General features: G+C 37.5%; 7 protein-coding genes, 2 non-coding genes and 9 pseudogenes across 14 annotated transcripts; 15 read left to right on the forward strand and 3 right to left on the reverse strand.

Moving 5' to 3' along the window:
* The first annotated feature begins 7,485 nt into the window (after nucleotides 1-7,485).
* Nucleotides 7,486-9,018, forward strand: LOC148920922 (F-box protein At2g26160-like; annotated as a pseudogene).
* Nucleotides 9,019-13,009: 3,991 nt separating this feature from the next.
* Nucleotides 13,010-60,367, forward strand: LOC148920923 (uncharacterized). The gene is given in 3 exon segments (XM_089051556.1): nucleotides 13,010-13,078; nucleotides 59,883-60,087; nucleotides 60,180-60,367. Coding segments are annotated over 3 exon segments (462 nt in total).
* LOC103333242 (cysteine-rich receptor-like protein kinase 6) lies at nucleotides 32,662-40,900 on the forward strand. The gene is made up of 10 exons (XM_089044123.1): nucleotides 32,662-33,496; nucleotides 33,787-33,956; nucleotides 34,039-34,238; nucleotides 37,617-38,458; nucleotides 38,749-38,892; nucleotides 39,005-39,135; nucleotides 39,236-39,446; nucleotides 39,573-39,810; nucleotides 39,916-40,066; nucleotides 40,168-40,900. Exons 1-10 carry the CDS (start codon nucleotides 32,662-32,664, stop codon nucleotides 40,510-40,512), a joined length of 3,267 nt encoding a protein of 1,088 aa, XP_088900249.1. The 3' UTR covers nucleotides 40,513-40,900.
* Nucleotides 41,795-51,036, forward strand: LOC103333260 (cysteine-rich receptor-like protein kinase 15; annotated as a pseudogene).
* On the forward strand, nucleotides 52,310-52,394 carry TRNAM-CAU (transfer RNA methionine (anticodon CAU)). Its single transcript is given in 2 exon segments — nucleotides 52,310-52,347; nucleotides 52,359-52,394. It is a non-coding gene; the product is annotated as a tRNA-Met (tRNA).
* Nucleotides 53,491-55,641, forward strand: LOC103333280 (F-box protein At2g26160-like). The gene has a single exon (XM_008236102.3). The coding sequence runs from the start codon at nucleotides 54,261-54,263 to the stop codon at nucleotides 55,473-55,475; it is 1,215 nt and encodes a 404-aa protein (XP_008234324.2). The 5' UTR covers nucleotides 53,491-54,260; the 3' UTR covers nucleotides 55,476-55,641.
* Nucleotides 60,368-70,909: 10,542 nt separating the features above from the next.
* Nucleotides 70,910-74,488, forward strand: LOC103333304 (cysteine-rich receptor-like protein kinase 10). 2 transcript variants are annotated; one of them, XM_089050937.1, is made up of 7 exons: nucleotides 70,910-72,248; nucleotides 72,544-72,687; nucleotides 72,771-72,930; nucleotides 73,036-73,241; nucleotides 73,368-73,605; nucleotides 73,711-73,861; nucleotides 73,963-74,488. In XM_089050937.1, the coding sequence occupies exons 1-7, from the start codon at nucleotides 71,402-71,404 to the stop codon at nucleotides 74,305-74,307; spliced, it is 2,091 nt and encodes a 696-aa protein (XP_088907063.1). In that variant the 5' UTR covers nucleotides 70,910-71,401; the 3' UTR covers nucleotides 74,308-74,488. The 2 variants fall into 2 exon arrangements, with proteins under 2 accessions (XP_088907063.1, XP_088907097.1); XM_089050971.1 differs by having other exon boundaries at nucleotides 70,914-72,248; nucleotides 72,800-72,930; nucleotides 73,031-73,241.
* A 315-nt stretch (nucleotides 74,489-74,803) lies between these two features.
* TRNAM-CAU (transfer RNA methionine (anticodon CAU)) lies at nucleotides 74,804-74,888 on the forward strand. Its single transcript is given in 2 exon segments — nucleotides 74,804-74,841; nucleotides 74,853-74,888. It is a non-coding gene; the product is annotated as a tRNA-Met (tRNA).
* A 6,273-nt stretch (nucleotides 74,889-81,161) lies between these two features.
* On the forward strand, nucleotides 81,162-83,030 carry LOC148920924 (uncharacterized). Its single transcript, XM_089054068.1, has one exon. It carries the CDS (start codon nucleotides 81,467-81,469, stop codon nucleotides 82,799-82,801), a length of 1,335 nt encoding a protein of 444 aa, XP_088910194.1. The 5' UTR covers nucleotides 81,162-81,466; the 3' UTR covers nucleotides 82,802-83,030.
* A 4,393-nt stretch (nucleotides 83,031-87,423) lies between these two features.
* On the forward strand, nucleotides 87,424-92,962 carry LOC148920925 (uncharacterized). Of its 4 annotated transcripts, none has more exons than XM_089050788.1 (4): nucleotides 87,424-87,758; nucleotides 88,768-89,808; nucleotides 90,333-91,248; nucleotides 92,483-92,962. In XM_089050788.1, exons 2-4 carry the CDS (start codon nucleotides 88,816-88,818, stop codon nucleotides 92,527-92,529), a joined length of 1,956 nt encoding a protein of 651 aa, XP_088906914.1. In that variant the 5' UTR covers nucleotides 87,424-87,758; nucleotides 88,768-88,815; the 3' UTR covers nucleotides 92,530-92,962. The 4 variants fall into 4 exon arrangements, with proteins under 4 accessions (XP_088906914.1, XP_088906919.1, XP_088906921.1 ...); XM_089050793.1 differs by having other exon boundaries at nucleotides 87,430-87,758; nucleotides 92,509-92,962; XM_089050795.1 differs by having other exon boundaries at nucleotides 87,583-87,758; nucleotides 88,874-89,808.
* A 14,863-nt stretch (nucleotides 92,963-107,825) lies between these two features.
* On the forward strand, nucleotides 107,826-108,474 carry LOC148920926 (protein CYSTEINE-RICH TRANSMEMBRANE MODULE 6 pseudogene; annotated as a pseudogene).
* Nucleotides 108,475-115,305: 6,831 nt separating this feature from the next.
* On the forward strand, nucleotides 115,306-115,977 carry LOC148920927 (protein CYSTEINE-RICH TRANSMEMBRANE MODULE 6-like). Its single transcript, XM_089042499.1, has one exon. The coding sequence runs from the start codon at nucleotides 115,523-115,525 to the stop codon at nucleotides 115,745-115,747; it is 225 nt and encodes a 74-aa protein (XP_088898625.1). The 5' UTR covers nucleotides 115,306-115,522; the 3' UTR covers nucleotides 115,748-115,977.
* A 2,947-nt stretch (nucleotides 115,978-118,924) lies between these two features.
* LOC148920928 (protein CYSTEINE-RICH TRANSMEMBRANE MODULE 9 pseudogene) lies at nucleotides 118,925-119,449 on the forward strand (annotated as a pseudogene).
* A 4,082-nt stretch (nucleotides 119,450-123,531) lies between these two features.
* On the forward strand, nucleotides 123,532-124,006 carry LOC148920929 (protein CYSTEINE-RICH TRANSMEMBRANE MODULE 9 pseudogene; annotated as a pseudogene).
* Nucleotides 124,007-130,979: 6,973 nt separating this feature from the next.
* On the forward strand, nucleotides 130,980-131,710 carry LOC103332855 (protein CYSTEINE-RICH TRANSMEMBRANE MODULE 9 pseudogene; annotated as a pseudogene).
* Nucleotides 131,711-132,092: 382 nt separating this feature from the next.
* LOC148920930 (putative xyloglucan galactosyltransferase GT17 pseudogene) lies at nucleotides 132,093-134,016 on the reverse strand (annotated as a pseudogene). Its single transcript, XR_016122738.1, has one exon. The product of XR_016122738.1 is annotated as a putative xyloglucan galactosyltransferase GT17 pseudogene (transcript).
* Nucleotides 134,017-138,886: 4,870 nt separating this feature from the next.
* On the reverse strand, nucleotides 138,887-140,482 carry LOC103332876 (putative xyloglucan galactosyltransferase GT17 pseudogene; annotated as a pseudogene).
* Nucleotides 140,483-143,164: 2,682 nt separating this feature from the next.
* The window catches only part of LOC148920931 (putative xyloglucan galactosyltransferase GT17 pseudogene), a 1,887-nt pseudogene continuing 872 nt past the window's right edge, over nucleotides 143,165-144,179 (reverse strand).

Below are 144,179 nucleotides of genomic sequence, written 5' to 3' on the forward strand. Positions count from 1 at the left end.
TCCCCATCTGTCCAAGCACACAGAGACAAGATTTTTGGGAGCTCAAAAGTCTTCCCACAATCATTCCAGTGGTAACCTCCCATCTCTGGTTATCACTTCTCCTTCTTTCCTCCCTTATTTCATGGTAAGAGCTGGTAAAAGAAGGAAATAGATAGCAGCGTTGGTATGAAGGACGCCTTTTCTCCTAGCAACATGCGCACACTAATACCCCTTGGTCTTTTGAATGGTTTGTCTTGAGGTTTGCCTTTGGTCACGTGCTAAAGCTTCCCAGCAGCTTGCGCAAGTCTCTATCCCTTGGTTTTCTGTTGTGGTTTTGTCTCTAGCCATGTGTTGGACACTTTTAGATTTTTCTAAGTCACTTGGGCCATTCCCTAAGGTACTGGGCTAGTTTACTGAGGGGATGGGCCAACCTTCTAGAGTGATGGACTATTTTTTACTAAGGTGATGGGCCAATTTTCTAAGGTAATGGGCTACCTTTTTCTCTCTTTCATGCTTACCCACATATTTGGGCTAAATAAATGGGGTCGAGTTTTGGGGCTCCCAATCAGCCTAAAACTTCCATTTCTTGGCCCATCAATGGGTCTCATGAATGCTCTAAACCATCCATATCACAATCTGCTCAACAAGCCCCAGACATTCGCGTGGCTTGGGATCACTTAAGCTTGTAGCGTGGCGTGTTGCTTATTTGCTTGGTATGGCACGTGTGCAAGCGCATGTTCACCCGTATTGTGTTTGTTTCTTCGATGGTAGGGCAAAGTTCCCCATTGTCTTGAAAACCATTGACTAGTCAACAAGTCAACTTTCTTTAGTGTGCGAGTGTGCCACTGCTAGTAACAACAATTCTTGCAGACTTCTTAAAATAGATAACTTGCGCCCCAAGTTACTGATTTCTAAACAACCGATTGTGAATTTGGGTGAGGAATATCTCCCAAGTAAGTTCTTTTCACCTCAGACTGGTGAGGACTTCACAATTTATCTCAGATACAAAATTGGAGGTTCGGCCAAAATAATTGATAATAAAGTGGTATTTTAAGCGAGCGCCTTTTACAAAACTAGAAAGGAAGAAATCAACTTTAGAAAGACAAAAAGAAAGCTGGAATTCCATTTCATGCGGATAGAAACTTCGATCCGGGCTGGACTGAGTATGTCTTTCTTTGGATTGAGCTATCAACCACTTCAATTGCTAAACTTCAGCTGTAAATCGATACAAAGCTTGGTTCTGGCGAGCATTAATCTATTTCAAGCCCTAGAAGGCGTTTTGAGCAGCAGCGCAACTTCTTGATCCTAAGCAGGCGAAGTGGTGGGCTTGAGGATTCTGAGCCGGAACTACACTATAATGGTACTGTTATGCTTGGTCAGGGCTCTCCATAAATTTGTTGAGGTTTTAATATTTGTGAAAACTCAAACTCTGCTTGTCTTATTTATTCTTGAACCAAATTTACAGAGAGAATCTCGTTTTGAATGACTTAATTTCTAAGTCTGAACTTGGAAATTCTGAATTATGGCTGGCTTCTTCTGTGGCTTGACTAAGCTCTTGGTTGCTTTAGTTTGCTTGAGGGTTCTCAAGGATCAAGTGATCATTTTGATTTCTTGTCTTGGGTTGATTTTTGGTTGTTTGATTGATTGTTGAGTTGGGTGTTGGATGTCCTTTGCTTTGTTCACCCTCTCCTATATTTATGAGAAATGTTTTGGACAAGGGCAGAACTACAACCACGACTACGGTGGGTGTAGCCCAGTAGGTTTTGAAGACAAAAATAAACCTATATATATATGCTCCAGTCTGGTTGGTTTAATTATTGTTTGCTTCCCTCCACAAGTAGATCATCAAAACCCATATCTATAAACGTGTAAGCAACAAGTTAGATTGTTTGCTTCTTTCCACAAGACTTTTTTTCCCTTTCTTTTTTCTGTTTTACTGCTAGACCTCTAGAAGAGGGAAATATTAATTGTTTTCAATCTATTTTTATTCTTTTTCTCTTTTTTGCGGTGTTTAATAAAATATTCTTTTCTCTCCTACCTTTTGGTGGGAAAAGGGTTTTAAAAAGGGCACAATATCTTAATCTAATTATTTATATTTTTGCACTTTGCATTTGTGAAGCTTATTCAATTGATGAAAAAAAAAGATATATTCCAACTGCAAACATTAGATTTAACATCATAATCAAGCAAGTAAAAGAGCACACAACCTATTCATATATTCATTTTGATAATATGTATTTTTTGTTATTGCATTTAATATGTATTTTTTTCTTTATGATAAAGCTTATTAGAAATTACTTAATGAAACTATGATTTATATGAATTAATTATACTTTTATTATTAAAAACTGCAGAAACTGTAAGTTTTTTAATTAAAATAATAATTAGATTTAAAATTTAAAATTTTAGCTAGCCTACCCGTAAAAAAAATTCTGGTTCCGCCCTTGGTTTTGGAATAAAGTTTTGATTTAAAATGGGTGTTTTCTAAAAGATCTTCCATTTTTTAAATGCAAGGAAAGAGGGGTTTTATCAATTCTGGTAGATAAGCTCTCAGTAGTCAATTCTCATGGCTATCATTTCCCTATTTTTTTCTTGAAAGAAAACCTAATTCCTTTTTCCAATTTTAACTGCCACTCGTGAGAGCTCAAGCTGTGATGGTTAGTTTGATATTCCAGTTGAACAACTCCCTGTTTTCCTACTTATCTCTTGGATACAGTTTGCTTATCTCTTGAAAATAGAGTCTTTCTTAGGAGCAGAAAATATCTCTGAATATATATGTATATATAAAAAGGGATTTTTGATCTTACAGTGGCAGAGTTTCAGAGAAGTCTCTTCCTAGTTGCCTGCTTTTATCAACTCTTTATCAATTTAGTTGAAATTGTTGAGATTATTCACGTCGGCCTCTTCAAAAAAGAGCTGTTGATTTGTCCCTGGGCCTTTTGAGAGAAATGGAAGATTTTGTAGATTGGGCCCAATCGATTTATAATCGCCATTTGACTTGGCATTTTTACTTTTCTGCCATTTTCTGAAAAAGACGTGGGTTGGGCTTGCTCCTGTTACGATATTTGAAGCCCATTTTCTATTCCTTTTGTTTCGTGGGCTTTTGAGAAGTGGGTCGGCGTGTATTAGCTTTTGGCCCAAACAGCACATATGACAAACTCTTACGTACCCAAGTTGTGTTTTTTCCCAAGTTAGGTGTCGTACTAGGTTAGAAATATATTTGGGCCCAGCCTTGGATTTTTTGGGCTTCAACAAAGATTAATTTCCATTAATGGTAATTTAATCTGGACAAATCTGTTTCTAATTGGTTTAAAAACTAAGCCCAGCTTCTAATCTCTCCGAAGGATCAAAATTTGATCATCACCGTTGATCACAATTTCAGAACTTAAGTCAGCAGATTTTTGGGAAGATCTCTCTCTCTACAAGAGCCCACGTGACTCTAAAGTCCAGATTTCAGTAGGGCAAATGACGTGATAGGGAGTTGGTAGAAGGTCTAATCCGAAAATAACTCCCCATAACCATTTAATGCCAAGTTTCTTTCCTATGCTCAAGAGGGCTTTGCATTAGGTCAAGTGGGGTTTATGAGAGATAAACAAGAGTAGGAGAGTTGGTTGACCGAAGATCAAAACTGATCATCATAAAAACTGACTTTTGATGAGGGTTTTCTTTTGTCAGACTAAACTACTATCCCTTTTTTCGTGCTGGAACAAGGAATCCTCTCAACAGATCTATCCTGTAGATATTAAGGATTAAACCCTCATTCAGATTCTCTATAAATATGAGAGGGGTGAACAGGATTGAGGATAGCCAAAAATTCAATTAAAACAAAAACTCTCAAGTCATACTGATAAATTCAAAACAAGATCATACGATCTCAAAAGCCTTCAGACTCTAAAGTAATCAAGCTCTTTGATTTATAAAAGACATCCAATCTCTGATAGAACAGGCAAACCTCAGGTTTTTACTTGATTTAACAAAAAGCAGTTCACAAAGAAAATGAGATTTCTCTGTTACAAATTTGGTTGACATAGGCCAATCAAGCGAGTTCAGGCTTTTCAGGCTTTTCATAATATGAAAACCTCAACAAATTTAGAGAGATGCCTTGATGCTGAGAATCATCGAGCAGATCGCGGTGATCCACAATTAAGCGAGCAGTCTTTGAAGTGCGATTCGGACCAAAATTGTCAATCCGACCACTTCCAATCTAATCCAATCCAATCGGTGAAGAAATCTCGATTCGCCCATCCAACAAGGCTCTTTATGGCTAAAATAGATTAAAGGTCTGTCAATCTCAACATTGATATTGATTTCCAACTGAACCTCATCAATTGAAGGTGCGGCGTTTGAATCCGGCACATATACATCCGATCCAGCTGAGCCATAGGCAACAATCCAAGCAGAAATAGATGCCCAATGTTCATTGTCCTTTCAAACGTGGCAGTTCCCTTTTGTTTTAAATTGTGTAATAGGAAATTCTCTTTAAAACAGTTTTATTTATTTTCAATATTCATCTAGGCCAGAACTACTAGTTTTTCTGTGAGAAATTGTGAAGTCCTCACCAATCTGAGACAAGAAAAGAACTTACTTGGGAGATACTCTTCACCCAAATTCACAATCACTTGTTTAAAGTCAGTAACTTAGGGTGCAAGTTATCTATTTTTCATAAGTCTATTAAGGTCTTGCATTCTTGATGTACGTTGGCACACCAAAGAAAGTTGACTTGTTGACCACAAATGGTTTTTAAGTCAATAGGGAATTTTATCTTATCATCACAAGAATTAAATCTAAACGGGTGAACAAAAGTAAATAAGCTCTATAACATTGCAGAACAAACTTGTAAAGTGGTATAGTAAAATGTAGGTAGTAAATTCATTTGACGGGTAAATTACTCAAATGGTCCTCAAACTTGTACTCGATTTACATTTTTGTCCCTCAATTAAATTATTAGTCCAAATGGTCTATTAACTATATATTAATCGCTCCATTGGTCATATCGTTACATTCTGTCAATGTTGTTGTTAAATATGAGGGCAAATTGGTCATTTCGTACGTTAAAAATAAAAAAATACTGAAAAATAAAAAAAAAAACTCTCTCTCTCTCTCTCTCCATTCCCCCATGGCTACCACCCTTAAACTCCAACCCCCAAACCCATCCCACAACCACTCTCCACCCAAACCCATCCAACAACTACCCTTCACCCCAGGCCCCATGAACCCATAACCCCAGCTCCCCCTCCTTTGATTTCCCTTTGTTATTGAGAGGGAACCACCCATCACCCTCATCCCCACCAATCTCACCTCCCAAAATCACAGCCATTGTCAATTTCTCACCCTCCAAGTGCACTCTCCTCTCCTCCCACCTCACCTCCTCATCTCCTAAACTACCCAAACTCTTTCCCCACACCCACATCTCTATACCCACAGCACCCAATCCCTCCCTCCACCAAAAGTTCCTCCATAAGCTTTTAGAACCATCATCCCACGTTCCAGAACCTTCTCCTTCTTCCAACCCACCTGCCAAGTTCACACCTTTGGAGCAGCAAGTGGTGGACCTCAATGGAGAGGTCTGTGGGGAATGGGGGAGAAGAAATCCAAAGGAGGGGGTTTGGGTCTCATGATTTTTTTTCTCTTTTTCTTCAATTATTTTCAAATTTTGTATTTATTTTAACCCTATTTTATTTGTTAATTATGAAAAGTCGTATTTACCCTAAAATTTGGTTAAATTTAATAGAAAATTAGACGGTAGGACCAATGGAGCGATTAATATATAGTTAATGGACCATTTGGACTAATAATTTAATTGAGGGAGAAAATGTAAATCGAGTACAAGTTTGGAGACCATTTGAGTAATTTACCCTTCATTTGACTTGCCAAATTATAATTCAACAAAGTGTTATCTAATTTGGACAATTTTTTTATATAATTGCCTCCTAACTTGGAAGTCTCTTTGGAGGGAAAAATGGGGGATTATCTTGCGAAACGCTTTCCCGATGCTGGGAGGATAGTTTTTGCAGATAAGCTCCAGTTCAGCTATTCCATTAGCAGCTATTTTGTTGCAGATGTTGCCGAATGACCAATCAACAGCATTCAGGCATGGGCTGGTCTTGTTCATTATGGGATGCTTCATTTCCTGGAGCAGTCCAGCAACTAACAAGTACGTATCCTTGATCTACTATAGTCTTCATTTTCCCAATAAAGAAATGAAATGTGTCCATCTTTCGTAGTGACGCCGCGGAACAAAAAAAGGGAAGAGAAAATCAGTTGCATGGGGAATTATAACTGCATGGTTCTCAAATCTGAGAGAAATTAATAGAGAAGCTGCCCAAAGCAGAAGCTGGACTTGGCTAATTGCACCTTCCTCCGTAAACACAACTCAAATATGAAAAGGATGGTGATGCTCTCATTGTCTTGGCAATCTCCTTGGTCTCCAATAAGATTGGAGAACAGTTGGAGTTGTAATAGACAGACTGAGGTTAGAAACTAAGGATTGTCAAGGCAAGTAGAGTATCCAAATTCATATGAAAAAGCTTCATCGACATGGTAAAAGCTGGATTTTAAAGTTTACAACCAAGATGTATATGTTAGTAACACCATCCCATCCCATGTTTTAGTATCTGGATATTGTCTTTCCCATTTTCTCTAAGATAATGTAAAATATCAGAGGCCCTATGAAAAGTTATTATTTTATTACTGTGTACACTGTCTACGTTAATGTACTAAACTAAACTAACCAATCCAAATCATGGGTTCTCTTAGATCCTCATTTACGCTATATTTCATTTTTGAAAAGAAAGCATCCACCTCAAAGATGCCCAAACTGACCAGTCCGCATAGCAAGGGAGACTGGACAATGGATTTGAACAGAGTGAGTGAGCCCAACCCAGTTGGGTCCGTGTGCAGACTGGCCCCCATCTCTTTGTACACCCCTGGCAACAACGACTCGTCAGCTCTCTGCGTAATACTTGCTAGGTTCACCAACAACAATTCCACAACCTCTGCTTTCATTTTCCAATGTCTGTTTGGACTGAAAACAGAGCACTCTGCTCGGTTATCAGACCAAGTGGAGAAAGACAAATCAGAGGTTTTATGTTTAGGGACAGAAGAAGGGGAAGAAGTTTTCGTTGACTAAAGGCTGGATGGCAACCGAAGGGTTACTTTGGAAATGATGACCCACGTTGAATGTGGGACCTGGTATGCAATATTTGGGCTTGTCTGACACGTGTAGGGTTGGGATTGGTGTGATTAGGCGTGGGGTGAATGGATGGAGAGTTGGGGATAAAAGATTTGGCCAGTCGGTTAGTTGAATCTTCTTGTCTTTGATGGAACTCTACACAGACGGGGTAGAGGGATCTTTTCCATCGGCTTATGATGCCGTCTCCAACCTTATGCAGTGAAGCTAGTTATTAATTAATTTATTATTATGTCACAGGCCAGCTTGCTACTTTTGGAACCTTCGAAAATTCTAAATTAGACATGGCCATGTTGAACCATATATACAAGGAAAAACAATCACAATTTCATCGGTTTTGCAGGAAAGGGGGAATATTCCAATGCTGTAACTGGGGAGGACAGCTCACCAATGTTCATGCCTGAGGAACTGTAGCCTAAGGAAAGCCTCTTGATTCCTCATAAATTGTCAATGAAAACCAATTCCAAGCTAGCCACCTAAATAAGTCAAATGTAGCACAATGGAAGATGCTCCAACCTTAGTTTCAGGCTGGGCATGGCTTCCAAGCAACATTCTGGATTTGATTCTAGAAAAGTTGATCCCAATCTCTGACTATATCCGATTTAGTGCGGTTTGCAAGCATTGGCAATCAGTCGCTTTACATCGCAAGAAGCAGCGCATCAAATCATGTCACAAGCAGATTCCTATGCTCATAATTCCCACCATAGACAATAGCAGCGAAAGGCGTGGCTTGTATAGTGTGACACAAGGTAAGACTTGTAGCTTTGAGTTGAATGTGTATTACAGTAAGAGGTTCTGTGGTTCTTCCCATGGTTGGTTGGCTTGTGTGGATGAGAATCTGGTAGTAACCCTCTTAAACCCTTTTACCGGGTGTACCATTAGCCTTCCACCAGTCCCCAAATCCACTTGGAGATCGACGGTAGCTTATAGATGTGATTACTACATTAATAAAGTTGTATTGTCTGCAGACCCTTCTTTTCTTCCTAATGACTATGAAGTATTGGTCATCTATGATGGCTATGGGAAACAAATAGCCCATTTTAAATCAGGGGATGATGCTTGGACTAGCATAGATCAAATGATCTGATTCGATGACGTAATTTATTATAAAGGCCAGTTTCTAGCTGTTAGTTTGGGTGGTAGTGTTTTTTCGATGAATGTTAGCAGGGATCAAACTACTAAACCCCATGTAAGCTTACTTGTGCCAATGGATCCAGGCACTGACAATAAAACATACCTTGTGCAATCATCCAAGGGAGATCTTTTGCTGGTTAGGAAGTTCAAACGAGTAAATAATTGTAAGCGGTTTATGAAGTCTCTCAACCTCAAGTTTTTCAAGTTTGAAAGGTTAAATTTTGAACAAGTAAATGGTTATGATCGTTTTACGGAGACTCTGAGCTTCAAGGTTTTCAAGCTGTTCTGTGCTCATGGGGAGAGACCCCAATGGGTTGAGATTGAAAGTATTGGAAATGAAGCTCTGTTTTTGGGTACCAATCAATCCATTTGTGTCTCTGCGCTGGAATTTCCAGGTTGTCAGCCAAATTCCATATACTTCACTGATGATTGTGTGGATGTAGAATGCCATAAACCTAAAGGGCCTCATGACATGGGTATCTTCAACTTGGAAAACAAAAGCATGGGAACACATTACTGCTTGGATCGTTCGCAGAAGCACATGCCACCAGCAATTTGGATCTTGCCCTCTATGGTGTGAAAAGATGGTTCCAGTTTTGTTCTTTCAAGCTCTATTTTCATTTGTTTGTCATTCTAAATGTAAGCTCCAAACATCTCTTATAAGGAAATTGAGCTTCCAACTCTGTATAAGTATAACCCTTGAAGATGGTTATAAAACTAACACAGCAACATGTTCTTACACCGCAACGCATTTTAGGGGCAGAACTATTATAAATTATAATGAACAACTCTTGAGATGGATAATGGAAGTTTAATGTGAATTGAAGTACAAGAGACGCAAAGTTTATATGGCAGTAGTCTAATTTTCACCAAGTCTTTATATTCGAATATAGACCACTATATATCTGTTGGGAAAACCATACTCACTATTTATAGTAGTAAAGAAAGAAAGCAATTTGAATGATATGTAGGAAAGTGGTGGATGGCCACATTGACAGAGAAATTGGCTAACTGGGTTGCCGCTAAACAATGTTAGCTGTGGGGTTCCTTATTTTGGCTTACTACTACAGAGAAAACAACACTTCTGACATTTGACATATGACTTTTTGAGATAGCATAGTGCCACTTTGCTACTGAATTTACTATGTTGTATGCTAGGCTGCCAGCTTTTTGATAACTGTTTCAAAAATTTGAATCACATTTATATCCATTAACTTGTTGGTTGATTCTTGGAAAATAAATGTAGGAGTCTATAAATCCTCCTGAACTTCTGTCAAAGGAAACCTCACCAAAGAACTCTAGCTATATATATATTTCTCTAAACCCTCTTCTAGAATTCAGACTCTCTCTCTCTCTCTCTCTCTCTCTCTCTCTCTCACACACACACACACACACACACATATAGCACTCTCAAGTCTCATGGACAGAACCAATAGTATACCTTTGCAGGGCCCAACCTATGGAAACCTCATCACCTAAAGATTGATATTCAACCTGAGGCTCAGGTAGAATATCAATCTTTGGGTCCTGTGCATATGCTCACTTAAAATGTCTGTAATAATTCTATGTCAATATATCATCAAGTGCTAAATTATCCAAAAAGTTTGATCATGTTGCAGAAACTGGATAGTGAAGATGCAAGAATCGCCAACTATTTCGATGTGATTGCAGTAACAAGCACTGCTGGTCCTGCTTGCTTACTGCCCCAAAATCTTCCCCAAGAAACAGTAATGTTTACAATTTAAATGTCAACTTTTTGTTAAATATTGAAGCAGAACGTTGTTGTAAAAATAGATTCTGATATAAGCATTATTAATTTTTTAAACAACACCTGTCCGGTATTTTTTCATACTACAAAGATTATCAAAGCTCTAGAGCCGGACCAGAATACAATGGAACGTGCCTACATGATGACTTGGTTGGGCAGAAACTTGGTGACAAAAAACTACACCAGACCAGACAGTAACTAACGTTGTCATTCCCGCATTTGACATAAAGCAGCTCCAGCCAATTATCTTTTCCAGCTATGAGGTTGCCCCTCTTACTTTGAATTTAACCCATCATATCACTTCTTAGCTTAATTTTCTTTTTGATCATCAGCTTAATGTTACTTTTACTGTTTGTTATTTGTTAATTACTCTGTTTAAATCATGTGCCTTTTCTTCAGTGGTTAGGTGAAAAATAAGCGATTCTTCGATTCAGAACTCTCAGACATATATGCAGTCTTACTGAGTTTTTGTTTTTCTTCATCTTGTTGAGTGAGTATGGTACTAAGATTATAAGTTGTGACTTTTGTGAGATATAGTGTTCTTGTTGCTTTTGGGCCATTCGACATCTCGTCTGGACAAGTGGTTCAGGTGCCATGTGAAATAGGGCATGCTGGTCACGTTCCTAAGCAACTTGTCATTCGGAAATTCCCACGTAAGTCTTAACAGGGTTTGACCCATTTTAGTTGGCAAATTTCAATACCAATCCATTTCTGTTGATGAAATTCGTCACCAAACAAAAAGTGAATGGCCTTCTTTTCCACAAATGAGGCAAGTTGGTTTATGAAATAATGCAAAACTTTACAACTAGGAAGGGATGCATTCAAAAATATACGAACCACCCTGCATATTGAAGTGACCCTCAAACAATGGTGTTGGCTTAATCAACAGGTCTCTGACCGGAGATCCAACCTAACCCAAGAACTGACCTGTCCAACCATCCAACTGTCGAAAGTCCCGAGCATGACTGTGTTCCCTGATTTTCGAGATGTCGGGTGGATCGCAATAGTTGCAACTAATTCCTCTCTAACTCTAATCGGATGTTGGTCTTGTTAGGTTTTTGTATGTATTAGTGTTTGGAGAGGATTGTACTACTTTTTTTTTTTACTGATCAGGAAAATATTGTACACTACTTAATTACCAATTTGCTTAGTTATAATCATGTATATCAATTGAATATTTATATTTAATTAACGATTAATACTAGTGGCTTTTTTACGCAAAACAGATCAATGCAAACTTTTGGATGCTCATCATTTATATAGGGGCTTAGTTGCGTCATGGGAGATAGAAATTCAGTGCCACCTGTTTTCATACAAGGATAGAGAACCAAGTACCAAGTAATGCAATCTTTTGGATACATGCCATTCATTAGTTGTTCAACCATTATAATTGGCGTACATGTCTAAAAGTTCAGGTAGTAACTATGCAAATTTTTCAATTAAAATTTTCACAAATGCTAGTTTCCTACGTTGGTCTAAAATAAAGAGGCCATTTCCTGAGACAAAATCCTATTAAAAAGAAATCACAACATGTAATTAACAATATCAATTTGACTTAGAAAAGGAAGGAAAAGTTTAAAGTCTTAACAACTACCAATTAGTTTAGTGATGCTTATCTTCACAATATTCCAAATTCGAATCTCAACCCCCGTCAATTAAAAGAAAAAACACTATTGGTGGGGGTTTGAACTCTTTGATTTCCAAACGGATAAAAGCAAACCTTTTGGATATTGATATACTACGGTTTTCGGATTGAGATTTCAAATTAAACTAGGACTGAGACGCTTTATGTGATAGTTTTCTACACGGTTTAGGATTGTTGGGATTACTTCTGTACAAAATGGAAAAGCCTAGGCCTGCAAATACATACAAGTTGTGCAACTATTGATTTTTTGAGTGTAAGGAAATTAACGAGCACTATGTATGGTGGAGGCATTATCATCAACCTTTGATTCCAGTTGGGCATGGCTCCCAAGCGACGTTCTAGATTTTATACTAGATAAGTTGATACCAATCTCTGAAGATGTCACCTGAAGAGCGCTCATTTTGGATACTCTTCAAGTTAGGATCATTAATGTATTTTGATCATCTTGGATTTTGTAACTATATTTTTGTTTATGCTATTTTGGTTTTATTTTGATTGAACTATTTTAGTTATAATTTGGTTGAACTATTTTGGTTGTAATTTGATTAAATTAATTGAATGCTTGTAGTTATATGCTATTGGTTCATTTGCAATTTGATTGGATTTTACTTGCTTCGTAAATCTATCAGTTGAGCTATGTGAACTAATTTCTGGGTTGTGCAATGCTTTTGTCTATTTTGGACTATGTTTTGCCGAACATAAAGTACCATCACAGACACAGAGCTTTCCTCTGTACTATTCAGGGATATGTGTCAATCCCAAGTGTCAATGGGAAAATCTTTAGGCTGCCATGCCAGAGACTATAGTTCATGGTCATAAAGTGCTCAAAATATTGTTTTTACAGTTGATTCTGTAATGCAACGGCAATCGTGGTGCAAGTCCTGTTTGTTCATATTGAATGAAGATGTCAATAGTTCTCAATTCCGAATATTATAGGCGATATAGTAATTTCACATGAAACTTGTCTTATGAGTTTTGGTTGACTGGCAGGTAATGTCACAATCAAGCATGTATGAAGGTAATGACATAGGAGAAGAAAAAATTGATGACAAAGAAATAGATGAAGACAAAATAGATGAAGAAGAATTGGATGAAGGATTTTATGAAGCCAATAATATTTTAGTTATGGCAATTTACGCAGTAATACATGTGCTAAATCAGTTTCTGATTATGATGGATGGAGAACAAATTGAGCCTCCACTAAGTCAACGACGAATTATTAGCATTGGATATGAGTATATACATCAAGCATTGAATGATGATCCTGCAATCTTGAATTCAATAGCATCTGATTATGGCCAAACCAGGACCGATTGTGCCCCCTAAAATAAGGGAAAGCACAAAATTTTACCCTTTTCTCAAGGTATGTGATGATTATCTAATTATATTAATATTGTAATTATAATTTTCATTATTATAATATGTAATTTTAAAAATATGGTTATATTTACATATGAATAATTTTAGGATTGCATCAGAGCTATTGATGGTACATATATTCTGACAATGGTGAGGGGACGAGATGTAAGCAGCTATTGTAATTGTCATGGAAAGATATCACAAAATGTATCAGCAACTTGTAAGTGCCCCAAGATAAGTACTTATTTTTTAAATGATTCAAAGCTACTAAGTGATGCTTTATCAAGGAGGAACGGACTTAGTCCTAGTTTGGGATTGTTGTCACTTTTAAAAAAAGTTGTTTCTGCTGTGCTTTAAAAATAATTAGCTGTAAAGTAAAGCAGCACTATGTTTGGTAAACACTATTTTTAAAGTGCTGTTAGTACAAAAAGCAGTGTTAAAACCGTTTGGTAAATTTTAATATAAAATTGTTGTAACTGTGAATAATGACTAAAATAGACATGATGTTAAAAGTGTTATGCACTAATCATGTGGTGGTAGTGGTAGTGATGGAGTGGAGTTGGTGGTGGAGATGAAGGTGGAGTTGGTGATTATGGTAGTTGTGCTGGTGGGGATGGCGGTTGTGGAGGTGGTGGTGGTGGTGGTAGTGGTAGCATGGTGGTGGTGGTGGATGTGGAGGTTTTGGAGGAGGTAGTGGTAGTGGTGGTGGTGGTGGAGGTGGTGGTGGAGGTGGTGGTGGTGGCGGTTGTGGTGGTGGCGGTGGTGGTGGTAGGGAGGAGGAGGTGGAGGTGGATTTCCGTGAACCAACAGACGAATCTTCATCATCTTCATCTGCAGTATTACCAATTAATGAAGATGATACTTTTGAACCTATTGTTCAAACCCAAGAACAACAACGAGAAGATGCTAATGCATGGAGGGCTAGCATAGTTTTAAATATGCGGAGAGATGCTACCTAGGAGGATATGAAGCTACATCAAATTGGATATTAAAAAATTGGGAAGATTGTGTTGGGTTTTACTTGTCTTTATCAAGATTATCATTTGTTTGGTATTATAGACTAGTTTTTTTTTTTTTTTTTTCTAGCTTATTTCATTGACTTCTACCTTTGAATATTTGCTTTTATTTATGTTGGTTGTCATCCATGGGAATGCACTGTTATAACCTTGAATGTTGTCATTCCTATTTTTATCCTGAAGGAAACGCATTCTTTTAACCCCATAAAATGACTCATCAATATCAAGCCACAACTTGGGAGCAAACACCTTTGTCAAAATATTTTTCTGATGGCAATGTGCTTTATGCTAAAAAGGTGCCAATGCTTCAGGGGTCTGGTCAAGTATCTTGGAGGGTTGAATGCTATTAACCAGGGCATACAATGGCAAGTGATTAATGGAGAAAGTGTTAGGCTATGGCATGACTGTTGGATTCATCCTATTCCAGGTGCTCGATTATCCGGCCATCTATCGGTTGATTTAGGCCAAGAGACTCGTGTCGTAACTATTATTCATCCAACTACCCGATCCTAGAATGTGGAGCCAATTAGACAATGCATCTCTACCCAGGAGGAAGCTGCCATCTTGGTTACCCCTCTTGGCCCCCGTGACGGTAAAGACAAGCCAATTTGGCCTTTGAATAGACAAGGGCAATACTCTGTCAGGTCGGGGTACTATTTTCTGCATTGTAGGGGCTTTTTCTTTCGGCATCTGTAAATGGGCTGAGTTGCCGTAAAAGGCAGATTGATGAAATTGTCCCCCTTTGTGCGAGTTCGAAAATCAGGCCCAAAAATGCTTCGAAAGGGCAGTAGAGCCTTAGGAAGCATCTTGGTTACCTTCACCAACCAAAACAACAACAACTTATTGATGATTTCTTAATGCTTACAGATGAGTTCTAAGCTTGGCATGAGGAAATCATGGCATGAAGAGCAAAATTGGCATGAGTTTAGCATTAAAGAGAGAATTATGTGTTCTTGGAGAGTAGAAGCGGTGTCCAGGTAAGAGAGGAAGGGTTTTTAAGTAGGTTTGGTGAGAGAGAAGGGAGAAAAAGGAAATGGAGGCTTGAGTGCTTCTTCTTGACAGTGACTCTGTCACTATTAGAACAATCTGCCAAAGGAGGGAAATTGGGAAGAAGGGTGAATAGTGCACGAAATGGCTGGATTTTGCAAGTAAGAGAGGAAGCTTGCTTTCTAGATGTGGATGTCCTTCGTTGGGTAGAAGAGGCCCTATTTATAGCCGCTGGAAGCCATCTTTTTCCAAGAAACCCTAATGGCTTCCATCCCATTTTGCCAAGTTTTTCCCTTCCTTTCTCCCCTTATCCATTCAATCATCTTATTTTGGTGAAATCTACTCTGCTCTTTCGCACAAAATCAGGAGATTTGGGAGCTCAAGGCCCTTTTTCCCGCAGCCTCCCTAGTGATGAATTCCTATTTTCAGATATCTCCTTTTCTCCCTTTCTTTTCCTCCTTCATAGTCAGATCTGATAAAGGAAAGAGCTTTAATATACTTGCTGATTCGAAGGATGGCTCCTTGCATGCCAATATCTTTTGGTTCCTTGGATGTTTTGCTTGAAAGCTTGTTCCTTCCCTCCCAGCAGCCTACGTGGTCTTCCCAGCTCCTTCCAAGGCTTTGTCTTTCAGTCAAATGCTGGAGCCTTTGTTGCCCCCTTACTTCTAATTTGTATGGGCTTTCAACCTACCAAACAAATGGGCTAATCTCATCAAATATTGGGCTATATGGGTTAATTTTAGTGGGCCATTTTGCTTGGGTTTTTTGGTTGGGTTACTTTGGTTGGGTTATTTTCCCTTTTTGTGCTTACCCATATGTTTGAGCATAAGAAATGGGATTGGGTTCCGAGGCTCCCAAGCGACCCAGAACCTCCATTTCTCGGCCCATCAATGGGCCTCATGACAACTTATTACCATCCATACCACAACCTACTCAAGCAAGCCCCGGGCATTTGAATGGCTTGGGCCCACTTAGGCTTGTAGCGTGGTTGGGTGCGACATAACAATGTTTGGCATGTCTTTCAATTATGATGCTTGATGAGATAATTAGCATGCATTTGTAGAACTAACGCATTTTACAATCTTAATTTTGATTCCTAGCATGATAGATTATTTATTTGGCATGGCACGCGAAGTGTGATTCGTGCACGGCGAATCTTTGTGTGCTCCAAATTGGGCCCTTTCTTAATAATGTGTCATTTTGGGTTAGGAATTTATTTGGGCCAAACCGTGGATTTTTTGGGCCTCAACATTAGCCCCCTTAATCATTAGGGTCATGGATAAGTGCTAGAATGGGCCGAATAATTAAACCCGGCTCAAAAATAAAATTTATAAGCTCCAACAGCTATTTGTGGTTTCCCAGATACCAACTTCCTCCTTCTTCTTTTTCATTTATTATTTCTTCATTCTTCTCCTTCCTCTTTACGCGCATCGGAGTAACATTATCCCCATCACCTTCATCTTCATTTTCCTTTTCTTCCTCCAACGAACTCGAGAGAGAGAGAGAGAGAGAGAGAGAGAGAGCAAGAAGCTGTCTCTGCTGGAAGGAGCTCAAGCCAAACCCGACCGTCATCCCTGTATGAAGAAAACCCACTTGTTGTGTTGGGCTGCGCAAATCTCACGGCCTGGTGCTCCAGGCCGAGGGGATGTGCGTTAACACGTGGACGTCCTTCTTTTGGATGCGGTGCGGTTTTTTGCGCTGGCGTGCCAGCACGGTCTACCGTGCGTCGAGATGATGATGAGGTTTGGGTAGAAGATGGTTAAATGATGCACATGTTTTGAGTTCAACTCCTAATCAAACGATTGTGGCTGAGAGAGGAACTGATCTTGGCCGTCAGGTTCACGGCCTAAGCTACAAGGCCGTTTAGTGGTGGTCTTGGTGGAGGGTTTTAGGCGGTGCTCCGGCGCGTTGATCAGAGAGCGACGGTCGTATGATATATGGGGTGAATGAGACGATAACAGGGATGGTGCTCTGGCGCCTTGAAAATCAAGGGTCGTATGATATATTGATGAATGAATTTTCCTTACAATCTACCATTACTCCTAGGAAAGCAGATAAAGGTATTGAAAGTGCATTACAGGAAAATATAATTTGCTCCGTGGGAGGCTTTTGATTTGGTGTTTGAACCCTTTGAATGTAGTCTTGAGCTTAGTATTTATAGGGGGAGTCTTGGAGGGACAATCGAGGCTGAAAAGATCTTCGTGGTGGAGCCTGATCGGGGCAAGTGGGTAGTCAAATCGGCATTTGGGATGTTGAAGCATGGTGGTGTGACCCCCATAAATCCCGGTAAATCTCGCCACCATCCCGATCATGGGTTCTGCCCCTTGGTCGTGGGAACGCATTTAATGCCCTGTCCGGTGGTTGGTGATCTGACCTCAAGTTGTAAGAATACTTGTGAGAATGTTTGCGCCTAACCACTCTGATTTCCATTACCAAATCCTAATTTCAATCACTTCCCTTCTTCCCTCGTGCATTAAATGCTTCTTGCGACTAGTGGGTTTGCTGCGATAGTCAAAGGCATTACTTCATTAAATGGGGTGTGGGACCCTGAGGCCACGTGGCGATTTAACCACAGTATCTTCGGCCGTTTCTCTTACGGCCTTCGGCTTCGACCTATAATACGCTTGTCGCGAGGCCGAGAGGATTCGCCTTCGCAGCTTTCCTTTTGTTTTCGGAAGGCAAAATGCCTAACGAAACGTAGCCGTTTCAGTTCATGAGTAGGTGCTAGGGCCGAGAGGAAGTCCCTTTGGTCAGTTTATGACCGTGATTTATTAGGCACAAACATGTTGTTGGAAGAGATCTCTTTGTGCAAACTTTTCTTCTAAGAATCCCTTATTTCCCCCTTTCTTGGTGCATCTGAGACTATCCCTTGAGGGGATTAACAAGGTATGCCCTTTTTCTGTAGTAATTTCTTGAATCTATTGAAGGGTTCATTGGGTTCTTCATGCCCATGGGTTTTACTCTTTGTTTTGGCAACCAAGCTCCCACTCCTTTTGACCCATCCATCTTTTGTTGGAGTAATCGTTAGCAAGGAAGGGTTTGTGTCAGTTTTTGGGGTTATCCCTTTTTTGATTTCTTTCATTTTGCAAGCTGCCGGAAGAGTGCGAACTTTGTGAGAAGAAATCGTTGGTATGGATTGCATCCTTTTCTTTTCTCCATTTTTTCCCCTTTTTATCATGTGTTGGGCTTTTTGAGCTAGTGAAAAGGCTGAATTTTGCATGATGCGCTTTTTCTATGTAGGTGTATACGTCTCTGGCATAGGCAGGGGAAGGTCTGGAAGCCTGCGTCGTATTCCCTATTCTGGAAGCTTGAGTGTACCGATTTCGCAACTTGAGCATTTATACTTCTATCTTGCTCTCTTGGTAGGTAGCTCTGCTCGTTTGTTGTAATCTCAGGTCATTCTTTTTAAATCTGTAGGAATAGATATAGACTGATATCTTGGCCTAGGCTTGTTTTTCCTCTGAACACATGCTTGATTAAATCTGAACTTTTCTCCCATGTTGTGAAAATAGAAATTGATAGAATGCATGCTCTGCAATGCTTGGATGTTTTTGCATTTTGAGGAAGAATTTGCTTGCCATGAATAGATTGCATGCTGCTTGGATATTTGCTTACGCGTTTCCTTTCGCGTGAGCTTAACTTGCCATGCTTGGCGTATATTTTGCGTGTGCTACGTTCTCGACCATCTTTTTTGATTGTTGTTGAACTATATGCATCATGAGCGTATGCTTGTAACCGCATGATTAATACATAGGATTAGAGGCTATTGAAAGCTTGAGGAAAACACCATTGGTTTCTTTTTATGAGCTTAGGGCTTGGACATGGATAACCTTTTTTTTTTTTTTGGCTTTATAGGGATGGATATAAACATGTGTATGATGGGTCTGCAAGAATGCCGTGTAACTCAAAGGGATTTTGTTTTTGTTTTGTTTTTTTTCTTTGGTGAAAAAGGTTACTATGAGGTAAATAGTGTTCAGTTTGCAACACTTGCTTTTTGAAAAAGGGTCTACTGGAATGATTGATTGAGAATGGAATAGGAACTTTGCTTGTCATGGGCTCGAGTAATAGATTGCATGATGCTTTGAATTTTTTTTTTTTTTGTTTATGCATTTCACTTGGCATGAGATAGCTTGCTTTGCTTGGCTTGTGAAGTTTATATTGCTTGCATGCTAGTGTGGAGATTGCTTGGCTTTAACACAGATATCTAACTTTGCACTTTTACAGCATATTCTTCATTGGCAATTCTTGCAGAGATTCATGTAATAAGTCATAATGACCTTGGTGGTGAGTAATGGCCTATTTCCTCTTGCACGATGGGTTGAAGAAGAGACGACTACCTTCATTGCTTAGAAACACTTGCCAAGACTTGATCATAGGCACTGAGTAAGCTTTGGAAGCTACTCTTATTTCCAAGTATTGTATAGAAGAAAGACATGTTTCCGGCAGCCCCTTGATTTTTTTTCAATACCCCTGCAGCATCACGAAATGAGTAGTGTGCTGAAAGGGTTTGAGCAAGCGTCTTATTAGGACCTCACATGGACTTCTTGCTTAATACTTAGAAGACGTTATATGACACACAATTTTTAGCGCACGAGCTGCTTGCAGCATAAAGATGCATGCCCGATCCCCTTAAGCAAGAGCTGTTGTAAATGCGTTGAGCCTTAAGGGATACAAATTGGAATGCTAGTGCCGTAAGCTGCGAGACATTCTCCTTCACAAATGAGCTACTAGTAATGGCGCTTGGTGGAAACATCGAAAGGATCATCTCTCAACGCTTCTTCTGTTCTGCTTTAGTCATGTACCGTGATCTAGTTGAGATACCTGATTCTCCTTCTTCGCACCGTAATATATAAATTTTTTTGTGGCAAGGCCATATCTTCCAGCACCATCCTTCTCTAACACCTGTCCTTATTTAAACTTTGCAGGTCGCATTTCTTTGTTGTGGGGTTGGCTGGCTCAATGCGTAGTAGCTTTTCTTTTTTAAACCACATGGTGTATCGATCTTTAGCACAGTTGATTGCATTGGGGCTTGAGTTGTAACCCTTTTTTTTTTTTTTTTTTTTTGAAGAGCCTAAAGCTCATGTTGTTGGAACCTTGAAACACAGTTTTGTTACATACTTTCTGTCAGAATTTTTGATGTAGATTGCTTGAGATATTAAGCTTTAGCCTATTTTGTATGCTTTGTTTGGTTGGAAATAATGAAATGCATGAATTGTTGAGGTTTGGAATGCATTGAGATAATGATTTCCAGCTTGTTTTGTACACTTTGCTTGGTTGAAATGCATGAGTTGCTTGAGATTTTAACAGGTTGGGTTGTGGTAGGTGCAAGGTACATGCTGCCAATTTTTTTTTTTTACAGGATCACAAAAGTGTTTACCCCATTGCCTCTACGTTTTTTTTTCCACAAGCCCTCCTTATGTGGTCTGATTTTTTTCTTTTCACAACACCTCAACACGTACACTTTCTTCAAATATTGCAGGGACTGGAAAGATTTTCCTTGATAGCATGACCTCCCTTTTTTTTTTTTTTTTTTTCAAGATTGACACATGATATTGCTTGTGCATTGTGCTTGTTAACAGCTTGGCATCCCATCTAAGTGGCTTTGCTTAGTGTAGTTGCTGCTGAGAGGCTTAGTTTTGTAAAGAAAAGTTTACTTGTCTATTTTTTTTTTGTTTTTCAAAGAACATATTTTGCAAAACAGAAGAAGATAAAAAGTAAGGGAAAAATTCTAGAGGCTTTTTTTCTTTTTCCAAAATACTCCATTCTCATTAGAAATATCATCTTACACCTTGGCATGCCATAATGGTGGTGCATTCTACAAAAGTTGTGAAATCATATGGTCAAAACACAAAAAGAGTTCATCTTTGAAATAAATTTAAAAAGCCAAAAACAAAAGGATAGGTGCAAAAGCAACTCAGCAATAGTAAGGCTTTGAGCTATTTTGCATTGATGCATACTCCAATCAAATCAAGCCCCCAAATATGAAAAATACAAGGAGTGTGCATGACTTGCAATAGCATGAAAGCTTGTGGCTTAGGTTGACATGTATTTGGCATGTGTTGTACTATGCTGCCATGCTCTGTAGAAATATTTAACAGAGCTACAACTGCTGCTTTACTTTCATACTTCTTATAGCCCAATTAATTAGAGAGTGATTTACGGCTCTTATGAGAGGTTACGGCAGTTATCTCTTGATAATCTTGCTGACCAAACGAAGCCCCCGAGTGACGTTCTTCCTCTTCACTCTTCCAAGCTTCCTGCCCCATTTAGTTTAATTGAAATGCTCGTTTTCCTCATTGCTTCCAGCATGAGAAAATTGGCTGATGCCAATATTCTCCAGATAGACTCTGTAATCTGCCATGATGTTGCTGATACAAATTTCAACAAATGCTTCTTCATCATTCTCATCATAGCAGTCTAGAGCCAGGTCCTGGAACCTACGCACAATGTCCACGGGATCTTCCCCGTAAATAGAGCTTAATGCCAACGTCGTATACCATGTGTAAGCACGATCGGTAAGACTCTTCGAAAATTCTCTAAGTTGGAGATTATAATCACCGGCATGTGGTCCCAAAGCATCAATGAAGCGGTTGACATGCTCCTTCGGGTTCCCCTTCCTTTCTTTGAAGAGGACAAAGTTTGGTGCTTCGTAGTGTTTATGATATGGCTGCTAAAGTAAGCTTGATGGATACGGCGGCTGAGGAAGGTACTTCCAATCCTCCTAGCTTCGACTTAGTTCTTTTTCCAGCATTGCAATGACGTCTTCTTGGGTGACAAAAAATGGTCCCTTTTGTTCAGACCCCTTTCCTAAGCAAAGCAGACTCCTCTTGTGGAAGTCTCTCGTTTTCTTTGCATAGCATAGCAATTAAGCTTTTCAGCTCCTTCATCGTTTCTGCCATTTCCCTCTGAGTCTCTCCCATAGCATGGATGGCTGCAACAAGGTCTGTGAGGGTGAAAGCTTCCTCACTTGCACATTCCTCTTCTCTAGATGAGGCATGTTGCCTTGATTCCAAGTCATCATGGTTTGGCCCGTCTTGGGAAAACATGGTATTGCTTCTGGTCTTCTTCTTTGGAGGCATCGGTGAAGATAATGGCCTAATCCCCAGCAGAGTCGCCAATTTATGTAGGGGCTTTTTCTTCTGGCAGCTGTAAATAAGCTGGGTTGCCGTAAAGGGCAGATTGATGAAATTGTCCCCATTTGTCAGATTGAAAATCAAGCCCCAAAAATGCTTGAAAGGGCAGTTACCTTACAGATGATTTCTTAATGCTTATAGATGAGTTCTTAGCTTGGCCTGAGGAAATCATGGCATGGGAGCAAAATTGGCATGAGGTTAGCACTAAAGAGAGTATTATGTGTTCTTGGAGAGTAGAAACGGTGTCCAGGTAAGAGAGGAAGGGTTTTTAAGTAGGTTTGGCTGAGAGAGAAGGGAGAAAAAGGAAATGGTGGCTTGAGTGCTTCTGTCGGCAGCTTGACAATGACTCTATCACTGTTAGAACAATCTGCCAAAAGAGGGAAAATAGGGAAGAAGGGTGAATAGTGCACAAATGGCTGAATTTTGCAAGTAAGAGAGGAAGCTTGCTCTCTAGATGTGGATGTCCTTCGTTGGGTAGAAGAGGCCCTATTTATAGCCGCTGGAAGCCATCTTTTTCCAAGAAACCCTAATGGCTTCCATCCCATTTTGCCAAGTTTTTCCCTTCCTTTCTCCCCTCATCCCTTCAATCATCCTATTTTGGTGAAATCTACTCTGCTATTTCGCACAAAATCAGGAGATTTGGGAGCTCAAGGCCCTTTTTCCCGCAGCCTCCCTAGTGATGAATTCCTATTTTCAAATATCTCCTTTTCTCCCTTTCTTTTCCTCCTTCATAGTCAGATCTGATAAAGGAAAGAGCTTTAGTATACTTGCTGGTTCGAAGGCTAGCTCCTTGCATGCCAATATCTTTTGGTTCCTTGGATGTTTTGCTTGAAAGCTTGTTCCTTCCCTCCCAGCAGCCTACGTGGTCTTCCCAACTCCTTCCAAGGCTTTGTCTTTCAGTCAAATGCTGGAGCCTTTGCTGCCCCCTTACTTCTAATTTGTATGGGCTTTCAACCTACCAAACAAATGGGTTAATCTCATCAAATATATATATATATATATTATACAGAGTTTACAAGCTAAATTTACAAAGAAAATTAACTAGGTTACTACTTGTAGACTACTCCAAATTAATTACAATCAATATAAACAAGGAAACTAAAACTAACTTCCCTTGTTTGGTTAGGCATGACATGTTGAGGTACGTATATTGACTTGTGTCCATAAAAATAAAAATAAAATGCAGCATCGCACTTGGTCAAATGTGGATTGTTGGAGAATGCATATGTCACATTGGATAAAGGATTTTGTAAACATCATTGAAGGAAAAAGTGAACCTCCCAACATAATTTCACCACCACTAATTAATTAATTGGGTTTTATTATTGTAGGTTCGACCTATTCGAGACGCTTTGATTACAATCTCTTGCTATAATTGGGTCTCTTAATTACAATCTCTTGCTATAAGGGAAAACCCTTTGATTCCTTCATAAAGAAACAGAACGTGTGTGTTTGGTTTTGCGGCTACTCCCAAGTTTAACATCAGGGTGCCTACGTATCCTTTGCGGGAATCAAGCCACTCGTAATTCAAAGATTCGCAATGAATAGACAACTCATTGCAAAGGAATGAATTTGAATGAGTTTGATTGAGGAGTGTTTGAGTGAATTTAGCTGAATAAATCAGGGATTTGATATGGAATTGTGTTTTGGGATGGTTGCATCTAGATTGAATCTCTAGATTGTGTACGTACCCTTTCAAAGGGATCAAACCAACGTAGTTCAGAATTGATTTGTGTGGAGATTTGATTGGTGAGAATTTGGTTGCGGTTGAGTCTATTGGGATGCTAGACTGCCTACGTACCCTTGATGGGATAAAACCGGCTTAGTTCCAAAATTTGGTAATTAATGAGTAAGTGTGGCCCACTAATTGAAAATTTGTGCCTTTGAGACAATTTGGAGATTTTCATAGATAGATGACCTATGGGAAAGATTGGAAATTAATGGATAAGTGTGGCCCATTAATTGAGAATTTGTGTTTGAGAGATTTGAATTTAATTGTAATAACCCAAACCCAAAATTAATATTTAATTATTAATTTATTTGAGAAAAAGACAAAAATATCCCTAGAATATTTTATTAGTTTAAAAGTTGACTCTTTTACCGGGAAGGAATTTGGGGATTTTAGTTGTACCGTTGCGTAGAGCGCGACGAAACGAGTTCGTAGACATGTAGTGGACTCAAATCGGAGTTGTAACGAATGAGTTACGATCAAAAGAAGTTCAGTGGCATAACCGTAAATATTTCAAACTTCAGTTTATATAAACCCAGAAATTTCTGGGTTTCGGGGGGCTCGACCAGCCAGTTTCCCGGGGCGATTTCTCCCACCTCCGGTCACCGATTCAGGCAAGACCAGGTCACGTTAGAACCACCACACTTTCCTCTTCCAGTCCCAGCCCATCTCAGTCTCGATCTGCCGTCGTGATAGCCGGAAACCGCCACGAAACCGGGCGGTTTGGACAGTTTTTGACGGAATTTCGTGGAGCTCGTTTTCCCTCCTCCGGCCATCGTTTCAGACGAGTGAGGTATGGTTTTCTAGCTATTTTTCGTGCTCTAGCTGCTGGTTGGGTAGGATTTCAGAAATTTTCAGCGTAGATAGCTCGATTTACGAGCTAGGTTTCAGCAGGTTTTCGGGTCACTGTTCCGGCCACTTCCGGCCAGTTTTTGGGGTAGGTCCAAGAACAAAAGTGGTTCCAAATAGGGTGTTATACCTAGGATAGGAGTCTTGAGCTTAGATGTTGAGTTTTTCTGGCAAGGCGTTATCGCTTAGGACACCCACGCGCTGCCGGCGCGTGTGGCGGCGCGTGAGCGGATTGGTCGAGACCCCATTCAGATTCCAGAATGATCCTTGGGTCGTCATGAGCGCGTAGAAATTCGCGGATCTTAATTCGGATACGTTTGAACCCCGAACGGATCTCGCCTAGTATGCGATTTCCGGGTTCTATATGTTTGAACCGTTGGATCGTAGTCAACTCAGGTATGTTGATCTAGGTTTTTCCAGGATCGTATAGTATTTGGCGGATCGTAAAGCGGAGTCGGATACTCAAAGCGTCAGCCCTAGAGTATGTTTTACGGATAATTGAACCGATTCAGGTCGGGCGGTGAAAGAACTACGTGTGGCTTGATCCCTCGGAAAGGTGTACGTGGCGACCTACGATTACAGCGCACCACGAGATAGGGCCCCGAGTTTGTGTTATCGCTTTGGGCATTTTGGTCATTTACGACCCACGAGCACTAGGTGTCAGATTTTGAGATTCGACCCGATTCCAAAGTGGAATTTGGGTCAAGTCATTTCATTAATCCTATTGGAATTTTCATGGGTAGATGACCCATGAGAAAAATTGAAAATTAATGGGAAAGTGTGGCCCACTAATTGAGAATTTATATTTAACAGATTTGAATTTAATCTCATTGAAATTTGCAAGGGTAGATGACCCATGGAAAAAGTTGGATGGTTTTGTACCATTCTTCCTATTGTCAATATCCAAGAAAAATAGTGAGAAATTTCAATTAAGCCACTAATTTTCTAAATCTGACATTTGCACTTGGAAAAGTATTCTGGCGAATTTGGTTAGAATAAACTAAGGATTCAAATTTGGTTGCGGTTGCATCTAGTGAGATGCTAGACTGCCTACGTACCATTGATGAGATCAAACCGACGTAGTTCCAAAATTTGGTAATTAATGGGTAAGTGTGGCAAACTAATTGAGAATTTATATTTGAGAGATTTGAATTTAATCTCATTGAAATTTGCATGGGTAGATGACTCGTGGAAAAATTTGGATGGTTTTGTACCATTTTTCCTATTGTCAATGTCCAAGAAAAATAGTGAGAAATTTCAATTAAGCCACTAATTTTCTAAAATTGACATTTGCACTTGGAAAAGTATTCTAGAAAATTTGGTTAGAATAAACCAAGAATTCAAATTTGGTTGCTGTTGCGTCTAGTGAGATGATAAACTACCTATGTACCCTCGAGGGGATCAAACCGACGTAGTTCCAAAATTCGAAAATTAATGGGTAAGTGTGGCCCACTAATTGAAAATTTGTATTTGAGAGATTTGAAATTAATCTCAATGAAATTTTCAGGGGTCAATTTGCATGGGTAGATGACCCCTGAAAATTTGGATGGATTTGTACCACTTTTCTTGTTATGTTGTCAATGTCTAAGAAAAATAATGAGTAATTTTTCCTAAAAATTGACAATTGCACTTGGGAAAGTGTTTTGGCAAAATTTGGTTAAGATAAACCAGAGATTTAAATTTGGTTGCGGTTGCGTCTATTGGGATGTTAGACTGTCTACGTACCCTTGACATGATCAAACCGACGTAGTTCCAGAATTTGGAAATTAATGAGTAAGTGTGGCCCACTAATTGAGAATTTGTGTCTTTTGAACAATTTGGAGATTTTCATAGGTAGATGACCTATGGGAAAAATTGAAAATTAATGGGTAAGTGTGGCCCATTAATTAAGAATTTGTGTTTAAGAGATTTGAATTTAATCCCATTAGAATTTTCATGGGTAAATGACCCATGAGAAAAATTGGAAATTAATGGGTAAGTGTGGCCCACTAATTGAGAATTTGTATTTGAGAGAATTGAAATTAATCTCAATGAAATTTGCATGGGTAGATGACCTATGAGAAAATATTGGATGGTTTTGTACCATTTTTCTTTTTGTCAATGTCCAAGAAAAATAATGAACAATTTTGATTAACCCACTAATTTTCTAAAATTGACATTTGCACTTGGACCCAAATAAGGCTACGAGGATTTTAAAAATTGATCCATGAACTATATAATAGGAAATTTGGGCCTCTTAAAATTTAATGGGTAATTATTTGGATCACCCATTAAATACTATGTGCCTTTGAGAATTAATAGAAAATTATTTTTGACAGCCCATGAAGTGGCCTTTGTGACAAGTCATATTTCAATTGAGACTTCGGGAATTCGAGACTCGAAGGAAATCTCGAACAAAGTAGTTGACGCCATTTGACTTTTCTTCCCTTATTTGGGAGGGAGTCTTCCTCTTTGTTTATTTGTTTATTTGTTGTTGCCATATGCAGCACGAAGCCAATTCTTCTTTTGTCTTTCTTTGGTTTTGACTTTTTTTTTTTTTTTTTCCCTTTGTTTTTGGTTTGCTGCGCAACACCAAGCTGCCAACAAAAACGTGGCTATCCCTTTTTTCTTTTCTTTTTTTCTTTTTGTTAGCTGCTCCTATATGCTGCCGACAAACGTGGCTGTCCATTTTCTTCATTTTTTTTGTTTGTTGTTGCTATGTGCAACAACACCAAGCTGCCAAAACGTGGCTGTCTTCAACAACTTATTTTTTTTAGTTCATCGTGTCTGTATGCACCAACGCTGTTTCGTTTCTCCATTTTTTTTGCTGTAACAAACCTTCTTCCAAAACAAAATGTAAAGCCTCTCCTCCAAGCTTTTTGTTTGCTGACTTCCCCACTTCCAAATGGGACTGCAGCTAATGGTTCTGTTTAACTCAGGATTCCATGGCTGTGCTCCTTCTTTTGCTTTGACAGAGAGGGAGAAAATTGATGAGATTCTCCAAAGGCAGAGGTAGAACCCATTTTTATTTGCTGTGGAGTTTGTTTGTGGGTTTTGTACCCAGATTGGATATGTCATCCAGAGAACTCAGTGAATGAGCTTTATGCCCCAAAATGGATATATCACAGAGTATTTGATTGAGGGTTACACACCCATGATGGATTGATAATCCGTATAATTTGGTTTGTGGGTTTCATACCCAAGCTAAGAGACTTCTAGGGAGGAACTTTGTTGACGATGCACGACCTTAGCTGTTTGTCTGTGGGTTTGGATGCTCAAGGCATCTGGGAGAAAAATCTCACTGTCTTGCTGCATTTAAGAACAAATAACGAAGAACTTCGTGCTTGTTGCTCCCCCCTCGGTAGACACGAACAACATTGAACAAGTCTTGGCCATTATGCTGCTGTAGTAAAAGAAGCCTAGAAAATTCCGGGAGTTTCTCTACGTCTGTTAATGGCACCACAAACCAATTCTGGTTTTGTGATGGTTAGCCCATCATGATAAGCAATCCTTACAAAGTGCTTGTGAATTGGATGTTGAGCACATCCTGGAAGCGTCTGAGAGGAGCTGCACCTCGGAGCAGATCAGGACTTGATCTCATAAATGATTGAAATCATCTTGGCTGTCAATCCATAGCTGGATGCCGTGGAGGTATTTGAGAGGAGATACGCCTTAGAGTAGATTCTTGACTTAATTTGTGATGATTGAAATCATCATAGCCAAGAATTCCCATGGGTTGATTGTACTGGATGTTGAGTGCTTCCTTGGAAGTCTTTGAGCAGAGCCTTGCCATAGAGAGATTCCTAACTTTTTTTTATGATGATAGAAGTCACCATAGCCAAGAATCCTCTTATGTGCTTGCTATTCCTCTTTGTTCCTGCGGCTCTCCCCAAGCCTCGTGGCCTTTTTTTTTTTGGTATCTCTCCACAGCCTGCCGGCTGCCCTCTCCTTTTTTTTCTTTTTTTTTTCCCAGCCTTTTGGCTGTTCTTCTCTGCCTTTGTGGCCTTGCGAGCCCTCCTCTTATGAAGTGACTGTGAGAAAGAGTTTTGAGATGGGACAATCCTTGTTCAAATTGGATTCCTCCTCCCGCTTGATCAAATTATCCTTTTCTTTTATTTATCCCTTCCTTTTCTCTAGGGATAAGAACAGGGACAATCTAATATACATGTTGTTACAAATTTGTTTTGAAAACAAGTGTCATGTGGGAATCACCCACCCAACGTTGTGGGGCTTATCTAAACCCACCATTTTTTTTGTGAATTTTTTTTTTTTGGGTTCAACAAACATTATATATAAACTCTGATAGGGAATTGAAACTCCATATATAGCACTTCGTCTTGCTGATATTCTAAATCATGAGAAGGATGGACCTCATGTAGAGCTCCTTGAGCAGTAGTCAAAATGTTGATTTAGTCGATCATGAGACTCAGTTAATAAGATAGAAAGCCAACAATATTTCTGGTGCTCACAATATGTAGTATTGGGATGGATAGTATTGATTGTTTTGTGAACCACTCATATTGGGATTGCAAATAAAAGGGGTGTTTTTCTTTGAAGGTAGATTTTATTCTATTGACCTAGCAGAAAAAATCCAAGTTGTTGGATTTAGTTTCCTGATTGTATGAATTTATTTCGTTGTCCATCGAGGAATTGGTTTCTTACCTAAAAGATATAGGAGATTCTTTGTGTATCACCAAGCAAACCTATTAGTATCAAATTGGTCCTATTGTCAAAGTCTGTCAATTTTATTGTTAAATTGACGGATAAAACTATCCATATAAACTAAAATATTAATAAAGTAAACCTCATCTCAGTTCTCTACTCTCCCTCTCCCCTTCCACCCCTTTCCCCCACCTCCCCTCTTTTTTTTCTCCTCTACGAGAACATAAGCAGCAACCAACACAACATGAATCCACCGTCTACATGATCTCACGTGGCGCCTCCTTAGCCGCAACCTCACCTGATGGGGCCTACAAATGGGTTCTCAACATCCTAGGGGACTGGCTTGAAACAAATTCTCAATCCTAACCCAAAGGCGTCATAGTGGTCGAGCATTTCCAATATGCTATGTTTTGCTTGTTGGTTTTGATGTGCTTTGGGGATAGATTGGATGAAAACCAAATCAAATAAATAGAGTGTGTTCAGCGTCCCTCGCTCTTGAGTTTTGGTTGATATCATTTCCTCAATTTTTTGCCCAGATTAGAATCTTGGGGCTTGGGACTGGGCTGTGGGTTGCGAGTAGGGATGGGATGGTCAGGTCATGAGGGAGAAAAAGTAGAGGGGTGTGTGGGGGGAGGCTGAGAGGGGGGAGGTTGCAGAGTTGGGATGCAAGGCAGTGTTTTTGTATAAATCTGGGTTTGTTTACTCTTTTAAAAAAATTTGTTATTTTATTTTTGTATTTATCTAATTTTAATTTTTTTAATTAATTTAAACAATGGAGAAATTTTTTATTAATTTTAGGCCAATCTCACTAGAGAAAAAAAAAACCATGTGGCTAGTGAGATTCAATTTTTTAAAATTTTTAAGTTTTATAATAGTTTCCTTTAATTTTTAATTATATATTACTATTTTAATTCGGAGAGATAGTTTTACCCCTAAGTTTAATGGCAAAATTAACAGACTTTGACAGTAAGACCATTTTCATACTAAATAGAGAGTTGGAGGACTATTGAAATGAAAATTTTAGTTAGTGGACTAAAATGAGATTGGAGCAAAAATTAGAGGACCATTTCATTCAATAACATGGCTATAATATTATATAAGTTGTTAAAGCCCTCAATTGCTGGATTTCCTTTTGCAGAAGGTTTGTCGGTTCTTGTAAGTGACAATAGCACCTAGTTCTCATAAGAACATGGGTGTTAAGAATTAGGAAAGTTAGTTTTAGTTTCCTTGTTTATATTGATTGTAATTGAATTGGAGTAGTTTGACCTAGTTAATTTTCTTTATAAATTTAGATGGGTGATGGGAATCGAAATTGATGTTATTTTACAAGATGTTCTGGATCTGCTCACAGAACAGCTATGACAATTTCTAAACTTGAAAGGAACTTTGGGCTACTAACTAGCCTTTGTTTTAGTAGTATTTTTAGTTACAGGAGGTCTCAAGTTCGATTTACATGGACAGTGAGGACGATATATGCTCTCAATGAGTTTGATACTTTTGTTGTGGCTAGACTCATATTGTTGTGATGTAGCTTTCTTTTAGGGCCAATTTAGTGGACAGTATTATATGGTCGGATAGTCAAATATTTGATGTGGCACTAAATGATTTTTAATTTTCCACCAAAATTGAAATTTAATGTACCAACACCAACGTCAGATTTTGCCAAGTTATAGAGACCAGAATCATAATTTGCAAAAACAAAAAAGAAGAAAAAGCTGGATGCTTGACTTGACCTCTTATCCCTAAATGGACGTTGAGCTTCAGATTAGATGTTTCCAATTTCATGAATTAGATATGCTTTATGGAACATTTTTATCTTTTTCCCATTTTTAGAAGTTTCCATTCCTTTGACCAGGAGACCCACTTAATTAAGGTTGGTAAAGAAAAAAGCAGTCCGTCCACAGTAGAAAATTCCTTGCAATATCTCCTTGCCTTGACGTCAACCATGCACTCCCCCTTCCAATATTCAATTGTTTTATTTATTTGAAATCTCCAATTAGTCCTCATCAAAAATCACAAGAAGAATCAGTCCCGTCTCTGTCAATATGTGTGTGTGGCTTTTATTTTACTCATATCATGATATATCAACAATTTCCAAAATCTTCGTCCATGCTAGTCAATGTTGACACTCTTATTAGTATATACATCGGATATATGGCTCTAGAGTATGTAATGCAAGGGCAGTTTTCTGTCAAGTCCGATGTCTATAATTTTGGCTAAGTTTTCTTGCGCGACGAAACTTTTGGTTGCAAGTTTTCAAAGTTTGCGCGACGAATATTGTTTTCCGTCGCGCAATTTTATCTTGCGTGAAGAAGTTTGCGTCGTCGCTCAAAATATCGCCCACAAATAGTAAAATGTAGTAGTGCATCGATATTGTCCCCAACTTAACCACATGTTTCGCAGGTGTGGGGTTTTATACAAAAGGTTTCGATGTTATTATGAGTGAAACCATTTATTATATGAGACTTTTTATTTTGTTAAGCTTCCGATGTGGGACTCATGAATTCTTCAACATAAACAATTCTAACAAAGCACCAGAAAATGAGGCTTCATTAATTATATCCTCGATGGTGCTTGATGATTTATGGAATCTAATACATGAAAAAGAAATTATATTGATGTAATTTAGGAACCCTTTGATTCATTTTTCTTAATAAGTAGAGTGTAATCTTTTAGAAATATTCTTTTAAGGGTTATGGGTTCTTGGCTTGGCCCAAATAATTTTATAAAAAGCCCAAATTGTTAATTGGAAGTGGAGAGGAGACTAATTTGAATACGTGTAGTTAATCTATTTCGTTTTCCAAAATTTATCTTTTCCCAATCTCATCAACTTTCTATGCATAAAGCACTGTTTGTTTTGTGCTGTTTCTTTTGTGCTGTTTCATGGAAAATTTTACCAAAAGTATGTACTGTTTCTTTTGTGGAATTTTCCTTTCACGTTAGAGGTAGTTAACACAAATGCAAATGGATGTGGTCAACCAACGTTTAATTTGGTTGCGGAAAGAAAAAGCAATAGAGAGAAAAGAAAGTTGGTTCACAGTCCAGTCTCTAGTCTTTTTAATAACACAAGGACTAAATAACTTGACGTCCTATTCAATTTGAATTTGCTTGTAGCCGGGTTGAACAAACTATAGAGCCTTTCTTTGAAAGTCCAACATTTTGCCGTACTAAAAGAGAATAAAAAGTATATAAACGCAGTTTTGATTTTACCAACAATAATGTACAAAACAGAATGGCGCCAATAATGTTCTCTTTAAGATTTCTGTTCTTCCTTTCTCCCGTTTTGTTCCTCATCAGCACTCAATCCCTAGCTCAGCCCCCTGATTTTCGAGGCATTTGGTGTTTCAACGATAAGGGCAACTACACCACCAACAGTACCTACCAGACAAACCTCAACATCCTTCTCTCTTCTCTTTCTTCCCCCTCCAACAACGGCAATGGCTACGGCTTCTACAACTCATCCTACGGGGAAAACCCCGACCAGGTTCACACAATCGGGCTATGTCGAGGGGATGTCAAGGTGGACATTTGCAGTGGCTGCCTCAGCAACGCCACACAACTGCTCACACAGGTCTGTCCCAATCAAAAGGAAGCTTTCGGCATATTTGACCAGTGCACGCTTCGCTACGCCAACCGCTCCATCTACGGAGCCATGGAAACTTTCCCAACTCTAATGTGGTATAACGTACAGAACGTATCCTCCGACGTCGATGGGTTTTTTCAAGAGCTGAGGACGCTACTGGAGGACCTAAGGGGTCAAGCTGCAGGGAACGGTTCACTTCGAAAATTTGCGGTAGGGACCGCAACCGCTCCCAACTTCCAAACAATCTATGGACTTGCGCAGTGTAGGCCGGATTTGACCGAGCAGAACTGCAGTTATTGCTTGGGTAGTTCTATGGCAGATATCCCAGAATATTTTCCGGGGAAGGAAGGTGGTCTTATTAGTAAACCCAGCTGTGATGTTAGGTATGAGACCTATCGCTTCTTTGACCCTACAACTGTCCGACCATTGCCGTCTTCTCCACCGGCACTGTCTAGTCCTCCTCCACCGTCAACCAATACAGGAGGTACATATATACATATATATATATATATCACAATATATTACGCTTTGAAGAAATAAAGATGGCTTAATTAGAGCAATTGTCCATGAATTTGTAGACGAGTTACATTTTAGTCCCTCAATTCAATTTTAAATTGATGTAGTTGTCTTGTGTACAAGTTCATGGACCATTGCTACCATTAACACTACAACAATTTTGGGTCGAAGAGATTTCTAATGCATATTTTTTTAGGTTCAAATACAGATGCATGTATGTATTCAAATTAATGCAAATGAGATTTCTGATTTTTGCAGGATCCAAGAGTAACAGATCTCGGACTGTCATCATTATTGTTGTGCCAATTGTAGTTTCTGTGGTACTAATAGTTATATTCTTCTTTATTTGTTTAAGAGTAAGGACAAAGAAAAACCTTGAAACTAGGAAGTTAATTCCAGGTAAGGACGCAACTCTAGTGAACATTAATTAATCATATTATTCCATTTGATAGGGGGAAGCCAAGTACTACTACTTTTATAGGCATTTTTAGAATTTAAATTGTTCCTCAGGCGGCCACGATACATATGAAATTGGATTTGCAGAATCCTTGCAATTTGACTTGGCCACCATTAGAGTTTCCACAGATGACTTTTCTGAAGCAAATAAACTTGGACAGGGCGGATTTGGATCTGTTTAGTTCATTCACTATTGTTCAAGCGAACCTTCTCATGGACATAATCAAAGAACAGTGCAAGAGTGCTAGTATTCTGTTACTTCAAATTAGTATATTTTAATTTGTTTATCAACTTTTCTTGTTCATCATAATATTGTACACTTGACTTATGTCCTCTGTATTTTGTGTAGCGATAGATATTCCAGTGTCAGTAAATTGATAAAAAAGAATCATATTTCAAAAGGAAATAGCTAAGTCTGGACATTGAAGACCTAAAGCGAAACAAGGAGTCAATTTTCGAACCATAAAATAAGTTTTTATGAGCACATTGGTATCAAATCAATGCAGCATATTCTTGATACAATAACATATGAAGTATATCAAAGCATAACATGGTAGCTGAACAAGAGCAAACAGAAGTAGAAGACTGAAACTAAGTCTAAAACATATGATGTCTCAGAGAATACACACGTCAAGGAGGGTTACACAAGCGACTTTTAAAAGGCCAACCACATCAACATGTATTAGAAACTGATGTGGTAAGGAATTGCAACGTCATACAATTGGATCCGCTTGACGTAGTGAAGGAATTAACCACGTCCTTTATTTTACAAAAACAGACGTTGAAGATATAATACACGTCGTTTCTTTTCATGTCCACGCCTTCAATATAATTTTTAACGTTAGCCTTTAACAACAGTAGTCGTTGGTAGGATTTCTTACATCGGTATTCAGTAATATTGTGTCATTTTAAAGTATTCAGATGTCCGTTTTGTATAAAAAGCATCGTCTTTGTATAATTTAAATGACAATTCTTGCAAGAAACAGACGTGGAATATTTTTAAAAGGCGTTGTTCTCCTACATTGCGATGTGGATAATCGTATAAGATTTTTTCCACATGTGTGTCGTGGTTAATTAATTTTACGTCGATGCCTGTGTGATTATTGACATGTAATATGCTTTAAACATCTGTTCTTTTGTGTATGCGTCATCTTTTACAAGTTAGACGTCGGTTTGTTTATTTATTTAACGTAGTATAAGTTAACCACAACTGTTTCTAGGCTAAGTCTGTATTCCTACAATTAGGGACGTGGATAATTATCTGTATGTTGGTGCTTGTTTTGATCTTGACATGTAACACTCTTTAGACGTCTCTGTTTTAATAAAAACGTCATCTAATTTTGTCGAATGTTTCATTTTACGCTATATATATATATATATATATAGTAATTAGACGTCGGTTTGTAATATTTTTTTACTTTGAATGTTTTAACGACGTCGGGTATTAGCCGTCGTTGTTTTATATATCAAAACATGGCGGTCGATTTCACGACGGTGGATTCATGTCGTCTGTTTCGATTTTTGTAGTAGTGATTAGTGAAATTGAATGCAATAAAAGAAACAAATTTTTATCTCGAATTAATTTATTCTAATTCATAAATTATTGTAGGCATGGAAAAATTGAAGGGAAGGGACAGCTTCAAATCTAATAGATCCCACCTTGAGGACCGGTTCAAGAAGTGAAATAATGAGATGCATCCACATTGGGATTATTATGTGTGCAAGAAAATGTGGCTGCTAATAAGCCAACCATGGCTTTTGTTATTGTGATATTGAATAGCTACTCCCTCAGTCTCCGTGTGCCATCGCATCCATTTGGCATGAGTTTTTATCAAAAATAGCCAAAATTTACCCCATACTTTCATAAATGTCCATTTTGATAAAAACGTTCAAAAATAGCAAAAAACTCGTGTAAATAGACTCAAATGCCCTCAAAACTCAAACCCACACAAACCTAAAAAGCAAAATCATCCTATTCTAACAATTGTTTGGCAGACCTCTACCCTTCGTGCGTGCAACAGATTCACAAGAAGACAAGCACACCAAGTTACTTGCGGCAGGACTCCTCATTGTAAAGCTTCAAATATTTGAATTCTTTTTGTGACTGTGCATCACTGTTGCATACTCTTGGTTGCCAAACATTAATTAAAGTTATAGTTGTTGATTTTATATATGGATTTCGTAAATAAACATTCAAGTAAAGGGAATTAAATTTTACTAGTGAGGCAAAAAAAAAAAAAAAAAAAAAAATATCAACAAGCAGAAAATTTAAAACGAATTTTTATTTATTTATTTATTTTGGTAGTTGCATAGTTCTTCACTTTGTAGCTATATTTTCTTATACCTTGCCTTCGGTTTGTTGTACTATGGGTGCCCTTGCGTTATTGCAGGGCTTTCTCTGTTTGTAATTGTTTGGGGGATCCCCCTTTTGTTGGCTCCTTCAGCCGTTGGTTTTGCTTCATGTAGCTTTGGTTTTCTTAAATGATTTTATTTTAAAAAAAATTATTTTGGAATATCCTCTTCAGATTTTGAGTTTCTTTTGCTTGTTAGGTTTATGTGGGTTTAAGTTTTGAGGGCATTTGAGTCTATTTACGTGAGTTTTTGGCTATTTTTGAAAGTTTTTATCAAAACGGACATTTATGAAAGTATAGGGTAATTTTTGACTATTTTTGATAAAAACTCATTCAACATGTCTTTGGGATCGGAGGGCAATTCCAGGGCAATTCCAGGGCAACAGGAACAACTCTAACAAAGCACCAGAAAATGAGGCTTTGATGATTTATGGAACCTAATATATGAAAAAGAAATTATATTGATGTAATTGAGGATCCCCTTGATTAATTTCTCCTTTAAACTGTGTGGTTTCTTCATTGTTTAGGTAGGTTCTTAATAAGTAGAGTGTAATCTTTTAGAAATATTCTTTTTAGGGTTACGGGTTATGGCTTCGCCCAAATAATTTTATAAATAACCCAGATTATACGTTAGAGGTAGTTAACACAAATGCAAATGAATGTGGTCAACCAACGTTTAATTTGTGTTAGAATTGAAAGCGGGAAACAACAAAGTGATTTTATTAATTGAGGAGGTGAATAGTACATAGCATGGTGTAGGCTAATTGGCCTTGTACACTTAGCATACTGGCTTATTAGCCACAACACTTGATTTAATTAGTTTGGGCTATTTGGCCTTCACTTAGATTAGTTTGGGCTATTTGGCCCTTCACTTAAATTGGTGAGCTTATTGGCTCCACAACATAGTTTATTTGGGTAGCTTTTTTGCTCCCACAAAGATTGGGAGTTGATTGACTCACTCCCCATATGACCTGGTTTGGGTAGCTTGTAGCTCCCTAATAGTTTGGGAGTTCTTTGTTAGACTCCAAGTCTCACCGACTTAAGCACAAATGTGCATTATTTTCAACAATTTAGTTGTGGAATTCTTACCTTGTCCAGTCTCTAGTCTTTTTAATAACACAAGGACTAAATAAAACGTCCTATTCAATTTGAATTTGCTTGTAGCCGGGTTGAACAAACTATAGAGCCTTTCTTTGAAAGTCCAACATTTTGCCGTACTAAAAGAGAATAAAAAGTATATAAACGCAGTTTTGATTTGACCAACAATAATGTACAAAACAGAATGGCGCCATTAACGTTCTCCTTAAGATTTCTGTTCTTCCTTTCTCCCGTTTTGTTCCTCATGATCAGCAGCACTCAATCTATAACCCCCTGGTGTTACAACGATAAAGGCAACTACACCACCAACAGTACATACCAGACAAACCTCAACACCCTTCTCTCTTCTCTTTTTTCCCCCTCCAACAACGGTAATGGCTACGGCTTCTATAACTCATCGTACGGGGAAAACCCCGACCAGGTTTACGCAATCGGGCTATGTCAAGGGGATTTCACGGTGGACATTTGCCGTGGCTGCCTCAGCAAAGGCACACAACAGCTCACACAGGTCTGTCCCAATCAAAAGGAAGCTTTCGGCATATTTGACGGGTGCACGCTTCGCTACGCCAACCGCTCCATCTACGGAGCCATTGAAACTGACCCTGCTTTCCGGTGGTATAACGTACAGAACGTGTCCGACGTCGACGGGTTTTTTCAAGAGCTGAAGACGCTACTGGATGACCTAAGGGGTCAAGCTGCAGGGAACGGTTCACTTCGAAAATTTGCGGTAGGGACCGCAATCGCTCCCAACTTCCAAACAATCTATGGACTTGCGCAGTGTAGGCCGGATTTGACCGAGCAGAACTGCAGTTATTGCTTGGGTAGTTCTATGGCAGATATCCCAGAATATTTTCCGGGGAAGGAAGGTGGTGTTATTAGTAAACCCAGCTGTAATCTTAGGTATGAGATCTATCCCATCGTTGACCCTACAACTGTCCGACCATTGCCGTCTCCTCCTCCGCCACTGTCTAGTCCTCCTCCACCGCCACTGTCTAGTCCTCCTACCCCGTCAACCAGTACAGGAGGTACATATATATATATATATATTTACATCCCAGTATATTATGTTTTGAAGAAATAAAGTTGGCTTAACTAGAGCAATTGTCCAGGAATTTGAAGACGAGTTACATTTTAGTCCTTCAATTCAATTTTTAGTTGATGTAGTTGTCTTGTGTACAAGTTTAGGGACCATTGCTACCATTGACACTACAACAATTTTGGGTCAAATAGATTTCTAATGCATATTTTGTTAGGTTCATATACAGATGTATGTACGTATTCAAATTAATGCAAATGAGATTTCTGATTTTTGCAGGATGGAAGAGTAACAGATCTCAGATTGTCATCATTATTGTTGTGCCAATTGTTGTTTCTGTGGTACTAATAGTTATATTCTTCTGCATTTGTTTAAGAGTAAGGAGGACAAAGAAAAAACTTGAAACTGGGAAGTTAATTCCAGGTAAGGACGCAACTCTAGTGAACATTAATTAATCATATTATTCCATTTGATAAGGAGGAAGCCAAGTACTACCACCTTTATAGGCATTTTTAGAATTTCAATTGTTCCTCAGGCAGCGACGATACAGATGAAATTGGATCTGCAGAATCTTTGCAATTTGACTTGGCCACCATTAGAGTTTCCACAGATGACTTTTCTGAAGCAAATAAACTTGGAGAGGGCGGATTTGGATCTGTTTACAGGGTAATGACAAGTTAATAACAAGAACTTATAACTTTGATATTTCTTGAATACCACTTATCTCATTTCTGTTTTTTCATTCCATACCTATATATTTTTCCAGGGTAGGCTTCTCAATGGAAAAGATATAGCTGTAAAAAGGCTCTCTACAAATTCTGGGCAAGGAGATTTAGAATTCAAAAATGAGGTCTTATTAGTGGCTAAACTTCAACACCGGAATTTAGTTAGACTCTTAGGTTTCTGCTTAGAAGGAAGTGAAAGGCTTCTTGTCTATGAATTTGTCCCTAATGCAAGTCTCGATCACATCATATTTGGTATGTCTGGAATTATGCATTGTTTTCGTTTAACTTCGAATGTTTATTATAAAATTCCAATTGTATGACATGTATGCAAGCACACATTTTAATTGAAGTCTTGATTTTGCATTAATATATTTGCAGACCCAACAAAGCGTGCACAACTAGATTGGTATAGGCGCTACAAAATCATAGTAGGCACCGCTCGAGGCCTCCTTTACCTCCATGAAGACTCTCGCCTTAGAATTATTCATCGTGATCTCAAAGCTAGTAACATCTTGATAGATGATGAAATGAACCCCAAAATTTCAGATTTTGGCATGGCAAAGTTGTTCGTGCTTGATCAAACGCAAGGCAATACTAGTCGAATTGTCGGGACCTAGTAAGAATATGCACTTTAACTGCAAGTGGGCTTATGTTTGTTATGTCAACAATTTCCTTTCCATATGTGTTGGGGAAAGCTCACATTCTTTTTGTTGATATGCAGTGGGTATATGGCTCCAGAGTATGCATTTCATGGACACTTTTCTGTTAAGTCCGATGTCTACAGTTTTGGTGTGTTAGTTCTAGAGATAGTCAGTGGACAAAAAAATAGTGGCTTCCAGCATGGAGAAAATGCGGAGAATCTTCTAAGCTTCGTAAGTGAAAATATAATATAGTTTTGGTATCTCAATACAATTTAGTGCAACGAATCAAAGAAAGAAAACTTATCTCTGATCAAATTCACAAATCATTGCAGGCCTGGAGAAGTTGGAGGGAAGGGACAGCTTCAAATCTAATAGATCCCACAATGGAGACTGGTTCAAGAAATGAAATAATGAGATGCATCCACATTGGATTATTATGTGTGCAAGAAAATGTAGCTGATAGGCCAACCATGGCTTCTGTTATTCTCATGATGAATAGCCACTCCTTCACTCTCCCAGTGCCCTCCCAACCTGCATTTTATCTGCATAGAAGCATTGGATCGGACATGTCGTTACGATCTGAATATAATTCAGGGGCAACAAGGTCAGATCGATCCAAGAGTAACTCTGTCATAGTAATGGAATATGAGACTTTTACTGAACCACATCCTCACTAGTGGTTGAGGATCGATCCCTTTGGTTCATTTTAATTCTTTCTTATCTAATTCTATATGGTGTGGCTCATTCATTAATTGTTCAAGTAGGGTTATGAATAAGGCTTCACATTCTTGATACAATAACAGAGGAAGTGCTATATAGCAAAGCATTTACTTCTGATGGATTTGTGGAGAAAATTACCCAAGTGTGTTGATTTTCAGGATCTGGATCAATGTGAATCAAACCAGAGTGTAATGTATTATATTTTTATGACAACTTTGTATAATGAATATCCTGTTTTTGCGGTGATAAGGTGTCGCACTGAGCCAGGAATTTATTTGGGCCCAACCCTGGATTTTTGGGCCTCAACAATATTCAATCAATCCTCAAAAGTCAAAATCAGTACCAGTCCAATCTCCATCTACATTTTAATTAAAATAGTGTGAAATGGTCAAAGAAGTATTTTGATGAATTGGAATTGGCAGGATTTGGTCAAGCAGGGAATTCTTACATTGTCCCACTAGTAGAAAACTGTTCTAAAGGCACGGACTTTTTTTTTTTTTTTTTTTCAAAAGGCACAGACTTATGCCCAACGTATTTCTATCCGTGTGAATAGTTGTGAACGTAGGCACTAATCATAACATTATGACATTAAACAAACATCATAACCCATTGAATCAAGCGCACACAACTGGATTTGGATATGCGCTACAAAGTCATAGTAGGCATTATGCATGGGCTTCTTTATCTCCATGAAGATTCTCGCCTTAAAATTATTCACCGTGACATGAAAGCTAGTAATATCTTAATAGATACCGAAATAAACTCCAAAATTTCTGATTTTGGCATGGCAAGATCGTTCATGCTTGACCAAACACATGACATTACCAGTCGTATTGTGGGGACCTAGTAAGAACTTAACCACGCTATATATGTGGCTTTTATTTTACTCATATCATGATATATCAATAATTTCCAAAATCTGGTCAAAGGCACGGACTTTTCAATAAATGCAAATGGATGTGGTCCACAGCCACTCCCATTTCAATCAATGGTTTAATATTCAACTACATTTTAATTAAAACAGTGTGAAATGGTCAAAAGAAGTATTTTGATGAATTGGAATTGGCAGGATTTGGTCTGAGTATTATTATATGACATATATCATTTGAGAATTAAATTACATTTTATTTTTGATGTATTTTGCTCTCTTTTATTGCTTTCTTTTTTATCAACACGACAAGAGAATACAAAGTATATAAGCACAGTTTTGATTTGACCAACAATAATGTACAAAGCAGAATGGCGCCATTAATGTTCTTCAGATTTCTGTTCTTCCTTTCTCCCGTTTTGGTCCTCATCATCACCACTCAATCCCTTGCTCAACCGCCTGATTTTCTAAGCCTTTGGTGTTTCAACGATAAAGGCAACTACAACACCAACAGTACCTACCAGACAAACCTCAACACCCTTCTCTCTTCTCTTTCTTCCCCCTCCAACAACAGCAATGGCTACGGCTTCTACAGTTGAATCTGTGAGGAATGTTTGAGGATTTTAGGTTTTGTTATATGAGCTAGGATAGACTCGTTTGTAAAATCTGTATATAGTGAAGAGAAAGAGCAGAGAGCAGTGAAGAAAGTTCAGTATTTTCTCTTAATGCAAATGAGCAAAAACGTACACTCAAATACATGACATGTGCTGCCAAAATAGCTCAAATCCTAAATTTTAGGTAGCAAGGACACATCTGCAGCCATACACAATCATTGGGGGCTACGATCCTTACACCTAGGCTAGAATTGGTTATCAAGGTACAGCTGAAAAGGATAGGAATTACAGTTGTAGGAATTTTCCCAAAAAGGAAACAAAACTAGCCGTTAGACAGCTGAGGCTAAACATAGAAAGTTCCCAAGTTCTTTGATTTCATCATTCTTTTCATTATCAATCTGCAGGATTGTCATCTGCAGCTTGATATAAGCTTGGTATGCAGCTTAATTCTCAACAGCCTCTCCTAAGCTGCTTACTGGCTTAACTCCAAGCTTCAACCTTAGTTGATTAAATCTGTCTTTAGGCAGTGCCTTCGTAAAAATATCTGCAAGTTGTTCTTCACTTCTGCAGAATTTCATGTCAATCACCCCTTCTTGTAGAGCCTCCCTTATGAAATGATACCTCCTGTTTATGTGTCTAGTCCTTTGATGAAAAACTGGATTCTTAGCCATAGAAATTGCTGACATATTGTCACAGAAAGAGGTGTTGCCTCAGTTTGCATTTCACCAAAATCATCAAGAACAAACCTTAACCAAATAGTCTGTGTTGTTGCCTCATGTTGAGACATACTCAGCTTCAGCTGTTGATAGTGCCATTGTATTTTGTTTCACAGAGGCCCAAGAGAATGCTCCACTTCCAAAACTAAATGCATAGCCAGAAGTGCTCCTGCTATCATCCTCACTGCCTGCCCAATCTGCATCACAGAATCCAATGAGAATTGTAGACTTATCCTTCACATACTCAATGCCATAGTTGAGAGTTCCTTGCACATATCTTAGAACCCTTCTTGCAACTCCCATATGCTTCTTTGTAGGACTAGTCATAAACCTTGACAGCAAACTGGCAACATACATCAAATCTGGTCTAGTTGTTGTTAAGTATAGTAGGCTTCCTACTATTTTCCTGTAAAGTCCTTCATCAGCTAAGTCACTCCCATCCACTTTCTTGAGTCTCTCACCAGTAGGCAATGGAATGGATACTGGTTTGCAGTCTTCAAGCCTAAACTTCAGAAGCAAGGATTTGGCATACTTGCTTTGATGAATGAAAACCCCTTGATCAGTTTGAAGTATTCCCATGCCCAAGAAGTGATGAAGGAGTCCAAGATCTGACATTTCATATCTCTGCATCATCTCCCTTCTAAACTCAGTAAGCATCCTCTCACTGTTTCCAGTATAAACAATGTCATCAACATAGATTGAGACAATGATCAAACCTCCTTCATTATAAGATCTAGTGTACAAAGTAGCTTCACTGATGCTTCTTTTGAACTTGCACATAGATAAGTATGCATCAATCTCACTGTACCAGGCTCTAGGAGCCTGCTTAAGTCCATACAAGGCTTTTCTCAGCTTGTAAACCTTGTGGCCTACATTTTTCAGTTCAAAACCTTCAAGCTGTTCTACATATACTTCCTCATCAAGCACGCCATTTAGGAATGCTGACTTGACATCTAACTGAAATAACTTCCATCCCTTTTGTGCTGCAAGAGCAATGAGAGTTTGAATTGTGTCTTACCTTGCAACTGGTGCAAAGGTTTCATTGTAGTCAACTCCAGGTTTCTGTGCATACCCTTTTGCTACAAGTCTGGCCTTATGTTTTTGAACTGTTCCATCCAGATTAAGCTTGGTTTTAAACACCCACTTCACACCTATAACAGGTTGATCTGCTGGTCTCTCAACCAATTCCCAAGTATTGTTTTTCTCTATCATTTCCAACTCAGCATTCATAGCTTCTTGCCAAGCTAAATCACCAGCTGCTTCTTGGTAATTCTCTGGTTCTATAATGCACATGTGACATCTTGCATAAATATCTTCCAGAGATTTTAATTTGACTGGAGTGGAACTAGGTGTGGAATTTTGACTGCTATTACGTCTAGCATTCTCAACTAACTCACCAGTTGTGGAGTTTAGATGAGAACTTCCACCATTATCAAACTGAGGTGCATCAGGTTGTTCTTCATTGTTTTCACCTTCTACTTCATTTCCTTCAAGGTTGAATGGTATTGGAACAACTTCCTCTTGATCACTCTTCCAATTCCATGCCTTGTCCTCACTGAAAATTACACTCCTTGAGAGTACAATCTTCTTAGATTGCAGGTCATACACCCTATAACCGTTTTCACAGCTTCCATACCCCATAAACACTCCCTCTCTAGCCTTGTCATCAAATTTCTGCCTCAAAGGTGCTGGGACATGCGTGTAACAGATGCAACCAAACACTTTCAGGTGCTTGATTCCTGGCTTTCTTCCGTGAACGCTTCAAATGGTGTTTTGCTTGACACAGATGTTGTAAAACACTGTTTTGGAGATACACAATTTTACAACTTCTGCCCAAAAAATCACAGGGATACCTTTCTCAATCATCATGGATCTTGCCATTTCTCCAATTGTTCTATTTCTTCTCTTAGCAACTCCATTTTGTTGAGGAGAGTAGGCAATGGTTAGTTGCCTCTCCATTCCCATGCTCACACAGCTCTGTCCCAATCAAAAGGAAGGTTTGGCGTATATGGCGAGTGCATGCTTCGCTACGCCAACCGCTCCATTTACGGGCGCCATGGAAACACTCCGCTTTTTGGTGTGGAACCTCTGAGCGTGTCCTTCGACGCGTCGTGAAGTTTTTTCAAGAGCTAAGGACGCCTCTGGAGGATCTAAGTAATCAAGCTGCGCAGTTCGCTTCAAAAATTTGCGGTAGGGACCGCAATAGCTCCCAATTTCCAAAAATCTATGGACTTGCGCAGTGTATTCCGGATTTGACCGAGCAGGTCTGCAGTGATTGCTTGGTTGGTAGAGTTATTAAACCCAGCTGTAATGTTAGGTAAGAGATCTCTCGCTTCTATGACCCTACAAATGTACGACCATTGCCGGCTTTGTCACCGCCACTGTCCAGTCCTCCTCCACCATCAACCAGTACAGGAGGTACATATATATATTATGTATATCACAATATGCTTTGAAGAAATAAAGTTGGCTTAATTATAGCAATTGTCCAGGAATTTGTGGACGAGTTACATTTTAGTCCCTCAATTCAATTTTAAGTTGATGTAGTTGTCTCATGTACAAGTTCAGGGACCATTGCTACCATTGACACTACAACAATTTTGGGTCGAAGGGATTTCTAATGCATATTTTGTTAGGTTCATATACAGATGTATGTATGTATTCAAATTAATGCAAATGAGATTTCTGATTTTTGCAGGATCAAAGAGTAACAGATCTCGAACTGTCATCATTATTGTTGTGCAAATTGTTGTTTATGTGGTACTAATAGTTATATTCTTCTGCATTTGTTTAAGAGTAAGGAGGACAAAGAAAAAACTTGAAACTAGGAAGTTAATTCCAGGTAAGGACGCAACTCTTGTGAACATTAATTAATCATATTATTCCATTTGATAGGGGAAGCCAAGTACTATTACTTTTATAGGCATTTTGAGAATTTCAATTGTTCCTCAGGCAGCGACGATACAGATGAAATTGGATCTGCAGAATTCTTGCAATTTGACTTGGCCACCATTAGAGTTTCTACAGATGACTTTTCTGAAGCAAATAAACTTGGACAAGGCGGATTTGGATCTGTTTACAGGGTAATGACAAGATAACAAGAACTTATAACTTTGATATTTCTTGAATGCCACTTATCTCATTTCTGTTTTTTTTATTCCATACCTATATATTTTTTCAGGGTAGGCTTCTCAATGGAGAAGATATAGCTGTAAAAAGGCTCTCTACAAATTCGGGGCAAGGAGATTTAGAATTCAAAAATGAGGTCTTATTAGTGGCTAAACTTCAACACCAGAATTTAGTTAGACTCCTAGGTTTCTGCTTAGAAGGGAGTGAAAGGCTTCTTGTCTATGAATTTGTCCCTAATGCAAGTCTCGATCACATCATATTTGGTATGTCTGGAATTATGCATTGTTTTCGTTTGATTTTGAATGTTTATTATAAAATTCCAATTGTGAAACATGCGCCAACATTGTAATTGAAGTCTTGATTTTGCATTAATATATTTGCAGACCCAACAAAGCATGCACAACTAGATTGGGGGAGGCAATACAAAATCATAGTAGGCACTGCTTGAGGCCTCCTTTACCTCCATGAAGACTCTCGCCTTAGAATTATTCATCGTGATCTCAAAGCTAGTAACATCTTGATAGAAGCAGAAATAAACCCCAAAATTTCAGATTTTGGCATGGCGAGATTGTTCATGGTTGATCAAACGCAAGGAAATACTAGTCGGATTGTTGGGACCTAGAAAGAATACGCACTTTAACTGCCTGTCGGCTTATGTTTGTTATGTCAACAATTTCCTTTCCATATGTGTTGGTGAACGCTAACATTCTTTTTGTCGATATGCAGTGGGTATATGGCTCCAGAATATGCATGGGTACTTTTCTGTGAAGTCCGATGTCTACAGTTTTGGTGTGTTAGTGTTAAGATATGAAATAGCTGTAAATATTTGTTTCCTTGTCTAGATAGTCAACTGCTTTAATTTAGGACTAATAGAAGTTTACCATATGTAGCCTACCGCTTCCTCTTTATATCCTTGTACCATTAGAGTTGTAAACATATACAGAAAATATATCAAATACCAATTTTACATGGTATCAGAGCCGTACCCTGGCTCTGCATCTACGCCCATCTCATCCTAGCCTACCATGGCCAAAGACGTCAACAGTGTATGAATCCGTCTGGAGCAAAGCCCTCAGACTTCTCAAATCCATCAATTGCAGACCATAGCACCACACCTTACACTCGAGCAATGCAAACAGATTATTGCAACTGTAGGTAACGAAGGTGTATCAAAACCCCAAGTTAATTCTTCCAGTCTGTCTTTTGACCAATATATCATCACCATCCATGCCTCCTGTAGGATTGCCCACTGGTGCTAAGGCCCCTATACAATCAACAGGCACAATCACTTTTGATTCTCATTTACATCTTACTGATGTTCTTTGTGTTCCATCATTTAATGTTAACTTGATGTCTATTAGCAAACTCAGAAACCCACTTAACTGTTGTATTGTTTTTTTTCCTCAACATTGCATTATGTAGGATTTGGACACGAAGAGGACGATTGGATTGGGTAGGCGACATGGCGATCTCTATTACTTTACCCACCACCATCACCAACCTCACATCATGTGTCCACTCTACCAAATCTTTGGCATATGCGGCTGGGACATCCCTCTGATGCTCGTCTCCGCCTCCTAGCTAAAAATATTTCTGATATTTCATTTTCTAATAAACCATGTGATTTTTGTCCCTTGGCTAAACAAACAAGACTCCCATTTACTTTGAGTTCGATTACTAGCATTGCACCATTTGATTTAATTCATTGTGACATTTGGGGTCCGCACAAAGTTTCTTCACATTCTGGAGCAAAATATTTTTTAACTATTGTTGATGATTTTATGTGTTGCACTTGGGTTTATTTGATGCATTACAAATCTGATACTCAAGGTCTGCTTAAATCCTTTTTTGTCTTTGTCTCCACCCAATTTAATTGTAAAATCAAAGCAATACGTGTAGACAATGGTGGTGAATTTTATTCCATGCAAGATTTTTTTGCAGATCTTGGAGTCATTTATCAACATTCATGCATTTCTACTCCTCAACAAAATGGGGTTGTCAAACGTATACACCGTCACATTTTTGAAATGGCTCAAGCCCTTCGGTTTCATGCACATCTTCCTCTTAATTTTGGGGGCGAATGTGTTCTCACTGCTGCCTATTTAATTAATCGCATTCCCACACCACTTTTATCTAGTAAATCTCCATATGAACTTTTGTTTAATCGTCCACACATCTATAAACATCTTCGTGTTTTTGGTTGTCTATGCTATGCCACTAATATTCATCCCTCTCATAAATTTGATCAACAAGCACGTAAATGCATTTTTATGGGCTATCCTTTTGGTCAAAAAGCTTATCGTGTTTATGATTTAGCAACTAAATTTTTTTTTAGCAGCCGTGATGTTGTCTTCCGTGAGGATATTTTTCCTTTTGCTGATACTGGCACTACTCCAGTCCCGAATGCCCATGTTCTCCCTTTATCTCAACCTGATTATGTAACCATACCAATGCCGCACACAACAACTCAGCCACCTAACTCACCAACCATCCAATCCCATTCAAGTTCAACTCCAACACTAATCAGCACATGCCCACAATCAAGCATGAACTCAGAAACTAGCCCACAATCAATCTCAGAACCTACCCCACAGTCAAGCACAATCTCAGAACCTACCCCACAATCACGCACAATCTCAGAATCTAGCTCACAGTCGCCACCTAACGTACTGCTACATAACTCAACCCCAACACTTCCTCCTAGACACTCAGAACGAATGAGACAACCTTCTGTTTTACTTCGTGATTTTCATTGCTAAAACGCCATGTCTCCTCACTCCAATTCGTTGTCAACTTCGGATCCACCTACTGCACAAGGTACAGGCTCTCGTTACCCCATTTCGAATTTTCTTACCTATAATCGTTTATCTCCTACTCACCGTTGTTTTGTAGCAACTATCTCACGTGATGTTGAGCCCACTACATTTGCCCAAGCTTCAACATATCCTAGATGGCGAGAAGCCATGAACATGGAAATTCAGGCGCTTTAACAAAATAATACTTGGTCTCTCACAACTTTACCTGCAGGAAAACACCCAATTGGTTGCAAATGGGTGTACAAAATTAAGTATAACTTTGATGGCTCCATTGGGCGTTATAAGGCTCGTCTCGTGGCCAAAGGATACACACAACAAGAAGGCTTGGACTATACAGAGACATTCTCTCCCACCGCTAAGTTGGTCACTTTCCGATGTTTGCTTGCCATTGCTTCTGCACGCAATTGGCCACTTCACCAACTCGATGTATAAAATGCATTTCTCCATGGTGATTTAGATGAAGAAGTTTACATGCTTCCTCCACCCGGTCTTCGCTGGCAGGGGGAGAAGTTGGTATGTCAGCTAAACAAATCCCTTTATGGGTTGAAGCAAACGTCATGAAATTGGTTTGCCAAATTTACTGGTGCTCTTAAAGATGCCGAATTCACTCAGTCTATGGCAGATTACTCACTCTTTACCAGGTCTGCTAATAACTCTTTTACAATTATATTGATTTATGTGGATGGCATTGTTATTATAGGAAATGATCCAAAGGCCATTCAATCACTCAAGGATTTTCTCCACACACGCTTCCGCATTAAAGACCTTGGAAATCTTAAATATTTTTTAGGCATTGAGGTTGCACGATCAAAGGAGGGAATTTTTATTTCACAATGCAAGTACGCGCTAGACATACATGATGATGCTGGGCTCTTGGGGTCACGCCCTTACTCTTTCCCTATGGAGCAGACTTTGAAACTCAAGCCCACTGATGGAAAGCTTTTACAGGATCCTTCTAGATATCGAAGACTCGTAGGCCGCGCCTCATTTACCTCACAAAGTAACATGACTGATATTACTTTTGCTGTGCACGTCCTTAGTCGATTTATGCATGAGCCGCGTCAACCTCATCTTGATGCAGCCCTTCGTGTATTAAGTTATCTAAAGGGAGCTCCAGGACAAGGCGTTCTATTCCTTGCACAAAATAATCTCAAGCTACGGGCCTTTTGTGATTCAGATTGGGCGAGTTGTCCCGTGCTACGTAAGATCGAAGGCTATTGTACTTTTCTAGGTAATTCCTTGATTTCCTGGAAGACCAAAAAACAGAACACCGTGGCACACTCATCCACAAAAGTAGAATATTGTTCCATGGCAGATGCATGTTGTGAGCTCAAATGGTTACGATTTATACTGCAAGATCTTGGCATTGAGCATCTGGAACTAGCAACCTTGCATTGTGATAATCAATCAACCCTATATATTGCTAAGAATCCTGTGTTTCACGAACGAACCAAACATATTGATCTTGATTGTCACCTGGTTCGACAAAATATTCAATCTGGCTTAGTGTCCACTACCTATACGCCTACTGCTCTACAAGTTGCAGATATTTTCACCAAGCCCTTAGGCAAGGCTTCTTTTGGCACTCTCTTAGGCAAGTTGGGAGTCTACAATATACACTCTCCAACTTGAAGGGGAGTGTTAAGATATGTAATAGCTGTAAATATTTGTTTCCTTGTCTAGATAGTCAACTGCTTTAATTTAGGACTAATAGAAGTTTACCATATGTAGCCTACCGCTTCTTCTTTATATCCTTGTACCATTAGAGTTGTAAACATATACAGAAAATATATCAAATACCAATTTTACAGTTAGTTCTAGAGATAGTCAGTGGACAAAAAAATAGTGGCGTCCGGCATGGAGAAAATGCGGAGGATCTTCTAAGCTTCGTAAGTGAAAATATAATATAGTTTTGGTATCTCAATACAATTTAGTGCAACGAATCAAAGAAAGAATACTTATCTCTGATCAAATTCACAAATCATTGCAGGCCTGGAGAAGTTGGAGGGAAGGGACAGCTTCAAATCTAATAGATCCCACATTGAAGACTGGTTCAAGAACAGAAATAATGAGATGCATCCACATTGGATTATTATGTGTGCAAGAAAATGTGGCTGATAGGCCAACCATGGCTTCTGTTATTCTCATGTTGAATAGCTACTCTCTCACTCTCCCAGTGCCCTCCCAACCAGCATTTTATTTGCATAGCATTGGATCGGACAGGTCGTTAGGATCGGAATATAATTCAGGGATAACGAGGTCTGATCATTCCAAGAGTAACTCTGCCAAAGTACTGGAATATAAGATTTCAGAAATTACTGAACTACATCCTCGCTAGTTGGTTGAAGATCAAACTAGCTTTCTGAAATTGTAATGTAATTTATTAGCATCCTTTTGATTCATTCACTAATTGTTCAAGTAGGACATAATCAAAGAACAGTGCAAGAGTCTGCTAATATTCTGTTACTTCAAATTAGTATTTTAATTTGTTTATCAACTTTTCTTGTTCATATTAACTTAGGTCCTCTGTATTTTGCGCAGCGAAAGATACTCCAACGTAAGTAAATTGATAAAAAGTAATCATATTTCAAAAGTAAATAGCTAAGCCTAGACATTCAAGACCTAAAGCAAAACAAGGAGTCAATTTTTATGAGCACATTGGTATCAAATCAATGCAGCACATTCTTGATACAATAACAGAGGAAGTGCTATATCAAACCATAACAGGGTAGCTGAACAAGAGCAAACAGAAGTAGAACACTGAAACTAAGTCAAAGAAACTTGTCAACAGAAAGGCAATGCTATAGAAGAAGTAAAACCATTAGATGAGGGATGAATTGATTTTTATCTTTCATGAAACATGATTGCTAATAGTGCTGCTCCTACATCTGGGAAAAAAGTGAAATGGGTTTCTAAGTTTGGAGATGATTCCACACTTAGATGAAAGTGGTTCGGATAGGTGTATTGATTAACATGAAGCTCATAGCTTTTGATCTGTGATAATATGACTAAAAACGTTTTAAGTAAATAAGCTCCGTTTCAGCAATTCCATTAGCAGCTGTTTTGTTGCTGGTGTTGCCGGATGATCCATCCACAGCATTCAGGCATGGGCTGGTCTTGTTCATTATGGGATGCTTCACTTCCTGGAGCAGTCCAGCAACTAACAGGTACGTATCCTTGATCTACTCTAGTCTTCATTTTCCCAATAAATAAATGAAAAGTGTCCCTCTTTCGTGGTGACGCAGCGGAACAAAATCAGTTGTATGGGGAATTATAACTGCATGGTTCTCAAATCTGAGAGAAATTAATAGGGGGCCTGCCAAAAGCAGAAGCTGGACTTTGCTGATTGCACCTTCCTCTGTAAACACAACTCAGATATGAAAAGGATGGTGATGCTCTCATTGTCTTGGCAATCTCCTTGGCAATCTGAGAGAAATTAATGAAGGAGCTACCAAAAGAGAAAATCAGTTCAAATTAACAAAGGAGCTGAACTCAAAATCAAAACCAACTTCAGATTTTTTCAAATTCAAAGGATTGTTTTTTGGAAAATCAGTTAATATACTAATAGCATGTTTACTAATCAGTAAAAAGTCAAGGCAACTATCAACATCGGGGTGGTGGCGCAGTTGGCTAGCGCGTAGGTCTCATAGCTTCTGAGTTATCCTGAGGTCGAGAGTTCGAGCCTCTCTCACCCCAACTTCTTTTACAATTTTAAATTAAAATTTTCACCCACCCAATTACCCAGAGAAGTGGTTTGCTTTTACCATTTTGGACATGGCACTTGCAGAAATGGGAAAGGTGACTTCGTGGGCATTTTGGGATTTGAAAGTTTGCCGAGTTCAATGATACCAATAAAGATTGAACTCCACAGTTACCCAAAAACATAATTGGATAAGACATGAAACAGCATTTTGTATTGCCCATTTGAGAAACAACTCAACATAAAGGGAAAGAACCTTCTCTCTAATCTTCTTTGGACTTTCTCCATTTTTTACTTGACATGTGTCATTCTCTTTAGACTTAAAACAATGTCATCAATATATTATACAAGCTAACTTTTGCTTTCCAAGTTTACCCTTATTAAATGTATTCAATTTATCCCAAAAAAATTCACAACTTTCTTACCATCTTATTAAAAAAAAATTAATGACAACTTTTTTTTATTTAAAAAAATGTCTGCTTTTTAAAAAAAGAGGAAATGTCCCTTTTTTTTAACGTGAAGTTTAGACTTTTTTAAATTTTAAAAAAAGGACATTTCCTCTTTTTTTTTTAAAGTAAAAATTTTCTTTAAAAAAATAATTTACGTTAAAAAAAATTAATAAGATGGTAAGAAAGTTGTGAAATTTTTTTGGATAAATTGAATACATTTAATAAGGGTAAACTTGAAAGAAAAAGTTAGTTTGTATAATATATTAATGTATTGTTTTAAATGTAGGAGAATGCATACGCCAAGAAAAATAGAAAAGAGAAAGAGAGAAGGTCAAGCATTCCTCCAACATAAAACACTAACAATATCACTTGCCTAACTAAACTAACCAATCCAAATCATGGGTTCTCTTAGATCCTCCAAGATGACCAAAATAATTATTCCATATTACAGTATATAAAGCACCATAGAAAATAAGAAACCAGTGAGCGAGAGGAAGGTGGCAGCAGCCCAGAGAAAGACACCAAGAGCAATGACATGGGCTCGGTTGTTGCGCATAGCAAGGTAAGCCGCAAGTGGGTAGCAGGCAGACTGGACAATGGATCTGAACAGAGTGAGTGAGCCCAACCCAGTTGGGTCGGTGTGCAGACTGGCCCCCACCTCTTTGTACACCCTTGGCAACAACGACTCGTCAGCTCTCTGCATAATAAATACTTGCTAGGTTCACCAACAACAATGTCACAACCTCTGCTTTCATTTTCCAATCTCTGTTTGGACTGAAAACAGAGCACTCTGCTCGGTTCTCGGACCAAGGGGAGAAAGACAAATCAGAGGTTAGAAGGGGAAGAAGTTTTCGTTGACTAAAGGCTGGATGGAGACTGAAGGGTTACTTTGGAAATGATGACCCACGTTGAATGTGGGACCTGGTATGCAATTGTCTGACAGATGTAGAGTTGGGATTGGTGTGATTAGGGGTGGGGTGAATGGATGGAGATTTGGGGATAAAAGATTTGGCCTAGTCGGTTAGTTGGTTCTTCTTGTCTTTGATGGAACTCTACACAGACGGGGTAGAGGGATCTTTTCCATCGGCTTATGATGCCGTCTCCAACCTTATGCAGTGAAGCTAGTTATTGGTTAATTTATTATTATGTCACAGGCCAGCTTGCTACTTTTGGAACCTTCTAAAATTCTAAATTAGACATGGCCATGTTGAACCATATATACAAGGAAAAACAATCACAATTTCATCGGTTTTGCAGGAAAGGGGGAATATTCCAATGCTGTAACTGGGGAGGACAGCTCACCAATGTTCATGCCTGAGGAACTGTAGCCTAAGGAAAGCCTCTTGATTCCTCATAAATTGTCAATGAAAACCAATTCCAAGCTAGCCACCTAAATAAGTCAAATGTAGCACAATGGAAGATGCTCCAACCTTAGTTTCAGGCTGGGCATGGCTTCCAAGCAACATTCTGGATTTGATTCTAGAAAAGTTGATCCCAATCTCTGACTATATCCGATTTAGTGCGGTTTGCAAGCATTGGCAATCAGTCGCTATACATCGCAAGAAGCAGCCCATCAAATCATGTCACAAGCAGATTCCTATGCTCATAATTCCCACCATAGACGGTAGCAGCGAAAGGCGTGGCTTGTATAGTGTGACACAAGGTAAGACTTGTAGCTTTGAGTTGAATGTGTATTACAGTAAGAGGTTCTGTGGTTCTTCCCATGGTTGGTTGGCCTGCGTGGATGAGAATCTGGTAGTAACCCTCTTAAACCCTTTTACCGGGCGTACCATTAGCCTTCCACCAGTCCCCAAATCCACATGGAGATCGACGTTAGCTTATAGATGTGATTACTACATTAATAAAGTTGTATTGTCTGCAGACCCTTCTTTTCTTCCTAATGACTATGAAGTATTGGTCATCTATGATGGCTTTGGGAAACAAATAGCCCATTTTAAATCAGGGGATGATGCTTGGACTAGCATAGATCAAGTGATCGGATTCGATGATGTAATTTATTATAAAGCCCAGTTTCTAGGTGTTAGTTTGGGTGGTAGTGTTTTTTCGATGAATGTTAGCAGGGATCCAACTATTAAACCCCATGTAAGCTTACTTGTGCCAATGGATCCAGGCACTGACAATAAAACATACCTTGTGCAATCATCCCAGGGAGAACTTTTGCTAGTTAGGAAGTTCAAACGAGTAAATTATTGTAAGCGGTTTATGAAGTCTCTCAACTTCAAGTTTTTCAAGTTTGAAAGGTTAAAGTTTGAACGAGTAAATGGTTATGGTCGTTTTACGGAGACTCTGAGCTTCAAGGTTTTCAAGCTGTTCTGTGCACATGGGGAGAGACCCCAATGGGTTGAGATTGAAAGTATTGGAAATGAAGCTCTGTTTTTGGGTACCAATCAATCCATGTGTGTCTCTGCGCTGGACTTTCCAGGTTGTCAGCCAAATTCCATATACTTCACTGATGATTGTGTGGATGTAGAATGCCATAAACCTAAAGGGCCTCATGACATGGGTACCTTCAACTTGGAAAACAGAAGCATGGGAACACATTACTGCTTGGATAGTTTGCAGAAGCACATGCCACCAGCAATTTGGATCTTGCCCTCTATGGTGTGAAAAGACGGTTCCAGTTTTGTTCTTTCAAGCTCTATTTTCATTTGTTTGTCATTCTAAATGTAAGCTCCAAACATCTCTTTTCCAACTCTGAATAAGTATAACCCTTGAAGATGGTAATAAAACTAACACAGCAACATGTTCTTACACCACAACGCATTTTAGGGGAAGAACTAATATAAATTATAATGAACAGCTCTTGAGATGGATAATGGAAGTGTAATGTGAATTGAATTACAAGAGACGCAAAGTTTATATGGCAGTAGTCTAATTTTCACCAAGTCTGTCGGGAAAACCACACTCACTATTTATAATAGTAAAGAAAGAAAGCAATTTGAATGATATGTAAGAAAGTGGTGGATGGCCACATTTACAGAGAAGTTGGCTAACTGGGTTGCTGCTAAACAGTGGGGTTCTTTATTTTGGCTTACCACTACAGAGAAAACAAAACTTCTGACATTTGATATATGACTTTTTGAGATAGCATAGTACCATTTTGCTACTGAATTTACTATGTTGTATGCTAGGCTGCCAGCTTTTTGAGAACTGATTCAAAAATTTGAATCACATTTATATCCATTGACTTGTTGGTTGATTCTTGGAAAATAAATGTAGGAGTCTATAAATCCTCCTGAACTTCTGTCAAAGGAAACCTCACCAAAGAACTCTAGCTATATATTTCTCTAAACCCTTTTCTAGAATTCAGACTCTCTCTCTCTCTCTCTCTCTCTCACACACACACACACATATAGCGCATATCAAACTCTCAAGTCTCATGGACAGAACCAATAGTATACCTTTGCAGGGCCCAACCTATGGAAACCTCATCACCTAAAGATTGATATTCAACCTGAGGCTCAGGTAGAATATCAATCTTTAGGTCCTGTGCATATGCTCACTTAAAATGTCTGCAATAATTCTATGTCAATATATCATCAAGTGCTAAATTATCCAAAATATTTGATCATGTTGCAGAAACTGGATAGTGAAGATGCAAGAATCGCCAACTATTTCGATGTGATTGCAGGAACAAGCACTGCTGGTCCTGCTTACTCACTGCCCCAAAATCTTCCCCCAGAAACAGTAATGTTTACAAGTTAAATGTCAACTTTTTGTTAATTATTGATACAGAACATTGTTGTAAAAATAGATTCTGATATAAGCATTATTAATTTTTTAAACAACACCTGTCCAGTATTTTTTTTCGTACTACAAAGATTATCAAAGCTCTAGAGCAGGACCAAAATACAATGGAACGTACCTGCATGATGACTTGGTTGGGCAGAAACTTGGTGACAAAAAACTACACCAGACCAGACATTAACTAACGTTGTCATTCCCGCATTTGATATAAAGCAGCTCCAGCCAATTATCTTTTCCAGCTATGAGGTTGCCCCTCTTACTTTGAATTTAACCCATCATATCACTTATTAGCTTAATTTTCTTTTTGATCATCAGCTTAATGTTACTTTTACTGTTTGTTATTTGTTAATTACTCTGTTTAAATCATTTGCTTTTCTTGGGTGGTTAGGTGAAACATAAGCGATTCTTCGATTCAGAACTCTCAGACATATATGCATTGCAACCTCAGCAGTCTTACTGAGTTTCTGTTTTTCTTCATCTTGTTGAGTGAGTATGGTACTGAGATTATAAGTTGTGACTTTTGTGAGATATAGTGATCTGGTTGCTTTTGGGCCATTCAACATGTCGTCTGGACAAGTGGTTCATGTGCCCTGTGAAATAGGGCCTGCTGGTCACGTTCCTAAGCAACTTGTCATTCGGAAATTCCCACATAAGTCTTAACAGGGCTTGACCCATTTTAGTTGGCAAATTTCAATACCAATCCATTTCTGTTGATGAAATTCGTCACCAAACAAAAAGTGAATGGCCTTCTTTTCCACAAATGAGGCAAGTTGGTTTATGAAATAATGCAACTTTACAACTAGGAAGGGATGCATTCAAAAATATACGAACCGAACCCTGCATATTGAAGTGACCCTCAAACAATGGTGTTGGCTTAATCAACGGGTCTCCCACCGGAGATCCAACCTAACCCAAGAACTGATCTGTCCAACCATCCAACTTTCGAAAGTCCCTAGCATGACTGTGTTCCCTGATTTTCGAGATGTCGGGTGGATCGCAATAGTTGCAACTAATTCCTCTCTAACTCTAATCGGATGTAGGTTTTTGTATGTATTAGTGTTTGGAGAGGATTGTACTACTTTTTTTTTTAACTTATCATGACTGTGTTAATTACCGATTTGCTTAGTTACAATCATGTATATCAATTGAATATTTATATTTAATTAACGATTAATACTAGAGGCTTTTTTTACACAGAACAGATCAATGCAAACTTTTGGATGCTCATCATTTATATAGGGGCTTAGTTGCATCATGGGAGATAGAAATTCAGTGCCACCTGTTTTTATACAAGGATAGAGAACCAAAAGTACCAAGTAATGCAATCTTCTGGATACATGCCATTCATTAGTTGTTCAACCATTATAATTAGCGCACATGCCTAAAAGTGTAGATGGTATTTATGCAAATTTCCCAATTAAAATTTTCACAAATGCTAGTTTCCTACGTTGGTCTAAAATAAAGAGGCCATCCCATGAGACAAAATCCTATTAAAAAGAAATCACAACATGTAATTAACAATATCAATTTGACTTAGAAAAGGAAGGAAAAGTTTAAAGTCTTAACAACTAGCAATTAGTTTAGTGATGCTTATCTTCACAAGGTTCCAAATGCGAATCTCAACCCCCATCAATTAAAAGAAAAAACACTATTAGTGGGGTTTGAACTCTTTGATTTCCAAATGGATAAAAGCAAACCTTTTGGATATTGATATACTATGGGTTTCGGATTGAGATTTCAAATTAAACTAGGATTGAGACGCTTTATGTGATAGTTTTCTACGCTGTTTAGGATTATTGGGACTACTTCTGTATAAAATGGCAAAGCCTAGGGCTGCAAATACATACAAGTTGTGCAACTATTGATTTTTTGAGTGTGAGGAAATTAACGAGCACTATATGTCACTCGAAGAGCGCATTATCATCAACCTTTGATTCCGGTTGGGCATGGCTCCCAAGCCACGTTCTAGATTTGATACTAGATAAGTTGATATCAATCTCCAAAGATGTCACTTGAAGAGCGCTCATTTTGGATACTCTTCAAGTTTAGGATGATTAATGTATTTTGATCATCTTGAATTTTGTAATTATATTTTTGTTTGTGCTATTTTGGTTGTACTTCGGTTGAACTATTTGAGTTCTAATTTGGTTGAACTATTTTGGTTGTAATTTGATTAAACTAATTGAATGCTTGTGGTTATATGCTTTTGGTTCATTTGCAATTTGATTGGATTTTACTTGCTTCGTAAATCTATCAGTTGAGCTCTGTGAACTAATTTCTGGGCTGTGCAATGCTTTTGTCTATATTGGACTATGCTTTGCTTAACATAAAGTACCATCACAGACACAGAGCTTTCCTTTGTTATTCAGGGATATGTGTCAATCCCAAGTGTCAATGGAAAAATCCTTAGGCTGCCAGAGACACAATTCATGGTCATAAAGTGCTCAAAATATTGTTTGTTTACCGTTGATTCTGTAATGTAGCGGCAATCGTGGTGCAAGTCCTGTTTGTTCATATTGAATGAAGATGTTCAATAGTTCTCAATTCCGAATATTATAGGCGTTATAGGAATTTTCACCTGAAACTTGTCTCATGAGATTTGGTTGACTGGCAGGTAACGTCACAATCAAGCATGTATGAAGGTAATGACATAGAAGATAAAAAAAATTGATGATGAAGAAATAGATGAAAAAGAATTGGATGAAGAATTTTATGAAGCCAATAATATTTTAGTGATGGCAATTTATGCAGTAATACATGTGCTAAATCAATTTCTGATTATGATGCATGGTGAACAAATTGAAAGTCCACTAGCTCAACGATGAATTATTAGCATTAGATATGACTATATACATCAAGCATTGAATAATGATCCTGCAATCTTCTGGCAAGTATGTTGGATGTATCCAGATGTATTCCGGAAGTTATGCACTATTCTTAGAGAAAAAACACTTTTGGAGGATACAAGATTTATTTGTGTTGAAGAAATGCTTGCAGCGTTCCTACAAATCGTCAGCCAAAATACTAGATATTGTGTAATTCGTAATACATTTGGCCGACCACAATTCATTGCAAGTGAAAATTTTCACAAGAATTTGAAGGCCTTGAATTCAATATCATCTGATTTGATGGCTAAACCAGGACCAGTAACCCTTTTCTTAAGGTATGTGATGATTATGTAATTATATTAATATTGTAATTATAATTTTCATTATTATAATATGTATGTTTCATAATATGGTTATATTTACATATGAATAATTGTAGGATTGCATCGGAGCTATTGATGGTACACATATTCCGACGATGGTGAGGGGACGAGATGTAAGCAGCTATCGTGATCATCATAGAAAGATATTACAAAATTTATTAGCAGCTTGTAAGTGCCCCAAGGTAAATATTTATTTTTTAAATGATTCAAAGCTACTAAGTGATGCTTTATTAAGGAGGAACGGACTTAAAGTGCCCCAAGGTAAGTACTTATTTTTTAAATGATAAATATGCATTTTTATTTTTATTTTTTACTTTTCATACTAATTTTATATGTATTAAATAAATAATTAGGTAAATATGTCTTGGTGGATTGTAGATTTCCTAATCAGCGCCAATTTTTAGCTCTATTTTGAGGTGTGTGATATCATCTCCAAGATTTTGCAGGTCATGGTAATGACCCTCAAAGTGAAAATGAATTGTTCAATCTTTGTCATGCGTTCTTGCGGAATGTGATTGAGAGGATATTTGGTATTTTTTAAATCGCAATTCACAATTTTAAGTGAGCACGTCCATTTCCATTTAAGACACTGTTTGTGCAAATTCACGGGAGAATATTCACTTCTAGATTCGTCAACCTTCGATCTTCCTTCTCTCTCTTCCTCGATTCCTATAAAAAAGATTGGAATAAATAGACCACACCCGGGGGGTGTTGGCCAAAGGCCCTCCGATGCTTAAGTTAGTTCGAGTGTTTGTAGGAAAACAATAGCTAAGTAAAGGGTACGGAGTTGTATGTATGGTGTGAACCGGGCAGCCAGAACCGTGTGTGGTGGCCGAAGCCATGTGGAGAAAATATGGAGAGTGGAGAGTGGAGAGGGAGAGAGAGCTTCGGTATTTTTCTCGGGTATTAGGAGTAGGTTTTAATGTACCTTGAATGATGAACGAAGTCATCTATTTATAGGAACCTCGGGGCAGGGTTTCGTAGAGAATATGCTGAGTTTATTCTCTACCCAAATTCGTAAGGATCGAGTCGGACTTAGATAATATCTGATTTAATGATATTATCTCTTTTTATGAAGATAATATCTGAATTAAATGATAATATCTCTTTTTATAAAGATAATATCTGAATTAATGATATTATCTTCTCTTTATTAGGATAATAATTAATGATATTATCTTATTAAATAAATATAATATCATATTAATTAAGATATTTATCCTAATTAATTAATTTACGAGATAAACTGATTCAATTAATTAATTTAAGAGTTTTTTTTTTTTCCACGTGGCGCGCTGTGTTGGCATGTGTTGCTACATAACTTTCTTCGCAAAAAGTGTTGTTCTGATGAATTTCCAATTGAGCCAACACACAAATCTTCATCATCTTCATCTGCAACATTACCAATTAATGAAGATGATACTTTTGAACCTATTCTTCAAACCCAAGAACAACAAGAAGAATATGCTAATGCATGGAGGGCTAGCATAACTTTAGATATGTGGAGAGATACTACCTAGGAGGATATGAAGCTACATCAAATCGGATATTAAAAAATAGGGAAGATTGTGTTGGGTTTTACTTTTCTTTATCAAGATTATCATTTGTTTGGTATTATAGACTAGTTTATTATTATTATTATTATTATTTATAAAATGGGGGGTGGGGAACCTCAAGAACAATTATAGAAACCAAATTTTCTTCAAGTTTGACTTCTACTGAAAATTCGGCAGAGTCTCTCTGTAAATAGTCTATTCCCAACTATTTCCACCTGTACAAAAAGCAATATACATATATCCACAATCGCTCAGCATGCTCAATACACAATTCAAGCAACCAACATCTAATCTTTATGGCCTCAGGCCTCTCGAAAACAAATAAAATGTTCTGCCAACATAAACGGATCCAAAGAAACAACACGAATACATTTATAGATTTCAAAATAACTTAACTGAACAGCTTTTCAATCACTTGGTCTCGCAGTTGCACCTAGTAACTCTAGATTGCCTACGTACGCTTAACAAGAGATCAAGCCACAAGTAGTTCTTTCAACTCTTTAACTTATAAGACAAACTCATAGCTTAAGAAATTGGTTGTACTTTATATAAAATTCTTTATCTTTGAAAACCCTCCACCCAGACGTACCCCCATCCATATTCCATCAATTCCATATATCCGTCAATTCCATCCTTGCAAGCCTCGAAAACACAAAGTTAACCGAGCCGCATTCCTCACAGGCCTCAGAGACACCAAGTCAACTCCGAGCCGCATTCCTCAGGCCTCGGGATCATTAGTCAACCTGAACTGCATTCCTCGCACCACAAGGTTCAGGCGTCCATGAAACTCTTGGGGCATTGTCATAAATGACAATTCCGTTTCCAAAGGCAACTAGGGGTACTCCCGAGGTGGGTTTGAAAACCATATTCTGAACTTATTTCAAAGTTCCTCTTGTTTCACCTTCTCAATTTTCTAGAAATCAGTTCTCTATATTGCATAATCTCCAATTATCGACAATACCCTTTAGGTTTACCATCACATACTATAACACACTTCCATAACTTTAATTATTGATGTACTATCCAAGAATTTCTATAAAATACTATAAAACAATTCTCCAACCTGACAGGGTCAGAATCACCCAACTTCCATCAAAACTCGTTTACCTGGTCGTTTTAACCCATTTCGAAGGATAAACTACCTCGGAAGACTCATGGTCAACCAAGAGGTCAAACTTCCTAAACTTGGTCAACCGTGCCCGCGGGGCCCACGACCTCTCATTTCCGATTCCAGAGTTCCTACGGATTCAATAAGGTTTAGGAAACACATCCCGCAAGTCTGGTTCAACTCAGACGGTCGGATCACTCATGATTGCACGATCAGATAGTTATCGTGAAACCCAAATTTTAAGTCATTGAATCAGAGCATCCGGGGCCCCGATTCTTGATCCACAAATTCCTACACAATCATAGAAGTGGCTAGATCAACATATCTTAATTTGAACCCGATCCAACAGTCCAAGCATATCGAACCTGGATAACGCACAATAGGCGTAAACCCGTTCGATAGCCAAACGACATCCAAATTGAAATCTTAGCACACCTACACGCTTCTGACAACCAAGAAATTGCATTAGAACACAATGTACCTCCGCTAGAGTGCCCACGCGCCGATAGCGAGTGGGTGTCCTAAGCGATACCGGTGGCCAGAAAACTTCAAAACCGAGGGCTACCCTTCCGGCTATAGCTACTACTCAACGAGTGGAGCAATTTATTCAACTACGGTGAGGTCTAATTTGGATGGCAACCGGCCGAAATTTCACTTTGAAATCCGGCCAAAACCTAGGTTCAAAATCATTCCAAAATGCTACAATCATTCAATCTCTACCCAACCATTAGCTAGAGCACGAAAAATAGGTGAGAAGCCATACCTCGTTTGCCGGAAATGGTGGTAGGAGGAAGGAGAATAAACACTGGAAAATTCAAACACAAACTAGTCGGGTTCGAGGTTTTTCCAGCAAATTGGCTAACTATTGGCGGCAGAGGAAGGTCAAGGTGTAATGGCGGAGTTGGGTCGGTCCTTTTGGCACCACTCTCGTGTGTTGACCGGATGTGGTGGTTATGGAGGTTGGGGGTGGCAGCTAGAGGAAGCTGTCAAGAGGGGGTTCGCACGATCCGGGAGAGATTGGGAGAAGGATAAAAATATTATTTTTGGGAAAATTACGGTTTTGCCCTTTTTCGTATCTTACTTAATACAACTCGGATTTGAATCCACTACGTGTCTACAGACTTGTTTCAATGTGATCTACACAACGGTCCAATTGAAATTTTCAAATTCCTTCCCGATCAAAAATTCAACTTTGATACTAATAAAATATTTCAGGGGCAAAATAGTCTTTTATCTGAATAATTAATAATTAAAATTTTATTTAGGACCTGGTTCTTACAAAGTAAACCCCATCTCAGCTCTCTGCTTCCCCCACCTCCCCTTTGTTTTTTCTCCTCTATGAGAACATAAGCAACAACCAACACAACATGACTCCGCTGTCTACGGTCCCACATGGCGCCTTCTTAGCTGCAACCTCACATGGTGGGGCCTGCAAATGGGTTCTCAACATCCTAGGGGTTTGGCTTGAAACAAATTCTCAATCCTAACCCAAAGGCATCAGAGTGGTCGAACATTTGCAATATACCATGTTTTGCTTGCTGGTTTTGATGTCCTTTGGGGATAGATTGGATGAAAACCAAATCAAAGAAATAGAGTGTGTACAGCTTCCCTCGCTCTTGAGTTTTGGGCGATATCATTTCCTCAATTTTTTGCCCGAATTAGAATCTTAGAGCTTGGGGCTGTGGGTTGTCGGTGGGGATGGGATGGTCAGTCGTGAAGGAGAAAAGCAGAGGGATGTGTAGGGAGGTGAGAGGGGGAGGTTGCGGAGTTGGGATGCGAGGCAGTGTTTTTGTAAAAATCTGGGTTTGTTTACTCATTTAAAAAATTTGTTATTTTATTTTTTGTATTTATCGGATTTTAAATTTTTTAATTAATTTGAATAATAGATAAAAAAAAATTATTAATTTTAGGTCAATCTCACGAGAAAAACCATGTGGTTGGTGATATTCAATGTTTTAAAATTTTCTAAGTTTTATAATAGTTTCCTTTAATTTTTAATTATATATTGCTATTTTAATTCATAGAGGCACTTTTATCTCTGAATTTAATGGCAAAATTGACAAACTTTGATAGTAGGACGATTTTGATACTAAATAGAGAGTTGGAGGACTATTGGAAAGAAAATTTTTAGTTGGTGGACTAAAATAAGACTGGAGCAAAAATTAGGGGACCATTTCAATCAATAACCAGGCTATAATATTATATATGTTGTTGTATGGGCTTTTTGGTTCCGGCAGCTACTGACGGACCTGGGCTACTATAAAAAGCCAAATGTGTGAAATTGCCCATGGGTCTAAGTTCAAGAATCATACCCTAAGGGTGCTTCGAAAAGATAGCTGAGTCTTAGGAAACACCTTAGTCTTCTTCACCAAAGAAACCAACAGTTGCTTACAGATAAATTCTTGGCTTGGCTTGAGAAGCTTGTGGCATGGAAGCTAAGCATTCATGAGTTTAGCATGAGAGAGAGAGAGAGAGAGAGAGAGAGAGAGTAGATTTTCTATGAGAAACAGAGGTTCAAAGCAAGGAATTTCAAGAGAATTTATTGAGGGGAGAGAGAGAGAGAGAGATTGAGATTAGGGTGGAAGAGTGGGTGCTTTAAGCAATTTTCCGGAAACTTGACGAAGGCTTCGTCAGGCTCTGGAATGGCTTGCCATAGGAGAAAATAGGAAGATATGGAGGAATATGGCTCTAAATTAAAATGTTCCATGGATGAGAGGTGATGCTTGCTCTCTCTAGATGTGGTTTGAGATGATAGGTAGGAAATGCCTCTTTTTATAGGTGTTGGAAGCTCCTTCTTCCCAAGGAACCTTAGATGGTTCCTCCCTAATCTACAAAGTCTCAGCCCTTCCTCTCTCTTCTCTTCCTTTGATTCATCCCCATTTTGTGAAATCCTCCTTGCTTCAAACGCACAAAGACAAGATTTTTGGAGGCTCTAGAGCCTTCCCACAGCTGTTCTAGTGGCAATCTCCTATCTTTGGTTACCATTTCTCCTTCTTTCCTTCCATATTCATGGCAAGAGCTAGTAGGAGAAAGAGATGGGTAATAGCGTTGGTCCGAAGGATGTTTTTTATCCTAGCAACTTGCGCTCGCTAATATCCTTTGGTTTTTCAGGTGGTCTACCTTGGGTTTGTTTCCTGGCCATGTGCTGGAGACTCCTAACAACCTGCATACATGAGTAACCCTTGGCTTTTTTCGTGGTTTTGTCTCAAGCCATGTGCTGGAGACTTTCAGATATTTTGTTGGTCATTTGGGCCTTCCTAAGGTGATGGGTTTGTCTACTAAGGGAATGGGTCAACCTCTTAAAGTGATGGACTATTGTTATTAAGGTGATGGGTCATCTTTTCTTTCTTTCCTGCTTACCCATATATTTGGGCTCAAGAAATGGGCTCGAATTTTAGGGCCCCCAAGCAGCCCAAAACTTCCACTTCTTGGCTCATCAATGGGCCAATGAATGCTCGTAACCATCCATACCACAACTCACTCAGCAAGCCCCATGCATTTGTGTGGCTTGGGCCCACTTAAGCTTGTAGCGTGGCTAGGTGTAAAATAAAAGGTTTTTCGCTTAACATGGCATGTCGATTGGCGTGCTCATGCTTGAATTTCATCGTATTGTAAAGGGTCTTGGTCAAGTCAAAACAGCGCTTGGCGGGATAATTAGCATGGGTTCATAGAGCCAATGCATTTTATAAGCTTGCTACAACTCTTAGCATGACAGGTTACATATTTGCTTGGCGTGGCACATGGATTGTGACTCGTGCGAGCTTGTATGACGAACTTTTGCATGCCCAAATTGAGTTTCTTCTCGATAAGGTATCGTATTAGGCCGGGAATATATTTGGGCCTAGCCTTGGATTTTTTGGCCTCAATAGTTGTTAAAGCCTTCTTGCTGGATTCCCTTTTGCGAAGGCATGTCGGTTCTTGTAACTGACAATTGCACCTAGTTCTCATAAGAACATGGGTGTTAAGAATTAGGAAAGTTAGTTTTAGTTTCCTTGTTTATATTGATTGTAATTGATTTGGAGTAGTCTACAAGTAATAACCTAGTTAATTTTCTATGTAAATTTAGCTTGTAAACTCTATAAATTTAGATGGGTGATGGGAATCGAAATCGATGTTATGTTACAAGATGTTTCGGATCTGCTAATGAAAAAATTGCGCGACTGAAAAATTTTATAAAAAATTAAAAAAAATTTCCCGCATCCCATTTTTTGTATCCGCCTAAATTTTTAGAGTTTTGCTCGACGAATACTAATGTGACGCAAATATTTGCACGATGAAATATTTTGGTTTTTGACTTTTTGTTTTATTATTTCTTTAATATTAAGTTAATTATATTAATTATTTCTAATTTTTACTTCTTAAATTTAATTTAATTGTATGATTTTTTTCGTTACTTTAATTTAAATTGATATTAATTTAATTATATTAATTTTTTCGAATTTTTACTTTTTAAATATAATTTAATTGTATGATATTTTTTAATTACTTTAATTTAAATTGACATATTCAAAATAAAATTACATATGAAAAATAGTGATCAAATTATCCAATAAATATATATATAATATTCAAAATGTACACATAAATTAACAAAGTACAATAATAAAATCCTAATACAAGCGTATTGTGGTGGTAGTGGCAGAGGATATGTTTTGATAGCTTCCTAATCCTCAACTTTAGCCGTCAAAGTCTTGATGATTCCCTACACACACAAAAAAGGTCAAATAACAACCAAAAAAAAAAGGGGGGATAATCTTCCCTAAAATTGTTATACTACAAATCCAACCCAAACTCCAATGCCTCCCACACAAACTCAAAACTAACTCCAAAAACACATATTAATGAAAAAAAATTAAAATTTGGAGAGAATATACCTTTTGGTAAGATTGAGAGTGAGTGAGAATGAGAGAGAGAAGTGAGTGTGAGAGAATTAGAGAAGATAGTGATAGAGAGATGAGAGAGTGAGTGAGAGTGAGAGATAGTGAAGAGAGAGATTATGAGAGATTAAGTGAGAGGAGTGAGTGCGAGAGAAATGGTGGGATTTGGGGAGAGGGAAAGAGATAGGAGTGTAGAGAAAGACATTGAGAAAATGGTGGAAAAGTTATTTTCATTTTAAAAACTGTATCACTTAACGCGACGAACAATATTGTTGGTCGCGCAAAGTTTTGTGCGACGAAAAATATTGGTTGCTCAAAGCGACGAATACTGGAATATTGGTGTCACAAAGTCAAAATAAAATAAAAAATTCCCGATCCCATTTTGGTACCCACCAAATTTTGAAATTTTTACGTGATTTAAAAATATTGGAATGTTGGTCGCAAAGTTTTGCGACGAAACATATTGGTCGCACAAAGTCAAAAAAAAAAATCCTCGTCCCATTTTTGGTACCTACTAAATTTTGAAATTTTTGCTGATTTAAAAATACATATTCGTGCAAAGTCTAAAAATTATATAAAAAATTCCGCGTCCCATTTTTGGTACCGCTCAAATTTTTGCGCTACGAAAAATATATATTGGTCACGAAAGTTTTGAGCGACACAAAATATTGGTCATAAAGTCTTAAAAAAAAATTAAATCCCACATCCCATTTTTGGTACCCTTAAAGTTTTAGAGTTTTGCACGTTAACCGCTGGTCGCAAACTTTGAGAGGCGAAAAATTGGTTCGTAGTACGATATTTTGTATGAATAATAAAAAATAAAAATATTTTATTTTATGATTTAAAATATAAATAAGGTTAAAGCTACTTAATAAATGTATATGCTATTCAATTTCTTAATTGTTATACGTACAAAATAAATAAATTTAAAGCTACTTAATAAGTAAATAAATATATATATACACACACCATCCAACGATCCAACCATCAACTTGTTTGTATATACTTCAAGATCGTATACCCCAAAAATCGCAAAAAACAAACATTCAGAGACCTAGTAACGGGATAAAAAATTTCAACGGTTATAAATGAAAAATCACGATTTAACGGCTATTTTAACTCCGATTTTGATGATTTTTTACAGCTACACTCCTTGACCCTATATGAATACAATGAACTAACTCGATCATCAATTTAAAATATTTACACTAGTGGATACCACAAAATCTTATATTATATTTAACAAAAGTATAAATAAACTCTTAATTGTTAGTGAATATATTGTTTTGATGGCATACGCATTCTACGAAACTAGTTTCAACGATCCAACTGTCAAACTTGTTTGTTTATATTTTGAGATCATATACGCCAAAAATCGGAAAAAATAAACATTCAGAGATCAAGTAACATGACAAAACTTTTCAACGGTTATAAATAAAAAATCACGATTTAACGGTTATTTTAACTCTGATTTTGATGATTTTTTACAGCTACACTCCTTGACCTTATATGAATACAATGAACTAATTTGATCGTCAATTTAAAATATTTACACCAGTGGATACCACAAAATCTTAATTGTTAGTGAATATATTGTTTTGATGGCATACGCATTCTACGAAACTAGTTTCAACGATCCAACCATCAAACTTGTTTGTTTATACTTCGAGATCATATACGCCAAAAATCGGAAAAAAAATAAACATTCAAAGATCAAGTAATGAGACAAAAAATTTTGACGGTTATAAATAAAAAATCACGATTTAACGGTTATTTTAACTCCGATTTTGATGATTTTTTACAGCTACACTCTTTGACCCTATATGAATACAATGAACTAATTCAATCATCAATTTAAAAAATATATTTTCTAACAAAAAGAATTTTAAAAAGAATTTTTTATTTTATTTATTTTAATAAGGACTTTGCGCGACAAAGTTTATTGTTTTGTCACGCAAAGTGACTTTGCACGACGAATAGTTTTTCGTCGCACAAAGTTTGGTCGCTCAAGACTTTGCGCGACGATGTATTGTCGTCGCGCAAAAGTTTGTCTTGCAAAGTGATTTTGCGCTATGAAAAGCAATTTGTCGCGCAAAATTTTGTCGCGCAAGGTTTGTAGCGACGAAGTTTTGTGTTTTGTCGTGCAAAGTGGCTTTGAGCGGCGAATAATTTTTTGTCGCGCAAGGGTAATTTTTTACTAATGCAACACCAACGTCAGCTTAGATGTTTATTTCATGAATTACATATGTTTTATGGAACATTTTTATCTTTTTTTCATTTTTAGAAGTTTTCATTCCTTTGACCAAGATACCCACTTAATTACGGTTGGTAAAGAAAAAAGCAGTCTGTCCTCATCAGAAAATCCCTTGCAATATCTCCTTGCCTTGACGTCAACCATGCACTCCCCCTTCCAATATTCAATTGTTTTATTTATTTGAAATCTCCAATTAGTCCTTATCAAAAATCACAAGAAGAGCCAATCCCGTCTTTGTCAATATGTGTGTGGCTTTTGTGGAATTTTCCTTTCCCTTGACCCAAATGCAAATGCTGATGGATGTGGTCAACCAACATTTAATTTGGTTGCGGAAAGAAAAAGCAATAGAGAGAAAAGAAAGTTGGTCCACATTCCAGTCTCTATCTTTTTAATAACACAAGGACTAAATAACTTGACGTCCTATTCAATTTGAATTTGCTTCTAGCCTTTCTTTGAAAAAAATGGTGTGTGTTGATCAGTTTTTTTAGACAAGTGACAAGGAAATAGTGGATGCATAGTAGCACTATAATCAATGTCCTTTACTCCTAAACGCCATCATTAAAAATGGTTTATCTCCATGAAGATTCTCGCCTTAAAATTATTCACCGTGACATGAAAGCTAGTAATATCTTGATAGATACCGAAATAAACTCCAAAATTTCTGATTTTGGCATGGCAAGATCGTTCATGCTTGACCAAACACATGACATTACCAGTCGAATTGTGGGGACCTAGTAAGAACTTAACCATGCTATATATGTGGCTTTTATTTTACTCATATCATGATATATCAATGATTTCCAAAATCTTCGACCATGCTATTCAATGTTGACCTTCTTATTGGTTATAAACAATGGATATATGGCTCCAGAGTATGTAATGCATGAGTAGTTTTCTATTAAGTCCGATGTCTATAGTTTTAGTGTGTTGATTATAGAGATTGTAAGAGGGCAGAAAAATAGTTGTTTTCGTTGTCGAGAGAATGTGGAGGATCTTTTAAGTTATGTGAGTGTTTATATATTAGTGAAATTGAATGCAATGGAAGAAATAAATTTTTATCTTGAATTAATTTATTCTAATTCATAAATTATTGTAGGCATGGAAAAATTGGAGGGAAGGGACAGCTTCAAATCTAATAGATCCCACCTTGAGGACTGGTTCAAGAAGTAGAATAATGAGATGCATCCACATTGGATTATTATGTGTGCAAGAAAATGTGGCTGATAAGCCAACCATGGCTTCTGTTATTGTGATGCTGAATAGCCACTCCCTCAGTCTCCCTATGCCCTCACAGCCATTCGACATGTCTTTGCCCTCCCTACTCCCTCATCAACTTCCCATGCATAAAGCACTTGTCTCATGGAAAATTCTACCAAAAGTATATAACTGTTTCTTTAGTGGAATTTTCCTTTCCCTTGACCCAGATTACACAATCCTCAAAATTCAAAATTCAAAACAATCCAGTCCAGTCAATCCACAAAATTCAAAATCCTCAAAATTCAAAATCAATACCAGTCCAGTCACAATCAATCCTCAAAAGAAGTATTTTGATGAATTGGAATTGGCAGGATTTGGTCTGAGTATTATTATATGACATATATCATTTGAGAAATAAATTACATTTTCTTTTTTATCAACACGACAAGAGAATTTAAATTTGAGACTTGTTCTAATATTGTTGTAGATGTAATCATCAGACAGACAACTATTCTTCCACTTTTCACTAATTGTTGTAGATGTAAGAGTTTTCATTGGAGATATATTAGTGTCACAAAACAGAATGGTGCCATTAATGTTCTCCTTAAGATTTCTGTTCTTCCTTTCTCCCGTTTTGTTCCTCATGATCAGCACTCAATCCCTTGCTCAGCTATGGTGTTTCAACGAAAAAGGCAACTACACCACCAACAGTACCTACCAGACAAACCTCAACACCCTTCTCTCTTCTCTTTCTTCCCCCTCCAACAACGGCAATGGCTACGGCTTCTACAACTCAGCCTACGGGGAAAACCCCGACCAGGTTTACTCAATCGGGCTTTGTCGAGGGGATGTCACGGGGAACACTTGCCGTTACTGCCTCAGCTACGCCACACAATTGCTCACAGAGTCCTGTCCCAATCAAAAGGAAGCTTTCGGCGTATTGGACCTGTGCATCCTTCGCTACGCAAACCGCTCCATCTACGGAGCCATGGAAACTCGCCCTGCTTTCTGGCCGTCTAACGTACAGAACGTGTCCTCCGAGGTCGTCGTCGAGTTTTCTCAACAGCTGAAGACGCTACTGGAGGACCTAAGGGGTCAAGCTGCAGGGAACGGTTCACTTCGAAAATTTGCGGTAGGGACCGCAACCGCTCCCAACTCCCAAACAATCTATGGACTTGTGCAGTGTACGCCGGATTTGACCGAGCAGGACTGCAGTGAATGCTTGGGTAGTTCTTTGGTAGATATCCCAGAATGTTGTCATGGGAAGCAAGGGGCTAGAATTAGTAAACCCAGCTGTGATGTTAGGTATGAGATCTATCGCTACTTTGACCCTACAACTGTCCGACCATTGCCGTCTTCTCCGCCGCCACTGTCTAGTCCTCCTCCACCGCCACAGTCTAGTCCTGGTCCGCCGTCAACCAGTACAGGAGGTACATATATATATATATATATATATTTTATATCCCAATATATTATGCTTTGAAGAAATAAAGTTGGCTTAACTAGAGCAATTGTCCAGGAATTTGTAGACGAGTTACATTTTAGTATCTCAATTCAATTTTTAGTTAATGTAGTTGTCTCATGTACAAGTTCATGGACCATTGCTACCATTGACACTACAACAATTTTGGGTCGAATAGATTTCTAATGCATATTTTGTTAGGTTCATATACAGATATATGTATGTATTCAAATTAACGCAAATGAGATTTCTGATTTTTGCAGGATCGAAGAGTAACAAATCTCGAACTGTCATCATTATCGTTGTGCCAATTGTTGTTTCTGTGGTACTAATAGTTATATTCTTCTGCATTTGTTTAAGAGTAAGGAGGACAAAGAAAAAACTTGAAACTGAGAAGTTAATTCCAGGTAAGAACGCAACTCTAGTGAACATTAATTAATCATATTATTCCATTTGATAGGGAGGAAGCCAAGTACTACCACTTTTATAGGCATTTTTGGAATTTCAATTGTTCCTCAGGGAGCAACGATACAGATGAAATTCGATCTGCAGAATCCCTGCAATTTGACTTGGGCACCATTAGAGTTTCCACAGATGACTTTTCTGAAGCAAATAAACTTGGACAGGGCGGATTTGGATCTGTTTACAGGGTAATGACAAGTTAATAACGAGAACTTATAACTTTGATATTTCTTGAATACCACTTATCTCATTTCTGTTTTTTCATTCCGTGCCTATATATTTTTTCAGGGTAGGCTACTCAATGGAAAAGATATAGCTGTAAAAAGGCTTTCTGCGAATTCTGGGCAAGGAGATTTAGAATTCAAAAATGAGGTCTTGTTAGTGGCTAAACTTCAACACCGGAATTTAGTTAGACTCTTAGGTTTCTGCTTAGAAGGAAGTGAAAGGCTTCTTGTCTATGAATTTGTCCCTAATGCAAGTCTCGATCACATCATATTTGGTATGTCTGGAATTATGCATTGTTTTCGTTTAACTTCGAATGTTTATTATAAAATTCCAATTGTATGACATGTATGCAAGCACACATTTTAATTGAAGTCTTGATTTTGCATTAATATATTTGCAGACCCAACAAAGCGTGCACAACTAAATTGGGATAGGCGCTACAAAATCATAGTAGGCACCGCTCGAGGCCTCCTTTACCTCCACGAAGACTCTCGCCTTAGAATTATTCATCGTGATCTCAAAGCTAGTAACATCTTGATAGATGCAGAAATGAACCCCAAAATTTCAGATTTTGGCATGGCAAAGTTGTTCGTGCTTGATCAAACGCAAGGCAATACTAGTCGAATTGTCGGGACCTAGTAAGAATATGCACTTTAACTGCATGTGGGCTTATGTTTGTTATGTCAACAATTTCCTTTCCATATGTGTTGGGGAAAGCTCACATTCTTTTTGTTGATATACAGTGGGTATATGGCTCCAGAGTATGCATTTCATGGACACTTTTCTGTTAAGTCCGATGTCTACAGTTTTGGTGTGTTAGTTCTAGAGACAGTCAGTGGACAAAAAAATAGTGGCTTCCAGCAAGGAGAAAATGCGGAGAATCTTCTAAGCTTCGTAAGTGAAAATATAATCTAGTTTTGGTATCTCAATACAATTTAGTGCAACGAATCAAAGAAAGAAAACTTATCTCTGATCAAATTCACAAATCATTGCAGGCCTGGAGAAGTTGGAGGGAAGGGACAGCTTCAAATCTAATAGATCCCACATTGGAGACTGGTTCAAGAAATGAAATAATGAGATGCATCCACATTGGATTATTATGTGTGCAAGAAAATGTAGCTGATAGGCCAACCATGGCTTCTGTTATTCTCATGATGAATAGCCACTCCTTCACTCTCCCAGAGCCCTCCCAACCTGCATTTTATCTGCATAGAAGCATTGGATCGGACATGTCATTACGATCTGAAAATAATTCAGGGGCAACAAGGTCAGATCGATACAAGAGTAACTCTGTCATAGTAATGGACTATGAGACTTTTACTGAACCACATCCTCGCTAGTGGTTGAAGATCGATCCAAGTCTGTTGATTTGTGGAGAAAATTATCCAAGTCTGTTGATTTTCAGGATCTGGATCAATGTGAATCAAACCAGAGTGTAATTTATTATATTTTTATGACAATTCTGTATAATGAATATCCTGTTTTTGATGATTCATGCATATAGAATAACATTGCTGATGAGCTCCCGTTCCACCATTCCTTTAGCAGCTGTTTTGTTGCTGGTGTTGGCTGATGAGTCATCATTCAGGCTGAGGCATGGGCTGGTCTTGTTCATTGTGGGATGCTTCACTTCCTGGAACATACCAGCAACTAAAAAGTCATCATTCAGGCTGGGGCATGGGCTGGTCTTGTTCATTATGGGATGCTTCACTTCCTGGAACAGTCCAGCAACTAACAAGTACATATCAGAGACCCTATATGAAAAGTCATTATTTTATTTTATTGGTGTAGACTGTCTATGTTAATATAAAAAAAGTCAAGGATGTTATCAACATCGGGGTGGTGGCGCAGTTGGCTAGCGCGTAGGTCTCATAGCTTCTGAGTTATCCTGAGGTCGAGAGTTCGAGCCTCTCTCACCCCAACAATTTTTTACAATTTTAAATTAAATTTTTCACCCAACCAATTACCCAAAGTAGTTTGCTTTTACCATTTTGGACATGGCATGAGAAATGGGAAAGGAGAATTTGTGGGCATTTTGGGATTCCAGAAGTCCAGGAACACAGGAAGCCCCTCCAGTCCTTTGTAACCTTCTGTTATGTAATATCACATGGGCTTGCATAGACAACTAAATAGTGAGAAGGCATATGACCCACTTACAGCACATGAACAGAGAGCCATGTTTTGATCCATGTACAAAAAGATGAAAAAAGATGGGAACAAAAAAAGTAGTGGCCTTTCACTTTTTTTCCTTTTGTTCCTTTAGTTGCTTTGCTTTTGCATGGCCTTTTTCACATGACTTTCTTCATGTGATCAATCCAAGAAATGTTCCCTCGAAAGCATCCAGTGGGAAGCTTGATGTATAGTTGTTGGGAATAAGAGTTGTCATGGGATTGAAATGGTATGAAACGAGGAGTGGAAGCACAAATGGGCCCAAAGTTGGGAAGGGAGAAGGGAGTTTTCTCACACACGTTCTGCCAAAGTGTCACCACTATATCCACCTCCACCAACACAACACACCACCACCCACCATCACCACCACCTCCACGTCTACCTCCACCACCCCCCTCCACAACCACCATATGGTTAATACATAACACTTTCAACATTATGTCCAATTACAACAATTCTATATTAAAACTTACTAGATAGTTTTGACATTGTTTTTCATACTAACTGCACTTTAAAATATTGTTTACCATATGTGAAACAGTTTTACTTTGGAGCTGATTATTTTCAAAGTACAATAGAAGCAACATTTTTAAAAAGTGACAACAATCTCAAACTAGACCTTCATATCATGCACTTGAAATCCAATCAAATATTATTGTGGGCTTACTTTTTGTTTATATACTATGGAAAATATTGTCTCTTATTCAAATATTAATAATTTTTAGAGATATTTAGTGATATACCCATTCTTAGCACTAATATTATAAATAAACCCTACACCATTGAATTTCTATAAACAAACCCAAAAAATGACAGCTTGCCTTATTGAATTTAATATTGATTATTAAATTACTTTGATACACCATTGAATTTCTATAAACAAACCCAAAAAATGACAGCTTGCCTTATTGAATTTAATATTAATTATTAAATTACTTTGATACACCATTGAATTTCTATAAACAAACCCAAAAAATGACAGCTTGCCTTATTGAATTTAATATTGATTATTAAATTACTTTGATACCCTATTAAGTGTTTTTGGTATTTTTATGAGATTTTGGGGTTGAGCTTGTTTTAAGAAATTGATGGCAGTTTTGTAATTTATAAGGAGTTAAAAGCCTCTTTGTTATGATGTAAATGAGCTTTGGGTGTATTTCTAAAATCCATTTCATATAGGATATTTTTATAATTTGAGCCCCTATGTTGGGTATAATAGTGAATTTTTTACTTCAAAACCATTATGTGACATTTAATGAGTTCAATTCTTTGCAATGGGCTTGTAACTCAAGTGATTAAGAACATTTATAACTATAGCTGGGGTCCTAAGTTTGATTTCCTACTCGCCAATATCAATTGTTTCAAAAAGAAAAAATATTTAATGATGTAAAATAGGAAAAATTAGGAATAGTTTGCAAATACTTCTCTATTGTCTACTTTATTTTCAACAGGCACCTATATTTAAAAGAAGGTGAAATTCAAATTTCTTAGAATGGGATTATACCAAATTGTAGATACCTAATCCACTAATCATCAACCTTAAAAGATTCACGTGACAGTAGAAGAAAACAACATTATATATAGTCACTGACATCCGTAACACATGATAAGATGACTAAAAATAATGAACACAAATACTCGTAAGCCATCCTCTTGTGCCAAGTGACTATTAATTATTTTTTCTTGTAGTGGATAACTGACCCTCTTGTCTTAGCCGAATCTCATATTTGAATCATGAATTCAAAATAGAAGCATTACCCCTCCCATGTCAAAAGATAAAAAGTCATGTGTACATAGGGCGCGAAGTATCATACTTTTTTTTTTTGTTTTATTAGGAAATATGATATATTCATAATATAGAAGCACTCTTAAGAATATACAAATGATACCGATCACTCTTATACCGACTTCCCTTTTCATGTGGCATATACATACATATGGTTTTGGACCGAAATTTTCCCTGTTGTTTTCAAGAGGTTAGGCGCTACCATTAATATATGCTGCTCAAGGACCGAAGTTTTTGTGGTCAAGAGGTTAGGCACATTGAAACTTTTGAAGATTGCAATAACTTCAAAAGGGACTCTATTTGATACTATATTTGTAATCACATTATGTGAAAGTGATGTGTAAGTTATTAATTGATGTAAAAAATACGACAGAATATAGTTCCTAATGTGATATACAATCGTGATTTCAATCAAGAACAGAGTCACTTTTAAATTGGGCTAAGCTCCAATCGAGTGCAAGTTTTCGAAATATAGCAATCTTGTGTTAATTTTTTAGAAAATTCATTCTATGAATTGAAAATTATTCAACCTCATTCCAACAAGAATTAGCTCGACCGCATCCGAATAACTCCTTGTACAAAAGCACTCAGTCATCAGTCACGCATAATAGACGGAAGAAAAAAATTCTAACCTAATCCTGAGTAAATTTCTAGCTTTGCCCTCGATTGTTATAGTAGTAGTTGTCGGAGAGAAATTAGGAGAAACTTTCATGAAAATGCATAAAAAGTCACTACTATTCATCCCTAAGGGACAGCCACATAAAAGAAGAAAAAATCTCTTGAGAAATTAGTTAAAAAGGAATGGGACGTTGCCAATGATTGATGTGCTCACCTTAAGACTGGCTCGGAATCACAAGATGATTACAATAGTCACCTGCCCTTGTTTCATGGGTCCCTTCCCTCTCTTATCATATTAACTTGGGGTCAGTTGAGGAATTACATAGTCACCGACTACTTTGTGCGTCAATATTCATTAATATTTAATGTTCCCACACAGGTCAGTTTTAAACCTAGAATGGAATCCAGAGGACGAAACAAGAATTTTCCAGACCCAAAAAAGAAACAAATATATTATATTATCTTGTCTATATCAAAGGAATTTCATGTCATAAATTCAACACCAATTGATTTTAAAAAAATATTAGGACTAGGGCTTTAACTTCGTACTGATTTATGAATTCTTATGTTCAGTATTAAAAATATTTTACTTTAACGCGTTCGTTTTATATTAGAGTGTGATGTATTTTCAGGATTTTAAGGAAAATACTTCCCTCTTTATTAGGTAAGTAGGAAATCATACATTTTTGTTAATAATAGTGTGATATGTGTGCAAAAAAAATTTCTTTTATGTTTTTGCTTAATTATGTTTTATGTATATGTCAAACTGTTATTTGTAGAAATGAGGAGTATTTTCTTATTGATAAAGAGGCAAGTAGCATATTTTTTTAATGTTTTACCGTCTGAGTCAAATACCAAACATCAAATTTAAATTTGATTGTTGATGTCGCAATTTGACATTTAGACCGTTTTACACTCCATCCGATATGTTAAATAAATAATTATTGTAACAATCAAATCATTTAAGATAAAGAAGAAAATAATAAATAAAAAGGAAAATAATAAATGAAAGTAACAGCCAGTTATCTTTTAAAAATAATAAAATATTCATTTGACATTTTGCTTTTGAAATGTCAAAAATAATATCTCAACCTCCATCCTTCATTCTATATCATCTTTGACACATTAGTTGGAAAGATGTAAGATATTATTTTTAGCTATTAAATATTTATGACACATCAATTAAAGATGCTCTGATGCATATAAACTGTTTAAATTGATTTCACTATGGTAGGCTAAGCAATGGGAGCTATTGCTTAGGATACTCACATCTGGGTCCCATCAATCCTTGTGCTCACAACGTGGCCTCATGCAGGGACATACGTGTCATGGCCCTACCCTACAGTGTTAATTATATTCTTGATTCCCCCAGTCTCTCCCAGTCTCAGTCGCAGATGGGACAGCATTAACGCAAGAGAAGCTAAATAAACTGACTACAACTTGAAGAAGGAGGGAGCACGGAAGTCAACTATTTCAACCCTCGGTCTCACGCCATGCTTTCCCAGATCGCAGATCTGACGGCTGTGAAGACTAAGGTGGAGCACCAAGTCAAATGCCCCCATACTGTACAAGGACGTGGAACTGTTTTTTAAAATTTATTATTTATTAGGGTTAGGACTTGGACAACTGATTGAAGTCAAAATCCCAGCATTGAATTTCCCAAGGCATAATAATGGGGAATTTTTGGGCTCCATTAAAATAATTGTAACTATTGCAAAGAACCGGACTTGTTACCGACAACCTATCTGAAGAAGATCGAACCCCACTATGTTTCTCTTTTTTCTTTTCCCACTATGTGATGGATTTTCTCTATTGGAACTTTGCATTGGAATCAACTAATTTAGATATAACAAAATTCTAAATATGTGTGTTCTTAAAACTACATGTATGTATATCACATCAGCTAATTAACGGGACATAAAAAATAATGAAGTTTTTCTTTATATTAGTTTTAGATTTTTCCATAGTATTAGAATAGTTTTAGTAACCGCTACAAACCTTTTACAAACTTCTATTATCATCTGATTAAGTGAGGTATAATAAAGGGTTATATTAAACCTACTTTGTGGATCAATGTCACTTTTATTTTATTTTATTTTTTTATGTATTAGGGATTATGCTTTTTGTGAAGCTTGTAGCTCTAATGGTCAAACACAATATTATGATAGGCTTAATATCACAAAACGTCCTTAAGATTTACGAAACTATCATATTGCATTATTATTATTATTTGTCATTCGTGGTCCTCAAGATTAGATGTGTGCTCACAAATGGTCAATACCGTCAAGTTCACAAAAACTTGGTAGTTTCTTGACATATATATATATATATCACAAAACATCCTGAGGTTGCACCTATCATGCGAAAATTTTGATTTTTTCATTTAAAATTCATAAAATTTTGGTTTTCTTTTTTAAATTTTATGAATTTTAAATTATTTATTGGAGATGTAGGCTCCACATATATGCCACATCAACAAACTAATGGAGTTTTTTTTTTAACAATTTAAAATTCATAAAATTCAAAAATGAAAAAACCAACATTTTATGAATTTTAAATTATTTTAAGAAATATATATATGGTATTTTAAATACACATGGCACTATATTATTGGAGCTGTAGCTTTTTCATTTTTAAATTTTATGAAGGCTTTATATCACTAAACCCTAAACCCTTGGTTTTTCATTTAAAATGCATACAATTTTGGTTTTTTTCATTTTTAAATTTTATGAATTTAAATGAAAAAACCAAAATTTTTCACAAGGACCATTTGTGACCGTGAACCTCAATGATGTTTTGTGATATATATATATATATATATATATATACCACGTCAATAAACTAACATAATTTTTGCGAAACTTGACGACATGGACCATTTGTGAGCACATATAATAACCTTGATGACCACAAATGACATAAATAAATAAATAAATATACAATCTGATAGTTTCATAAACCTTAAAGATGTTTTGTGATATTAAGCCTATTACGATAATAATAAACTCGCCTACTTGGGGCTTGGGTTCTATTTATGATGACAATAAACTCACCTACTTTGGTCGACACTAGACTAGTGTTACACCATATAACATGTTTTTGTTGTTTTCTTTCAAAAAGTTCAACAAACAAGCATAATCTGCGCCAAACTCTGTTGTTTAAGATATATACGAACTCCTTAAGCTTGTGGTCTTCTTTGAAGCAATGTTTTGTTGTTTTGTTGAATACAAGCAATATTTGAAGAGGAAAAAACGAACCTAGAACCTCATGTGCAAAAATAAATATTATTAATCACTTTAGCCTAAAAAATCAACGATGGGAAATCAAACTTAAAAGACTTGTGATTTAAAAGTTGATGGGGTGAAAAAAGTCAAAAAACATGTAAACTCAAAAGTAGGATGAGGTTTCTGATAACCCTTTTCGTCTTTCTAATGGCCAATTAAAAAACTGACAAAACAAAAGTGGGCAGACTTTAATTGTAATTATTGACCATTGAAATTGAAGTCATTGTCTGAAAAATTTTGTCATTAACTCAAAATATCATAAATGGATGACACTAAAATAATAAATCCACCAAGCAAAGAATATATATAGTGGTTTAATTTATAACAAAATTGCTCTCACACCCAGTAATCCAGCAGAGGGACCCCCGGTAAAACCGCGTGTTGTTGTAGAGAGAGAGCTCTCTCCTCCACTCTCCACTGCCTGCTTGCACCATGTGACCGATCTCATTACTTGCTGCCTTCCCATTAAAGTCTCCCTCTTCCTCTCTTCACTTCTCTCTATGTACAGTACACCCACCAAGCCATATATATAAATCCAAACCTTGCTAATCTTTCACTCTCTCTCTCTCTCTCACTCTGTCTTGTATATATATATATAGTTCTAGATCTTTGAAGCCCTCATCAGAGATCTTGGTTTCAGAAATGGCTCCACTCATGTACTTGAGTTTCAGAAAGGTACTTTTGCTTTCTCTTGTTATTATGTTCCTCTTTTCTACTCTTCTCCTTTCTGCCTGCTCAGAGCCTCAATTTGAGAGCTCGTCAGAGTCTCTTGGTACAAGGAAAATGTTAGAGGTAGAAAAAGTTCAAAACCAGCCTAAGAAAATCAAGCCTACCAATTCCCTTTCCTCCAAAAACCAAACCAAGCTTATCAAGCCCACCTTGTCTTCCTCCAAGAACCAGACCAAGCTGATCAAATCTAGCCTATCCTCTAAAAACCAAACCAAGCTCCTCAAACCCAACCTCTCCTTCAAGAACCAAACCAAGCTTATCAAATCCAGTTCCAATTCCACCAAGACATCCTCATCATCCCCCACCAAGAATATTGAGCTCAAAAAGCTCAATTCCACATCAAAATCCTCAAACTCTGTCAAACCCAATTCAATTTCTAGTAAGAAAATCTCAGATCTAACCAAGCCAAGCACTCCCAAGAACAAAACAACCAAACCCACCACCACCACAAAACAATCCCAAAACCCACCAAAAACAGAGAAGAAACCCACCCAACAAAAACCCAAAAAGCCAATTGAGCCCAGCTGGATTGATCAAGAAGATGACACTGATTTTGTCTCAGATTTCACTGATTTGCCTGGAAAATTCCAGCAAACCTTGATTCCAGATTTAGAGAGAATCTCAACCACTTCAAAGATTTATCTCAACAAAGCCAACAAGCAAATGACAAACCAGTTCAAGCCCATTGTTGGCAACAAATATGCTGCCACAATTGCCTCCATAGTCTCCTGTGCCTTCCTCTTGATCCCTCTGCTCTTAGTCTCTCTCCTCTTCAACCGCATCAAAGCCTATTTCTCTCTCCAGAAGCTCTTGATCTTCATCCAAGTCTACCTCTCCATCTACTTCTCCATCCTCTGCCTCTCCTCCCTCGTCACTGGGCTCGAGCCCCTCAAGTTTTTCTACGCTACTTCGCAGTCCACCTACGTTTGCCTTCAGGTGCTGCAGACGCTCGGCTACGTGCTGTATCTGTTGCTACTTTTGATGTATTTGATCCTGGTTTTCTCAACGGATTCTGGGCTGGGCTCGAAAATGTTGGGCCTGGGCCAGACCTTCGTGGGCTTGTCTGTTGGGCTTCATTACTACATGTCGGTATTTCATAGAGCCGTGCTGAGGCAGCCGCCCAAAACCAACTGGAAGGTGCATGGGATTTACGCCACGTGTTATCTTGTGATTTGCCTGTTTGCTACAGTTGAGAGGAGGAAGAAGGCTTACTTGGAAGAGGGGGGTGAAGAGGGCAAGAAGAGCTAATTTTGTGGAATAAAAATGAGTGGGTTAAAAACCAATCAAATTCTTGGTATACAAAATGAAAAATCACCTCCTATTTTCACCTCTCTTTTAGTTTTTGTTTTTATTTTTTTAGATTTAGGAAGAATTTATTATTTATCCTGCCATAAGCTCTGGTGGCATTTAATACCATTGGCCAAGCAAGTGCAACCATGGTGTTATGTTATGAAATAAATTGTGCAATTGGGACAAACTTGTCATATTGCTTCATTTTTTTTTTTTTAATGTTGTTGCTATTTACATGTAATTCTGCATTTGAAAAGTGGTAGTAGCATTGCCCTAAGTTAAATTCAACTAATTTAGTTATGATGTTATATAATTGTACCGTAATAGTCTAAATTATTGTAAAAAGACGGATTTAAATTTGAGTATAAAAAGACGGATTTGAACTTGAGTATAAAAAGACGGACTCACTATTCTGATCAATTACCATAAGCAAAATTTGTTGGAAGTTTTTTTTTAAAATTCTAATTGATACACATCTCCATGTGTACTTAATTTGGGAACATGTGAATTTTCCATGGGAGGTTTCTTGTCACATCTCCTCAAAAATTGAGGAATGCTCAATGAAGTGTTTCTTTTTGTTTTTTTAGGTCAGGGGACGTGTTTCTTTAACTAAAATGGTATTGAAATTATTCCCATTTTTGACTTTCCCAATACCTGTTAATATACATTTGTTCTGATTCGTAATTTCCCCGATATTTATTAGGCACAATGAATTCCTGCACCGACTGGATTGAGGTAGGTGTCGGTGGCTGCATGGCCTAGTGGACAACCGACATTTTTGCTGCTGTAATTTTATCCTAATATTTTGTCCTGTACATTTATAGGTAATAAGTCTCCGTTGTATCCTCGTCGAGTCAAGGGTGGAGTTGCCTGAAATTCAATTGATGGAGATTTGGAGTATTTGAAAGCTAGCGACTGCCTGCCAACTACTATTTTCCACCACATACCTAAATTCCATTGACATCATGTGGCAAAAGCTCCTGGTCATTTTCACCTTGCACCTTCCTAAGAGCCCTTTTATTTATTTCATTTGTCACATACTTTTTGTTTGTTTGTTTGTTATCATTAGAAGCACAAAATGATATTATTCAAGGCCAAATAGTATAATCGATAATTTAAATTATAAAGGAGAGAGATTTTTCTCACACACATACACAATTATGATGCCGTGAGAATTTGAATATGAGACTTATAATCTGCAAATTAAAGCTCTTTTTCATTGGGCTAAACCCCGTTGACTTTAAATGCATATAATTAAGAGATTGTTTGTTGAGAGCTAGCATCCATTGTTTTTATATTTCCTGTCACTATTTGGGTAACAAGTTTAGAGCATCCACAATCATGCTCTTTATTTTTTCGGTTGAATTTTTGCTAAAAACATGTAAAAGTTATTTTAGGAGCTCTCTATAAAATTTAAACTCCAATTATGCTCTCTAGTTTAGGGAGTCATAAATGCTATAACTATTTTTTAATTGGTCAATCTCTATTAAAAAATAATATAAAAAATAGTTAGCATTAATTAAAAGTTTGAAATCTCTCCTCAAATTTAGGAGCTCCTAGAAATCTCCATATTTTTGGAGATGGATAAGGAACATGGTTGGAGTTGTATTTTTTCAATTTCTCCCTAAAATTTGTCTAAAGATGCAGTTTAGAGAGCTTATTGTGCATACTCTTATATGCTATTTTTGGGAAAAAAAAGGTTTTTAAGATTGTTGACTAGTCTTAAAGGACAAAGGTGGAATATGAAAAGCCCATTCACTGAGGTTTTTAGTTTGGCCCAAATCTTTCTTCAGCCCAGTGCCTGGGTGATAATCATGAGGATAACTCCAAATCTCCATTAGACACAGTTGAATTAATGGAGATTTGGAGTATTTGAAATTTGGTTTTTTGCTGCAATCATTAAACGTAAAGCTTTAGTTGAGGGAGGGACAACTTCGTGGACTCAATCCACATTGTATTTCAAAAATTCAAACTATTTATTTTTTAGATATTTCTTCAAAAATTATTTATGTAAAAAATCACTTGACTTTGAATATTTGACAACTCAATTAATTGTTGTAACTTAAGTGTTTTTTTTAGTACAAGTGATAGTCTAAATTACAGGGGAGAATTCTCACACACACATTCTATAATGTCGTGGTGATTGACGAGACCCATATTCGCATTTTCACTTGGGCTAGATCCCATTGGAAACTTCAGTAAAAGCACCGTGTTTTTTGTTTTTTTGGTCACAACTTGATATCGAAATGGTTTTCAATTTGTCTAATTTTTTTTTCTTTCAAGATTTGTATGAGAGAAGGAAAATTGGATGTTTTAGAGCATAAGAAAAGTTTTATCTTGTGAAGTAATCAATTCTGAATAGGAAGTTAACTTATGCAGACCTAGGTTACTTTGCTGGCCAATTATCTGAATTTTATAAATGCCCGCTCTCGTGAACATAAAGGAGTCTCACACCAAAAATTGTAAAGTTATGCATCACGTGTTCTATCTTTCATCATTATTGCTTTTCCTAAGATGGAGTAATTTAATTCCAATCAAATCGGTCAACACATCTCGATGAGCAGTTCCTTCGTAGAAGACTCTAAATAAAGGACAGGGCGTGTTAAATTATGTTATTCATTTGATGTAACCGTGTTGTTGCTCGGTGTTCTAATGGTAAGACCACCTTCACCTTAGAGCATCTCCAAAGGAGATGTCAAATACCAAACATCAAATTTAAATTTGATGGCTGATGTGACATTTTGACATCTTACAAAGCTCTACACTCCACCCAATATGTCAAATTAAATTATTATTTTATTACATTTTAGTGTTGATTCATTTTTAATTAAAAAGAAAAGAAAAGAAAAAATAATAAAATATTCATTTGACATCTTGCTTTTGGGATGTCAAAAATAACATCTCAACCTCTAGCCTTCATTCCACATCAACTTTGACATATCAGTTGGAGTGATGTGAGATGTCATTTTTAACTGTTAAATGTCTATGTGGCACGTTTGACATATCGGTTGGAGATGCTCTTACAACTAAAATCACCATTGAGAATCTTTGCCTAATCTTTTCCATATACTGACACACCAGTTCTTGGTCTTTGCCAAACCGCAATGAGCTTGAATCTCCTTAAAGAGAGTGAGATATATGTGCTTTAACCTAATTATATATCTAAGCGCTTCTTGGAAGAGAAAATAAGTTTTTTAAAACTTTCTTTTGTAATTTCCCCAACACATTTTGTGTGTGGGTGTGTGTACATATCAAATGGAACATTTTATCGTAAATTAATAGTTGAAAAACTTATTATAGTAAAACATTAAGAAATTTTAAGAAACATATGACAGTTAAATTTGATGGTTTAGATTAGAGCTCGGCGCTGAGACTGATAAATTGAGAAAACTCATAGAATTGAATTGGCCGATTTGATTTAGTGTGATTTTTTGTTTTAAATATGTCTATAAATCGGTTCAATTTCGATTCAAATTCAGTGGTATAATTGAACCGAACCACACCTCACTTTTTTCCAAAAAAACCTACCTTCTCAACGTTGCATCTCCCTATTTGCATTCCTAGATCACAAACCATACACCTTCAACACTATAACATCCCACCGTATCTCTCTCATACTCTACGCCTTATCTTCATGTTTCTCTGTCGATTGGCCTTCTCGTATTCTTCTTCTTCTTCTTCTTCTTCTCTCTCTCTCTCTCTCTCTCTCTCTCTCTCTCTCTCTGTGTGTTAGAATTGGAGAGGAGACTCCTAATTTAATCGAATCTTGCTTGCTCTCCTCTCTGCCTCATTTCTCTGTCGTCACTGCTCGTCCAAACTGAACAAACCGAACCAATTTCCCAATGAATCGACATTCGTAAGTTTTGTGTCGATAAAAAAACAACACATTGTTGAGGTTGGTGGGGTGTGCAATTCCAGAGTTATATAGTGCACTTTTTGCCCACCCTAATACAATCACACTCTCACACATGTTTACTTATTATGAATATGTATTAGAATGGTTCTAATTCTTGCTTCTCATGTGTTTACGTTAACATGGGTCTTGAAATGATTTTGATTCCTTACTTCTCATGCGTATACAAACGCATATGAAATTAAAACTTATGTGAATTTCATGTTAAAATTCATAATTAAATATCCTCAAAATCAGGAATAAGATTAACTAGAGAGTATTTGATCCCATTCTCATTTCTTAATTACCCTTTTTAACTTTCATCATTCATACTTCTTCCATTCTAGATAAGTAAATTCGGGTGTCGTCAATGTTTGAATCCTTAAGAATTAAAAAAAACAATGGCAAAAAGGACAGGCGTGGAAGGAGATGGGACCAGCAGCACACCCCAACAAATAAAATGAAAGCAAAAATCTAATGTACCGTCCCACCTCCACGTTTACTCTGTTACTCTTTCAGTCTTTTGCCTCCACTTCTGTCTTCTTGCCGCACTATTAACACTCGAGCGAAATGTGGTTGCCATCTTCACGCGCTCTTTCTAAAGCCTCTCAACTGGCCCTACCCTCCACAAACAGCGCGTGGTCGAAGCCGATACGTTTTCATTCCATTTCAATTTGGAAGTCAAAATATTTTCGGGTGAATTGGATTTATTAATGGAGTAGAAGTTTGAAACAGTGCAATCAGTCTTCTTCGCTGTCCGAATCAAAACCCCTTTCCAAAACAGCGTCGTTTTCATTTCCCAGCTCCACTCTTCTCCACTCTCTCTCCCTTTCTTCTTCTTCTCTTCGTGTTTCGGCTAGCCTACAGCGGAAGTAGAAAAAGAAGAGCAAAAGCAATCGGCTTTTTCGAAACCCAAAGATCATTTTGGGATTCTTTTTCTTACCCATTTTCTCATTGTAGCTCAGGATCACTACTTCATTTTTAAGGTGTTCACTCATCTCTACCGAACAGGTTTTCTCAGAGGTATCTATTTTCCTCCTCCTCCTTTGTTTTTGCTTCCGTATGTTGTTTTCCTTATGATTGGGGCATTTCTAGAGTTGGGATCTCATTAAACAATTTGAAATTGCCATTTGTTTTTCGTTTTAGATCTATTTGTTTACCAAAAGGCTGTACCTTTGCTGATTGTTTGTGCTGGAATTGTCACTCTGTAACTTGATTCTGAATTTGGACTTCGAAATTCATTACTTTAATAAGGCATAAAGTGGTTTACATTTACTTTTCAAGTACAACAAGCAAAGGCTATATAGGCTTTAGTAGCATGTTAATTATTGGTTTTCAGAGAGGCCTACAGGGCTAAGGGGTTTTAGGTTTAGTAGGATCAAGACTGAGTATATATCAAATATTTAAATGTCAGGTTGGAAACATTGAGAAATGTGACCAGGGTGTTCTCAGAATCAATACTCACTACTCATTGCTAAAGATTGATTGCTTTTGCCATCTCAGATTGTTGTTGGATTTTATTTTATTTTATTTTATATATATATATATATTTTTTTTTGTTGGCTTGGTATTGTGAGTTAATAAGAATAAGGGCGGTGAATGGTTAACAGGATGGATGGAACAGAAGAGTGAGTGGAATGGTTAATGGTACAGTGGAATTCCTTGGAGTTGAAGTGCGATAGTCTTGTGGTTATGCTTTAGGGTTTAGAATTAAATGTGGGGTGGTAAATGGTTTGCAAAAGTTTAACCAAGATGCAAATTTTAATGAACAACAATATGGAGAAAGATAGACTTAGGAATTAGGAATCGAGATACTATTCCAATTGAAATGAGATGAGGAAAAATTGTTTCAGATAGTTTGGTCATGTTTAACGAAGACTTAAAATGCACCAACCTGAACAAGTGAGTTATTTGACTGACATAACCTCTCCTCGCTGCTGCAGTAATTATTTTATGATTTAATATTATGCTTGCTATATGTTTTCCGATCGATGCCAAGCTAACATGTTAATTATGTTCTCTGTTCGTGTAGTTAATTTGATTCAGCTAAGAGATGAAGGGTTGACCTGCCCTGCTTTGTATGATATTAAGTTGTAATCCAAACATGGATAAAGTGTCTTCTGACTGTCCATACCCAGGATGCTTCTTTTGTGTCATGAAGGAAGGGAATCCAAGCAAGCGAAGAGCAAGCATTCTGAAATTCTTTAGAGAGCTTCCTGCACAGGATGACGATGGACAAGTTCTCCCTATCAGTGGCCTTTGGAACACTGCCATGGCACATCCAAATGATCCTGAGTTCATCGAGCTTGGCATCTTTGAATGTATGGCTGCACTAATATGGAAGGGTCTAAAGAATCGTCGCTGGCTTTCTCATGACCAGAATATATACATTCCTTATTATGCAGCCCATATTATTGGGTCATACACCATGAACATGGAAGAATTTGCAGAAAGTGCTGTGCATGCTGGGGTAATCCCTCCTTTAGTTGAACTTTTGAGAGGAAGGTTAACTTGGGTTGAACAGAGAGTTGCAGTTCGAGCTTTAGGGCACTTGGCTACCTATGCCAGCACTTTTCCTGCTGTAGCAAGTCATGGTGAAATACTTGAGCTTTCCATTCAACTAGCAATGAGCTCACTAGAAATCGTTTATTCTCATTTTTACCAGTATGTTGACAGAAGGTTAAGCTATCATTGTGATCTGCTCACCCGCGGTATGGGAGGTGTTGAAATGGAGTCCAGAAAGGCAGAAGAATGGGCAAGTCAGTTACAATGCTGGTCCCTCCAGCTTATTAACTGCTTTGCCTTTAAACCGGAGTTTCTTCCTACCATATGCAAGCCTGAATTCTTAACAAAACTACCTGGCATGTGGGGTGGGCTTGTTAATGAAAACTCACCAGCTGGTATTGGTTTATTAAGAACAGTCTGCCATCATAAGTTGGGTAGAGGACCTGTTGCTAGCTGTCCTGGTATTATCGAATCATTGTGTAATATTGCTCGGTCATCAGATGATTGGCAGTATATGACTATTGATTGTCTTCTTTGGTTGCTTCAAGACCCTAGTACATGTCATAAGGTATCTTCCACATTAGTGGTTCTTCATCTGGTCCTGCATAGTGCATACACTACTGTTTCTTTTAGTTTTCTTATTACATGCACGTCATGATACTGGTATGCCTTTGATGAGCCCTTTTTGTAATGGAAAATCCAACTTCTCTGATTGATATTCCTTAATGTTATCCAGTAATTTAACTGTTTTATTTGTCATATCATATCAAGTGTTTTTTTTTGACTTCACGAATGCTTTGATGCATCATATATATTACCACCCGGTTCGGAGCGGAATTTATGTAGATCTGCATTGTCCTGTTTAAGTTTTTGTAAATCTCATTGGTGGAAGAGATGTCCACTGAGTTTCTCTCCAATTGAGTAATTATGATCATCTTCTTTGAAAAGACTTTGTAAATATTGCCCTATTACATTTTGTATGCACGAGTTCAGAATACTTCACTTCATAAACTAACCTATTATTGTAGCATGTATATCTGGTATGACATCATAATGTATAACATACCTAATGCTACTGGAACCATTATATAGGTGATTGATAAGGCTGTACCTGCACTTGTTGACCTTGCGGAGATTACAACTCTGGGTGATCACAAGAAGCTTGGAGATTCCATTGTTAATGTTCTTGAGGAATGTGTGCAGTCACAAGGGACAGGACGCAACTCTTTCAGTAACAGAACGAAGGAATTGATTGAGGAACTGTTGAATTCCAGACAGAGATTGAAATGGGAAAAGAATATGCCTAAAGAGGATCTCCATATTAAACAGGCAGCAGCTCTAGTGGTCAAGCTCGAAGGAAATTCATTATTTTCATCAGGAAATATATCTGGAGCTGCATCAAAGTACTCAGAAGCGTTGGCATTGTGTCCAATGAGATCCAAAAAGGAGAGAGTTGTTCTTTACAGTAATCGAGCACAGTGTCATCTTCTGTTGCAACAGCCCTTGGCAGCTATTAGTGATGCTACTCGTGCACTTTGTCTTCACAACCCACTGAACCGTCATGCCAAAAGTCTTTGGAGAAGAGCACAGGCTTATGACATGCTTGGGCTTGCAAAAGAGAGTTTGTTAGATGCCATTCTGTTCATAAACGAGTGCTCTCAGTCAAATGATCCTGATCTCTCATTGAGGCAAAATAAAGTTCCTGACTATGCGGAACGATTGGTTAAAAAGCAGATGCGTGCAGCTTGGTTATTTAGAGAGGCAGCTATCAAACATGGGGGTGTCCACTGTGAGGGTGATGCTGGTGACATCTATGGCCGAGAGACCGATGATTCCGAATGGGAGACAGCAAGTGAGAGCGATATAGGAAATGATGGAAGAGATGAAATGGGCAATGATGATGATGATGATGAGGATGATGATGATAGTGAATGGAAGAATGATGATGATAGTAAATGGAAGAATGATGATGAGAGGAAAGAGAAATATGATAAGTCTTCAATGAAAGGTATCATTAAACATATTCAATACTTGGTATAAAACATTTAATCTGTTTTTGTATAGTATTGGTGGAATACAATCATCACGTTGGAGTAAATATTCCACCGCCTAACCCCTTTATTTTATTAGTTCCTTCATTTCCCTGGTCCTGGTAATATATGAGTTGCATTCTTGCTTTATCCCTTCTAGTGCCTAGACCATCTCTTCAATGAAGCTTCCTTTACGCATTCAGTGATTTTTGTGTAGATGGTGTAATTGGCCAGCCAAATTGGTTAGTAAACTATACATGTGTATATCGTATCCAACTCATACCCACATTGATTTTACCACGAAGCCCCCCTTTGAAAATGAAGAAGAAAAATAATTAAGCTGTACTATGCCACACGCCCACACACAAACTTATGTCCACAAGGGGTCAGCATACACACACACATTCTCTCCCTCATTCTACCTCTCTTGCTGATCTTGTGAGGAGATAAAAGCCAGGGCTTAATTCTCTCTCCAATTTCTCCTGTGAATTGTCCCTATCTCTCTCTCTCTCTGTATATATAGCCCCCTTCTATTGAGGGATATGTATATCTCTATCTATCTATACTTTTGGATCTTGTAGTTGTGAGCTTGATATATATTGTTGGCCCATTCTTTGACAGCTTAAGCTTTTGGAGCTACAGGTTGTCTAACAGTAGGAACCTCAATTTTTTCATATTATTTCTGAAGTACAAGTAAATCATGATTTCTCTCTTAGATTAAAGAAAATCGAAGGAGGACAAATTTCTTGTAATCTTGCTTGTAGGTGAATGGGAACTTGCGAGTAGTTCTAGTTGATAATAGTTTGTTCATATCTATGTAATACTGGATAGATATTTGATAAAGTTTAGTCTTTGAGATTATGTCATGATAGAATATTATGTATAAATAGTTGTAAACTTATCAGAATTTGTATTTCCATATCCATTAATTGGTCAAACTTAAACCTGTTACTTAAAATTTTACGCTGTGAAAGAGTTCACCTTGGAGTCATAAAGTTCAGTCAATTCCTGATGGTATTGAGTTGTTTTCAACTTTCCATTGTTAGCTGATCTTGACTCCCTATTGTGACTGTCATATACTCTTTTGTCAACCTTTTATATTTTCCTTCTTAAGCTTTAGTTAACATGTGCAAAACCATCTTGTATTTTAATGCGGCATATTGGATCTTTGAATGTCTAAACATTTTACATGGAAACCTTGACTTGTTACAGACCTAAAGCATGGATACAATGTGCAGCTTGCGGAAGATGAGCCATGAATTTGGATGTGGTGATCACCAATCAAACGTGCGCACAATGCAGCGACAGCAACAGAATGGAAACTTGGACGAAGCTTTGATTGAAGTGATTTCATTTTCAGGATCACCTAGCCTTACAGAGGTTTCAACCGCAATTTTCATCATCTGTCTTGAAAGAATGCCGAAAAAGGAAACATATTCTGGTCAATTTGTGTCAAATATTTAAGGTTGTTATGTGCTTATTTTAAATGTTACTCTCAATTTTTTTTTTGGGTGTAAAATTTCAAGTGTAGAAATGATAAGGTTTTAAAGTCTAGAGAGAGTTGAGTTTAGAAAGTGTGGAGCTTTGAGTGATTTAAGAGGGTTGTGTATATAAAACTTCAGGGGTTTTTGTTTTGACTTTTGAACTACCATCCATCAGCATTTGAATGGCAATTGTGATTTTCTTCTGCTACCTCTTTATCCTACACCATTTTGAGTTAATCAAATGTTCAAAACCTTATTTTTTTTGGGTGTATTTTCATGTTGGTCTCCATATGCATCTATTCCAGGGAAAATATTACGAGTGATACGTTGGAGCTTTGCAACAAGAAGCACAGAAACAACTTTGTGTGAGGTATTACAGAGACTTATTGGTGTCATCTGCATTATGGAAGTGGGAGTCTGAACTTTCAACTCTAGGAACGAGGAAACATTTGAACAAGCAGATCATAGGCCTCAGAAAGAAAAATACTCAACAATCTTCTTCTTCTAGTGTTCCGAGACTTCTGCAACCCGAGGGATAGACCCTTTATTACTCATCAACAGACCAATAAGGGCATCCTTGTTGAGTTTTAGCTTCTCACTCAAACTCATCATCATAAAAATACATTTCCTTAGCTTTTATTTTTAGGTTTTTTAACTGTGAAAAAAGTTTTTGGGGTTGCCAATTTCTTTTGTCAGTCATTTTAACTATTTTTTTTTTGGTCGAACATTTTAAGTAATTTATACAAGGATAAAGTTGTAATTAAGAATTTTATTAATAAATAATTCAGAAAATTATTAATATGAATAATTAAAAAAATCAATTAAAAAACATTTTGAAATTAGATGAAGTAGTCCCTTCACTAATCACACCATCTCGTTTTTTCACTCGATAGAGTAAAATAGGAAGATTAATTATTGGATAGTGGCCTTTTTACTGGTTTTATGTGTACAAAAGTAATTTTAGTACATGTATACGTGGGTTAGGTCAGTTGGTCAGGACAGTAAATCCGCCCCTTGTACTAAAGTTAGAACCCTCAATTTCTATATATTAAATACTTTAAAGTAATTTAGATTCTCGATTATATTAAAAAAGAAGAGTAATTCTAGAACATCCACACACACACACAAAACCAAAACAAAAAGTACCAATATAGTTATAGTAGTAGAATTCCTTGTCCTAGTGGTACTTGAAATCTTGACTTACTTCTCCCCCAAGCAAGTTGACGCGTTAAAAGGCACCAATTCTCACCTCCTTTAATTCGTCTCTGTCTATAAATTCATCCCACCAATAACCCAATCACCCAGCACGTTAATTAGTATTTTCTCAATATTCTTTCCATTGTTTTGATCAGATCAGACCTATCGGGTTTTGAAGAGCCTCTTCCTGTTGTTCAAAGATGAGTTCAAGTACCGCGTCCACAGTAGCATACCCGGAACCTTCTTATTACAAGTGGGCTACACCACCAAAGCCTGTGTACTTGTGGGCTTCAAAAAAACAACCTGCTCGTTGTCCCAAAACAGCAGCCTCAAATCCTCCTCCCCCTCCACCTCATCGACCTACCAACACCAAGACGAAGGATGGCGGATTCTGGAAGCGTTGGTTTGCTGGCTTCTGTTGCTGCTGCTGTTTTTAAACCCCATCGTTCACTCCAATATCATATACATCCGTCGTTCTTTCTTTTTTGTTTGTTTTCGGATTTAGGGTTTGGGATGATGCTCATTAGATGCTACTACTTGTCAAACTTTTTTATCGTTAGTGTGATTGTTCTTTATTTCACGAAAAATAGTTACTGAAGTACTTAACCTAGTTGTCAGCACCTTGCACTCATAGTACTCGATTCTTCTAATGCATATATGTCTACTGCTTGAATTTTGACTTCATGGTTATATGGGGTTTGGATGAGAAATTTGAAAGTACGTACCAAGAAAATTTAGAGTTATAGAATTTGTAAAATTTCTTATTTGACTAACCTCCTAAGAATGATGAAATTGGAAGGTATCCTCCACACACTATTAACGAACATGAGACTCACAATTGATTAAAAAAAATATGTGTATCTTTAGAATTCTAAGTTCTAGTGAAAGTTCAGTAATAATTAGGTACTAGACGTTGAAAATTACGGTTAAATTTTCAGAATAACTGGGAATGCAATGATTTTTTTTTTGTTGTTGTTCAAACAATATTAATGTTGATGTGCATGATAATGTTTGAGTAAGTATACTGGGGGTTTGTCATGGCAGTTCCTCCACTGTTTCGGATCTTTGGTGCAATGCTCAATTGTTATCACTGTACTATACCAAATTGGAGCTTTTACAACTTTGATATTTACGGCACGCTTTTTGTGTGCCGTTAATAATTGATATTTACAGCATATAAGCATGCTTTCATATGCCTTAATAAAAAGGTACTTTCTATGTTTTTCAACGGCGTGATTGGATATATGCCATAAATCTAGAACTTTCTTTTTATATATTAAGGCGTGCATTGAGTACGCTCTAATTTTTAATAACGGGGAACGCATTATTAACAATTTTTTTGGTTTGTTCAAAATATTAATGTTGATGTGCATGATAATGTTTGAGTAAGTATATTGGAGGTTTGTCATCGCAGCTCCCCCACTGTTTCGCATCCTTGGTGCAATGTTCAATTGTTATCAATGTCTTTATTTATTTTTTAAGGTTTGGCTGCTAGAACACCCACCATAGTTTAGAGGTTGCCATGAAAGTCGCGATAATTTTAACATGACGTTGTAAGTACACAACTCGAATTGATCAATATGAAGTTGGTACGTATATGTTAGGGTTGATCTATACAGTACTTGACTAATAAGGATAATAAACTTGCCGAGCTAGTGTTAAACACAAATAATCCGGTTTAGATGCACAAAGCTTGTTAATATGTACTTTTTTTATGTGGTTCAAATATGACTAGTAGCACCTGGTGATATGCATTCGCGCTAAAGTATTTTCTGTGAGAGTTCAAGTTGAGAGGCCAATCCATTATAACATGAGTGAATTTGATTATAAAATTCTGGGGGTGGTGTCACGGAATTTCTCATACATCACCATCTCTTTTTATACCTATAAATATAATTCAGATGTAGTCAGAAAAGAAAGGGAATTTGGGGGTTGTGGCCCTTGATTGGTTACACATCGAAGCCCATTGAACAAAGCGGCAGTCCTTTGCCTTCTTGTAATCGTCCTATTATTTTTTCTTCCCTGCGTACGTACGCGATGTTGCCGCCCGGTAAAAGCAACCAAAAATATTACTGGCCTTCTGAGTTCTAAGTAGCAAACCACTCCGATTCTCAGCTGCTTTATTTAATTTCTCTCTATATAAATTCATCATCTGCCATCTTCTCAATTAAATAGTATTGACCTGTTCATTCCCTTCTGTTAGTACAAAATTCGTATTGGCATTTCCCAGACTTTAGTATAGGGTGAAAATTAGTTTGTGAGGAATTGTTATTAAACGCTTTGTCACTACTCTTTCAACCCCACACTTCTGAGGCATGACCTGACCATATGAGAAACTTAACAACAGGTAAATCATGACATAATCATGCATTCATTATAGGATTCCTAGTTGGAATTATTTTCACTCAAGTATTTTTATGCTAATTCTATTTTTAATAGGATTATATTTTATCTCTTGAGATTACTTTCCTAGTTGGACTCTATTTTGATTTAGATCAAAATATTATGTTTTCATTATCTTGGACTTGGAAAGGATGTTTTAATTAATATCCTATTTGGTTTCGTGTTTACATCTTGATATATATTGTTTAATTGGATAAACAATTGATTGTAGTGCAATGGAGAATATGACGAAATCATATAGGATTCTAAGACTATCAGATTGAATGCATGGCAAGATATTGTGTTGTGATTGTGGGCCTTCACGTGGATTGTGGAGAATAAGTTTTGTATAAATCTTTGTGTGCATCTCTTTAGTTTCCTGGCGTTTTCATATAGTTGGTTTGAGCATATAAAATTCCAAGAAAGCTGCTGTGCATATATTTGAGATAAATCATCAAGTGTTCCATGTTTACTTGGTGATTTATCAAACACTTTAATCATTCATATTGCATTCATTTGCATTGATCGGTGACTCATACGGTTGAGGGCACCAAGACCATGGTGGCGGTTTTCCTCCGGCGAGCTTGAAGCAATCGTGACTAGTATTGCATTCAATATAAGGAGTGTCGAAGATCATCCCGTGACAGAAGTTGAGTTACGAAGAAGTCGGTAAACATTATCTAGAATGTGTCTAGGATAAGTGTGTGAGCACTTCTTGTAATTATCGTTCTATAGTGGATTTGTGTTGGACTGAGGAGTCCCGTGGATTTTCCTCAGAGGTGGGGTTTTACCACGTAAAATAATTCTCTGCGTGTTCTTTTACTTTAAGCTCTGCACATCCTAGGATTGATAACTCATATCAATCCTGCTTTAAAAGTTAATTGTTGTTTATTGCAAAATATTCAAATTAGTCTGTTTAACCTTCTCTAGGCATATATAGATATCCTACAGGTATTTTCAATTGGCATCAGAGCAGGTTGCTGGACATACTTAGCAAGATCTAACATATCTTAGGATGGATCGTGCCGCGGGTTCTGTTGCACATCCACCGTATTTCGATGGCAACAACTATGGTGCTTGGAAGGCTAAAATGAAGTCGTTTCTTTGGTCCTTAGATGAACGTGTATGGTACACAGTGGTTCATGGATTTTCTGAACCCATAAAGAAGATCGGAAAAGGAGATGAAGAAACCACTGTTCTCAAATCTAGAGAGGAGTGGACCACAGCAGAAGTCACACACAGTACTAATAATCAAAAGGGGTTAAATGCTATATTTACTGCTGTATCTTCTGATCAATTTGAATACATATCTAGTTGTGATACTTCTAAGGAAGCTTGGGATATTTTGCAGGTCACTCATGAAGGAACAGATACTGTCAAGGGTGCCAAGCTTCAAATGCACACTCTACAATTCGAGACAATTCTGATGGATGAGAATGAAACCTTTTCTGAATTTTATGCCAAACTTTGCGTTATTGTCAATGCATGTTCAAATTTAGGTGAAAAAATTCCAGAAGATAGGGTGGTGAAAAAGATTTTACGGTCCTTGCCTCCACGTTTTTCACCAAAGATCACAGCCATTGAAGAGATTCGTGACCTGAACACTCTGAAAGTTCGTGAACTTATAGGGTCGCTTCAAACCTATGAGATGAAGCATCTAGCTCCTAAGAAAAATAAAAGCGTTGCTCTTAAAGTAGTTGATAATGAAGATGGTGAACACCAATCTGAAGAATTCAATGGGGAGGAATTTGCTTATCTTTCACGACAATTCAAGAAGTTTTTCAAATATCAAAATTCGAGAAGTCATGATTCAAAAAATCACTCAGGTATAAATTCAAAAATTAAGCATGGTGATTACACTGATGGTAATTTAAAATCTCGCAGGTTTACTGAGAAGAAGACCACTAAAGACAGAGTCAAGTGCTATGAATGCGAAGGATATGGACATATTTCCACTGAATGTGCTAACACACAAAAGAAGCAAAATGGCAAAGCCAAAGCACTGAATGTAACCTGAGGACAGCGTGATTCTTAATCGTAAAGTGAAGAAAATACCATTGCATTAATCACCACTGTTAGTTTGGATAAGGCACAACAAAACAATGGGAATGATGAAGAACCAAATATTGGTTATGTGCTGGAAAAATATGATGATCTTCTAGCCGCTTCTCAGAAACTGAATCAACACAACAAAGAGCTTGCCAAAAAGGTTGCTGTTGGAGCTTGAAAAGTAGGATTGCCAGGACATTACAATCCTCTGCTGCTGAACCTAAAACAATTGGTGAAGGTATGTACGAAAAATTGGAATTCTTACAGAAAAAATTCTTTGATCAAAGTAAATTAATTGATTCTTTGACCTCTAACAACCAAGCCCTTGACATTGAGCTTAAAAGTTCAAGGGAAAGGATTATTGCTTTGACAATTGGTGCAGAAAAGGTTGACAAAATGATTAGCATGGGTCGAAGAGATGGAGACAAACGTGGCTTAGGTTTTGATTCACTCAACAAGTCTTCTGCTGTATCTGTTACAAAGTTTGTCAAACCATCACTTTCTATTGGTATTCCATCTCTTCAAACAACTTGGAGATTTACACCCACGTGTCATTATTGTGGAGCTCGTGGACACATTCGACCAAAATGCAAACTGTTTCAACAGATTTTAGTAAGTCACAAGTCCACCAAAGAGGGACAGGTAAGAATTCGAAACAAGATTGCATATCTTGTACAAGAGGTAAGTAGGCTGTCAAAACTCTCTCATTCCCTATCTTTACCAGTTCAAATCTAGTGTGGAGAAGAAAGGATAATCAAAATTGCTTGCGGGCAATTTCAAGTGATACACATCAAACTAATCCTCCTGAAATATTAGATGTGAAATGTTTTGTTGCTCTTACTGCTCTTTCTGACTCTAAATCTAAATCTTGGTATTTTGATAGTGGATGTTCGAGACACATGACTGGTGAAAAATCATATTTTTCAGAAATCTTTACAGAATGCGTGAGTGGAATGGTCACTTTTGGAGATGGAAGAAAATCCAAGATTTTGGGCAAAAGAAAGATTATGGCAACTGGTACACCTAGCTTGGACAATGTTTTATTAATTGAAAATCTTCAAGCAAATCTCATCAGTGTAAGTCAACTTTGTGATGAAATAGGTGAGGTAAGTTTTACTAAAACCCAATGTATTGTTAATGATAAAGATGGATCAAATGTGATGATTGGAAACAGATCACCTGACAATTGTTATTGTTTTTCCACTAATGAAGTTTCTCAACTGTGTTTTAGGACAAGTAAAGATCATCTTGATTTATGGCATCAACGTTTGGGACACATGAACTATCAAGACTTAATTAAATTGTCAAATTGTGAATCTGTAAGAGGATTGCCTAATCTTTCAGGTAAGCGTGAGGGTGTTTGTGAAGGTTGCCAACTAGGGAAGCAAACCAAAAGCCCTCACAAAGCTACAAACTCAATCTCCACCTCTAAAACTTTGGAATTGATGCATATGGATTTGGTTGGTCCAATTCAAGTTGCTAGCTTAGGAGGAAAGAAATACATTCTTGTCTTAGTAGATGATTTCTCACGTTTTACTTGGGTCATTTTTTTGCATGATAAGACAGAAGCCTTTAATTCCTTCTATGTTTTGTACAAGCTAATCATGAATGAAAAATATGACACTAATTCTTGTATCATGAGACTTAGGACAGACCATGGGATGGAATTTGAAAATCGAGCTTTCTCTAATTTCTGTTCCGAACAAGGAATAAAACATGAATTCTCTGCTCCAATCACTCCCCAACAGAATGGGGTAGCTGAAAGGAAAAATAGAGTCCTCCTTGACATGGCTCGTGTCTTGTTAAAAAGTGCCAAATTGGCGGATCATTTTTGGGCTGAAGCCATCAGTACTGCATGTTATACATCTAACCGTGTGTTTTTCAGGCCACATACCAAGAGCACTCCATATGAAATCTGGAAAGGGAAGAAACCAAATGTCAAGCACTTAAGGACTTTTGGTAGTAAATGCTACATTTACAAAGACAGGGAGTATCTTGGAAAATTTGATGCAAGAAGTGATGTTGGAATATTTCTTGGTTATTCTATGAATAGTCAAGCATATAGGGTGTTTAATAGTTGCACTAAAAATAATAATGGAATCAGCTAATGTAGTTGTAAATGACACTTCTATATTGCAGGTTGAACCTAGGAGTGAAGATACTGATCTGGAAACTCACGAATCTGCAGATGGTACTGAAGCTGAATTCGAGGATTGTAACCAGCCTATCAATCCTGTGATACGCAGACCTGGCGCAAAACAAGTTCAGAAAGATCACTCACCCTCAGATGTTATTGGGAATGTTAATGATAAATTGAGAACTCGACAGCAAGTTTGTAATGAGGTAACCAATTTATGTTATGTATCCTTTATTGAACCTAAGAGTGTGACAGATGCTCTTGCAGATGACGACTGGATTCTGGCTATGCAAGATGAATTAAATCAATTCGAAAGAAATGATGTGTGGTATCTTGTTCCTCGTCCCAAAGACTCAAATGTAATTGGTACCAAGTGGATCTTTCGAAATAAGACAGATGAGAAAGGACAAATTATGCGCAACAAAGCTAGATTTGTTGCCCAAGGTTATTCTCAAATTGAAGGTTTGGATTTTGATGAGACTTTAGCTCCGGTTGCACGTTTAGAATCTGTTCGTTTGTTGCTATCCATTGCATGTTATCTTCGTTTCAAGCTTTATCAGATGGATGTCAAGAGTGCGTTCCTAAATGGAGTTTTACAAGAGGAAGTCTATGTGGAACAACCTGCAGGTTTTCAAGATCCTATCCATCCCAATCATGTATATCATCTGAAAAAGGCTCTCTATGGACTCAAACAAGCCCCGAGAGCATGGTATGATAGATTATCCACACATCTTCTTCAAAAAGGCTACACACGTGGTAGCATTGATAAGACCCTCTTTGTCAAAAGAACCAAACAAGATTTAATGGTTGCTCAAGTATATGTGGATGATATTGTTTTTGGATCTACTTCGGACATCCTTGTCAAAGAATTTCATGCGGTAATGCAAACCAAATTTGAAATGAGCATGTTTGGTGAACTCAATTTTTTTCTTGGTTTGCAGGTCCAACAATTCAATGGAGGCATGTTCATCTCTCAAACAAAGTATGCCAAAAATTTGGTGTCCAAATTTGGTCTAGAATCTGCCAAGCCCATTCGAAATCCTATGAGCACAAGCACCAAACTTTCCAAGGATTTCCATGGCAAAAGTGTAGAAAAATTATATAGAAGCATGATTGGCAGCTTGTTATATTTGACTGCCAGTAGACCAGACATCTCCTTCAGTGTTGGACTTTGTGCTCGCTTCCAATCCGATCCCAAAGAATCACATCTACTTGCTGTGAAAAGAATTCTCCGCTATGTGAGTGGTACCACAAACTTTGGTGTATACTACTCATTTGACTCAAATGTTGAACTTGCAGGCTATTCAGATGCGGATTGGGCTGGGAGCATTGATGATAGAAAAAGCACAACTGGTGGATGCTTTTACATAGGCAACAACCTTGTCTCCTGGTTTAGCAAGAAGCAAAATTGTGTGTCTCTCTCCACGGCCGAGGCCGAGTACATCGCTGCTGGGAGTTGCTGCACACTGTTGTTATGGATGAAACAAATGCTAATGACTATGGCATTCGACAAGGTAAAATGGTCACGTTTTGTGATAACATGAGTGCAATTAATATCTCTAAAAATCCGGTTCAACACTCTCGCACAAAACACATTGATATTCATCACCATTTTATTCGTGAATTAGTGGAAGAGAATGTGCTCTCACTTGAATTTGTTTCTACTGAAAAACAATTAGCTAATATTTTCACAAAACCTCTAGAGAATCTACGGTTTGAAACCCTTAGACAATCATTAGGTATTTGTGCTCTAGATTAATTCGGAGTCTACTGCATGCCAAAGCCTATTCTTGTTGTATGCTGTTTAAATTATTTTCTATTTTTCTAACTCTGTCCAGCTCGTGCAAGGATTGTTAGGCTGCATCAATCCTGTAGTTGTCTGAACGTATTTGCTGATCTTAGATTGGGCTTTGGTACAGCACTCTATTGAAGCCACACACTCACAGCTTTCCACAAGGGTTTCCATTGTCTTGGTGCATTATAAACTTCATTAAATGATCTATCCATCTATTTAGCTTTATATTGCACACCACACTCTTTTTCTTGAAGTCCTTGAATATCTCTTCTCATGCACTTGTCTCTCTTTGGATTGCCATCACACTATTATGCGCAAGTTCTTGATCTGGTTAAAAAATATATATATATATATATATAAAAGGTGTTGACCACTCATTGCTCAGTAACCGGGCCTCTTGTCTAACCAACGTCGAGGTTCGAGTCAACAGGTTGTGATGGTCTGCTATCCTTGCTTATCTTTGGAGCCTTCATGATTCGGATTAGTATTTCCCCAAGGGTGCTTTATCACCCAGTTGCTTCCAGTCATCTGACGTGAGCATACTGATTGACCATCCGTTACATGGATCATGTCGAAAGCTAAATAAAGTAAGCCCTCCAAAAATAAAATTTTTATTAACAATTCAAGTCTCAAATAAACCGATCTTCTTATACTTACAATGCACTTAGTGTATGTGTCATCTTTGGTGGATCAGTCTTGGGTGGCTGTATTTTTGTGCGTCATTGAAAGGAGTTCACTTCACACTTTTGCTTCCTGATGGTAGACTCATTTGGTGTTGTTTATCTTTCATCTTGCATGTGGTCTGCCTCCTTGATTATCTGTGAATTTGTGCGTTTCTTTCAGTGGCTTGCTTTTGTTCCTGCTATGCTTTGCTTCTTATGCGCTCTGCAGACAACAATGGGTCTGCTCCTCCTGTCTCGTCTTGCTCACTTACCTGGCATGTTTTTTAATGGAAAATAATTTCATCTTCCCGAGAGCTTTGTGGCTGCATCACATGTGTGTTCTATATCTTGGTTTTCTATCTTTAGTGTGTCCTAGTTTTCTTTTCGGTTTTTTGTTGTTGTTTTTTTGTTGTTTTTTGTTGTTTTGTTTTCTTCTTGTTTAGAGAGTTTTTTTTCCATTAAGAAAAAAAAAAAGAAAACTTGCAACCACACGGTGCGTTTTACTCTGTGTGTTTAAACTGTGCAGATTAGGTCATCCTCTTCCTCAATCAGATTCGATCTCTCTTCACCCCATTGCTGTCACCCAAGGGTCACGGCATCGCTACTTCGTGTCTTGCTCTATCGCATCACCATGGTCACCACGGAGCCGTCGTACCTCCTCATCCGCTGCCATCGATCACAGCCCTCCGCTCCGTGCGGCGCCAACTGCGCTTCTCCTCCCTCGGTGTCACGCCGATCGCAAGCCCATCACGACTGCCGTCTTCCTCCGGCGCTCGCGCTAGACAACGTCTCGCATCCCCTCATCCACCGGTCTCCCACTTCGTTTCTCCGGTGTGTGCTACTCGGTATCTGAGATGTAATCTATCATCGTCCTATGTTAATCGAAGAGGATTTCGACCTCTCTAGTTTTGGCCCCACTTTTGTTGATTTTCTCACTAGGCATCGTCTCTTGCCCTTAGTTCGTGGGTTGCCTCTACCGAATTTTCAGATCGTTCGGGAGTTTTATGCAAATTTTCCTGATGTATCCGCTGCCTCTGTTGCATTGTCCGTTTGGTTGTGCGTGTGCGTGGGTTGCGATTCCGCTCGTTTCCACTTTATTTGGCTGCCCTGGTCCGCCTCCTATTCGCTTTGGATACCGTGGAGCAGTTCTGATTTTCTTCGCGTGTGGTGAATCACCTCTATGTGTCTCCACCGAGGTGCTCCCCAATGAACTCTCCTCCGTATGATGTCTCAGTGGACTCGTACTCTGTATATGCTTGTGCGAAACTATCTGAATCCCACTTCTCAACATGGGAAAGTGAGTTGGAAAGCTGCTCATATTCTCTTCCAGCTAGTGATTGAGCAATCTGTCAGTGTTGAGTTCTATGTTCGTGAAAGTCTTATTGTCGCTGGTGCTGCCAATGCCACAGATTCGACATCCGGCCTTGTTCTTCCTCGGATTATCATCGCCTTTGGCCGCTCATGCTACGCCTGCCCTACCTACAGATGATATTGGCTCATCCGACTCCATCAAAGTCAACAACCAAGTCACTTTACACCGCAGCGATGCTCACTGTACGGTGGTTTCTCCATCGAGCAACAGCTCTTTTGGATTCGCTCTGCATCCCATCAGTGACGCATGCACTTCTTCGTCACATTTGGAATCGTCTTGACACCTATAGTGAGTGCTGCTATCATTCTTTGGGCACATTGACCTCGCTCCTCCCGTTCTCCTCGGGCTCATGACAAGATCTAAGGTTCTTCATTGCTCGCTACAGTTGTTTTCTTTTTGAGGTCATCTCTGTGTCCCTTTGGATTTCCTAAACAAAAAGGGGGAGAATATTTTGTGGTACATATGAAATTTAGGGGGAGTAAATATTTTGTGGTACATATGAGGTTTAGGGGGAGTTAATGTTTTCTGTCTTTGGGATCAGAATTTGTGGTACTCTGCTAACCTCGACATATGAAATATTTAAGCGTGCTAAGTTAAAGCTATTATTATCTCAATTCTATTATGCTTCACCGGTCGTCTGGTTGTTGGTGTGCGACATCGCAAGAACTGAATATCATCGACAAAGCAAAGTAGGATATGTAGGTTTCTTTTCTTGTAAACGTATTTGAAATGTAATCCAGTGTTTTGTCCAGGAAATGCCAAAGGGGGAGATTGTTAGTACGAAATTCGTATTGGCATTTCCTAGACTTTAGTATAGGGTGAAAATTAGTTTGTGAGGAATTGTTATTAAACGCTTTGTCACTACTCTTTCAACCCCACACTTCCGAAGCATGACCTGACCAAATGAGAAACTTGACAACAGGTAAATCATGACATAATCATGCATTCATTATAGGATTCCTAGTTGGAATTATTTTCACTCAAGTATTTTTATGCTAATTCTATTTTTAATAGGATTATATTTTATCTCTTGAGATTACTTTCCTAGTTGGACTCTATTTTGATTTAGATCAAAATATTATGTTTTCATTATCTTGGACTTGGAAAGGATGTTTTAATTAATATCCTATTTGGTTTCGTGTTTACATCTTGATATATATTGTTTAATTGGATAAACAATTGATTGTAGTGCAATGGAGAATATGACGAAATCATATAGGATTCTAAGACTATCAGATTGAATGCATGGCAAGATATTGTGTTGTGATTGTGGGCCTTCACGTGGATTGTGGAGAATAAGTTTTGTATAAATCTTTGTGTGCATCTCTTTAGTTTCTGGCATTTTCATATAGTTGGTTTGAGCATCTAAAATTCCAAGAAAGCTGCTGTGCATATATTTGAGATAAATCATCAAGTGTTCCATGTTTACTTGGTGATTTATCAAACACTTTAATCATTCATATTGCATTCATTTGTATTGATCGGTGACTCATACGGTTGAGGGCACCAAGACCGTGGTGGCGGTTTTCCTCTAGCGAGCTTGAAGCAATCGTGACCAGTATTGCGTTTAACATAAGGAGTGTCGAAGATCATCCCGTGACTGAAGTTGAGTTACGAAGAAGTCGGTAAACATTATCTAGAATGTGTCTAGGATAAGTGTGTGAGCACTTCTTGTAATTATCGTTCTATAGTGGATTTGTGTTGGACTGAGGAGTCCCGTGGATTTTCCCCAGAGGTGGGGTTTTACCATGTAAAATAATTCTCTGTGTGTTCTTTTACTTTAAGCTCTGCACATCCTAGGATTGATAACTCATATCAATCCTGCTTTAAAAGTTAATTGTTGTTTATTGCAAAATATTCAAATTAGCCTGTTTAACCTTCTCTAGGCATATATAGACATCCTACAGGTATTTTCACCTTCATCACTTTGATTTTCTTCTCTCCATCGTCTACTTTAGTGATAATGAGTTCAGCTACTACTCAGACCACAGTAGCATACCCTGCACCTTGTTATGTACAGGCCCCACCACCACCAGCTGGGTATCCCACAAGAGAAGACCAAAATCCTCCTTCTGCAGCTCATGGACCTGTAGAAACCAAGTCCAAGGGTGATGACTTCTGGAAGGGATGTGCTGCTGCCTTGTGTTGCTGCTGTCTGTTGGATGCTTGCTTTTGAACTTCATCTATACGTAATTTGAGTTTCTATTTTACTATTACTTGGTTTTTCCTTTTTACATGATGAATGGTTTCGAATTAATTCACCTTGCTGTCATATCAGTTCCCTCAGTTGATGATGTTAATTTGATCTCCATGTCCTGGCCTATTTTGTCATATATTCTCTTTCAGTTAATCTGCTACCTAATCTCGGGTTGGATTCTAATAAGGTCTGATTCCTTTGAATTCTGGTTCCTTTTATTTATCTTTCTATTATATTTTCTTTCGTACTCATAATGGAATGCTCGCAACTAATACAACCTTTCGGCCTATTGCTAGGGGAATTTTGGGATAAACACTACTTTGAGGACAAATTGTAAGTTATGTGCGTCTATCTTGTCTTATCATAATGTAATATAGATGATAATTAGGTGTTTATCTAATGAGTATGTTAAGGTACTGAAAATACTACAAGAGCTTTATTTGATGTAAGATGTACCAATAGCCTATAAGATGAGGTCTGATGAGAAGGAAAGCACCCAGTGCTCATCATGAGCTTCAATCCGAAGCATCATTCATCTTCAATTTTTCGTATAAACATATGCCTAGAATTGGGTATTTTTAAATTCTTGCTGATCAAAATCTTCATCATGAGATTAGTGAGCGATTAACACTGTTGAGGAATGCTTTTCTTCCCACCTCATGAGCAGCTTTTGATTTCTACAACCAGGATTAGATTAAAAAAATTACTTCTAGAAAGTGCCACTATACCAGAGAAGATATTCCTTCTTTTTGTAAATTACAATTTGATACATGTACAAAAATAATTCATAAAAAATACAAAAAGAAAAACTTCTACACGCATATCGAACTGCCATTGATATAAATGTCAAAACTTCTTCCTTACGGGGAATGGGGAAGTATTTTCCATAGGGCAATGATTTTCACTCCTATTTTATCCACTTACACTCCTTTTTTAGTTTTAAAAAAGGAGTGTAAGTAGATAAAATATGAGAAAAAAGAGTGGGGAAATCACCACTCTTTTCCATAATATAATTCCTCTTTCGTACGTCGGTCGTCCACTCCAAAAGTAATTATGAGAACAGAATAGGGCCCATTGTGTTTTGCTTAGTAGTCTCTTCTTTTTTTTCTTTCTTTCTTATTTCTTCTTTTTGGGGTCTGTAACTGCCCCACATAGGTACACGGTGTACACTGTAGCCACCCGCGCAAGAGACACTAACAAGATATCAAATACATATCTTCCCAGAAACAACCACTCCAACAATTGTCATCTGCTTTTCTTGATCTATAAATTGCGCCTCATCTATCATCTACCCAACAAACCAAACCCAGCTAAGTGTTTCACTTTGTTTTCATTCCTTTCTGCTTCTAGCTCCATCCAATACTTTTGCAATAAAGCATTTCTCTTTACTGTTTTCATTATTTTCTTCTTCTACCTCCATAGAATACTTTGAAGGCCCTTCGAAATATTATTCAAAGATGAGTTCATCAACTAACTCTGGAGCAGCATACCCTCCCCCACCTTGTTCTACAGCGCCGGGTCCTTATCATGTGCAGGCTCCACCACCTGCTGGTTATCCAACAAGATGCCCCAAATCCCCGTGGACATGGAGCTGTAGAAACAAAGTTAAAAGGTGATGGCTTCTGGAAGGGATGCTGTGCTGCCTTGTGCTGCTGTTGCGTTTTGGATGCATGTTTTTGAACATCATCCAGGAGATTCTTGAATTGAGAGCCCAATAATCCACATATATCTTTCATTTGTGAATTTTATTTTACACACATTTATTTCAGTTTTTCCGTTGTTATACCTCTATGAGGAAGGGACCATGTCGATTTCTCCCATTTAGTGATCCTACGTACCGATTGTTCTTTTTATTGTATAGTGATTCTTATAATAAAATTTCTTCATTTGCAGCTAATATATGGAAATCATTCATGAATTTATCTTGAATCAGGATCTTTTGGCTCAAATTTATCCCAGTTCTACGTAGGGAGAGCAACCCCTTTTTTCACCGTGAATTGGTCAAAATATGTGGAATTTTTTTACTTCTAGTGGAGGATTAGATCCAGTAAGTGGAGGTCATGGATGATTCACACCCTCATTTCACACCCTCATTTAGATCCAGTAAGTGGAGGTCATGTATAGAACCAATTGGGATATTGATCATGTTATAAAAGATATTTTATAGAGACTTACATTCCCAATGTGGGACATGTCGCTTAATCCAACAATCTTAACTAGTATAATACGAAACCAAAAACAATGACTGATGTTTCATTTCCTTACATGTCGGATGAATTCCAATGCAAAAAATAAATAGAAAAGCTTTATGACGTTAAAAATTTGAAATTAAAAATTACATTAATTAATGGGAGTTTCACTAAAACACCCAAAATGGGGGTTGAAATTATAAAAAAAACCCAAGCACTATTTAAACATATAAACACACCCAAAATCCATCATTACACACACTCAAAACCCATTTATAAACACATACAAAAAGTTGACTTTGGGTTGATTTTGGGTGTGTTTCTATGTTTAAATAGTGCTTGAGTTTTTTTATAAATACATGTCTAGGATTGGATTTATTTATAAATTTGTATTAATTAAATTCAACCTGAAATGTAAACTATGCATAATGAGGTAAAATGTCAAAAAGTGTATTTTTTTTTGGGCCGTTGGATTTCAAAATACATACTTAACATCCCAAGATTTTACATATTTTCACTAGAGCAAAATGGTTTTACATCTTGAATACTCCCATCAAGATACCACCGAAGATGTAAAAGTGTCACTTACATCCTTATTTTTACATATTTGCATTGGAGATGCTCTTATATGTGCTCTTCAGTTTGGTATTATAGAGATATGGAAAACAATTTCTTGGACAAATACAATTGCAAAAAGTAAAATAAAAGTCACGTGTCACGTGTGCACTATTGTTATTTGTTTGTGCATATAATTTCGTGGGAGAATATTCGCTTCTAGATCCTTCAACTTTCGATCTTCCTTCTCTCTTCCTCGATTCCAGTAAAAAAGATTGGAGTAATAGACCACACCAGGAAGGTGTTGGCCAAAGGCCCTCCGATACCTAAGTCAGTTCGAGTGTTTGTAGGAAAACAATAACTAAGTAAAGGGTACGGAGTTGTATGTATGGTGTGAACCGGGTGGCCAGAGCCGTGTGTGGTAGCCGGAGCCGTGTGGAGAAAATATGAAGAGTGGAGAGGGAGAGAGAGCTTCAGGTATTTTTCTCGGGTTTAGAAGTAAATTTAGATGATGAATGAAGTCATCTATTTATAGGAGCCTCAGGGCTAGGGTTTCGTAGAGAATAAACTCTTATTATGAGAAATTTATTCTTTACCCAAATTCGTAGGGATTGAGTCAGACTTGAATATATATCTTTATTAAGATAATATCTGAATTAATGATATTATCTTCTCTTTATTATGATAATATTTGAATTAATGATATTATCTTATTAAATAAAGATAATATCCTATTAATATTATCCCTATTAATTAATTGACCAAATAAATTGGTTCAATTAATTAATTAATTTAAGGGATAATCTTCTTTTTCACGTGGCGTTCTGTGATTGGAGACGAAAATATTTGCTCTCACATTATTTTTGTTACAAGTGATAATCTATTTCAGTATAATCTAATTATAAATTTGATACATATGCAAAAATAATTCATAAAAAATATAAAAAGAAAAACTTCTACACACATATCAAACTGCCATTGATATAAATGTCAAAACTTCTTCCTTTACTTACGGGCAACGGAGGGAAGTATTTTCCATAATATAGTTGCACTTTCCTGCGTAGGTCGTCCACTCCAAAAGTAATTATGAGAATGAATAGGGCCAATTGCGTTTTGCTTAGTAGTCTTTTTTTCTTTCTTTCTTATTTCTTCTTTTTGGGGTCTGAATCTGCCCCACACAGGTACACGGTGTACATTGTAGCCACCCGCGTAAAAGACACTAGTAAGATATCGAATACATATTGTTTATAACAAAATGAACAGCCAATAAGAACTCTGACACGTAGACGAAATGGGTCATGGTAGCCTTCGGCACCCAGTTTACCGATCCAACAATTAAGGCAACCTCCTTCTCTAGGACACGTGGCAAGCTCACAATTGATGTCCACAGTCCCACATCGAAAATCTACACAACATGCACACCTCCCCAGGTCTATAAAGGAAGCACAATTCCCAGAATGTAGATAATCAGAACTTACGGCATACGCCTATTGATTTGTAGTTCAACCTTACTATATCCGTACTTACTTAAGCATCGGAGAGCCTTCGGCCGGTACCACACCGGTGCCCTAGGTCTTACCGAGCGTTTGCTATCTTACAGATTGCACACCCTACCGAGGCCCAGAGCATACCGAAGGCCCAACATTACTAAGTTGCGCGGGAAAGTGCCGAACCATTTTTCTGCGTCAACAGTTTGAGACCGTCTGTGGGAATCAAACCCACGACCACGTGGAGATCGGAGAGTCCTCCTACCGAACGGAAACCGATGCACCAAAAGTAAATGAGGAGGCACTCGCATTAAGCCTCGACCTGGTCGAAGAACTCCGAGCGCAAGCCAATCTTCAAAATGAAGCCTGCAAACAGCACATCTCTGCGGTATTACGACTCAAGGGTCAGACCCCGCTCTTTCCAAATCGGCGATTGAGTCATGCGAAAAGTCTCTTTGGCAATTAAGAACCCCACGGAAGGAACCCTAGGACCTTCCTGTGAAGGACCTTACGAGATCATCGGCATCTAACGATCGAGGACTTATAGGCTCATAGACTCCAACGGAAAGACCTTCGGTCATCCTTGGAACGTAGAACACTTGAAATATTATTTTAAGTGAAGTCACCTAGCCTATGGCATGATGAAAATATATTTCAAAGAAACGGTACTCATGCCCTCGACACCAGTTAATGAAAAAGCCTTTGGCTTTTATATTTACCACATTCGGTGTGTTCATTAATTTCTTTTCGTTTAAAAGATACGGTAGAGACCATCGGTCGCATTATACCACATTCTAAAATCCTTTTATTAGCCTTCGGCAATTAAGGTACCACAGTCTGCTTTCCTATCGATCAAAGGTTAACTTGAATTATTCTGTTACTAGCCTTCGGTAGTAAGATGATAAAGCCCTAAATAGCTTACCGATTCAAGGTTCACTCAAATTTGAGCTTTTACTAGCCTTCGGCAGTTAAATCAATCATTTAGTATATAAGCATGCCTTAAAAAGATAAAAAGTGTCGTTAATAATTGATAGACAACATATGAAAGCATGCTTTAATAAAAAGGTACTTTCTATGTTTTTCAATGGCGTGATTGGATATATGCCATAAATCTAAAACTTTCTTTTTATATATTAAGGCGTGCATTGAGTACGCTCTAATTTTTAATAACGGGGAATGCATTATTAACAATTTTTTTGGTTTGTTCAAAATATTAATGTTGATGTGCATGATAATGTTTGAGTAAGTATATTGGAGGTTTGTCGTGGCAGCTCCCCCACTGTTTCGCATCCTTGGTGCAACGTTCAATTGTTATCAATGTCTTTATTTATTTTTTAAGGTTTGGCTGCTAGAACACCCACCATAGTTTAGAGGTTGCCATGAAAGTCGCGATAATTTCAGCATGACGTTGTAAGTACACAACTCGAATTTATCAATATGAAGTTGGTACGTATATGTTAGGGTTGATCTATACAGTACTTGACTAATAAGGATAATAAACTTGCCGAGCTAGTGTTAAACACAAATAATCCGGTTTAGATGCACAAAGCTTGTTAATATGTACTTTTTTTATGTGGTTCAAATATGACTAGTAGCACCTGGTGATATGCATTCGCGCTAAAGTATTTTCTGTGAGAGTTCAAGTTGAGAGGCCAATCCATTATAACATGGGTGAATTTGATTATAAAACTTTGGGGGTGGTGTCACGGAATTTCTCATACATCACCATCTCTTTTTATACCTATAAATATAATTCAGATGGAGTCAGAAAAGAAAGGGAATTTGGGGGTTGTGGCCCTTGATTGGTTACACATCGAAGCCCATTGAACAAAGCGGCAGTCCTTTGCCTTGTTGTAATCGTCCTATTATTTTTTCTTCCCTGCGTACGTACGCGTTGTTGCCGCCCGGTAAAAGCAACCAAAAATATTACCGGCCTTCTGAGTTCTAAGTAGCAAACCACTCCGATTCTCAGCTGCTTTATTTAATTTCTCTCTATATAAATTCATCATCTGCCATCTTCTCAATTAATTAGTATTGACCTGTTCATTCCCTTCATCACTTTGATTTTCTTCTCTCCATCGTCTACTTTAGTGATAATGAGTTCAGCTACTACTCAGACCACAGTAGCACACCCTGCACCTTATTATGTACAGGCCCCACCACCACCAGCTGGGTATCCCACAAGAGAAGACCAAAATCCTCCTTCTGCAGCTCATGGACCTGTAGAAACCAAGTCCAAGGGTGATGACTTCTGGAAGGGATGTGCTGCTGCCTTGTGTTGCTGCTGTCTGTTGGATGCTTGCTTTTGAACTTCATCTATATGTAATTTGAGTTTCTATTTTACTATTACTTGGTTTTTCTTTTTTACATGATGAATGGTTTCGAATTAATTCACCTTGCTGTCATATCAGTTCCCTCAGTTGATGATGTTAATTTGATCTCCATGTCCTGGCCTATTTTGTCATATATTCTCTTTTAGTTAATCTGCTACCTAATCTCGGGTTGGATTCTAATAAGGTCTGATTCCTTTGAATTCTGGTTCCTTTTATTTATCTTTCTATTATACTTTCTTTCGTACTAATAGTGGAACGCTCGCAACTAATGCAACCTTTCGGCCTATTGCTAGGGGAATTTTGGGATAAACACTACTTTGAAGATAAATTGTAAGTTATGTGCGCATATCCTATCTTATCATAATGTAGTATATAGATGACAATTAGGTGCTTATCTAATGAGTATGTTAAGGTACTGAAAATACCACAAGAGCTTTAATTGATGTGAGATGTGCTAATAGCCTCTGAGATGAGGTCTGATGAGACGGAAAGCACCCAGTGCTCATCATGAGCTTCAATCTGACGCATCATTCATCTTCAATTTTTCGTATGAACATAAGCCAAGAATTTGGTATTTTTATGTGAGAACCTGTAAATATATATATATATATATATATATTAAAGGTGAGAATCTTTAACAAGTGATGTTGTGATATCATTGGTTAAAGGTGGATGACTCACATTATTTCTTAAATTTCTACCTTATCTTTTGGTGGTGGTGTTGTGATATCATTGGCTAAATGGGGATGAGTTATATTATTCATTACCTTTCTATCTTATCTTTTGGTAGTGGTGTTGTGATATCATTGGCTAAAGGGAGATGAGTCACATTATTCCCTTACTTTTTTATCTTATCTTTTGATGGTTTAAAATATTGTATATATAAATATTATTTGGATGCATCCATAGCCTCTCCTATAAGTATCATGCTTCCTTACTTCAATAGTTCATTCCAATCATTTAAGATAGATTTCTACCATGAAGCTGTGTTAGAGAGAGAGAGAGAGAGATAAGGAAGAAAAAGAAACAAGATGAAGAGCGTGTGTGTTTGTCTTGCAATATTTCATACTTATCATGTGAGTGGGTTATGTAATATGTTCTAAAAGTTCTTATTTTGTGATAAATGTGAAAAACATGGGTTTATTATATTTACAAATCTCTCTCTATTTTCAAGTTAAGCATGTCTAATTTGTGCAATATTTCACACAATATATATTATTTGGAGTTTTTGTGAAGTATGTATTATTCATGGAACATGAGAACTTCAGTGATAGGGTATCCAAAGGAAAAATGTACCAGACAGGAACATAGGGCAATGAGGCCGATAAGGGTCATGTATTGGGTACAATTTGTGAAGGATAGCCAATATATGAAGTAATGATGTGATATGATTTGGATTGTGTATATTTTTATTATATTTTTCTAAAATGTGTAAAATGACATTGCTTGACTGACATATTACATAATTTACTCATTGAGTGGTGGTTTGCTCATCTCTCACATATTTTGTTTTTCAGATCAATTAGTGAGCAAGACAAAGCTGAAACCAAAGAAGTTGGATTAGTTTAGAGTGATAAACTTTTATTTATATTTTGTACACTTGTAAGATTATTATACCCATTATTCTAGAATATTCTTTATTTTTGAATCGGGTCGTGACATATTAAATGCTTGCTTATCAAAATCTTCATCAGGAGATTAGTGAGTGATTTACACTCTTGAGGAATGCTTTTCTTCCCACCTCATGAGCATCATTTGATTTCTACAACCAGGATTATATTAAAAAGATTACTTCTAGAAACCGAGAGAAGATATATATATATATTTTTTTGCAAATCACAGTTTGACATATGTATGAAAATAATTCATAAAAAACATAAAATAAAAAAATCTTCTGCACACATATCAAATTGTCATTAACATAAATATCAGAACTTCTTACGGAGAATGGTGGGATGTATTTTCCGTAATATAATTGCTCTTTCGGCTTTCCTACGTAGTTTGTCCACTCCAAAAGTAATTATGAGCACAGAATAGGGCCCATTGCGTTTTGCTTAGTAGTCTGTTTTTTTTTTTTCCCTTTCTTTCTTATTTCTTCTTTTTCGGGTCTGAACTGCCCCGCATAGGTGTACACGGTGTACACTGTAGCCACCCGCGTAAGAGACACTAAGAAGATATCAAATACATATCTTCCCAGAAACAACCACTCCAACAATTGTCATCTGCTTTTCTTGATCTATAAATTGCGCCTCATCTATCATCTACCCAACAAACCAAACCCAGCTAAGTGTTTCACATCCAATACTTTTGCAATAAACCAAACCCAGTTTAGCATTTCTCTTTACTGTTTTCATTATTTTCTTCTTCTACCTCCATAGAATACTTTGAAGGCCCTTCGAAATATTATTCAAAGATGAGTTCATCAACTAACTCTGGAGCAGCATACCCTCCCCCACCTTGTTCTACAGCGCCGGGTCCTTATCATGTGCAGGCTCCACCACCTGCTGGTTATCCAACAAGAGATGCTCCAAATCCCCATGGACATGGAGCTGTAGAAACAAAGTCAAAAGGTGATGGCTTCTGGAAGGGATGCTGTGCTGCCTTGTGCTGCTGTTGCGTTTTGGATGCATGTTTTTGAACATCATCCAGGAGATTCTTGAATTGAGAGCCCAATAATCCACATATATATTTCGTTTGTGAATTTTATTTTACACACATTTATTTCAGTTTTTCTGTTGTTATACTTCCATGAGGAAGGGACCATGTCGATTTCCCATTTAGTGATCCTATGTACCGACTGTCCAATTCTTTTTACTGTATAATGATTCTTATAATAAAATTTCTTCATTTGCAGCTAATATAAAGAAACCATCCATAAATTTATCTTGAATCGGGATCTTTTGGCTCAACTTTATCTCAGTTCTACTGAGGGAGCAACTCCATTTTTCACCTTGAATTGGTCAAAATATGTGGAATTTTTTACTTCTAGTGGAGGATTAGATTCAGTAACTGGAGGTCATGGCTGACTCAAACCATCATTTAGTTATTGCAATTCTTTTTCCTTGATAGCGGGTCCCATGTATAGAACCAACTGCGGCATTGATCATGGTATAAAAGATATTTTATAGAGGCTTACATTCCCAGTGTGGGACATATCACTTAACCCAACAATCTTAACGTATAATACGAAACAAAAAACAATGACTGATGTTTCATTTCCTTACGGCTTAATAACACTAATGCCCCTGAAACTTTTGTTAAATCCCACTTTACCCTCTAAAACTTAAAATAACTCACTTTCATCCTTTAACTGAGATTTGGTGATCCATTTCTGCCGTCAACTCCATCCAAAACTCTGCTAACTTAGATGACGTGGCAAGAGTATTTTTATAATTTCATATATATGGATCATTACTCACCAATTAAATGGGTGACGTGGCAAGTGGAGCCTATCTCCACACAGATAAAAACATAATTAAACATAAAAAACTACATATAAACAAAATATAATTAAAAAACAAACAAAGCCAGAGCAGCGTACACCCCCACCCCTATTGTAGCCTTCCCTGAGCTCATCCCCAGCCGTCGCATCCCCATCCCGACCTCTCCTTCTCTCCAACTCTTTCCATCCTTCTCTCTCCCCCTCTGTTTCTGTATCGGACTAAAGCTAACCCCTCAAAACACACCATCTCACTAACTTTCTCCTAATTCCATAGCCATATCCTAAGACCAGCAGAGCGGTCGCCACCTTGGTATTCACCAATGCAATCTGAGATCCAACTTGGTATTCACCAAATTCAACAATGCAAGATAAGCAACTTGTTAATCAATCAATTAGGCACTGTTTGTTTATTTATTGTTTAATGCATTTCTATATTCTTCATGTAAGTTGCAGTAAAAATTGAAATGGTTACAAAAATGGATTTCATTAATTGGAGAACTGAAAGACCCAAACCCATCCTACGTACCGATTGTCCAATTCTTTTTATTGTATAATGATTCTTATAATAAAATTTCTTCATTTGCAGCTAATATAAGGAAATCATTCATGAATTTATCTTGAATCGGGATCTTTTGGCTCAACTTTATCTTAGTTCTACTGAGGGAGCAACTCCATTTTTCACCTTGAATTGGTCAAAATATGTGGAATTTTTTACTTTTTGTAGAGGATTAGATCTAGTAACTGAAGGTCATGGCTGACTCACACCATCATTTAGTTATTGCACTTCATTTTTCCTGATAGTGGGTCACATGTATAGAACCAACTGGGGCATTGGTCACGGTATAAAAAGATATTTTATAGAGGCCTTTATTTTTGGGTTGGTAAAGAAGCCAAAATAGATAAAATCCTTATTTATTTTTGGATTTCTGGCTTAATCCTTTACATTCAGTATGTCTTTGATTTGAAAGTTGAGAGGTTTTTCTGTCTTTTTTGGAAAAGTTTTGGCTTTTTCCAAAAGTGAAATTTTTTTTTTTGCTAAAACCTAAATTTACTTATTTTTTTTTATAGAGGCTTACGTTCCCAATGTGGGACATATCGCTTAACCCAACAATCTTAACTAGTATAATACGAAACAAAAAACAATGACTGATGTTTCATTTCCTTAATATGTCAGATGAATTCCAATGCAAAAAGTAAATAGAAAAGCTTTATGACGTTAGAAAATTAAAATTAAACATAACATTAATTAAATTCAATAGAAAAAAAAAATCCGACGGTCCAAAAAATATAATATACACTTTTTGACATTTTACCTCTCTAGTGGGAGAATGTAAATTTCAGGTTGAAAATGCATATTTAACATCCCAAGATTTTACATTTCCCTCTGGAGCAAATTGGTTTTACATCTTGGAATATTCCAATCAAGATACCACCGAAGATGTAAAAGTGTCACTTACATCCTTATTTTTACATATTTGCATTGGAGATGCTCTTATATGTGCTCTTCAGTTTGATAGAGTATTAAAATCTCATTATAGAGATATGGAAATTTTTTTGGACAAATACAATTGCAAAAGGTATAATAAAAGTCACGTGTCCACGTGTGCACTATTGTTATTTTTTATACAAGTGATAATCTATTTCAATCTAATTTAAATTATAAGGAGGGAGATTTGAACTTGAGTGCAGAATAGGGAGCACATCTGCTCTAACTAACTTGGCTAAGCCCCTGCTTGCACTAGTGTTATATAACTATAAAACGTGAATGAAATCATTGATGCAAATGTGATGGCAAAAAATGAAACTAAAAAATTTAATATAAATTTTTTTTATCCACGTGTGAAATTGTAATTTATTTGTAAAGGATAAATATCAAGTAACTGCTAAGTTGTTTTGGCTTTAACCTACAAACAACGAAGGAGGTTACCATCTTGAAGAATACTTCTAGAAAGCGAGACGCACAAAGCTTGGCTTTTTAAAACGAAGAAGGAGCTTATCCTCAAAACAAATGGGATTTTGACACTTGTCAAATTTCAAAATGAAAAAAGTTAAAAGAATTTCACAAATAATAAAAATGAAATGAAAATGACAAGTGTCAAAAACCCATTTATTCCTAGGAGGAGCCAAAGCTTTTTTCCAAGTCAACTATGTTTGATATCCTCTAACGAGTTGGATAAATATGATTTGCTCCTTCCTACGAACCTTCCATTGGCTAGTCCAAAAGTAATAAGAACAATAACATTTTGTATTTTTCTGCTCCACATACATTTTGGATTTGCACGCGGTGTAGTGTTGCCACCCGCGTTAAGACACTAATTATTGACCTCTAGGAAATGAACAATCACTCCAATTCCCATCTGGTTTTCTTCATGTATATATAAAATGGGGCTTCATTCATCAAATCAAACCATCCAACAAACCAAACCCAAACTACAAACAATCAGCGTATTATTTTTCAACTAAGATGAGTTCGTCGACTAATTCCGCAGCAGCATACCCTCCTCATCCCCAGCCTTACTCGATGGCGCCCGGACCTTATTACGTGCAGGCTCCGCCACCTGCTGGTTATCCCACAAGAGATGCTCCAAATCCTGCTTCTGCTCATCATGGGCCTGTAGAAACCAAGTCCAAGGGTGATGGCTTCTGGAAGGGATGTTGTGCTGCCTTGTGTTGTTGTTGTCTCTTGGATGCTTGTTTTTGAACATCATCATCCTATGTGATTCTTGAATTCAGCCCAGTAATCATATATTTCTTTATTCGTTTGTGAATTATGTTTTCCTCACTTTTTGTAACTTTTACGTTATTATTCGATTATGTAATTCTTGTTGTTGCATTATTCGTATAGTAAAATTCTTTAATTTGTTCAAATAAAAGAAAGAAGTTTTTGTGAGTATTAAATAGTTGGGTAATTTTCACTTTAATACAGTAAAGTTTACCGACTTTTAGAGTTCGATTCATCAAATTTTTTTCGTTTCATTTATTTTCTTTTAACTTTCATACACGTTAGTCTGTTAATCACGACGTGACAACAAATGTACCACGTAGACTCACTCATATAATGCCACATGGTCCACATATATTATTAAATAAATAAACATGATTTAATTAATTATTTAAATAAAAATAAAATCTCTCTCTCTCTCTCTCTCCCTCTCCCCACACACACCCCTTCCTCTTTTCCTCTTCAATCACTCATCATTCATCACCCACATACTAGGTATTTATTTCTCTCCCTTTTTATTTTTAATTTTATTGAGTTATTTATTTGGGAGTTCTGTAAATTTTGGAAGTGGTGGACTTTGGATTGGCTTCGGTTATGTGGAAGAACATGGTACATTTTGGGGGAGATATTTCTCCTACGTCACTCTATCCTCCAAATCTGAGTTGCAGGGAAATAGAGGGAGAGATGAGAAAGATAACAGGGGAGCAAATGGAGAGAGAGAGAGAGAGAGAGAGAGAGAGAGAGAGAGAGAGTTGGTGGGAAGAGAGAGAATATGAGGGGTTTAACGTGACCATTGAGTTTTGGGGTTGGGAAGGACTGTTGGGTATTGTTAAAAAGTTATTCTTAATTTATTTTTATTTTAAATAATTCAAGCATTTTAATTTTTAATAGTTAAATTTATCAAAATACTCATGTCATGTCAGCTGATTTAACGATTTTTAGTTGAAAACTAAATAAATGGGGCAACCTTGGTCACAAAATGGAAGTTCAAGGGGGTGATTGAGTCATTTAAAACATCAAGAGACAGACTGAGACTATTTGAAAACCACATAGAACATTTCAACAAATAAGCCTAAAAATTAATTATAGAAATCCCAGAATTTGGTTATTGTCATGATTTGGTATTGGGAAATAATGATTTTCTATAGGTGTACGTTCCATTTGTTCTCTATGGTTTTAGGTCACAACAAGGTAGCTGATGGGTTGGGTTCCTTGAGACTAAGGAAAAATAACTGTACTAGGAAGCATGTAATATATAGGTTTGTAATTTTTCTTGTTCTCGGCCAACCTTTTTTTTTTTTTTTGGGATAGACGAAGCAATTACTTATCAGGAAAGGGTTTCCACACCAAATCATCATGAAGTTGAGTCTCCAACCAAGAACGAACCTCCTCCTCCCAAATAGTAATGTCGTTACACCTCAAAGCAAAGCTAGCAAGAGTGTGTGCAACACGGAATGTAGGTAATTTGTTTTGTATTAGAGCATCTCCAGCGCTAGAGCTTTGCTCTGGCAACAGGCCCTCCCAAGCCCAGTTTCATACTCTAGCGTAGGAAATCCAGCCAGGGCAAGGCATGGGACCCACCAGCTCGGGCAATCCCACATGCAGAAATTAACTGGGTTGTCGCCCGTGGGCTGCTGACGTCTGCAGCTGATTTTCAAATATTTATTTACTGTTGAACCCACCAGCCCACATTGCCCAATGGTTACAAACCATGTGGCTTCTCCTGGAGCCTCTAATCAAAAAATCTTGCACAATCCAACGGTTGTCCAACTTTTGGCTAAAAAAAATTGAAAAAAATATCAAAAAATTCTGGAAATTTTTTCTATACATACCTACCAATATTATTCACTTTCCACACCAAATTCAATTTCAAAATTTTATCCGAAAATGTTATCTTGATTTTTAGGTGAGAATTTTACGATAAATATTAACACTTGGGAATTGAAAATCTGATCCGAAAAGCTTATCAAAATCAATGGTTTAAGTATAAAAAATAAAAAAAAAATTTAAGTGAATAGTAATTGCCTTAGCCTTAACCTTTGGGTGAAAATTATAAGTATCACTATTCACGTGAATAGTGGCAGCCTGCCTTGTCCTTGCCTGAGCCTTAGCCTTTTGGGTTGGAGATGCTCTTATAAAAAATTTAAAATCTTTGTGTAGTAGTCTAGTAGAGACCGTGGTCAGCTTTGTGCTAATCGATCGTCTATTTCTTGTTACCTACGTACGATGAAAGTCAATGACCGAAAACTGCTATTTAAGTATTTGATTTGTTATTCTTTCCAATATATTCATCATCTTCTTCTTCTCCATCGCATACTTCTTGTTTTGCATATATACTCCGTATCAGTACTTTTTGAAGAGGCTTTACTATTCATAGCTTGTTCAAAGATGTGTTACAGAGCAGCATACGGTCCTCTACATTCCACGGCACTGGAACTGGAGCCTCCACCGCCTTTTACTGATGAGTTCTTCTGGACAACTTGCTGCGCATCCCTTTTCGGGCTGCTGATGCTTGCATACATGTCATATCCAGACAATCCTTCAATCTCGAACCCATTTGTCATTATTTATCCTTTGTGCTTTCCTAACTTCTATTTCTCACTTAGTTGTGGAGTACAGCAGACTGCCTAGGGGCTGGGATCTCCTGCGATATCGATCAGATCCTCCTTATCCCGTACGAGACTGGTTCATTTGGAAGATGTCTTGTTCGGTAGTTTCATTCGGGGTGTGTTTGTTTTTAGGCCAAGATGTTCCATCCCTCACCCCAACCACGACACTCTGGTGCCTTTATTTCTTCTCCACCGTTGGCATGTTTTGTAGTATTAGCACAGCCGGTCCTCGGTTTTCTAAGGCCCAGGACAAATTTCTAGAGAGTGCCCTTTTAGACAAATTAAAAACTGAAATTACAAAAAAAAATTTATCAACAAATTAATTTTATTAGGTAACAATTTTTAATTTTTATAAAAACACAAACAATAACAATAAAACTAATGAACAAAGAATAATAAAATTTGGATTTTGAGCATTTTTTTTCTTCAACTCGAAACTTCAAATTTCAAATTGTGAAGAACAAGAATCTCTGTTCAGTTTTTTGCTAAATCAAATAAAAAGAAAAATAAGTTAACAAAGATGTCTCTTACAAAATTCCTATTATACATCTATTTATAAAAAAGAATGACACAAAGAAAAGACCTTCAAATTGCTAAAGCTTTCCAATGTGTGTTGCTGCCACTGCCAGGTCTTTTTTTTTTGTCTAAGATAAGAACGTTTGTTTGGTTTTTTTTTTGTTTTTTTTTTTAGAGCTCTTTGTTTCCATATGTTTAGTTTCATTAATTTTTGTTCTTTGAAATATTATATTATATCATTTATATTTAGTTTCCTAGAGAATCTCAAAGAGGTTTGGTGCTGCCATGATTTATGATTACATCTACTTGACACTTACGATTTTGTTTTGTTTTGTTTTTTTTTAAAAAAGAAGTAAATATATAGACTAAAAAACCATATTTTTGTGCCCCCCACAGTTTTGGGCCCTGGGCCAGGGCCAGCTCTGAGTATTAGTATTATGGAGGAGGTCAGGTCCAGATACCACTGATATTTTTTTTTTTTTTTCTTCAGTTTAAAGGGAGATTGGAAGTTACTGGTTGTCTGTTGCAAGTGATTTGGATGTCCTATAAATAATTAGGTCCAATCTAAGTATATTGATCTAGCTAATGGACTTGTATTTATGTAAGTTGTACAGATTAGTTTGATGTGAAACTGGGGAGACATGGGCCTAGATATATTCAATTGCCTACAAAATATACAAGGCCTAATTTGAGAAAGAATATATTCTATCAGAACGTCTTGCTTTTGTTCTTCATACACACTTGGATATTTTGGTACCCTAATAAGGTATACATTCGTCTAATAAAATATCAAAACACACAAGGTAAGTCAAGATGCTTTTTTCACTCTCTTGAACCTTAGATAATTATAAAACATGAATAAAATTAATTACTGATAAAAATGCGACGGCAAAAAAAACTTAAAAAATTAATATAAATTTTATATAATATCTTGGATATCGTCTCACGAATTGACTATATAATGTGCTCTTTCCTATGCAGCTCCCATTCGACCCTACCCCAAGTCCAAAAGTAACGAAAACAAAGAACATTTTGTATTTTTCTTTTCCATATGCATATAGGATTTGACGCGGGTGGCTTCCCGCGTTAAGACACACTAGAATTATTAACCTTCTAGGAAACGAAACCAATTCCCATATGCTTTTCTTCATCTATAAAATGGTGCTTCATTCATCAAACTAAACCATCCAACAAAACCAAACCCAAACTACAATTATTTGGCTTATTTTTCAACTAAGATGGGATCGTCGACTAATTCAGCAGCAGCAGCAGCATACCCTCATCCCCAACCTTATTCGACAGCACTGGCACCGGGAACTTCTTACGTGCAGGCTCCGCCACCTGCTGGTTATCCCACAAGAGATGCTCCAAATCCTGCTGCTGCTCATCATGGACCTGTAGAAACCAAGTCCAAGGGTGATGGCTTCTGGAAAGGATGCTGTGCTGCCTTGTGTTGTTGTTGTCTCTTGGATGCTTGTTTTTGAACATCATCATCCTATGTGATTCTTGAATTCAGCCCAGTAATCATATATTTCTTTATTCGTTTGTGAATTATTCTTATAGTAAAATTCCTTCATTTGTTCAAATAAAAAGAGATACTTCAAGTTTTATTAAGTGTTAAATAGCTTGACATGTAGCACCGCGCATTCCTGTGTTCAGTTTATGAATGGTTCAAATTGGTATAAGCTAGCTGTATGGCAAATACGTATACATTGTCATGAGTTGATTATGTGGAAGCATACAATCATCCGATACCACAATTGATAAACAAACACAATAGAACATCAGAGTGTTGAGAATTAATTTTGAAAATTCCATAACTAGTTTTAAAATTTCTAGAAAAGACATCTGCTATGTTAATGTTTGTTTAAGAGTTAGATAGCAGCTGGTGGTTAGCATTTAATTATTGTTCTAGGAAGTTCTATGCCTTGCTTAAATATGAGCTTTTGAATCTTGCTTGAGGTACATAACAAAAACAAAACAGAATTGTAGCCAAAAGTAGCATTGTAATCAGCGCCAATTAAGGTGCCCCCAAATTATATATATATATATATATATATATATATATTATATGTATGTATATATTTTATACAAGCGTCCAACTTAAAAAAACACACACGCACACAGTGAAAATTAAATGAGGAAACACAATTCCTCTTCCGAGAAGAAATCCCAACACGCTTTCACTATTCCCACGCGCCTACTCCTAGTTTCTCAATGGAAGAACATACTCTCTATTTAATCTACCGAGCTCTTAATCCACCACTATATTATTTTATGTTCCAATCTCTCTTCAATCCATCCATTATTTTCAGTTTCTCTCATCCCTCTTTTCTCATATTGTAATCTTAAGAATCGATCTCTCATTGAAAAGCTTACAATTTTTCTTTTTTGATCTTTGTCTTTGAGATTGATGGCAATCAAGAGGAGAGGAACATGATAATTTAAAAAGGTAATCATATTTATGAATTTTTCTTTATATTTTTTTTCCTCCAGTAAGCTATTTTTTCCCACCCTAAACCCTATATGTTGGTCTCTGTTCGATTTTGTTCTTGCTTTTTGTTGTTGTGGCTTGGCCTCTATCTTTTGTTAGGTGGTTTGTTAATTCTCTTTATTGGTTTAATTAGCACCTTTCGGCCCTAAAAAAAAAAAAAGATACTTGAGAACTTATTGTCAAAGAATAAGTTGTTTTGTTGAATGTTAGAAGCTATCTGACTATACATGGACCTAAATATGATTTTTGTTTTTTATGATTCATGTACTTTTGCTTTATTAGAATGATCATTACTATGTTAAATAAAAAAGAATGAATGAGCGAAAATAAAATAACATCCTTTCATATTAAGCTTTATTGTATAATAAGGAAGGGGCCTAATTTAATTTAGGGACCTTCACTAATATACCCAAAATAGGGGCTGAAATTATAAAAAAATTCCCACATAGAATGCACTTTAGAAACACACCCAAAACTCATTTACTACATAAGAAATTTGTGTTTAAGTTTCTATAAATTACGTGATTGCCATTGATCAACTTAAAAAAGAAGTCCAACACAAAAAGTTTAGCACCCAAAACAAACCCAGCCCAATTTTATAATAATAAAAAAAAAAAAAAACCAAACAATTCATTACAAAAAAAATATCTTGAAAACCATAACTTCATTAATGTGTCATGTTGATTAATGACTGTAATATTCCACACCTTTATTGTCATATTGATTAATGGCTGTAATGTGTAATAACACTGATATTTTCCTATGATATCTTATTTTTAATGCATGTCTACCCCTATAATGTTCCAGACTAGGATAATAACACTTCTAGTTCTCTATGACATCTTATTTCTAATGCATGTATACCTTTATAATGTTCCAGTCTAGGGTAATAACATTACTAGTTTACCATCATGTTGATTACTGGCTGTAATATGTTCCAGTCTAGGGTAATAACACTACTAGTTTCCTATGAAATTCTATTTCTAATGCATGTCTACCCCCTGTAATGTTCTCATCTAAAGTAATAGCACTGCTAGTTTCCTATGTCATCCTATTTTTAATGCATGTCTACCCCTGTAATGTTCCAGTATAGGGTAATAACACTGCTAGTTTCATATGACATCCTATTTCTAATGCATGTCTACCCCTGTAATGTTCCAATCTGGGGTAATAACACTGCAAGTTTACTATCATATTGATTAATGCTTGTCATGTTGCTATTTCTAATACATGTCCAACAAAGAAAAGATGAAGAAAGAACAAACCAGACCAACTCAAAACAAGTTGAGCCTAAATTGTTAATACTATTATGTCATAGAAGTACGTTGTTAATACTCTGTAATAGAAGTACATTGTTAATACTCTGTCATAGAAGTACATTGTTAAACAAAAATAAGATCCATAACTGAAATAGTAATAAAAGATAAATCAATCATCAAATCTTAAAATAAATTTCGAAAATCAACTAAAATCCGAAGAGAAACACATAATTGAAGCAAAAGATCAAAAATCTCAAGTCCAAACCAAACAACAACGATGACAATGATGACGACAATGACGATGACGACGTGGCGAAGAGGAGTAGAGCTAAGAGCATTTGATCAAGGTTCATTCGAGGTCTTGAACAGAAGCACAATTTTAGAACAAGAAATCGAAGGTGAAATATTGAAAATTGTAAATTAAAGATGAAGAATATAATTGGACCTGAGACTAGGCTTCAATGGAAGCTCCTCTTGCTCCAACACCAGAGAAAGCACCAACAAGAAAGGAGAAAATAAATCTGATTTGGTTTTTTGGCAGATTTGTGCAAATCTTTTTTTTTTTTTTTTTTTTGCAGATATGATTTTTCTCTTTCAAATTCATAATACAAGGGCAATATACACACACAAATAAACTAAAAAACAGCTATTAAATTGAAAAAATTGACAGTCAATTTTTGATTTTTTTTTTTTGTGTTTATAGTTTTAAAATAGTATAGGGTTTCTTTATAAGACTATGTCTAAGATTGGGTATATAACTAAATTTCTATTTAATTTATCACCTAGGGCCACCCAAAAGTCAGGGCCATCCCTGATAGATCTACTGTGCAATTACTTAGATATCTTTTTCTTTCTTTCTTTATGAAACAGGGGGAAAAAACTTACTTATGCCTTCCCGAACCCATTTGGTCCTAAACCCAAATTCCCCCCTTAAAAAAGTAACTATTTGGGTTTTGCCCGCACTCAAACTGTATTTTCCCCCAACCCTACACACTCAAATTTTAAGTATGCAATTTTATTAAATTGTTTAAAAATAGTTTAAATGTATATATTTTTTTTTTCATGGATAACTTGTTTTCAATTAATCTTTTTAAATAACTTCATAATTTATTTATTTTTGAACAATTTGACCTAAAAAAATTTGAAATTTCACAAATATAATTTTATTCCAAAAGAAAACACACAACATAATTGAAACAAAAATAGGATTGAAACAACCGTCGACCTCATTCACTATCTCCAAACCTCATCCAAAGGTGATTGATCAAATCATGTCGGAAACTTAGGTGCACATATGGAGATCGAACTCTATTATGGTGAATCTTGTAATAAGAAAGAGTATCTATCTTGGTCGTACTCATATGTAATGCTTGCCTCCAGCTCATATTATCTTGCCTTAACCCTCATGGATCGTTGGGTACACGTATCCCCATCATCAGATTCCTCTTCAATATATTTGTACCCATCATTCACAATCATATTGTGCAAAATTATGCACATTGTCATGATTGAGTGGAGGTTATCCTTGCACCACATACGTGCAGGGCCCCAAACAATAGCCCATTGAGCATGTAGTATTCCAAATGCTTTTTCAACATCCTTCATGTATGCTTCTTCCATTTTTACAAAAAGTCTCTTATTTGGGTTATCAAGAGAAGAAACGGTCTTCACCAAAGTAGCCCAACGATGGTAGATCCCATATGCCAAATAGTAGCCCAAATGGTATTGATTTCTATTGAAAATATATTCAACCTGGGAAGCATTCCATGCACCATATCATTGAACAATGAGGAACGAGCTAAAAGTTGATATCATTGTTGGATTCAGCGGCTTCGAAAAAGGCATGTTGTATCCATGTTTCATACAAGGCCAAAACCTCTAGCACAACATTGGGCATTTTTTTGTGACTGGTAAACTAGCATGCCCAAGCATCATGCGCAATTCTTCCATTCCCAGTGCATGTAGGCAAGACTTCCTAACATGCCTAGGAGGCCTCGACGGCTCGCCTTGTGCAAGAGTCTGTAAAGGTTAGCTAGATTTGGAGACATGATGTACCATACATGGCAACAAAACAAAACTTATGGAGTGATTCAAGAGCTGTGCTTTCATCCAATTTCCAGTACTCATCGGTGGCGTCAGCCAAGCATCCTCATGCAAACATACAAAAGACAGCGGTTAACTTCTCGCTCAGGGGATAGCCCTTGTCTGCTGAACCCGTCTTTTTCTAGTGAAAGTATGGCTAGTGGTTGACAACATCATTCAAGATACAGTAAAACAACTCTTTTGGCATTTAGAATTGCCTACGAAAGTCCATAGTATTAAAATGTGGCCTTTCAATGAAGTAGTTAAACATTAGACTGCGATGGTGATCTTCCCTCTCACAGTTCTTATATTCATGACTGACTACTGACCTACCATGTTTAGGGAGGTGATCGGCTTCATTCTCTAGTGAAATATGGTGGACAATAGCTTGTATCACTCTGTGATGATGTTCCTAATCATTGAAATCATCATCAAACATAAGGAAAAAGATGGCCTTGCCACGGTTATCCATTGAAAGCTTGAAATGAGATGAAAAGTATGAGAATGAAGAAGATGATGTGTTTGAAAACCAATGGTACTCTTTGAAAATAGATTTTGTGGACATCTTCAACAAGAATGAAAGGAGATAGATGAAATTGAGAAAGGAAAAATAAATTGAGAAATAGAACAAATATTTTTGGTAGAATATTTGAGAAATGGGTGGGTATTTATAGAGTTCGGAGTGAGTTTTTAGGGTTGGATCTGATTTATATTAATTAAAAATATTATTTTGATCGTTAGATTTAATCTGTATCGTTAATTTGGGTTACTGTTGAAATAAATAAATAAAGGAGATGTTTGAATTGTGTCGTTGGATTCCAACAACAATATCACCACTTCAGACACGTAGCGCGATAGCTTCTGCAGCACAGCCACGGCATGCCCCATTGTTTCCTCCTTATACATGGGCTGCGTCATGGCTCAATGGGCTCCACCAAAAAAAAAATTCCAGTCCAGGCAATAGCTAGACTGGTATTCCTCCTCGATTTTGAGTTTTCCCAAATTTCAGTCATTTACTTTTCTTGGGTTGGGAGAGGAATTGAGCTCAAATTTAGAATTTTTTAGGTTTGACATGCTAGGTTGGAGATGGCCTTAAATATATTTTGATATTTCTTAGATTCTTTCCTTAAGAGAAAGAATATTGCTAATCTTACCATATTTGTATATCGCATTCCCATATCACTTTATGTGGTAGATGAAGTGTACAACCACATCAATTAAAAAGTGTCAATAAATCATAAAAGAAAAGAAAATGTTAAATTAATTTTAATTGATATAGTTGTCCATCTCATTTGCCACATAAGATGGTATGAGAATGTGATATACAAATATGGTAAAAGTAGCATTATTCTAAGAGAAAAGCTTGAGACTTGTAGAATGATAGATAAATTTGCAACCACCTGTGTGGCAATTAATGGACCACACAATAAAGTCAAAAATTCAAACTGAACAAATGAATTAAATCACAAAAAGAAGGGATTTAATTCAAACACCATTTTTTCAATGTTCTCAAAGTTGAAAGAAGGCCTAAGTTTGAATCTCTTCCCCTTGATTGAAAAATAGTCCCTATTCAGTTTTGTGTGGGTCATCGTGGATATGGATTGACTAGTACTACACTTTAAGAGCACCTCCACCCCAAATGGCAAGGGCAAGGCAAAGGCAAGGCAATGTTTGATACTATTCACGTAAATAGTGGCAGTCTTGCCTTTTTTGGTTCCACCCCAAAAGGTAAGGGCAAATACTATTCACTTTAATTTATTTTCTATTTTTTTTATACTTAAACCATTAATTTTGATAAGGTTTTCAAATAATATTTTTGGTTGCCACGTGTCACTATTTATTATAAAATTCTCACCTAAAATTTCAGATAACATTTTCAGATAAAATTTTCGAATTAAATTTTCGGTTGCCACGTGTCCATATTTATTATAAAATTCACATCTCACTCATTATACGATTGAAATACCTACTCACTCATCATACAATTGAAATACTCTCTGTCCTCATAGTCTAACACAATCGAGTACAAGGATGACTTAATCATTGGCGGAGGCGGTTCCACCGGATCACGATGTGGGGGAGTATTTTCATTCGGATGACGTAATAGTGTCATTATTTCCGACGCGAAAGCACCACTGGAATCAATGCGGGCATTGTTCACTTGAGAAGCCATGTGTAATGGTTTTCTTTTTTTTTTTCTTTTGCCTTGAATAATCTATTACGAGAATGAAATTGGAAATGCAAGAAATAGGGTTTAGTGGGGCAGGCCTTGTTGCCATGGCAGGGCCCTAGCGCTGCACTTGCTCTAAAACTAGAGCATGCACACTTTTGAGTGTGGTTTGAAAATCTGCCAACTGTATAAGTAGTAAAGTAGGTAGGTATACTACTACTTTAAACTTTTGTACAGTCTATACACATGAGCAGGCATCATTTGATATCTAACAAAAATGCTTGAGTTAAACCCCAATTTTCATTATTTTCAAGAGTTGGTACCTATTTGGGCAAGAATATAGTTGTGGTAGCTTTATAATAAAGCCCTTTGCCTTGTCTCAGATTGATCAAATCAATGTCAAAACTTGTGTACAAAATATAGTGCTAGGATCCGTTTTTGTTTTCCGAAAGAGTCTGTACTCATCTTTCCTACGTAGGTACCTTGACCTTCCTGTCCAAAAGGCAAATATGAACACAGAATACTTCTAGAAGCCTTATAGTAGGCTTTTGCCGTGTGCCAATCTTGTGCTGTGATTTTTCTTCGCCACATAAACAAAGCTACGCCGTGTCAATCGAGCTTCCAAGAAACAACCACTCCAACAATTCTCATCTGCTTTTCTTGCTATATAAACTGCGCTTCATCACATCAACTATCCATCCCAAATAACCAAAACCCAAATACTTCTCTAGCTTAATTTCATTATTTTCTTCTCTGTCTGATCGGTTTTTTTTCAAAGAGCCTTAGAATATTATTATTCAAAGATCATGAGTTCATCAGCTAATAACTCCGGCGCAGCGTATCCTCCCCCACCTCATTCCACAGCTCGAGGTCCTTATTATGTGCAGGCCCCACCACCTGCTGGTTATCCAACAAGAGATGGCCCAAATCCCCATGGACATGGAGCCGTAGAAACGAAGTCAAAAGGTGATGGCTTCTGGAAGGGATGCTGTGCTGCCTTGTGCTGCTGTTGCGTTTTGGATGCATGTTTTTGATTTTGAACATCATCCAGGAGATTCTTGAATTGCGAGCCGAATAATCCACATATATATATATATATATATTTCTTTCATTTGTGAATTATATTTTACACACGTTTTTCGATTTCTGACTTTAGTTTATTATATGTGGAAGGGAGGGGCCACGTTTGTCGCCGCCCATTATTCTTTTTATTTTGTATGATAAAATAGAGATCCTAGCTACCGTCCAATTCTTTGTCGTATAACTATTTTGTTATAATAAAATACCTTCATTTGTTGCCTCCTGTATTTCACTTGATTCCCTTACTAATTTTTTAACTGTTTCACGTACTCCTTCCCGATAAACAAATATTCATTTTTTTCTCCGACTCACAGTTTGAGACATATGTAAATATAATTTATCAAAATGCAAATATAGACCGAATGCCAACAAACTTGTTCAAGAAAAATACATTCAAACACTTAGCTTCTAAACGAAAACAACAAATGCAAAAGGTTTGTAGCTCAAGAAAAATACATTCAGACACTCGAAGTCGTGTCATCAAATTCGTCATTAAAATTGTACTTCTACAATATAATTGCTTGATCAAGCTCTAAAATTGTACTTCAACAATATAATCGGTTGACAAGAAAGTATTGTGTCTCACAATCAATACAAATATGTGACTAATTAAAAAAAAATATATTAATTCTTTTTATTTATTTATGAAGAAATAAATAGAAATGTTCTTTACAAAATAAGAAAAAGACGGTGAGTAAGGGAGAACTGGAGTGTCGGCAGGCCAAAAAGGAAGGTCTAATGGTCCAACTCACAAAGCAATTAATTCATTGAACCTCCACCTTCTACGTCCCAATACTGTTCATCTCTCCCAAACTCAACACGCACACAATCCAATTCGCAGCTCCAAAAATTTAATTGAATTAATTCATCATTTTTCTCACGTGGTTGGCCAGCGACGCAAGCGCCACGTCGACGGCGTCTCCGAACCCAACATCTGTGGCGTTCGGATGCGCGTAGGTAAGACTCGGTATCAAATCCACGAGCTTCTCGCGCATCGCCTTCACCTTCTCTCCCGATATCTTCAACAACTCGTCCTCTATCTTTCTACTCGCGGGGCTCTTCTCGTCGATATAGACTGAGTACGTTTTTACCTCCTCCGGTAAAAACCATTTATACTGCGTGTACGCCGTGTGCGGCGAAAAGAACACCGGTATGCAGCCCGCCAACACCGAGTCAAACGTTGACCGACGAGTGAACGAGTCGCCGGGCGCCTGCAGGCAGAACGTCGACTCGGTCATAACCTTCAAGACCTCGCCGGGCTCGTGGCACTTGCTGGCCCCACTGGGCCCACAGTTCATGAGCAAACACCGAGTCGACTCGCCGCATTGCCGTATGAACTCGTTCCGGATCGCCGCCTTCTCCAACCCCTTGCGGGGCCCGCCGATGAAGGAGAACAGGTTTGGCCGCTTCATCTCCCGCACTTTGTTTTGCCACGTCAGCATCTCCTGCCACGTGGAGGGGTGGAAGTAGGAAGGGTAGGGTATGCCGTGCTGGTTTGAGCCTTGCCAGGGGTGCCGCTCCACGGTCAGCACCGACATGTTTTTGACAGCTGGCAAGTTGAGGAGGGAGTTGGCGCCGAAATCCGGACCGTCGGTGGCCCTCATGAAATCCCACGCGGTCCTCCCCAGGGCGATGAAGTGGTCCCTACCGCTATTCCTCGCCCACCAGGGTTGCGGCTGGAGGTGGTCAACGAGGTCAACGGCAAGCTCGTCGCGGGCGGTGAGGTTGGCCTCCTTGAACATGCTGGAGGCGTGGAGGCCGCCGTAGAAGGGGACGTAGAAGAGGGCGGCACGTGCGGGGTCGAGGGTGCGACAGGGGTGGTTCTCCACACGTGCGTGGAAGATCATCTCGGCGATGAACTGGTGGGTGGCGAACCAGTCGGCGGGGGAGCCAAGCTTGGGAAGGGGCTGGCCGAGGCCGCGATTTGCCACGTGGGGACACATGTCGGTGTACACGTTGAGGGTTTTGCAGCGGCTCAAGAGCCCGGTGTTGAACTTGGGCGGCAGAGGGTACACGTAAACTGCGACGCCTGGGTCGCACGTGGGAACCTCAAACGGCGATTTTGTGGCGGCGGCGGTGGTGAGATTGATGGTTTCGGGGTTTTGAGTTTTGTGAGCGAGATGGAGAACAGCGACATTGTTTGTGGTTTTGGGTGGGAACCAAAAGAGAAGAAGAAGCAGCCAAGAAGATAGGAAGATAAAAACTAAGGCAGCAGACTTTAAATTGGGATTGTTGAGGGAGAATTGGGTTTCTTTATATTTTGAATAATAGTACTTGTCTTTCTCCTCCTCCAATGGAGTATTTGGAGGCGAGATTTGCTTTCTTGAAAACATGAAGAAGAAGAAGAACAAGGTATGGCAATACTTAGAATTTTAGAGAGAGAGAGAGACTTGGTGAATACTAAGTAGCAGTGAGAGAGAGAAGAGACTGCGTTTCAATAAAATAAAAGGAAAAGGAAAAAGGAAAAAAGAAGGAGAAGCATCAGAGGTATGTGATTGGCTTGGTGCATGGGCACAAAGTGGCAAAGTGGTCAGCAATCTTGGTGAGAAATTTAGCCAGAAATTAATTAAGAAAGGTCAAGTGGCGGGGCCAACGGACAATGAAGGTTCTCTATTGTTCCGTTTCCGTCAGAGAGAAAGACACATATAATTTGTTGCCTACACCCTCAAATTTTGGCACTATTTTACCCTTCTTGGGAAAACGCCTTTATTCATGGTAAAACAATTCTTTTACTTTTTTTTTTTTAAGTGATTGTTTACTTTCACAATACATAGCATACATTGTGTTTGACGGTGGTGCAAGGGCATTTATGTCCTATCGCAATAGAAGAATTTTAAGAAGCTGTGGTGTGGCAGCACCAACTTTGGTATAACGCACCAACTTGAATGAGACAAAAGGCAACGACTTAAAAGCACATGCATGCGTCTACGTGTCCTAATCTTGTGAGAGCGGTTACTCGTAATAAACGTACACGGTGGTGACAACTATAACTTGACCAAATAAAGAAAAAAGGTAGGTGGGGCAGGGGCAGGAGGAATATGATTTTAAAAAGAGTTTCGTGGAACATGTTGTGCAAGTTGTCTGTGATTGGGAAATAATTGAAAATGTAATGATTGATCTCCTTTTGTTCAATACAAATAAGACATAACATAAACAAATAAACGGAACATAACAGGCTACCTGCGCTGCATTTGTCACTCTGTGGACTCGACTTTGTTTGTCATTTATAATTTGTAACCTTACATATGGATAAAACATTTTATCATCATGAACATAAATATTAGTGACAGTAAATGAATATAACCCAAATGTTTCTATAGAACATACACTCTAAAATACTCATGGATGAACATCCTTTCCAAAATAACTTACTTACTAAAGCTCATAAATTTAATTCTCATTCATCATGCAAGCCCTGAGCATGATAAATTGAACTTAGTTCTTGGGCCTAAAAAGACTAAATATCCAAGCCCTGAGCACAATTGAAGAATTGAACTATTGGAAATTAAATTGAGAATAGACATAAAATTTGGCTTTGAGGCACGTTACTACTAGGAGTGGCAATTTCCTACACGACCCGTTACACGACTCAAATCCTCACGGAAAAAACACGACTCGAACCCACACGATTAATAATCGTAATTTTGGTCAACCCGCTTATTAAAGCGGATGAGTTTCGGTCAACCACAACCCATTAAAACACATGTGTAACCGGTTTATTAAGCGGGTCGTGTCAACCCGTGTAAGACACGCCAACCCGCGAAAAAATATAAAGAAATAGAGACTTCAAAACATACATATGGGGTTCCGAACCCCCACCATCATCATTACTCTCCAACACCTTATCCACTATGCTAGATACAACTTTGTGATTATATACTATGTCTTTTGATATTTATAATGTTTCTTTTTCTTCTTTTGTTTTTTTTTTTTCTTTTCCGACTATCTTCTCCTCTCTCTTTTTTAATTTCTTTTCCTTCTCTCTTTTCACCTCTCTTTTTTACTTCTCTTTAGTTTTCTCTCATCTCTTGTTTTTTTTCTTTCTTTTCCTTCTCTCTTCTCTCCTCTATCTATCCTTTTTTTTCTTCTTTCTTTTCCTTATATTTTCCCTCCTCTCTCCGTTTTTTTAATTTAAATTTTTTCAGTTATGACTTTTGTAACATGCATGTTATTATTTATTAACCCGTTACACGACTCGAAACCCGCAAGATAAAAGACGACCCGAACCCCACACGACACGTTTATTAAATGGGTTGGGTTTGGGTTGAGCATTCTTAACACGTCTAATATCTCGACACGACACGACCCAACCCATTGCCAGCCCTAGTTACTACATTTTCCTTGAAGTGATATTTGCCCCCACTCAATAGAGTTTGGTAATGGGTTCCAGACAAATCACTTCCAAGATACAACAAAGATTGGAATTATCAAGTTTAGCAAAAACTAAAATTCCCTTAGAATTTCTACAAGAAAATTGTATGATATACTGAGAAGAAGAGTTAGAGAGAGATTGATTTTTGTTGTATTTAGAAGTCCCACTCTGTGGGGTTTTTATAGATTCCAGTGAGTGTCAAAAGTACCCATTTGATTTTCGTGAAGAGGCGCCAAAGCACTCTTCCGGCGGATAGATGCCTCTTATTGAATATAACTGTCAATACCCAAAGTTCACAACTGTTGGGATACTTTTCAAAGGATAACTCTGTTTAACAATGCACCAATGACTCATCACTAATATATGCAATCAATCACATATCTATTCATATATATATATATATTTTGAAATCTCTAACAATTCCTTCATATTTCAAAATATGTATATAATGGAAATATCATTCTCTCATTCAAACCAATTATAAACATGTATTACAGTAACAATAATTCTCATCAAAATTGTAATATACAACACCTCAATAAAATCATCTTTATACGTTCATGTATACAAAGAGGTAACTTTTGATTTTAACCTTCAATTAGTGTAAATATTTCAAAGATTTGACGGTGACAGTGGTGGCCTTTCCATACCTTAACCGTGTATCCATTTTGTCAAAACCGGATAATACCACACACATGATCACATTAAAATTTCCTTGTAAAAAATTCTGAACTGAGTAAGCACTATTATGGTCGTGTGCTACTTCCTAGTTTCATAAATATTTACAAGAGAAACACCCAAAAAACTTATGTTAGAAGCGGCACCACTTCTTATATTTATATAGGTGAGGTTACTCATGATATGTCCTTGCTATTGAGGACATGAAAAACAATTATACGTCACTAAGAGTTTAATAAACTCATCCTCTCTATCATAGCAGTATGCACTGAGGATCCTAAAATAGGGTATATAAATTTATTCAGTGCTTATTCAAATCACTTATCAGTAACTTGTTATTATCCATTTAACTTTGGTATAGTGATGTTCTAGGCAAAGTTGGTTTACCATTACTGGTGATTTAAGTAAAGGGTTTCAACCTCATTCCACTAGATGTACTTTTTACCATATCTCTAGAGAGTCTCTTAGTAAATGGATCTGCCAAATTTTTATTTGACCTTACATACGTTATATGATAACTCCATCTATTATCAATTGTTTTACATACTCATGTCTTAAGCTAATATGTCCAGATTTTCCATTATACACATAGGCATAAGCTCTAGACAATGTAGTTTCACTATCACAGTAAAAAGAAATTGATGACATTGGTTGTGGTCACAACTCTATATCAAACAACAAGTTTTTCATCCATTCAGCTTCTTTACATGTTGCTGCTAATACTATAAACTCAAATTTCATCGTCGAGTGTGATATAATTGTTTGTTTCTTTGATGCCCAAGAAACTGCACCTCCTCCAATTGTGAATATCCACCCTGACCTGGACTTATTGTCACTACCACTAATAATATCCAACTAGCATATGAGTAACCCTCTAACATAGCTGAAACTTTAGGGTGAAATAGACCCAAGTTAATGCAAGGTAAGAGTAGAATTGGAAAGAGAAATAACAAAAAATAACAAAATTATTTAAAAAATATTTTAAAAAATGGAGTGTAAGATGACAAACGGGGAGTGGAAAAATCAACTCCCTAAATTTTTTTAAATAAAAATAAGAAAACAAGAAAATTTAAATATAAGAAATAAGAAAACATAAGTTTAACGGATTGGATATCATATTAGCTAACGGTGTTAAACATAGGGACTAAATTGGCCAAATTGAAAACACAGTGACTAAATTATCCAACTGGGTAAAATACAGGGATTATTTTAACATTTAAGCCTTTTCTTTTTAATCTATTAATCATTATGGTGTTAAAACTGATATTTTATTTTTAAATTGAAATTTTATGTTTCTTAAATCATTATAGATTTTTTATTAGTTTAAATAATGTTTAGAAATTCTTTCACTATCAACATTCCTTATTGAACGTTGCACTTTGTTCACTACTTTAGGACCAGTTTGACATTGCTGTGCTGTGAAAATAATATTGTCAGATTTGTGAGAAAGCAGATTGGCATTTCGTAAAATTTTTGTTAAAAATGTTATTGGTACTGATTCCTGCATAATCATTACACCTAGAGCCTCTTTGAAATTGAATCTGCATAATCAGAAAATGAAAGCACCTCATTAGTTGCTTTTCCTTATAGCCTTCTCTCACAACAATTTTTAACAATAAGTGATTTACTCATAGTTTACTAAATGGGCTGGGCTTCCTAAATAAGTAATGTCAAACGGACACTGAATGGGTGCACAACAATGCGCGTGCGAGAGAGAGAGAGAGAGAGAGAGAGAGAGAGAGAGAGAGGTTGTTGGTTTCCAGATTTTTTATTTAAATTTTTTAATTTTGTAATTTTTTTGTAAACTAAACTTAATAAAAAAAAATTAATGGTTGTTTGACAAAATGGACAATATGCCAACGGAATAAAACACAAAGACTCAATTGGCCAAAATAAAAACATGGGAACTAAAGTAGCCAAATGAGTATAACACAACGACTATTTTGACATTTAAGCCGAAATTGATATAGAAATGAAAACTGTACCCCTGAAACTTTAAAATAAGGGAGTTTCACTAAAACACCCAAAATGAGGGCTGAAATTATAAAAAAATCCAACACCCAAAACACTTTATAAACACACCCAAAACTCATCATTACACACTCAAAATCCATTTATAAACACACCCAAAAAATATACAATTGTTGATTTTGGGGTTGATTTTGGGTGTGTTTCTATGTTTAAATAGTGTTTGGATTTTTTTTATAAATACATGTCTAGGATTGGGTTTATTTATAAATTTGTATTAAAATAAATCCCCCATTTCTGGCAAAAAAGAAAACTTTAAAATAAATCTAAAACAACTAGGAGGAAGGGTATTGATTCTTTCCCCCAGAAACAATTTGGAAAAAGAAAAAGAAAAAGAAATGTTTTATTATATCTCATCCAACCAACCAATGCCTCCCATAAAAAAATTCAATAAACAAAAAAACAAAGAATTAATTAATGACTTTGTTGACCTGCTTGGCCAATGATACAAGTGCAACATCAACCGCGTCCCCAATCCCAGAATTAGTCGCATTGGGGTGGGCGTAAGTAAGACTTGGGATCAAACCCAGAAGCTTTTCACGCATCATCTTAACCTTTTTACTCGAAATCTTCATGAGCTCCTCCTCTATTCTCTCACTTGCTTTGCTTTTCTGATCTATGAACACCGAGTAACTGCTTCTCTCTCCAGGTAAATACCACCCATACTGAGTGTATGCCGAGTGAGGTGAAAAAAACACCGGTATGCAACCCGCAAGCACCGAATCAAACGTTGACCGCCGAGTAAACGAGTCACCGGGCGCCTGCAGGCAAAACCGAGACTCGGACATAACCTTCAGCACCTCACTAGGCTCGCCGCACTTGCTACGGCCGTCAGAAGAACCGCAGTTCAAGAGCTTGCACCGAGTTGACTCGCCGCATTGCCTTATAAACTCTTTCCTGATAGCCGCCTTCCTTCTTGGGGCGCCAATGAAGGAGAACAAGTAGGGCCGCCGGACTTTCCTCATCTTGTTCTGCCACCACGCCATCTCCTGACGCGTGGATGGGTGGAAGTACGAAGGGTAAGGGATGCCGTACTGGTTCTTTCCTTGCCATGGATGTCTCTCTATGATCAACACTGACATGTTCTTCACTGCGGGTAGATTTAGGAGGCGGCCGGCTCCGTAGTCGCGGTCGTTGGGCCTTCGGATGAAATCTCGTACGACCCTCCCCAGGGCCATAAAGTGGTCCTGACCATTGCGCTGGTTCCACCAAGGCTGCGCTTGGATAAAGTCAACCAGGCTGACGTCAAGCTCATCACGAGCTGTCAGGTTACGTTCGCGGAACTTGTTTGAAACGTGGAAGCCGCCGTAGTAGGGAACGTAGAAGAGGGAGGCACGAGCGGGATCCAGCGTGCGGCAGGGATGGTTCTCCACACGTGCGTGGAAGATCATCTCCGCTGTGAACTGGTTGGTGGCGAACCAGCCGCCGCTGGAAATTGGCTGGCCAAGACCGGAGTTGGCGACGTGGGGACACATGTCGGTGTGCACGTTGAGTTTGTGGCAGTGGCGAAGGAGGCCGAGGTTGAACTTGGCCGGCAGAGGGTATACATAGACTGACATGTTTTTGTCGCAAATGGCGGCTGTGGATGGTGATTCGTTGACTTGGTTGTCGTGTTGGGTTTTGTTAAGAAGAGGATGTTCATGTTGTTGGATAACGTTAATGTCAGTGAACGGGTACCGAAAGACGAGCCAAGCAGCCGATACAAAGAGGAAAAGGAAGCCACCGCGCCTGGTTAGAGAGGGAGGTCTTTGCTTTTCGGAAAACATGAAGAACTGAAACAGCAAGAGAGAAGAGAGACAAGAAGACAATTTTGTTTTGAGAAACAGAAAATCTCAATCGTTTGATGCAGGTTCAAGGCACATAGATAGATGGTTGATCTGCTATGGTTTGATCTACGTGTGGGATTCTAATTGGTCGAGGGTTTACCTCATGAATATCAATGTATGAAGGTTGTGTTACGTTGATCTACGTGTGGGACACCAGCTTTATTATTATGTTATATATATATATATATATATATATATATATTGAAAAAGCATATCCATAGTCCAAAATGGCGGACGACTCTTTTTGGAATCATGAAATGAATTAAATTAAGGGAGAAAATTATAGCATGATGGATGAAAAATGGTGAAATTGAGTAGAGGTAATTGAGGCTTGATGGAGTTGACCAAACTAATAGAGAGAGATAAGGCATGATTAGTGTATGATTAGTACATAATTCACTAATTTGTCAGACAGACATATAAATAAATAAATAAATAAATGAATACATAACATAACCCCTAGCAGCTAGCAAGGTGAGCCGCGCATATGTACTTGGACCATTATACTTGGCATATCAAGGGCGCTATCCAGGTCCATGGATATAGAAACAGCTTCGGAAATGCATGTCATTGGGGAACTTTAACAACATTTGCTCTCCATGTGAGAAAATTGGAGGATCCACTTCGAACAGTTCTCTCCATAGAGCCATTTCTGTTTTCAATGCTTTTGTTAATGATTGTGGTACAGTATCCCTTCATGCTGAAAGTGTGCCTTTTACTTGGTCCGATGGTCACCAAGGCTTGATACGGTCTTAGCTAATCCGGATTGGCTGAATTTATTTCCCAACTATGAGCTATTAAACCTGCCTATTTGCAGGTCTGATCATGGCCCCATTATCTTAACCAGTTCTAATCCCAGGACTAGAGTTCACAAAGCTTTTAGGATGGAATCCATGTAGCTTTCCCATGTTGATTTCCCTTGAGTTCTCAATCAATCTTGGTCCCAAGCTTATGTAGGAAATCCAGCTCAACAAATTTCTACTTGCTGCAAAACCTTCCAGGTTCATTTGAGGAGGTGGAACACTGAGGTTTTTGGGAATCTTTTCCAGCAACTAAAAGAAACCCAAGACCACTTAGAATTTATCCAAACCCAATTAGTAAACTTTCCCACCTCAACCTTCCTTATCAACAAGGATAAATAGCTCAACTCCAATCTCAAGACCCTCCTTAAGAAAGAGGAAATGTTCTATGCCCAAAAAGCCAAGGCAAATTGGCTCTAGCTTGGTGACAAAAACATAAAATTCTTCCAAATTCAGCCAGCCACCATTCGTAGAAAACGAAACCAAATTAGTAGAACTAAAGATGATCAAGGTAATTGGATTGAGCCTTCTTTCTTGGGAAATGTTTTCATTGAAAATTTTAGGAAACGTTTTTACACAGTCAGACCCTATGCTAGCTCTAATATCCAGGACTTTATAAGTGTGATTGAGCCTAGTATTTCTAGCAAGGACAACTCTAAGCTTATGGCTGATATTTCTGAGTTGGAAGTCTTTGAAGCGGTTAGAAGTATTGGCGCTCTCAAAGCCCCTGGCTCTGATGGTTTACATGTAATTTTATTCCATCAGTTCTGGGCAGAGACTAAGCACCTTCTTATTCAGCTTGTTAAGGATTTCGTTGTGAATAACCTTCCTTTCAACCCCATAAACCACACCAATATTGATTTGCATGAAGTCCTTCATCAGGCTCCTGAACAACTTAACCATTTGGTCAAAAAGAAAAATGATATCCTTCTGCAGCTTGGATTAAAATTAATTTTGATGGGTCTGTCATTAATTCTCAAGCTTCCACTGGTTTTTTCATTCGGAATAGTGATGGTCATGTGTTATTGGTTGGTGCCAATAACATTGGTGAAAATTCCATAAATGTGGCTAAAAGTGTTGCTCTTCGAGATAGTCTTGCTGCTGCTATTGATCGAGGTTGGGGTCAAATTGTGGTTGATGGTGACTCTAAACTTGTTATTGACAATGTCCTCAAAAAAGTTACTTCCCCCTGGAGTATCCAACAAATCACTCAAGATATATGGCACCTTAGCTCTTCTACAGCTTCTGTTCGATTCCAACATGTGTTTAAGGAGGCAAACTTCACTATGAGCTGGGCCATGGGCTCTCATCGCAAGTTAGTTGGGAGCTTGGGCTTCCTTTGTCAATATGTTCCTCTTTTTATTTTGACCTTGGGCTTTCTTGTCCTAGGAGTTTTGTTTTGTAATTTCAATTTTCACATATAAATAAATAAATAAAATTTAAAAACAGAATAATTGCAGCCCTGAATTGTATATATGAATCACATTTACAAATCTCACTATTGACAACATTATCGTGCATATGTTACAAAGGTTTAGGATCCACTTTAATTATGGCATATAGGCTTAATTATTGATATCCCTTGAAACTTAATTTGAATCTTTGTGCCTTTAAAACTCATTTGCCTCACTTTATCTTTTGAGAACACCGAATCTCAATTTGCCCATTTTTATTAACTCCATTAAATAATTAATTTGTTTCTTTTATGTAAGAGTTTTATTTGTATTGTTATGACTTTTTTTTTCCATGTTTATTTTTAATTTTTCCATAATAAACCTTTTTTTTTTTTTTTTTTTTGGTTTCTAAATTTGTACTCTTAGTTGGAATGCCTATGCTAGAGTGTCTTCGATCTTGCGTGATCGTTATTAGTGGAGGAGTCTTAGATTGTCTTAATTTTGATGTTAGATCATTCCATTATTGTAATGGCAATTTGTGATCAATGACCTTTTTGATTGAATTATTAATGCAATTTCAGAATTTTTCTATAAAAAATAAATAATTCATTGAATATAATGATGTGGCACAAATAGAGCCCACTTATTTAATGATGTGCTAGCCAAATAGCCGCCACATGTACAAAACTTGGTAACGAATTACAATCTATATAATATAAAAAAATATAAGTGATGAAAAATATATATTCTATCAATATGTCCTACGTTCTTTTATTATTACTTGTAAGGTACCATTTTCAATTAAATAATTAATTTTAATTAATTAATTCACCAATGTGCTTGGCCAATGATGCAAGTGCAACATCCACAGCATCCCCAAACCCAAAATCAGTGGCATTAGGATGCGCATAAGTGAGACTTGGCATCAAATCTATAATTTCTTCACGCATCATCTTCACCTTCTCGCTCGAAATCTTCAACAACTCCTCTTCTATTCTTCTACTCGCATTGCTCTTATCGTCTATGTAAACCGAGTACCTGCTTGCATCTCCAGGCAAATACCATGCATACTGACTGTAAGCCGTGTGACGGGAGAAGAAAACAGGAACGCAACCAGCAAGCACCGAGTCAAACGTTGACCGCCTGGTCGGTGTGTCGCCGGGCGCTTGCAAGCAGAACTGAGAACGCGTCATCACCCTCATGATCTCCCTCGGCTGCAAACACCTTCTTGCCCCGTCGGGCCCCTCGCAGTTCAAGAGCTTGCACCGAGTTGACTCACCGCATTGCCTTATGAACTCGTTCCTGATGGCCGCCTTGTTCTTTCTGCGTGCACCGACGAAAGAGAACAGATGGGGCCTCTCCATCAGCCTCATCTTCCTCTGCCACGCCGCCATCTCCCGCCACGTGGACGGATGGAAATAGGAAGGGTAGGGGATGCCGTGTTGGTTTGGTTGCCAAGGATGTCTCTCTATGATGAGCACCGACATGTTTTCGGCGGCGGGTAGCTTTAGGAGGGTACCGGGCGTACGAACTTTGGAGGAGGAGGAGCAGGAGGCACTGGCTTTGCTCATGGTTCGCATGAAATCCCATACGACAGT

Source organism: Prunus mume, linkage group LG1 (genome assembly GCF_029339155.1).
Source record: "Prunus mume cultivar Tortuosa linkage group LG1, ASM2933915v1, whole genome shotgun sequence".
NCBI classification, from domain to species: domain Eukaryota; kingdom Viridiplantae; phylum Streptophyta; class Magnoliopsida; order Rosales; family Rosaceae; genus Prunus; species Prunus mume.

Excerpts from the sequence above, each read along its gene's own strand:
- LOC103333280 (XM_008236102.3), top strand. The coding sequence starts at position 54,261 with ATGGAAGATGCTCCAACCTTAGTTTCAGGCTGGGCATGGCTTCCAAGC.
- LOC148920927 (XM_089042499.1), top strand. The coding sequence starts at position 115,523 with ATGAGTTCATCAACTAACTCTGGAGCAGCATACCCTCCCCCACCTTGT.
- LOC148920924 (XM_089054068.1), top strand. The coding sequence starts at position 81,467 with ATGGCTCCACTCATGTACTTGAGTTTCAGAAAGGTACTTTTGCTTTCT.
- LOC148920925 (XM_089050788.1), top strand. The coding sequence starts at position 88,816 with ATGATATTAAGTTGTAATCCAAACATGGATAAAGTGTCTTCTGACTGT. Across the intron at positions 89,809-90,332 it reads ACCCTAGTACATGTCATAAG|GTGATTGATAAGGCTGTACC; the intron begins GTATCTTCCACA and ends ACCATTATATAG. Across the intron at positions 91,249-92,482 it reads TGATAAGTCTTCAATGAAAG|ACCTAAAGCATGGATACAAT; the intron begins GTATCATTAAAC and ends GACTTGTTACAG.
- LOC103333242 (XM_089044123.1), top strand. The coding sequence starts at position 32,662 with ATGGCGCCAATAATGTTCTCTTTAAGATTTCTGTTCTTCCTTTCTCCC. Across the intron at positions 39,136-39,235 it reads GATTTGGATCTGTTTACAGG|GGTAGGCTTCTCAATGGAAA; the intron begins GTAATGACAAGT and ends ATATTTTTCCAG. Across the intron at positions 39,447-39,572 it reads TCTCGATCACATCATATTTG|ACCCAACAAAGCGTGCACAA; the intron begins GTATGTCTGGAA and ends ATATATTTGCAG.
- LOC103333304 (XM_089050937.1), top strand. The coding sequence starts at position 71,402 with ATGGTGCCATTAATGTTCTCCTTAAGATTTCTGTTCTTCCTTTCTCCC. Across the intron at positions 72,249-72,543 it reads GCCGTCAACCAGTACAGGAG|GATCGAAGAGTAACAAATCT; the intron begins GTACATATATAT and ends TGATTTTTGCAG. Across the intron at positions 73,862-73,962 it reads CGGAGAATCTTCTAAGCTTC|GCCTGGAGAAGTTGGAGGGA; the intron begins GTAAGTGAAAAT and ends AAATCATTGCAG.